Source organism: Arachis hypogaea, chromosome 4, assembly GCF_003086295.3.
Source record: "Arachis hypogaea cultivar Tifrunner chromosome 4, arahy.Tifrunner.gnm2.J5K5, whole genome shotgun sequence".
Taxonomy (NCBI): domain Eukaryota; kingdom Viridiplantae; phylum Streptophyta; class Magnoliopsida; order Fabales; family Fabaceae; genus Arachis; species Arachis hypogaea.
This window is the reverse complement of record NC_092039.1, coordinates 8,761,434-8,905,612: the sequence shown is the minus strand read 5'-3', so window position 1 is coordinate 8,905,612 and position 144,179 is coordinate 8,761,434. Positions and strand designations below refer to the sequence as shown.

At 31.9% G+C, this 144,179-nt stretch overlaps 9 protein-coding genes and 1 non-coding gene across 11 annotated transcripts; all 10 read right to left on the bottom strand.

Annotated features, from left to right (window-relative positions):
- Window positions 1–11,124: 11,124 nt before the first annotated feature.
- On the bottom strand, window positions 11,125–14,252 carry LOC112794605 (protein DETOXIFICATION 18-like). The gene is made up of 7 exons (XM_025836595.3): window positions 13,881–14,252; window positions 13,156–13,700; window positions 12,683–12,769; window positions 12,517–12,573; window positions 12,196–12,434; window positions 11,812–11,930; window positions 11,125–11,283 (listed from the first exon to the last, which is right to left on the bottom strand). The coding sequence occupies exons 1-7, from the start codon at window positions 14,250–14,252 to the stop codon at window positions 11,146–11,148; spliced, it is 1,557 nt and encodes a 518-aa protein (XP_025692380.1). The 3' UTR covers window positions 11,125–11,145.
- Window positions 14,253–16,054: 1,802 nt separating this feature from the next.
- LOC140184030 (uncharacterized) lies at window positions 16,055–17,326 on the bottom strand. The gene is made up of 3 exons (XM_072234310.1): window positions 17,267–17,326; window positions 16,318–17,167; window positions 16,055–16,068 (listed from the first exon to the last, which is right to left on the bottom strand). The coding sequence occupies exons 2-3, from the start codon at window positions 17,165–17,167 to the stop codon at window positions 16,055–16,057; spliced, it is 864 nt and encodes a 287-aa protein (XP_072090411.1). The 5' UTR covers window positions 17,267–17,326.
- A 6,740-nt stretch (window positions 17,327–24,066) lies between these two features.
- Window positions 24,067–26,800, bottom strand: LOC112796155 (2-methylacyl-CoA dehydrogenase, mitochondrial-like). Of its 2 annotated transcripts, none has more exons than XM_072235020.1 (6): window positions 26,199–26,800; window positions 25,750–25,946; window positions 25,355–25,405; window positions 24,863–25,016; window positions 24,682–24,738; window positions 24,067–24,314 (listed from the first exon to the last, which is right to left on the bottom strand). In XM_072235020.1, exons 4-6 carry the CDS (start codon window positions 25,003–25,005, stop codon window positions 24,281–24,283), a joined length of 234 nt encoding a protein of 77 aa, XP_072091121.1. In that variant the 5' UTR covers window positions 25,006–25,016; window positions 25,355–25,405; window positions 25,750–25,946; window positions 26,199–26,800; the 3' UTR covers window positions 24,067–24,280. The 2 variants fall into 2 exon arrangements, with proteins under 2 accessions (XP_072091121.1, XP_072091120.1); XM_072235019.1 differs by having other exon boundaries at window positions 25,750–25,977; window positions 26,199–26,787.
- A 15,468-nt stretch (window positions 26,801–42,268) lies between these two features.
- LOC112794603 (uncharacterized) lies at window positions 42,269–43,369 on the bottom strand. Its single transcript, XM_025836593.1, has one exon. The coding sequence runs from the start codon at window positions 43,367–43,369 to the stop codon at window positions 42,269–42,271; it is 1,101 nt and encodes a 366-aa protein (XP_025692378.1).
- An 8,377-nt stretch (window positions 43,370–51,746) lies between these two features.
- LOC112798667 (small nucleolar RNA R71) lies at window positions 51,747–51,854 on the bottom strand. The gene has a single exon (XR_003200268.1). It is a non-coding gene; the product is annotated as a small nucleolar RNA R71 (small nucleolar RNA).
- A 10,172-nt stretch (window positions 51,855–62,026) lies between these two features.
- On the bottom strand, window positions 62,027–63,748 carry LOC112794602 (peroxidase 15-like; the record flags this gene model as incomplete). The annotated part of the gene is made up of 2 exons (XM_025836592.2): window positions 62,027–62,552; window positions 63,577–63,748. Coding segments are annotated over 2 exons (663 nt in total), but the record flags the coding sequence as incomplete, so codon positions are not given.
- Window positions 63,749–65,273: 1,525 nt separating this feature from the next.
- Window positions 65,274–71,405, bottom strand: LOC112796154 (peroxidase A2). Its single transcript, XM_025838480.3, has 4 exons — window positions 71,108–71,405; window positions 67,982–68,173; window positions 66,959–67,124; window positions 65,274–65,990 (listed from the first exon to the last, which is right to left on the bottom strand). Exons 1-4 carry the CDS (start codon window positions 71,327–71,329, stop codon window positions 65,503–65,505), a joined length of 1,068 nt encoding a protein of 355 aa, XP_025694265.1. The 5' UTR covers window positions 71,330–71,405; the 3' UTR covers window positions 65,274–65,502.
- A 7,134-nt stretch (window positions 71,406–78,539) lies between these two features.
- Window positions 78,540–81,881, bottom strand: LOC112796153 (peroxidase A2). The gene is made up of 4 exons (XM_025838479.3): window positions 81,603–81,881; window positions 81,321–81,512; window positions 80,738–80,903; window positions 78,540–79,209 (listed from the first exon to the last, which is right to left on the bottom strand). Exons 1-4 carry the CDS (start codon window positions 81,861–81,863, stop codon window positions 78,719–78,721), a joined length of 1,110 nt encoding a protein of 369 aa, XP_025694264.2. The 5' UTR covers window positions 81,864–81,881; the 3' UTR covers window positions 78,540–78,718.
- Window positions 81,882–87,370: 5,489 nt separating this feature from the next.
- Window positions 87,371–91,115, bottom strand: LOC112796152 (peroxidase 15). The gene is made up of 4 exons (XM_025838478.3): window positions 90,667–91,115; window positions 89,221–89,412; window positions 88,399–88,561; window positions 87,371–88,144 (listed from the first exon to the last, which is right to left on the bottom strand). The coding sequence occupies exons 1-4, from the start codon at window positions 90,889–90,891 to the stop codon at window positions 87,651–87,653; spliced, it is 1,074 nt and encodes a 357-aa protein (XP_025694263.1). The 5' UTR covers window positions 90,892–91,115; the 3' UTR covers window positions 87,371–87,650.
- Window positions 91,116–123,790: 32,675 nt separating this feature from the next.
- On the bottom strand, window positions 123,791–127,431 carry LOC112796151 (peroxidase A2). Its single transcript, XM_025838477.3, has 4 exons — window positions 127,009–127,431; window positions 125,401–125,592; window positions 125,152–125,317; window positions 123,791–124,502 (listed from the first exon to the last, which is right to left on the bottom strand). Exons 1-4 carry the CDS (start codon window positions 127,249–127,251, stop codon window positions 124,027–124,029), a joined length of 1,077 nt encoding a protein of 358 aa, XP_025694262.1. The 5' UTR covers window positions 127,252–127,431; the 3' UTR covers window positions 123,791–124,026.
- Between the last annotated feature and the right edge of the window lie 16,748 nt (window positions 127,432–144,179).

Here is a 144,179-nt window from a genome sequence, read left to right as displayed (position 1 = left end):
GTTTTAGGGGAGATACTGCCGAAATTTTGATGAAATTGAGGTTTTGTTTGGAATACTATTTTAAAAGATTTGGTTTTGGAAAAATTAAACTATTTGATATATATTTAGTTAAGAAAAGATTTATTCTATTTTAAAGTTTGATTTTTTAAGAAAAATATAATGTTTTAAATCCAATCTTTTAAGGAGAGATTTTGTTTTAAGTAATGATTTGAACTCGGTTTATTAAGAAAAGGAATCTCTGCCACAGGAGAGCAGAGAACAAGGATTTAAAGAATATATTAACTAAAAGGATCTCTGCCACAGGAGAGTAGAGAACAAGGATTAAAGGAATATATTAATTAATGAAGTGTCTGCCACAGGAGAGCAGATGTGACATTGTTCGGGCCTTAGTGCCAAATGTAAAGTGGGGACGCCCACACACTGAGAACTGTTTTCCAGATGTACGCTTATTGATTTGGAAAGTCACACTGTATGCGGCCTGGCCGTACGACTTAAAGTCACACTGTATGCGACCTGGCCGTACGACTTATAAGCACACTGTATGCATCTGGAAAGCCATACCTGGGACTTGTGCCTGGGTAATGTCGGGAACGGGTAAGCAACCGACACATGAGTTCATGGCCTGCGTTAGGGATAGACATGCATCATGTTGTTTGCACATTTGCAGTTGATTGCGCTTGCTTGTCTTATTACTTTGTGTTTGTACTATTTGTCTTGTTGTGACTTGCTTGTATATTGAATTGAATCTCTTGCTTGCACTACTTGTTTGTGAGTGTATTAAAGTGATTACGAGTTGACGTTTGACTGAGGATTAACTATGTGGCTGAGAGACAGAAAATGTGACTAGTTTTATATTTAAGATTTGTTTTGAGTTAAGAGATTTTAAAAGGAGGTAATTAATTGTCTAAAGTAGAACCAAGAGTATTTTCAAAGGGTTTGATAAAAATATATTTTATTGAGTAAAGTTAATTATTTGCACTTTATTTCATTACTTTTACGGCATTCCCATTCCCTACTGAGAACGTGTGGTTTGTTCTCACCCCAAATCTTCCACCCTTTCAGTGACACAGGTTCGGAGATTCAGTAAGAAGTTGCAGACGATTAGTAGATTTATTTGTGATTCCTGTTATTTTTATAGAGTTCTCTCGTCCTTGTTGCTTTAGGGTTTTTTATTTTATCCAGAGGGATAGGTATTGTATTTGAGTTTTACATTGAATTTAATCGTATAGCATCTATTATTATTAGTAATTATGTGATTATTATTATTTGAAAATCTTTTGTTATGTGATTTTAATTACTAAAATCTTTTTTCTGAAATTTTCTTAAAAACTGAAACGCGATATCGACGTAAAGGCTCAATAGTAAATTTATAATAAAGGAAATCAGGTCCGTAACGCCTTACTTTTGGTACGATCATGACGTGCTAAAAGTTAGGGTGTTACACGTTTGCCACCCCTATAATGTCACCAGTCTAATGAGGCTCTCCTTTCTACCTTCATCCAGGTGAACCGTCCGGTTTGGATAAAAACCGGCAAATCGGCGTAACTCGACTAGTTCGAAACTTTTTTCTCTTTTTTTCACCAAAACGACATCGTTTTGGTCTTTAAAAAAAGGAAAACTCGAACCCTAATCTCTCTCAACTTCACCTCACCTCACCTCACCACCGGCAATCTCTTCTGCTTTGTCTCGCCAACACGGTGCGTCTTCGACGACGTCACCTCTGTGGTTCCCCTGCGCCGTCGTGTCTTTGGCTCGCAAGCAACCTGCCTCGTCGTCGTCGTCTCGGTCCTCTGCGTCCTCTCTCGGACAGGTTGGTGGTCTCCTCAATCCTCAATTTTCTGCATTCTCCATTTTTTATTTTTTTAAAGTTGTCCAAACTTATCAATATTTTATAATATGATTTCACAAGTTATAATATGTGATATTAGCCATTGTTATATATATGAAAAATGTGGCTCATTTAGTGTTTAACCACTTATTTTCTATTAATATTGTTATAACAAGAAACATGTGACTTTATGAGAATGATATAGCTTGAACTTTGTTTATCTAGGAATTTACTAAGTGGTTAGAGTAGTTTCACGTCACGAACGAACCAACAAATGCTAGCAGTTGGAATGATATAAAAAAAGACTAGCCAAATGGATATTCGCCGGATTACTTGCAATTTGGGACTAAATGAGGATCAGTGAAATTTTTACGGGTGAAGACCTATCCATGTGAAATAGACTGGAATGGGGACATAGATACCCTCTTCAAGGACCCGTTATATATATATATATATATATATATATATATATATATATATATATATATATATATATATATATATATATATATATATAATTTGTTTTAGACTCATCCTTAACCTTGATTTTGTATCTACTCTTCCTCTAACTCACTTTCTCTGCCTCTTAAGTTCGTCATTATGTCGTTCAGTCTCGCCCTAAAATATTATATTATGTTATTATGTTGGAAGATGTTTTTATATATTTTTTTAAAATGTTATTTTTTATAATGAATATATTATGAGTTGTGTTAAATTATATTGAATTGATTATTTTATTATTATTATATTATAATTTTTTTTGTTATTTTTTTCAAAAATTTTCAAAGAATATTATAAATAATCGTGAGTATCGTTCGTTAAGGGGATAATTAAATAGGAGGACTTGAGACGAAGATGGAGAGTGGACAGGGGATATATATTTTTTTAAACAAGAGCGAAAGGAGTCCGCAATGCCCACACGAGTATCTATTACTATATCTAACTAACAACAAAAATTCAATTTGAGCCGATTTGAGATAGGACACGTGAACTTTATCTGCATTGGGTTTTAAGACAATGAACCTAATTCGGATTTAGGATCCTAACAATAGACCTAGGTTGATCTTAATCGCTTGAGTTAATATTTTGAATCATTACTGTAATAGATACTATACTATTAAATATGATTATATTTAGGATATATAAAAGTTAGGTATACTTACAATAGATTTTAATCATTTTATAATCAAACTAAAAAAATTCTAATTATTTTTTTTAATTTTAAATATTATTTACTATCTTAATAAAAAAGTGAATAATAATAATCACTCACATAATTAAAATAGATCATCCTAATATATACATAACACTACATATATCAAAGATTATTATATGTGATAAATTATTTCTTTATTTTTCTAAAAATAATTTATATGTAAATTAACTAATCTTTATAACATATGATCTATTGCATAATTTTTCTCCTCTTAATATGGATAAATTGATGAATTTAATATACAAAATATAATTTATATTATTTAACATAAAAAATAAGTAACTTAAGCATTATCTAAGACAATAAATATAATAATACGAATACTTATATATTTATTAGTATTAAAAAATATACAAATAATATAAACATGATTTTTTTGGTAGAAAAAAATAATAAAAGTTATTAATTAAGTTAATTACATAAAAAATTATGAATAATTTTTTAAATAATAATAAAAAATAATATCACTATTTTCACATACTACAAAGGTTATAAAAAAAATTAGACAATAAATTAATCCTCAATAAATTATACATTAGCTCTGTTAAAAAAATTAAATTATATGCTAAATATTATTATTTGTGTACTAATATATATATATATATATATATTATTAAGTTATAATTAATTTTTAACTTAATTTTTGGTAATTAAAATTTAAATGATTAAACTTATTAAATGTTAAATATTTTGCAGCTAACTAATTTTGTTTTTGTTATTAAAATTTTAAAAAAGGTGAGTTGTTAATCAATTCTGAATTCAAATTTAAATTTAAATTTGTGTAAAAAAATATTTTGAATTTTTTCACTAATAAGAATTAATTTTAAAATAAAAAATTATTTTGTACATCATATTATAAGATAGTGTAGTCATTTGGTTTTGTAAGAAATATTAATCAATCTAATAGCTTTTGTAATGACATAAGTTTATAAGTTTAGAAGCTTGAAAATTATGTCATAAAATATAAAATTTTAACCGGTGGTAACAACGTTGATCATATTATTTGACTTTCTAAATGAATATGATACCAATAAATAAAACTGTCACCGTTAAATTTTAACAAAGGCAAATCTCCATAAGTATTGCTATCATAAATGAGAATTGTTTTACTTTCAAGACAAATACTATTTTTTTTCACTGTATTTTTCAACTCGGCAGGTCGAGAACTAATCGCTCCATTTATTAAGGGTATGCCACTAACCAGTGAGTTGTTACATAGACAAGGCGGGATTCGAAACTCTAATACTTATTTAGGTAGATGAGTGAGATGACCACTCAACCAATCTAAATACAAATACTAATTATTTTTAATATTTTTAACATTAAAAATAATTAAACTTTAATTTTAATTATAACTTTGTAAAATATTTATAGTAATAATTATTATATATATTTTTTGTTTAATCTCTTTTAATAAAAAAATTTATATATTTTTATTAATTATCCCGTATAGTGTACGGGGACATACACTAGTTAACTATAGTAATATAATTTTTTTAGATTAATTTTATTAAAGTAATTTTATTAATCATAATAATATGATATGAGAAATTAATAATTGTTAAATTAATTTTACTAATTATTGTAAAATGTCAGAAAAATTTATTAATTATTTAGAGTATAGTAATATGTTATAAAAAAAATTAGCATTTTTTAGATTAATTTTATTAAATTAATAGGTGTTACCGCTGATTTGGAAAATAAATCTATATATATATATATATATATATATATATATATATAAAAAGTTCTAAGTTCAAATAATAGAATGAACATATATCAAGAATAAAAAAAAAGAAACCATAAACTCTAAAATTTAGATTTTAAACCCAAATTCTAAACTTTAAAACCTAAATTAATAATTTTTAAAATAATTTAATTAATTATAATTAAATGATACAAAAAATAATTATGTAAAATTAGTAATTTTTTTAGAGTAACTTTATAGTTTATAATAATATGATTTAGAAAAGAGTAAATTACCAATAATGCCCCGAATTTGTAAAACGCTGACATAAATACCCCTAGAATTCGATAACAACAATCATACCCTTGAAAAATTTAAAAACGGATCAGATCTGTCCAACTGTGAGGAGAACCCTTCTCCGTTAAACGGAGTTTGTTGATGTGTCAAACAGAAGTCCAACGTGGCATCCGTATTAGACTCTCAATCCATTCTCTCCCTTATATAGTTGTAGGTGAGAACGTTTTTCCCAAATTGACCAGCAAGCAAAACCCTAACCAGAGCCATGCATGGTGGAAGCAGAGTCATGTCAAATTGTAATCGAAGGACACAGTCCATGGAAAATTGTAGCTCCGAAGGGGTCGAAGAACACGTGAGGAAGCCATATAATGGGACATGCTTCTGCCGTCTTCAGGTGGTGGCTTTGAAGTCGAAGACAAGAAGAAACCCAGGAAGATGGTTTTTCAGGTGTCCTCTGTGGAAGGTATGTATGAATATGCTGCTACATTTATCCCCTCCCCCCTCGGTTGAGAATTGAGCTTGATGAACTGTATCTGTGTTGGGTGGACGAAGAACACTGGGTGCCGTTATTTTCAGTGGATGGATGAAACTATTGAGAAATCTGCTGGGGTGGAGGAATCCTCTAATAATGGCACAGTAGTATGCAATACATGTGGAGTCTTGAAAGGGAGGTTTACCAGTATTGAGACTGAGACGACACACATAGATGGAGAGATGTTGATAGAGCAGATGAAGAGAGTTGAATTGCTTGTGTGTTTCATTCTGGGTGGACTTGTACTGAGTTTATGTATGAGTTTGATTTGTTTGGTTAGGTAGGAGAAGGGATGAGTGTAGGACAGGGTTTATTAATGAATGTTAATTGTTGTTGTTGCTTAGAAGTTATGTTGACATTGATGTTGCTATTTAGTCAGTTGTTGAGGAATTGGAAATGTGTCTTGAATTCGATTGCATCAGTAATAGAAGCATGAATTGAGTGAAGTGAATCTAACTAAAATGGTAACTGAGATATCAAAAGTAATTTCATAACATTAAGCATTAGAACTAATTGGTAAAGGCAAAAGAACTAAAAATTGGTAAAGGCACAAGATTAACTAATTGGTCTGCATAACATTAGGCATTAGAACTAATTGTTCCATCCAAAATACTACAAACTGGGTAATCAGTCTTAATACTAGATATCAAAATACTCAAATTGTCTAACAAAAGACAATAACCAACCGTAGTAAATATCAACATACAACCCAAAAAACTAGATAAACCACTGCAACTAAATATTAACTTATAACCCAAAAAGATCAACTAATTATGCACTCAAGTTTTCCTCAAGTTGACTGTTTTGGCATGAACCTTGAGAACCTAGAAGTGGTTGCTTTAGATGCACCATTCATGGTTTCATTTGACACAAGTGGAGACCTTGTGGAGTCTAAAACTCCTAAACCAGCAGCAGGTGTTGTAGGAGGTGCAATGGGCCTTATCTGTGGGGGCCTAAATGGTGGGTTGGGCCCTGGAGTGGCAGATGGGCCTAGAGCTATGGGCCTCACATTGGGTTGGGCTGTTGGAGCTGGAGATGTGGGCCTCATAATCGGTTGGGCTAAGGGGTGTCTCCTAATAGGCATCTTGACCCTAGATCTTTCCTTGCTAGTAGATGCAGCAGCAGCCGCAGCAGCATTGGAGGGAGTTTTAGATCTTGGTGCTCTCTTTGCAGGGTTGGATATAGCAGATCTCCCTCCTTCACCATGACTTGTTATACCTGATGTGTTGATGTTGGCCTACAACAAATAAAGTCTGTTTAGTACATGTGAGTTAAGTGTAAACAACAGTTATTGAGAAATGAGCTACCTCTTCATCAGCTTCAGACTGTGGGTGGCCTTGGGTGAGCTCCTCTTCAACTGCATCCATGGTTTCTTCCCAGAACATCTCCTGCTCTAAGTCTGACATGTCTTCTAAGCCCCTGGGTGGCACAATTCCTCCTCTTGTCGGCTGACCTGCTGCGAGTGCTTGTTGTACATCTTCACCTTCCTCAGCTGCAGCAGGAGTCTTCTTATCAGGACATGTCCTCGAATTATGTCCCACCTACAAAGACAACATCATTCCAAGCATTAACACAGTAGAACAGTCAATATCAACAGACATTGATTAAGTGAGTTTTTATTTACCTTTTTGCAATATTTACAACTTGTCTTTCCATAGCTCCTCTTGATTTTGTACTGGCTCCCATTCTGTCTCTCTGATTCATGTCTTGCTCTCTTCTTTGTAGGTCTTCCTATTGGCTTCTTATAAGGTGGAGGGAGACACGGCAGCCCTTCTGCATCAGCCCAATATTCTTGACTAGGGACAGTGTTGATGTGAAATTGGTATGTTCTATTGTATGCTTCCATAGTCAGCCAATGGTGGACATAATCTTCTGGTCGTTGATTTTTTCTTTGAATTGCAGCAACTCCATGACAGCAAGGCAGACCTGTAAGTTGCCACTTTCTACAAGTGCAAGTCCTTTCATGAGTGTTGACCCGAACTGTTCGACCATGCCTTCTAACTTCAAAGACATTATGCTCATCGTCTCCCACCCATTGAGCTTCCCATTAGTTTCCTTCCTTCTTTTCCTTATCCAGTCTACTCGTCTGGATAGGCGCCAGTTTACCCGTGTAGGCCATGAGTGCATCTTTGTGGGTAGCCATAGTCTTCAAGAGGTAATATCTAATCTCCTCTAGCATGGTTATGATGCTCTTGCCTCTTAGCCCCACCATGATTGTATTAAGAGACTCCGCATTGTTGTTCGTTATGTTATCCACTTTGGGCCAAGTGGAGAATCTTGATCTTGACCAAGTTTCTTGCTCATACTTAGACAGATATTCCCAAGCAGAAGTATTAATTCTCTTTATGGCATCCATACCTTCATTAAACTCCTGATTAGTCAGTGCCCTTGCACATTGAAATAGCAACTGTTTCAGTTCTAGGTCTTTCCAACGCTTATTAAAATTCCTCCACATATGCATAGTACAGAACCTGTGTTTAACCCCTGGCATAACTTCTTGTAGAGCAGGTATTAGCCCCTGTAAATAACTAAGTTAGACATCATATACTATAACATAATTGCACACACAATTTAATTACTAACCTTCTGTTTGTCAGACATGAAGTGCCAATTAAATTGCCTATGATCCCCGATATCATCCAACAAATACTCTAGGAATTCTTTCCAATTGGTCTTTGTTTCTGCATCAACTACTCCATATGCAACTGGGAATAGATGATTGTTGGCGTCCTGAGCAACGGTTGTCAGCAGCTGCCCCCCAAAATAACCCTTTAAAAATGCTCCATCAAGACATAGGAAATGCCTACATCCTTGCTTGAATCCCCTTTTACATGCTTCTAGACAGATGTATAGACTTCTAAACTTAGGCAGCCCCTCTTGTTGTGGTGTTGTGCTCATACGGCAAGTGGATCCTGGATTGGCCTTACGCAGCTCAGTCAAGTAAGTCCTTAACTTCAAATATTGTTCCTTTTCTGTGCCCTCGATGACATCCTTAGCCTTCTCCATTGCCCTAAACATCATTCTCTCTCCGACACAAATATCAAACTCAACTTTGAACATTTCTCGAGCCTCTCTATGGGACAAGTTAGGACATACCCTAATCTTGCTAATCAACTCCTCGGCCACCCATTTACAAGTGACTGACCTGCTTTTATTACTCCTAGGACATGTATGCTCATCGACCAGTGTTTTGATTTGGTAACTAGGGGGCTGGTTTCTCCTTGCACAGTAAACTTCCCATGGACATGTTTCGTTGTAACAGATGACCCTACACCTATGTGGTTCAACCTTGAGAAAAAATGCCTCTCTGTCCATCTGAATACTATACTTCCTGACTGTATCCTTAAACTGCTGCATCGTGCCAAACTCCATCCCTAACTCCAGTCTAATTTTTCCAAACTTTGTATCAGGATTATACTGAGGGAATACTGGATTTTCATCCTCAGAATCAGAACCTGGTGGGGTGTGTAGCTCTTCAGAGTGATACTGATATTCAGTAGGCTCTTCATCAATGTCATTCGAGTTAGGCACAACCACCCTTGGGGCCTGATTCTCTTCTCTAGGTGGCAGAATCCTCTGGCCGAATGGACGGGGTCTTCGATGAATTCTCCGACCTTGAACCCCACAAGACGCATCCTCATCTAGTTCAACAACATTATGCATTCATAGTTTAAGGTTATTAATTAATGGACAGTTAATGGCAAATGCATTTACAAACCCAAAAAAAAAACAACATTACTACTAGGATCTACAATTCATATACTAACCAGCATGTCCTTCACTATTGTTTTGTGGTGCAGGTTGATCTCTACCAGATGGTGGGGGCCTCGCATGTTTCTTCCTGCGTTTTCTTCCCCTGCCATTAACTTCTTCAGGATTCGATGGCCTCTCATGGTCTTCAACATGGGTCTGCTGATTGTCTCCTTCATTGGGGGCCTCATTTTCAGTTGTTCCAGCCTGACTTTGATTAGAAATGTTTTCAGTACCAGCCTCCTCTGGCAATGCTTCATCATACCCCCTTTCTTCAACGTTGGTTCATCCTCTTCTTGTTGTTGCTCCTCGTGCTGTGGGAGATCTTCTTGTTCATTTGCTTCATTAAATAAAGGAGCTCCCTCTACTTCTGTATGTTCAAATCCTTCCTCCTCTTCATTTTGTTGCGGTTCCTGGTCATGATTTTCCTGGTCTTCTAAGCAAGGCATCTCAACATCTTCGTTAGCAAAAACCTTAGCCTCATCAACATACTCTGGATCCATATCAACTGAATGCTCAAAATACAAGTGAACCCTGTTTTCATTCCTCAGTGCAGCATCACACATCTTAACCACATCGGCATCCCTTCTGAGCACCCGTAACCTGTTAGCTAAATCCATCCCTGGCTCCAACCAATAAACTTCATTATACCTAGTATAACCTAAATCTAGAAACAAGCCTTCAACAAGGAATAGATTACAAGTATCAACATGCACCCTCTCGATGATACTCAGTAAACCACCATTATACTGTACCCCACCATCTGCATCCTTCTCTAACCAACCCCGATGGCGATAAACAAATGTGATATGCGTAGCCATCTGACAAAAATCATAAAAAAAGTCATAAACATCTAACACGACACATGAAAACACCATCATCATACCTCCATTGCAAACCCCAAATGACTGATAATAACACCAACGCAAACATAAAATACTTACCAAAACCTTGGTTGATCGACGGCGACTTCTTCACTCCGTATCAACGCCAAACGTGATACCGCATGTGACGCTGACTCTCAAATGCGTCTTCATTAGTGGCAAAGGTGGCACTGGCAAAACCACATGCAGCTCAATACTCTCGATTCTTCTCGCCACTATTCGCGACTCTATTCTCATAATTTTCACCGGCCCAGCTCACAATCTCAGCGAGTAGGAGAGGCGGTGGGGAGGTTTGAGTCGTTGTTGGTGGTGGAGATAATGGAAGGGACAGTGCGACTTGTGACGGCAAAGGAAGGGGAGGAAGAGAACTTGGAAGAGAAGGTTAGCGGCTTTTAACAACTAAGTGAAATGTATTCATTTAAAAATATTAAAAAAAGTTACCCCTCTATTTTATGTGTAATTGTGAAAAAAATCCTACAAAAACATACATGTTGATTTTGATATTTTTTGGGTGCGCCAAATAATTTTTTGGCGTTTTGTTGCACAAACTTCTCGTGCATATACCGAATCCGTGCCCATTTTTGTAGTAGTTATCTTTAGAATTTTAGACTTGATTGTTCTTAAAATGTTGATAAAGATATGTATTTTGAATTTTTTTAATCTTTTACTATTTTATATTTTTTATTTATATAGAACTAATTTTATTGGTTCAACTAATAATTTATTGGTTGAATTAATAAACCAATAAATCAATAATCTAACCAATTTCATCACTGATTCAATTTTTACAACTATTCTCATGAAAAAAAGTTTAGAATACAGAAATAAATTAATTTGACACCTTATTTTGATCAAGAAATAATGGTGTATGTAGTAACATTTGGAAATGAGTTTTTTTAAGAGACATAATGGACTACTCAGCTAAAGCCTCAGCTGTAATTTGGAAATGAGTTAAACAATAATCGGTTGATCTCTGTGTCTATCTGTGTCTAGAGGGAGATGGAGGTTGGACCAATTGGCATGCCATGTGAAAAATAATAGTGCTCCAGTTTGACAAACCAGCCCACAAATCAACCCTATCCATAAACCCTGTTTCACAACATAAATTTCAAAAAAGAAAATTGATAATGATTCAACAGCAATAAAAATCAAATTAATATCAACTTCCTCCAAGGTTTAGATAACAATAAATTCGATAGCTTAAGGCTTAAGGTGTATTTGATTTGTATTTTTTTTTAGTATTTTTTATATTTTAAAATTTTATATAAAAAAATAGAAAATATACAGAAGATAGAAACAGGAAAATAATTTTATTGTTTTTCTTTTTTTTATAAAATTTTAAAATAAAAATATTGAAAATAAAAATAAAAAATAAAAATATAAACTAAATACACCTTTATATTTAAAAAATATAACATTAAATACTTCTATAAACAGAACTTAATTTTTCGTCCTAAATGGACGAAAATTAAATGTCATTTAAACAAATAGGGGAGTGATTTAAATGAATTTTACTAAAACTAAAAAAAATACAGTGTAATTACTAATTTGTCCTTTAAGTAATGAATAATAAACACAAGTAAAAGACCAATATGTGCTTATTTTTCAAAAACTTACCTTGACTTGCAAATTAGTCTTAAATCCCAGAAGACATGATATTGGTAAACCAATGAGATAAAGAGTTGCAAGGTTGACATATGCAGCCAAGTGCTGCCTGCCACATCCTCTAATCACTCCTGCATATATGTTCAAATTGATCCATTTTCTTAATTAATAATTGGTGAATATTCAAGTTGTTTTTATATAAAGTTGATAGTTGATAACTATTAGATAATTTAATATGTTTGACTAAATTACTATCTAATGATTCTCAACTATCAACTTCTTATAAAGATAACTGCATTTAAGTTTCTATCTTAATAATTTTTAAACCTTGGAATGAATTGTTATTGAGGATCAAATTTGAAGACAAAGAAGAAGAAAAGCTCGGAGAAACTAAACCTGATAAGACACCTTGGACAGCATCTAGTAATATGGCTATCGCAAGTAAGGGTGTTATTGAAGCGAACTCCTCTCTTATTTTAGAATTGCTACTAAACATTTGAATCCATATATTATGACCAGTCACAAGTGTCAAAACAAAGCACAAACCAAGTAGAACTGAGAGAGTAAGAGTCACTCTCATAGCGCGATTCGCTCGATTTGGGTGGCCGGCTCCTAGTTCATTTGAAACTCGGGTACTGTCATCAAACTAAGGTTTTTCAATAATTGAAAAAAATAATAATAAGATCTAAGGCATAAGAAAACGTTCAATTAACTAACCTTGCAGCTGCACTGAGACCATAAGTGATCATGGATGCAATGAATTCTGTGTTGGCACTGCAGATTTTTGTTTTTAAGAAAAATTAAGGAGAATTAAATTTATGGAAATTAAAGTAAAATTAATTAATTTGAAAATAAAAATCTAAACTATTAGAACCATACATACCATATTGCCATTAAGGAAGTGGTTATTTCTGAATCAGGCATTAGTCCAGCTAAGAAAATCAAGACTTCAAAAGCCCAATATTCCAAACTTGCGTAACAAAAAAACATAATTAATGAGATTCATCAATATAATTCTCTATAACTAACTTGCAACAGTATTCTCTTAATTTGACTTGAAAATACTGTTAATTTTAGAAAATACTGTTAATCTTTAATATAAAGAAATTGGCAAATTAATCTATAATCTTTTTTTCTAATAAAAAATAAAAATTTAGTCCCCATATTTTCTAATAAAAGAATTTGATAGAAAAAGATTAAATTCTTTAATAACTGGAATTTTAAAAATTAAAGAACTAGTCAGTTTTGCTTTTGTTTTTTTATTTTGGTAACTTTTTAGTTTTTGACTTTACTACTACTAATTTAAGTTTTAAGAGATGAAAAAGTTAAAAAGTAGAGTTTGTTAATGTTTCATACCATACCATTGCTGCAGAAGGTAGAGCAAGTTTGAGACTTGGCAATACATAATGAAAAGATTGAGTAGAAAATCCTTTCCATGTCAACTTGAACTTCTTTCCAAACATAACATACAAAGCCAACAAAACAATAGCTATCCATAGTGAAATAGAAGCCGAAATAGGTGCACCAACAAAACCCAAACCTGTCTTCTCAACCAATGCATATGCAATGCCAATGTGAATCAACAATGGGATAGCTGAGAGAATAGCCAATGGTGTCACAACAGATTGTGTTTGAAGAAATCTAAGAATGTTTTGCAAGAATCCATATGCAAACAAGCCTGGGAAAAGGAACTTCAAGTAAAGTGCTGCTGTTTTTGCTATGTCTTGGGATTGGTGAAGTAGTACTAAGATGTGTTGTGTGTAGAACCAAATCATGGATATGATGATGGAGAAAACAAGAGATATGATGCATGAGGATTGGAGATAAATTCCCAGCATTTGGTATTCCTTTGCACCAAATCCTTGCCCACATAGTGTTTCTAGTGTCCCACTTAATCCAACCTAAGATAAGAACATGGGAAACAACATTAGAGTTTAATGTCACATTCAACATAAGGTGTGTTAATAATAATTTTAGCTATGTATTTAAAATGAATGTTGATATTTTAGATAAGTTTTCAAACAAATTAACTAAACCAGATAAGAAAGTGAGAAAAAAGTAAGAAAGAATTGTATGGTTACCATGAGAGAGACACCAGTGCCACTGAACCATGAGTTAGCAAGAGTGGAACCAGCAAGTTGAAGATTACCAAGGTGGCCAGCAAGCATTACAGAAACCAAAGTGATTAAGTTATAGAACAGATTCGTAAGAATCATGGGTAGTGAAAACAATAGTTGACGCTTTGCTTCCTTCCACCAACTTTCATGTCGTTCTTGTTGTTGTTGTTGTGTATCTTCTCCTCCTTCTCTATTACCTAATAAGACAGGAGGACTTTCATGTCGTTCTTGTTGTTGTTGTGTATCTTCTCCTCCTTCTCTATTACCTAATAAGACAGGAGGTGTTATTGTTGTTGCAGTGTCATGGAAACTGTTGTTACTATTACTTGCTAACATTAGTCTTTTCTTCGAATGAGTTCTATTGCTCACATTTTCTTTTTCTCTTTTAATTTATACGTTCACTTCTTTTAATTTTTTATGTTAAGCATCATATTTATAGGATAATAAAAAGTATCATACGCCACATTCCATTCAATCTTAGTGTATAAATTCATATAAGAATGTTTAAACATCCAACTTTAGTATTTTAACATTTTATGGCTGGTACATGCACATAAAAAAATTGTGTATAAATATTTGTATTATTTAATTAAATTTAATATATATTTTAATTATTTATACTAATGACTAATTTAATAATTAATTAATTAATTAATTATATATAGTATAATTGGTATTTTAACGATACTTGTTAAAAATATTACAAGTAAAAAGTATTAATGGAATATCTCCTTCTTTTTTTGGGCTCATTTGGACACTATATTTTTTTTCTAATAAAATGAATAACCAGTTTATTTTTGAAAAAAAAAATATTAATTGAAAAAGCACTTTTTTTTTTCCTTCCAATTTTTTGTACTCTCTTCCCTTGAAACGAGGAGAAGAGAATTGAGAGAGAGATAAGCCACAAGGCTTATTAAGCAAGGGTAAGTGGTATTTTTTGTCTTTTTGTTTATGGGCTCTATCTAAAGTGTAGAGTCCAATTTTTAAAAAGAGGTAATGACCAATTCGGTATTCGAAAGATTCAAACGCTGACATTTTGGTACCCAACTATTGATATTGACAAAAAGGTACCTGAATGATTTAAAATTTTGCCAAGCGTGTCCAAAAGCTTGCCGGAACATAGCTCCAGTGAGTACAATGCTTACGTGGTGGCCAGTTTTTACTGACAAGGTTAGTGTTATATTAGATGGAATTTCTAATTTTAATTATACTTATCCTACTTGGAAAATAAACTAAACCTAATTTGAACATTAGTTTTGTCCCAAATTAATTTTGTCCTAAAACCCAATTTTGCTTTCCTCGCTCTCTCGTAGAGCACGATCCCAATCTGGAAGATGCAAGCAGCTAGGGCTCCTGGAAAAGGTAGAACCGTGAGAAAGCACTCATCCATAGCCTTCGACGTTGATGGTGGTTCTGGAGTTGGTAGTAAAATCTACGATGGGTGTTGCTTTTGTCCCCTTCCGGTGGTTCCGTTGAAGTCGAAGACAAGTAGCAACCCTGATAGATGGTTTCTACGTTGCCCTCTGTGGAAGGTAAGGTTAAAATATTGATGTTACGTGAGGAAATGATGCATTCTTCCTGGGTTTATTTTCTCCACTTTTCAGATTTACTTTCCGATCTTCTCTGATTCATGAAATTTTTGTGCCATGCTAGAACACACAAAGACGTTGTGGGTATTTTCAATGGTTGGATGAAATTGAAGACCAATGTGTGGAAGGAGAAGTTTCTTCGGAGAATAGCAACATGGTGGGCATAGCAGACCCAAAAAAGAAAAGCAGAATCAACCAGGAGGATAGTGATGGCCGGGAAAGGGATAGGATGATGATGGTGCTTCCTGTGGTTAATGACATGAAGGAGAAACTGAAGAGGGTTGAGTTCTTGTTGATTGTTATCTGTGTATTGCTTGGGTTAAATCTGGTTTTGAGTCTGCTGTGTATGGCTAAATAGGAAGACAATGGTCAAATTTAAGATTTTAGGAATGAAATTTTGTTTATTTGTAATGTTCTCCTAATTGTAATTGAGATGAATTAATGGATGCATTCTTATTTGTCTTCTGTGATTGAGTTATTGCTTTTGAATTGTGAGCAAGCCATATATAAGATAAGTTACCCATTGATGAAAAAAGGCATAAACAGAAGCTATATAAAAACACCTGTCTCATAGCATGAAAACATAATCCATAAGTATCCAGAGTAACATACCTCAGACCCAAAATAACAAAAGTTTTGCCCCAAAAAACCTATCATGGCATAATGACAGTAATGTTGATAACAAGTAATACTAAATTTGGTCCAACATGAAACTAAAAACTAAACAAGTAACATGTGCATCATAATCATTGGATTCATAAAACCAATACTTATCCAAAAATGCTAGAACAAAAAAGAAATAATATTTTTACCTCCTGCATTCTGAGTAGCTGCTTCCTCTGCCCTCATCTCATCCACCAAGGGTTCTTCATTGTTAGCACCTTCATTGGCAACATGTGCATCATCATCATTCCTCTCATGTATTTGTTCATTTACTGTTTCAGCTTCTAGAGGATCACCCTCAGGCTGTTCAGATTCAGCAGCTATCCTTTCTTGTGATAAACCACTGGGTGGTGGTCTTGGATGCCTCTTTCTCACCCTCTTAACTTTTTCTGGAGCTGCAGGTTGCTCAATCTCTTTATCCCCATTCCTGTGATTCACATCTTCATTCATAACACCACATTCTCCGGCCTCCGACTCGTTAACATCAACACCCTTCTCAATCACAACTTCATTCAAAGTCTCCTTCACAACAACTGTTAAAACCTTACTCAACTGATTAACCTCGCCAGTTTTCTCACTCACAACTTCAGTTTTCCTCTCATCACCGGGTGGATTGACCTCAACCACACTCTCACTGCTACCAGAAGACACCACATCGTCATCAATGATTTCAGGGTTGGCATCAATAGGGTGATCAAAGTAGAGATGAACAATGTTGTCGTTTTTAATTGCACTCTCACACATCCTCATCACTTCAGCATCTGTCCTCAGTACTCTAAGACCCTGACCTAATTCGAAACCAGGTTCTAGCCAATACGCCTCATTATATCCAGGGTAACCCAGGTCTAAAAACAACCCCTCAACAAAAAATAAATTACATGTCTCCACATTCACCCTGTGTATCTCAGTGACTAAACCCCCTTCGTATATCACATTCCCATCTCTAACCTTTTTCAAGCAACCCATGTGATGATACACAAACGTAACTAAACGATCCATCTAAGAAATAGTAGAGAGAAGATACAATGAATAAACAGGATGTCACCAGCAAATGTAACAAAACCAGAACTTAAACAAAGAACATGAAGCAGAACGTACCTCTTCGTAGGGTTGCTCCTTGCGAACAATGGTGATCCCACGATGCCACTTGAGAACCGTTACCCTTAATTCGACAATGCCTCTCGTCTTGTATCCTTCTTCTTCGCGCCAAGCTTCGAGAGCAACGTCTCTTCCTCTCTATGTGACCTTTGATTTTCACTAGTGACACACTAACCACAGTAACTCAGTAACTAGTAACTTGGTATATGCTAATTGGGTTTTAGGAAAAAATTAATTTGGGGCAAAACTAATGTTCAAATTAGGTTTAGTTTATTTTCCAAGTAGGATAAGCATAATTAAAATTAGAAATTCCATCTAATATAACACTAACCTTGTCAGCAAAAACCGGCCACCACGTAAGCATCGTACTCACGGAGCTATGTTCCGGCAAGCTCTTGGACACGCTTGACAAAATTTTAAATCATTTAGATACCTTTTTGTCAATATCAATAGTTGGGTACCAAAATGTCAACGTTTGAATCTTTCGGATATCGAATTGGTCATTACCTCTTTTAAAAATATATGTTTCAATTTGTATCTGAAATAGTTTTTTTGTCACTTTTATCTTTTTACTTTTTTTCATAGGCAATACCAAACTGATATAAGTGTGTACAGTTAAATAATTACATTTTCGCAGTTTAAATAATTGCATGTTTATTAAAAAATTAATTTATCGTTCAATTTTAAAAACATAAAAAGAGGCTATAAATTCAACCCCTCCCTTCTAAACTATTAAAAACCTTTTTTATAATTCCATTCAAGTCGTGAACTTCTTTATACGAAGGTTATTGTAGGATAATAAAAAATGGTGAATGTTATCTTACCCTCTTTAAAAGAACATGTATATTACTCTTTCTAATGTGTCACATACTAATTCGATGTTTATTCTAATACATTTGTTATATATTTATTAAAATATTAATTTAAAAATTTTCTTATATTAACTAAATTCTAAACTAAAATATTGATATGACAAATTAAAAATAGAAACACAAATTAGTGTCACCGTGAAAATTTTTAATTTATAAAGTTTATTGTATCAAGTAAATCTTTAAATTTAAAAATTTATTTTATACAATTTGGTTTTGAATTATATGAAAAAAGAAGAAATTGAAACACTTTATATCTTATGTTTTAAAAATTAATGTAGCTAATTTGTAATTATTTTTTATGAAAGTCTGAATTTTTATTTAATTTTTGTCAAAAATCAGAGATTTTGTGTGAAAATTAAAAGAGTAATATATGACATTATTTTTCAAATATTTTTTAAAATTTTCAACAAATTTTAATGATTCGAAATCAATTTCTTATTTTTTATTTTATTAGATAAATTAGTCATCTAACAAATTTTACTAAAAATTTAAAATAAATAAACATACATTAGAATATGACATATCAGAAAGAATAATTTATATGTTATTTTAGAATGGGTATAATAGTATTTACCATAAAAAATATGCATATATCAAGTCGAAAACTTCTTTATATGTTCCTTTCAATATTATTATCATTTATTTATATATAATATATACTAACATCCTAAAAAGTTAGTATAGATTAATTATATTTAGTGTTTGCCAATACTTTCAATAAATTCAAAACATTGCAATGCAATAGTATAATTCATTAGTTTGGTGAAAATGTATGAAAATGCTTGTTAATACAAAAATATATAAGATGTAGATAAAAGTAAAAGCCACAGTTTTATTTGAAAGCATTATTAGTAAAAAACAATTTCCTACCAAACTTTCTAAGATCATAATAGCTTATAACATACTCAATAGTAGCAAAGGCCAAATAATGAAAATGAGGTGTATTGAGCCATGCACACATTTGGTACCATTTATGGGTGGACAACTTCAACAGTCAATTTATTAATTTTCATTGTAGTTGTAGAACATCAAGGATGATTACGTGTATTGCGGTCAGAAGTTTTTATACCTCGTTTTCTTTGATCTGTTCTACTCCACTTGTTGTTTTAATTGTTTATGTTAGGGTTCTTGACATTGCTCAGTTTTCAAGCATGATAATGATTTGAACTCAGGATCGATGCTATCGAAGGAGGTAAGAGTACCTGAACTTTCTCCCAAGCTGGCTCGATTTAAATTCTCTTGCATTTGATTGTTCTGATCTACTGTGGTTGCTACCATTTGCAGATCGATCTGTGAAATTGGAGTATCCATCACCTTTAGCGTCGATCTCGTGATGGAGGAGGAGAATGGAGAAGAGGAAAATTTAAAAAAGAAAGAAGAGAATGTTACTTATTCTGAGTTAATCAGTTGTAACAAACCTAGTGAATTACAGCCACGTATTTATAAGAAACTGAGTGAAGTACGGTGATATATATTCTTCCATATACTTGTAATAAACCGATTGAACTCAAATATCGGTTACACCAAGATTTATTATTTATAGATAAATCAATTACACTTCCAAGTGAAAGTAATTGTAATCACAAATGATAAACATAAAATATAAACTTAATTTTAAAACTAAACAAATCACCTTAAATTTAAACGTTGGAGTTTAATTTGCCATATTCAACACATGGTGTATTACTAATAATTTTAGCTATTTTAGTTATTAATAATAATAATAATAATAATAATAATAATAATAATAATAATAATAATAGTTTAATTTTACTCTCTTCAATTTTTAAAATACATTTTATGTTGTCTTTATTTCTAAACTTGAGTTTTATATTCTAATTTTACCATTATATATCTTCTTAACTTTCTCTTTCTCTCTTATCTAATTCCTCCATTAGGGCATTCTCTCCATCCTTAAATTCTCTCTCCTTCCATGTTATTATTTGTTGATTTGGTTTTACTGCTATGAAACTTTCTTTGTTAGATTTTTAAGATATATAATTTCATAAGTTGTTATAAAAAAAATTTATAATTTAATTTTATAAAAAATTAATTGTTATATATCTTTTTTTATCGATTTAAATTTTTAAATAAATAATTATATAACTATCATAAATAATAACGCATTCATCTAAATTAGTTGTCCCACACTTAAGAGTGGTATCTAAATTAGCTTTAAAAAGACAAAAATACTCTTTTAAAATTATTTATAAACGACTAAAATATTCGGTTACTATTAAGGTTGTTTAATTTTTATTAGAAATTAAATATTTTAATTTAATTTTAAAAATATTAAAATATACTTTTTTTATTTTAGATAAACAAAAATATCCTTTTGTTTTTTAATTGTATTAATATAGTTAGACATTTGAATTTGATTTTAAATGAATAAACTATTAGTTTAGTTAATCTTAAAAAGACTAAAGTATTTTTTTAAATTTATTTTAAAAAACTAAAATACCTTTTTAAACTAATGCTATTTAAATGAATTAAAACATAAAAATTTAAATTTGATTTTAAAACACTAAAATAGTTTTGTAGTGAATTTTATTACAAATCTAAATAAAATACACTAAAAAGTTTTTTAGTCCTTTAATAATCAAACTCTAGTATTTTATATACTAACAACCTAAAGGGTTAGTAAGGATTAACTATATTTACTTATTTAGTGTTTGCCAATACATTTAATAAATCCAAAACTGTGTTTCTAGAAGGTTTTTTAGTCTTTTAATAATCAACAAAAATTATTTTTATATTCATAAAAAATAAAAATAAAAACACATCACTTTTTCATAATTAGACATAATACATGTTGACTCTCTATAGCCAAAAAAAGTAGCCACCTTCTATTCCTTTTTTGAGTTTTTCCACCTCTCATGCTTTCAATCTCACTATCCCCAACTTATTTTCGTGTCAAATTCTTACACTTGGATTCACAATATATTTTTCTTCCTTTTGAAAATTAGTGATAGGATTATAACTAATGACGTGACGTTCATGCATTATTTATACACATGTTGCATGACTGTACGATTTAAAACTTCACATGATAATGTTACTACAAAATTAACCATTTTCAACAAATTTTAATATTTTGTTTAATAATCAAAATACACTAACAAGTTTTTTAGTCCTTTAATAATTAAATTCTATTATTTTGTTTCTAATACAATCAAAGATCTTTAATCCTATAGACTATTTTAGTATTTTTAATATTAAATTCATTTTTTATTTATAATTTAAGTAATAAAATAAGTTCGTAAGAATCATAGTCAGTGGAAAAATTATTTAAAATTTTATTTTTAATAAATTATTCAAACTAGTTGAAGGTGTATTTGATTTTCTAGACTTTCTAAAAAAATGAGTGTTATTATTTATTAAAAGGAAAATAGAACAACAATGTTGTACATATTGTAACGAAATCTTAGCATTGTTGGACAATTTTAAATAAAAATAAAATGCAAGAGGATTTAAAGTTAAAACACTGTTCAACAATTAACTCTCTCGCCAACATTATTCTAATTAATTGACAAGGTTAATTAGAGAAAAAGTATTTACGATTAAAAAAAATTGTTTGGCAATTATGTTACTGAAATAATATTACTTTTTTGGTCATGGGACTTTGCTTGATCAATTAGTTCAAACAACCTTAGAAATTAAAAAAAAAAAAATTGGGCAACAGATTCTATACTCCCATATAAATGTGGGAATAAAATACTTTATTGAAAAAAATAGATGGTTGTTTTGGTATAGTAGCAAGTTAATATACATCAGTAAGTAAAAATATGGACGAATGGGAAAGTGACATACAAATTACACTATTTGCATCAATAATTACTTTTTTAAAATGTGTTATATAATTTTTCATACTAAAATGTCGTTGTCATTAATAATTGAATGATTTGAATATATTTTTTTATTAATTTTACAAAGAGTTTGTAATATCCTTTTAATTTTTCTAAAAAAACCATTTTTAATTGATTTTAAAAAATATAAAAATACACTTTTATTTAATTTTTAAAAGGCTAAAATAACTTTATAAACTTAATCTTGTTTATTTATATTATAAAAAAATGATTTTAAAAAGATTGAAATACTTTTTTAGTTAATTCTAAGTATAAAGTATCCCCTTAAGAATTAATTTGCCATATTCAACGCATGGTGTATTACTAATAATTTTAGCTATTTTAGTTCATAATAATAATAATAATAATAATAATAATAATAATAATAATAATAATAATAGTTCAATTTGTAAAATACATTTTATTTTGTCTTTATTTCTAAAATTGAATTTTATATTCTAATTTTACCATTATATATCTTCTTAACTTTCTCTTTTTCTTTTATCTAATTCCTCCATTAGGGCATTCTCTCCATCGTTAAATTCTCTCTCCTTCCATGTTATTATTTGTTGATTTGGTTTTACTCCTATGAAATTTTCTTTTGTTAATTTTGTTTCAAAGCATTATTAGGAAAAAACCATGTTACTATTTGTTGATTTGGTTTTACTGCTATGAAACTTTCTTTGTTAAATTTTGTTTCAAAGCATTATTAGGAAAAAAGAGTTTTCTCCCAGACTTTCTAAACTCATTAACGGTCTTTCTATTTGCACATATATATTATATATCCTACAACATGAGCTTAAACCTCAATCCAATTTCAAAATAATGAGAGAACAAACCAAATGGATAGCAAAACTAATTATTAATATAGTTAGAATTTTGAATTAGATTTTAAATGAATAAACTATTAGTTTAGTTAATCTTAAAAAGACTAAAGTATTTTTTTAAATTCATTTTAGAAAACTAAAATACCTTTTTAAACTATTGTTATTTAAATGAATTAAAAAAATAAAAATTTGAATTTGATTTTAAACACTAATATACTTTTGTAGTGAATTTTATTACAAGTCTAAATAAAATACACTAAAAAGTTTTTTAGTCCTTTAATAATCAAACTCTAGTATTTTATATACTAACAACCTAAAAGATTAGTATGGATTAACTATATTTAGTGTTTGCCAATACATTCAATAAATCCAAAACTTTGTGTTTCTAAAAAGTCTTTTTAGTCCTTTAATAATCAACAAAAATTATTTTTATATTCATAAAAAATAAAAATAAAAACACATCAGTTTTTCATAATTAGACATAACACATGTTAAATCTCTATAATCCAAAAAAGTAGTCACCTTCTATTCCTTTTTTGAGTTTTTCCACCTCTCATGCTTTCCATCTCAGTATCTCTAATTTATTTTTGTGTCAAATTCTTGTACTTGGATTCACGTGACGTTCATGTATATATTATTTACACATATGTTGCATGACTGATTCACAGAATTTAAAACCTCACATGCTAATAATAATATCATTAAGTTTGATTGGTGACTCGAGGTGAACTATTAATTCAAATTTGATAAGCATTAATTTTATAAGTAGAAGTACCTAAAAACTAAATTCATTTTTTTTAGCAGTGCCACCAACAATGATGAAAGTTGAAACCAATAGCAGTTTGGAAGAGGCACCAATGATTACGGAGCCTTCAGAGTCCTCCTCAATGGGTCAACCAGATTATTATTCTCCAACAGTTTTCAAAGTCTAAAGTTTCAATCAATCATGTTATGTTAGCCTTGTTTCTATCTTATTTACTGCATGCACTTGATGCTATTTGTGTTATGATCATTTGTCTTATGAACTCTTAAGCCAGAAAAATCTGAAATATTAGCTATAAATAAGGGCTGTACTATTGACATTGGATTACCTGTAACTGCTTGAGTTACATACTCTATGGAATCATGGTGATCATTTCTAAATTTCATGCCATGGTTCCATGTGCAATATATTTACTTGGTATTGTTATGAATGTGTTTGGTGGTGTGATCATTTTTTCAGCTTCAGAAATTAACTACAAATAACAGATGAAACATTTTTGGTAAAAAAAGCTTTCCTTTATTAACAATGGATTCTCATGACTAATTTTAGTCCCCTTTGATGAATGAAATTTACTGTTACATAATGAACATTTCACCACTGCTCCTTGAAGAGTTCACGTCCAATAATCATTCTTCTGATCTCACTAGTTCCTGCACCAATCTCATATAGTTTGGCATCTCTCAGAAGACGACCAGTTGGATACTCATTCACATATCCATTTCCTCCCAAACATTGTTTTGCCTGCAAATTTTGAAGGCTAATATAAGCACAGTAACACAAGAAGAAAACAACGAAAAAATGGTTAGCGTAAATTATGCCAACCTTCCCTGACTTTAGGCTACTATCCAAAATTTCTTAATTTGTCATATTGATACTAGCGACGAATAGTATTATCTGACTTCAAGAGAGGTCAAATGTAATTTACCCAAAATGTTAGGAGTAAGAACCTATGCAGAGTTAATAATTTTCTAAAATCACTTGAGCTCTTCCCAACTTACTATATTTTATTTAATAATCATCATGATTTCTATACATTTTGGCTGAAAAGTATTACCCCAAAATCTCAAAGAATAGTAGCTGCAACAAATAACCTGTGCAAACTATTTACCTGCAAAGCAACTTGGGTTGCACTCTCAGCAGCAGTAAGTATAATTCCAGCACAATCCTGAAAGCAGTAGCCATTACTCATGTTTTGTAACAGAAGATCGATCAATAATGTAATGTCTAAAAATTACATGCAATAAAATGCCAGGATGATTGTAGAAAAACCATTTCTCAACAATATGGACCTGTATAAACTGAAATTCCCGATGGGACGACCGAACTGCTCTCTTTGTCGAACATAAGGAAGGATCACATCAAGATATGCCTGCATGATACCAAGGGGACCAGCTGCCAAAACAAGTCTCTCCAGATCCAACCCAGCCATCATGACATAGACTCCTAAAACAAGAAAGGACTGATATTATAAACTATGGTTGAATAACACGAGCGGTTTTTTATTAGGATATTACAGAAGACCAATGATGGTCATACAACAAACTTTTGCAAGGTTGAATATACAAAATAACATAAAGATGATTTTATTCTAAAGTTGATAAATATGATCATAGAAGCTATTGCAAGACCTTTTCCTACTTCCCCAAGAACATTTTCTTCAGGAACCAAGCAATTCTCAAACAAGAGTTCACAACAAGTCATATTTATTATCAGTAAAAGGAAAGCACATCGACTAAAAATGGATTAAGTATAGAAAAGTTGTCACAAGCATGCATACTTACGTATCACTTCCTCGCATCCCAAGTTTATCCAATTTCTGGGCTGTGCTGAATCTGAAATCAAACAGAAGCAAAATTCATAATTTTAATCTTCCACTCCTAATTTCCCCCATATCCACGTGACTTATCATTTATGCACTGCCTCAACGTTTTAGCCATTTATTTTTCAGTTACATGACTCTACTTTTGCCCCCTCAATTTTAGAGAAGGAATTTTGCAAGCTAAGGACTTGGTAATCAAATTTGAACTATAAGACGCGACAAGGAGCCAGTGACCCGCCTTTTATATTTGGTAAAAATTACTGCTTTAATTTTTATTTTGAAGAAATAACTGAACTGTAAGCTTGAAATGCAGAGACTTTAGTACACTTTAAATTTGACTAGGTTCAGTACAAGTACCCCGGCATTCCCTTCTCAATGATGAATGCAGTGATTCCTATTGACACAGCTGCTATGTCTGTCTTTGCATAGACAACCCGATTCAGTTCAATATATCAATATGTGCTATCCATTCTCAGCATCTGTCTTGACTATTAGTCAAATGTGCTATAATTCTTGTTTCCATTAAGTACGTAGCATCAATCAACACGATCAGCCTGCATTTCATGCTGACAACATCAGAACCAGCTGCACCAAAAGACCAATTCGCTCTATGAAATCCTTGGAATGTCTTAAAAGATGCAATACACTCCCTATAAATTAATTAAGCATTCAAAGTTACAAAGTATGAACCAACAGAGTTCTTAGTTTCCAGATCTTAAAATTCAGACAATTATATGATTAAAATCATGTCCCGTTCGAAGAAATTCCAATTAGTAATGGTATGAGCAAGGCTAAAGCATGCTAACATTGACCAAAATCACAGCCTCAATTTGCGTCCCTGCCACCAACAACCCAAATTTGGAATCACAGAGTCAAAGGAGATGGCGAGGTCGAGGAGAGAGCGGGAACTTCTTGGTGCAGCGATGGACTTGCTGCGCTTGAGAAGGTGCAGCGGAGCAGAGCAGAGCAGAGGAAAGCTTCAGGCAAGCAGCAAGCAGTGGTACACGACAGGCTTCGTCTCTTGCAGCTGCAACAGATTCCAACCATGCACAACTAGGAGGAGATGGTGAGCAGCTCTGGCAAAAGAGAGGAAGCAGAAGAGTCCGGCGTCGCCGTCTTCGTCGGATCCAACAGAAACAGTGCTGATTGGAGCTCGGGGAAAAAGGGTTAGGGTTAGCATGTTTGGGGCCGTCACGCATGGGAGGGTTCACCGTGGAAACCTGGCTGAGCAGGGCTTGGGTGTCATCTTCGTTGAAGCAAAAGAGGCCGAGATTCTTGCCGGTGGAGGCTCCGGCAACCAGCAAGAGCTTCTTCTTTTCCAGAGATAAAGAAGAGGTTTGAGGAGACGAACAACACTGGAATCTTAGAGAAAAAATAACAACTTTTTTTATTTTTTCATTTTTTAGATGTGTTTTTGTTTTATTTTTAAATTATTTAAAATTTAAGGCGAAAGCTAGTGCACTCCAGATAAAGTAGGGAGTGCAGCACTCCTTAAAAGTTAACCTACTATCAAAAGTTATCAGGTAAATTTAATTTATTTATTATTGTTATTATTTTTTTTGTCATGGGCTGAACAAACAAATCAGCACTAACGAAAAGACTAATTCTTCTGTTACTCTGTTATTGTCGATGTGATGTCTTCAAATATTTTCACTGTTTTGCTTGATGGCAGGTACTTCCACTATCATTTTAGCTAGCTATAGATTTTGACGCTCTTGAACCCACCCTATTCCACTTCTACCATAAATGACCATCAAAGTCCGAAAAATTGCTGCCATAAAAAAGGAAGACGCATGTCTGTCGCCACTGCTGTTTAGCTAACTCGCATGATTCTCAGATGATGATGCAGTCAAAGCACAATATGCATGGCAGTTACAACAAGTCCATTATCTTTTATTTCAAATTAACCTCAACGTGTACGTAATAGAATGAAAAATTAAAATATAATTATATTTAAATAATTATTTGTATTATTTTTTTATTAATTTATTCAAAAAATAATTAAATTCTGAAGCTAATTGGTATAAAATATTACAGATATAAAACTAAGAAAAATTTTTATTTGTATAAAAATGAGCCTAATAAATAATTATTCTATTTAATATATAATTAAGAGTATTTCTTTCTTTACCAACAAATTATAGTTCAAATGACATAATCTCTTTATATTCACCTAAGAATTGGTAAAAAAAAATACTTCTTTCCTTTATTAACTTTTTTAAACATTAATTATTTATTTTACATTTAATATAAAAATAAATGAATATAATATTTATTGAGTAGAAGCAATTACACAAAAAATTTTGTTGTCATAGTATTTGAACGAAAGAAAAGAAAATGTTATTTTAAGAAAAAATAATAATATATTTTTAATAATATTCTTAATACAAAATAATAAATTTTAAATATTTTTTTAAATAATATATATTAACTAAAATAATATAATTATCCCAAATAATATATTATAAATATAGTAAAATAACATATTTCAATAAAAAATTGTTAATAAAAAATTATATAAATATTTTTTACATTAATTTTTGTTTCGCACAAAATAAAATTATTATATGTTTGTTTGCTTTTTACGTTGTATAAATATTTTTTTAATTAAATTTATATAGTACTAAATCTTTTATCATTCTGTTCATGTTTAATGTTTTAATTTTGTTTCACACAAAATAAAATTATATATATATATATAATACAAAATTTTTTATCATTGTATTTATATTTAATATTATAATTTTATTTCACATAAAACAAAATTTATTTAAATTGTAATATTATATATATATAACACAATTTTTTTATCATTGTGTTTATATTTAATATTATATTTTATTTCACACAAAATAAAATTTATTTAAATTTTAATATTATATACATAATATATATTTAATATTATTTTTTTTAAGATTCTAATATATTTTTTTTTTAGATTTAGTACATGAATTTTTAACTTATTTTTTATGTATTATTTATTTTAATTCTAAAGTCCAATAACTTTTTTTTTTGTACAGATATATTGTTTTTAATATTTATATACCAATTTTTTATTTTGAACTTCATCCCAACATCTGAGACTTGCCAAAAAAATTTAAAATTTGTAAAAAAAATAATTAACCTGATTAACAGGTTACCTTTTTAAATCCAGACCATTCAAATAAAATATAATAAATGAAGAGTTTAGATTTAATAAATTCATAAGGTGTGCAGCACTCCATACTTAGCAAGGAGCGTTTAAGGATGAGCCAAATTTAAGCATATAAAATTAAAGTTAGTTAAATTTTAAATTTTGATTAGTTAAAAAAAATTGTCTCATATAAAAAGAAATATTTAAATATTTTTTATAAAATTTAATAAAATATTTTTATTGTTATTAAATTATAAAGATATTTTAGTAAAAATAATGATATAATATATATTTAAAAAAAATAATTATTGACGTAAAAAATATAACCTACATGTCATTTTATTATTTGTTTATATTTTTAACGTACTAATACTTAAGAATTTATCATTATACTAAAATAAACTCCTTAAATAAAACTTAGTTATTTAAAAAAATAGTTAAAATAGATTTTAAACATTCTTTATTAAGTATAGAGTACAGCACTACTCATTGTCAATTCATCAAATTTTAATTCTTCATTTATTATATTTTATATAAATAGTCTAAATTTAAAAAGATAAACGATTGGTTAATCAAATTAGTCATTTTTTATAAGTTTTGAAATTTTTTTTGATGTTTTAGATATTTGGTTGAAATTCAAAACAAAAAATATATGAATATTAAAAATAAAGTCTCTGTAAAATAAATAACCAAACTTTGAAATTGAAATAAATAATGCAAAAAAAAATAAGTTAAAAATTCATGCACCAAACGCAGAAGAATTACAGTTATACAATCGTTAGAATCTCATTTCTTAGCACATCTACAACTAGCGACTTGAGATGAAATTTTTTTTATCAAACTTATTTGAAGAATATTAGCCATCATAGTCGTCTGGTCTTAAAGATGGGATGTCATCTTTGACGAAGGAGACTGAGATAGAGATGAACCAAAGAAGCAAAAGAGCAGCATCGTTGTTTCAGACTGGAAGCGAGAACACACGACGACGGCAAGGCTTAATGAAGGAAGATGTCAAAGACTTTAGGTTGGCATCTGTTGGGAATAATTCACCATTCCCCCTTGAGAAAATACCTTTCACAGAGAAATAAAATAGACACAATCACAACACAAGAATTTAACGTGGAAATTCTAATTACTGGAGAAAAAACCACGGCCATTGTCAAATGACAACCAGAGAATATCACTATGTGAAAATTGTTACAACACATAGACTTCTTTCTCTCTAACACCGGCACCCCAGTACACCCACACTCTCAAAACAAATATTTAACTACACCTCACAACACTCACTAATCAAAGAGTATAGAGAAAAAGAAAAGTCAGATACAAGTTTTAAGTGTTTCCGACTGGTGCAAAAAATATGGAGAACTTAGCCTCATATTTATAGCCTAGGCCACCCACTCCATTTGCTATCCTAAGCAATGTGGGACTAATTCAACCAAATCCTAACAATCTCCACCTTGATTGAAATAGTTACACATCTTCAGCTTCCATAGTTAACACCGACAATTCTTTGCTGCCATTGTCTATACCGACAATCATAGTTCAGAGAACTATCATACTCCACCATGAGAGTATACTCACTTGGAATTAGACCACTCCAAGCATTTCGCCTTGGTACAGATCGAAACCTTGCTGAAAATTCATGGTGCAACTTCCAAATTGGCTTTTCCTGGAAGTTCTTCAGCCATCGACATAACTCTGCCACACACCTTGCATCTCAATGCCAACCAATGCCCGTGTGTAATTGTGGACCCGATTGCCACAACTTATCCTTATCCATGGCAGTGCGGCAATACCATGAGGATACTTCTTGTCTTCTAAAGAATATCATCTTCTCTCATAGAGAGAGCAATATTGCAAGTATCAGATTGAGAGCCTTTTTTCTGAAACCACATTACCTGGACAATTTTTCTTTACATGCCCAGGCTTTCCACATTTCCAGCATGTTTCACTCCTTCCACGATTTCCTTTTCTATAATTGTCACTTCTAGTTACAAGCGCCAAATCTGATGAAGTGCTACCCTCATTTTTCATTCTTCTTTCTTCAGCAATGAGCTTACTGGCAACTTCTTCAAAATTCAGAGTTTCCTTCCCATACATTAAAACAGGTTTGATGTACTCATAGGAAGAGGGAAGAGACAATATGAGCCTCAGTGCCTTATCTTCATCATCAATTTTTACTCCAATTGCCTCTAATTCAGAGATAATACCATTGATAGCACTAAGATGGTCGGAGATTTTCACATTGTGATCCATGCGTAGATTATGGAACTGCTCCTTCAATAACAACCGATTTAAGATGCCCTTTGCCTGATACAACCCGTCGAGTTTATCCCAAAGTTCTTTGGCTATTTTCATTCCTTGCACATTTGCAAGAACATTCTTAGCCAAACACAGGCAAATAGCACTTGCAGCTCTCAAATCTAGTTCCTCCCATTCTTCATCCTTCATACCAGAGATCTTCTCCTTCAACGCCTTGTGCAAACCTGATTGTATCAACACATCCTTGACTTGTATTTGCCACAAGCCAAAATTGATTCTTTCATCAAATTTCTCTATTTCAAGCTTCACAGCACTTGAATATCCTGACATTGTTGCAACCGTATACTGGAATAGTATAACTCAACTGTAGACCATGCACTAGGAAGGGTCCCAAGAAAGAGAGGTGGGTCACAATGGACACACTTAAATACCAAGTCTTTCCTTAGCCAGAACCTTTCCAAACTGCACTCTCACAGTGTCACACTGCCTTCCAGCAACAACAACAGCAACCAAAGATCAACCTCAAGCCACAGGATAAAATTCTTTTCTGATGTGAAAGGTCAGACTAGGCTGCAACCACAGAGCATACTAAGAATAAATCCCACCAAACCGAAGCTCTAATACCACATGTTGGGAATAATTCACCATTCTCCCTTGAGAAAATACCTTTCACAGAGAAATAAAATAGACACAATCACAATACAAAAATTTAACGTGAAAACTCCAATTACTGGAGAAAAAAACTACGACCGTTGTCAAATGACAACCAGAGAATATCACTATGTGAAAATTGTTACAATACATAGACTTCTTTCTCTCTAACACCGGCACCCCAGTACACCCACACTTTCAAAGCAAATATTTGACTACACCTCACAAAACTCACTAATCAAAGAGTATAGAGGAAAAGAAAAGTCAGATACAAGCTTTAAATGTTTCCGACTGGTGCAAAAAATATGGAGAACTTAGCCTCATATTTATAGCCTAGGCCACTCACTCCATTTGCTATCATAAGCAATGTGGGACTAATTCAACCAAATCCTAACAGCATCAATGGAGGAGCACCATCACGTTGAAGATAAACTGCTAATTAGAAAAAAATGAAGATGTTTAAAGACATCAGATCGGCAACAATAGAATAACGAAGAAGTTCCATCAAATTTTGTTGAATGCTTTGCTAGTATAATTATTAATGCAATTTATTACTTTAAATTTAAAGGAAAAAAAGCTGTAATTTATTGATAAAAAATATATTTTTTTAGTTTAACATTATCTTTTTTCTACTTATTAAATTAATTATATATTGGAACACTTATATTATTTTCCTTTTGTCTGCAAAAAATTACAAGAAATGAAACAATTTATAATTGAACATGCTACAAGAATTATAAATTATCATAAAAAATTCTATTTTTACAAAAAATTGTTAGAATATTGGTTATAACTTTTTAACTTTTTATTTATGCTAGATTAGGTCCAGTGAAAAAAAATTGAGAGAAGAAAATTGAGTATATATTTTTTGCAATTATATAATTTATATGAATAATAAAAAATAAAGTAATTTTTTTAAAAATGTATATTTTAATAAATTTTTTACTAAAAATAAATTATTTTATTATTTATGAAATTTAAAAAGAATGAAAATAAAAAAATAATTAATCTTTATTCACATTATTTAATATTTATTAAATAGTACTGCACTTTAATTTATAATTTTATCTCAATTGTAATAAAAAATATAAATAGATAATTCATTATATATATATATATGCATTTTAAAAAAATTATTTAATTTATAATATTATTTAATTAGTATATACCATTAATCAATGAATGCATGAAAAAAAATTGGATAAAATTTGTTATCATTTCTTGAGCAACCTTTCATGTTAAGTTATAACTTTTAATAGAAAAATTTAAATATGTTAATACTGTTGTTAAAAAATTTTTTAAACAAAAATAATCCAAAAGATAGTTAAAATTTAAAATTAATAGCCGAAATTCCGAATTTTATAAAGAGAAAATTTTAGAAATATATACAAAAAAGAATTAAAGTCATATATACTAATGGTATTGAATTATTTAAAAAAAATTTAGTCTCAGTTTTCTCCTTATATTATTATAACATCTTTTAAATATAATTAATAACACATGACTGCTTAACTTTAACATTCTTTTATTTAATAAGAGAAAAGGATAAATAGGTTCTTGACCTTTTGTCCTACAGATATTTTTGTCCTTAACCATTAAAAAATACTTTTAAGTTCCCGACCTTCACAAAACTTGGACGGATCAGTCCCTCAGTCCAAATGCCTACGTCAGGGACTGATCCGTCCAAATGCCTACGTCAGGGACTGATCCGTCCAAATGCTTCCGTCAAGAACTGATCTGTCCAAATTTTGTGAAGGTTAAGAACTTAAAAGTATTTTTCAATGGTCACAGACAAGAATGTCCGCAGGACAAAAAGGTAGGAATTTATTTGTCCTTTCCTCATTTAATAAAATAAGTTATTAATAACTAGCGGCTCAAACATACAATACATACACTTCAGCGACTTTTCTCTTTTCTCAATTTTTGTTAGGACTCAAACATGCACTCAAGCCCATCTCTGTTAATTTGCTCCACTACAAAAAAAATACCCATTTAGATATATTTGAAAAGTGTAGCAAAAAAAAAAGATGTCTTAGACTACGACTATATTTTTTGGATTACGACTATGCTTTTTGGGAGATATCTATTCGGCCGTCGCTTATTCTCATAAACTACGCTTTTTAAAAATAATTTAAAAAATGTGGTTGAATGGATATTTTTCTTGTAATGCTCCTTTAATTTTAGTCCATTTATTTTTTTTTTTGAAAAAAAAAATCAAAGCATCTTTGAGAATGAGAATAACGATGGAAACGGGAGTAAAGATAATGGTTCAGTCCTTTTGACCTGGGTATTGAGAATGAGGTGTATGTTGGATAAGAAGTTAGAGCAAGTGGTAGGGTATGACACATGAATGATATCAAGAGGTTTGAGCAAAAATGGCATTAGTTAGGTTGTAATGTGTTCATCCAAACTAAGGTTGACAATAAAAACTTTTTTAAAATTTAATTCTATCTTATTTGTACTTTGAAAATATTTTAATTTTAATTTTAGTCACACTTTAAAATTTTCAACGGACTTTACTTAACTCTATCCGTAATAAAGTCATTTTTTTCAACCAAATGTAATATTTAATCCTTTTATATTTTATAAACACGTTAATAAAACATAAAATACGAAATTAAATTTAAACTAAATTAAAATTATGCATAAAAATAAAGAGTATTTTAAATATAAATATTTATTTTTATTTTAAATTAAATATAATTAAAAAAATAAATAAATTTAATAATATTTATAAATAATTAATTTGTAACTTATTCTTGATTTTATTATACATAACTTTTTTAATATCTTATTTAATTTGAATTTATAAATTTTATATGTTCTTAAAACTTAAATAACTTATAAATTTTTTATATTTATTATTAAATTTTTTTCTATTCTTAATTTCTAAATTATTTTATTAATTTTATCATTTTAAAAATAAAAAATAAAAATTAACTTCTAACAAATAATAAAAAGTTACGACTGACAAACACGACCGTATCTGTTGAGCCGCTAATTTTTAAATAATTGAAATAATAAAGCAAAATAAAATTAAATGTATAAAAAAGATAAAATAAAAAGACAATAGATAACAAAATATTAGTTCAATAAAGATGTGTCTACAACCATGGCTGAATAATAGTTGAGATTTTCACCGTAAAACCACATTACAAAATTGTTACGAGGGTAACCTGAAATAGATAAATTGGGCTTGAATGAAAGGCCCTAACGTTAGAAGAGGGTGGTCTCTGACTTGCTCTATGTCTGGGAGCCGCCGTCCGAGTTGTATGTTTGAGGAATAGGGGGTGGTACCTGCAAAGATACTCCGATACCCAAGTCAGCAAGGGGTTAAGCAGGTTTAATGTATTGGAACTTATCTTTACCTGAGTGTGTTAGTGTATTTATAGGTGATGATCCAATAACCATCGTTGGAGTAGTTTCACTTCTGAAGGTGGATAACCGTCCCTTTATCTTAGGGTTATTGAGATATCTCTTCTAGAAGTGGATGAGAGATTTTAGAGGGCAGTTACTTATTTGAATAAGTGTTATCTGCCAGCTTATGTCGAACCCGACCTCTTTGAGGAGGTCGGGTAAGCGGTAAAGGCCAACTTTTGGATTGGGCCTTTTTTGGCTTATTTGGGCTTGGACCATAGTATTAGGTCAGGGCATGAACAGTGCCCCTACTGGAGTCCGATCTTTTAGCTATGAGTTGGATTCGAGTATTAATTGAACTCGGGTCTATTCAAGTCGGAAAAACGACGAGATTTTAGTGTAAAACCAGCGTGATTTTGAATTTCTCAACCGTCGCGTCTAATCAAACGTTGCATCCGTTCGGGTCTTGTATTTATATGTGGGGGAGCAGTTATATTGGTAACGACGTGTTTCTTTAATGACAGCATCGTTTTACTGTTTTGCCCCTAGTACGTTATAAATACTTTTCCTTATCCTTTCTTTGTTTTCTTTCGTCTTGTCTTCGAAGTTACCTTTCCCATATCTGCATTTGCTTACTCTAAACTTTGGGTTTTTCGTTTGTTGGTGCTCCACCGCTTTCTTTCGCCATGACTGCTTCTCTTTGATTCTACAAAGAAGGTTGGTTCTTCTTTATCTTCCTTTGTCATTCATGCAATACTTTCTTTATTTCTGTTTGGTGTACTTGTGCGTATGAAGGAGTTTTATGCCTTTATCATTCCTTTATTTGTAGTGCGAAGCTTTAGAATTTTTGCATGTTTATTTTACAAAAATCGTTTCTTTTGCCGCTTAGTGATTGTTTTCCTTGTTTGCTTTGGAAGAAACTGTCTCGTCTTTGGGGGCCTGTTTTTTGATGATTTTCTTTTTCTTTGAAGGTTTTATTACTTTTATATACATTCCCTCATTGCTGAAAAAACATCTTCTCGTATTTCTGAGACTCTCTTGAGATGGGTAGATGATTCCGTCTTTTTTGAAAAACCTCTAATGGACACTGTCTTCATAACCGAGCTTCGTACCCATCATAGAATTTGTAGTCTTGAGGCCGATGAACCAAAATACGAACTAGTGGCCCCAGATCCTGACGATCGGGTTTGTTGTGGGAGGATCAATGACTCTGAGCCTCACTTTTTTTCATGTATGACTGCCTTTTTATCTGCTTGGGGGTTTCCTTTCCTTTTTCCGACTTTGAGATGGGAGTTTTATCTCATTGTCGAGTTGCCCCTTCCCAGCTTCATCCCAATTCTTGGAATTTTATGAGGATTTACTAACTTGTCAGCTAAGAGCTTGATTTTCTGATTTCTTTAGAAATCGTTTTCTATCTCTTCCACCTGACCAAGCCCTTTAGTGCTTCCAATAAACAAAACAAATAGCAGTGGGTGTCTTTTCGGGTTATTCAAGGTCAGAAAGTTTTTTCCATCTTTGATGAGTCCTTTCATGATTTCAAAAACTTTTTCTTTAAGGTCCAGGCTGTAGAGGGCCACCATCCTTTTTTCTTGAACGAGAACAATGAAACCCGATTTCCTTTATACTGGTTGGAGGCCTCCCCCGTTGATAAATATAGCCTAGATGACTTGGATGAGGTAGAGGAGGCCATTGTTGGATATTTTCGAGAGGCCTGGGGGCGAGCTCCAAATCTGGATACTAAGAAATTCCTTCTTGGCCATCCGAGTTTCGTCCAAACCGAGCTAGGTAGTTTTTGTTTCTTTGTGGCTGCTTTTTGATGAATTTCTGACTTGCTATGTGTTCTTTTCCGATTTTTGGGCTGATCAAATTTTATTTTTTCTTTTAGAAATGGTGAAAAGCGGGTCAAGTGCTGCTTACTAGAAGGTCCAAGAGGCGAAGAGGAAGATCTACCCAATAGTGACAACACACCCCCCACTTCAAGCGCACCTCTGTATCGACTGAATCCAATCCTATTAATCTGGTTAAGCATAGGAACTCTGTGGTCAGCACTTTACCCGGATAGCTTCCACTCTGGACTAGCCTCGTCAAGGCGAAAGGTTGTGCTCTTATCGAGACTTTTTCACTCTTTCATATACTAGGGGATTTCACTTGGAAAAGAGAATGTCCATACTAATGGACTCGGGTGCATAACCATAACTATGTGTTCCAATGTACGAGATCTTGTAGCACTTACCAATGAGGCCCTATCGATTAGTATTATACAAAAGAAATCCATTATAGACACTAATATAATTAGATCTGCTCTTCATAGACAAACTTGGGATTTGCGATCCCAGGTAAGATGCTCGAGCTGATGCTGCAAAAGTCGGAGCTTTTAATGCTTCTCCTCCTCCTCAGGATTTGGGGACCTCTTCTCTTCCGATCTTAGTAAACCCTACCCCTGCTTTTCCTCTTCCTCCTCCTGCCCATGTCCCCCCAGTCTAGCTCTCTTCCGGGCCTGAAAAGAAGAAGCGCAAGAGCTCGGAAACCGTTTTGATGGTCCGAGGTTCGTTCGGAAGCACATCGTTTCTCACAGCAAAGTTGCTATGGATGATGCTTCTTTTTGAAATCATTTTTAGATTTTGGTCCAGGGGGAGTTCAGATTGCTGGGGTCTGTACTGCCTTTCTTGATATACTCGACAAAACTCCCTTGAGTTCTTTTCAAAAATCTATAGAGGACCTTCAGGAGAGGATTGTCCTATATCAGGAAGAGGATGAGAGGCTGCAAGAGGAGAATACCTGGCTAAAGGATGAGCTCACTCAGCTTCAGGAGAGGGAGAAAAGTTGATGGCTCAATATGCCTTGGTTGAGAGAATAAAGAGCAAGGCTCAGCAAAATTCTGTGAGGATTTTTTCTGAGAATATTGATCTGTAGAAGCAACTGGAGTTGAATCGGGAGGCCTATCAGGATCTGGAGGATTCTATTGTTGAGAGCTTGGAGGAGGCGTTTAGGGTGTTCAAGGAACAAGTCGGAATCATCGCTCTCGACTTGGACTTGTCACCCCTCCATCCCGACAAGGTGGTCGTTAATGGGGAGATTGTCTTTCCTCCTCGTTCTGTCAATGGTGGAGCAACAGGAAGGATTCCTGCCGAGCTCTTCTTCTCATCCAGCTGAAGCTCCAACCTCTGCCGCCGAAAAGATCCCTCTGACCCCTCCGACTCCTACAGCAGACCCGAGTTCCACTCCTGTTGATGACTCCAATCCTCTTTTCCAATGATCTAGCTATTAAGGCCCAGCTTGTGGGCCCTTTTTGAACAATTTATTTTTATATGTTGGTTTTATGTGGTGGTTTCTGACATTTGACCCTTAATAGGGTCATTAACAACAATTATTTGTTTTGCTGGTCATTTTTTTGGATAAGAGCCTTTTAACAAAATATTTTTATTATGTACGCTGCTAGCGTTTTTAATGCTTTGAAAAAAATTTTGTTGAATGGTCTTTTAACTTTATAAGGTTTTTTGTGAAAAACCTTTGTTCTTTTGATCTTTCAAGTTTGCAAAGAAAGCTTTTCTTCATATGGACAGTTTTATCTAAGTTAGACAATTTCACTATCGTCCAAAACTTTTTCGAAAACTTTTTGCTGAGTAACTTTGAGAAAACCTTCGCCTCTATCCTTGAGGGATTTTCGTACCTCTTTCGTGTTCCATTATTTCGACTTTACATATTCAATTTTGTTTATTGAATTGTTTTCATAACATAGGTTATTTTTGCGATGCACTTTTGTTTTCTCGGGCTTTCCGACTTGCAAGTCGTTAGCGATATTATTCCCGAGTTATCATGATCGTCTTTTGTAACCTCTTTACACCGACTTGTACCTCGTCGTTTTATTTCGCCGACCACTCAGGTCGGTCAAGGGATTTTCACGCTTTTTCGAGCTTAAATCGGTGCATTTCGTAGAATAATAATAATAATGGAATTATGAAGAGATTAAAATAAATGCTTGTCGATTGACAGAGATAACTTTTACAAAAGTTGTTTAAGCTACTAAGGGATTTAAAACTTTTAACCCTTAGTCCCCGCTTTGATGCCTCGTTAAAACCCCTTCAGGAAAACTCTTTTTGGGAAAAAACAATGAAGTTGGGAAAAAGAGTACATCAGGGAGTGGAGTTTGCTTCTAGCTATAATACCTCCTCATGTTGCAGGCATGCCACGACCTGGGGAGCTCAGTACCATTTAGGTTGGATACTTTGTAATAACCTTTTCCAAGTATTTCAATTATTTTATATGGCCCCTTCCAATTGGCAGCGAGCTTTCCTTCACCTGACTTGTTTACTTCAATGTTATTATGAATCAAAATCAAGTCGTCTGAGGCGAAGTTTCTACGAATGACTTTCTTGTTGTATCTACTCTGCACCCTTTGCTTGAGCACTGCTTCCCTTATCTGGGCCTATTCTCGGACTTCAGGGAGTAGTTCAAGTTCTTCTTTATGTGGCTGAAGATTGCCGACCTCCTCATAGAACCTCACCCTTGGGCTTTGCTCGTTGACTTCAACTGGTATTATGGCTTCTATGACATAAGCAAGTCGGAAGGTTATTTCTCTAGTGGCAGACGGAGGTGTATTCCGGTATGCTCATAACACTTAAGGGAGCTCCTCGGCCCAAGCCCCCTTTGCATCTTGAAGCCTTTTCTTCAGTCCGGCCAATATAATTTTATTAGCTGCTTTTGCTTGTCCATTTGCTTGTGGGTGCTCAACCAAGGTGAACTGATGTTTGATCTTCACACCGGCTACTAAGTTTCTGAATATAGAGTTGGTGAACTGGGTACCATTATCTGTGGGGATGGAATGGAGAATTCCATACCTGGTAATGATATTCTTGTAGAGGAACTTCTGACTTCTCTGAGCTGTGATGGTGGCTAAGGGTTCTGCTTCGATCCACGTCGTGAAATAGTCTACTCCCACTATGAGGTATTCTACTTGTCCAGACGCTTGGGGAAAAGGTCCGAATAGGTCCAATCCCCATTTTGCAAAAGGCCATGGAGAAGTTATGCTTATAAGTTCTTCGGGGGGAGCGACATGAAAGTTAGCATGCATTTGGCATGGCCGACATTTCTTCACGAAGTCGGTAGCATACTTCTGCAAGGTCGGCCAATAAAACCCAGCTCGGATAACTTTTTTGGCTAAAGACCTTGCTCCGAGATGATTTCTGCAGATGCCATTGTGCACTTCTTCCAAAACTTCTGTCGTGTTTGAGGTCGGGACGCACTTCAGCAATGGTGTGGATATTCCTCTTCTATAGAGGATATTTTTCACCAAGGTGTAACTTTGTACATCCCTTCGGATTTTCTTGGCTTATTTTTCCTCCTTGGGTAGGATGTTGAATTTTATGTATTCGATTAATGGGGTCATCCACCTGAGGTCTAAGCTGGATACCTCTAGGACATCTTGTTTAGCCTCTGTCTTTGTGTCAGTGGCCTTTTGGACAATTTTCTGGATCAGACTTCTGTTATTTCCTCCCGACTTGGTACTTGCTAACTTGGAGAGGGCGTCTGCTCTGTTGTTAAGTTCTCGAGTTATGTGCTTGACCTCGATCTCTGAGAATTGCCTAAGATACTCCAAAGTTTTGTCTAAGTACTTTTTCATGTTTGGGTCTTTAGCCTGATACTCTCCGTTGATTTGAGAAGTCACCACTTGAGAGTTACTAAAGACCACTACTTTGGTTGCACTGACTTCTTCTACTAACTTCAACCCGACAATCAAGGCTTCATATTCTGATTAGTTGTTGGAGGTCAGGAATTCAAATTTTAGGGAGACTTCTATTTGGGGCCCCTCTTGGTTGACCAGTATTATGTCTACATCACTTCCGACTTTATTGGAAGATCCATCCACGTGACAACTCCCAAGTTGTAGAGCCCTCCTCTTGATCTCTCGCGTATTCCGCCATGAAGTCGGTCAGGCACTGGGCTTTAATAGCTGTCCGAGTTTCATACTTTAGGTCGAACTCGGATAGTTCTATAGCCCATTGAACCATTCTTCCCGCAATATCTATTTTTAGAAGAATTTGCTTCATGGGCTGGTTCGTTTCGAACTTTTATTGTATGAGCTTGAAAATAAGGCCGTAGCCTTCGAGATGCCACTATTAAGGCATACGCAAACTCCTCGAGTTTTTGGTACCTTAACTCGGGGCCTTGCAGAACTTTACTGGTGAAGTATATAAGATGCTGCCCGACCTTATCCTCCCATACTAGTGCTGACGCCACAGCCTTTTCGGCTACAGACAAATACAGGATGAGTTTTTCCCCGATTTTAGGTCGATTTTGAACTCCTGGAAAGCTTTTTCGTATTCGGGAGTCCATTCGAACTGGCATCCTTTTCTCAGTAGAGAAAAAAGTGGTAGGGATCTCAATGGTGATCCTGCTAAAAACCTGAAAAGAGTTGCAAGTCGGCTACTCAGTTGCTGAACTTCTCTTAAATAGGACGGGCTCTTCATTTCTAGGACTGCTATACACTTATCGGGGTTAGCTTCGATCCCCTTCATGTTAGCATAAATCCTAGAAATTTTCTAGTCTCCACTGTAAAGGTGCACTTTGCGGGATTCAGTCTCATCCCGTGCGCCCGTATAGTGTTGAAGACTTGTGAGAGGTCGGTCAGGAGATTAGCCTCATCCTTGGTTTTATTAACATGTTGTCCACATATACTTCCAACACCTTGTTCATCAACCTTTGGTATGTGGCTCCTGCATTTTTTAGCCTGAAGGGCATGACCACATAGTAGTAATTTGCTTTAGGAGTGATGAAAGATGTCTTCTCCTGATTCGGCCTGTACATCGAGATTTGATTATATCCCGAGTATGCATCTATGAATGACAAGTATTGATATCCCGAGCTGGAATCAATTAGGGCATCAATATTTGGAAGAGGATATGGGTCTTTTTGATACACCTTATTCAAGTCGGTGTAGTCAACGCATATCCTCCACTTGCACGTTCTGCTTCTTGACTAGTACCATGTTTGCCAGCCAGGCCGAATACTTGACTTCTCTGATAAAGCCGGCCTCTAGGAGGGCTCGTATTTGCTCTTCGACCACTTGAGCCCGTTCAGGATCGAGCTTCCGTCTTCTCTGTTGATCAGGTCGGGATCCTGGGTATGCCAACAACTTATGCGTCATGAGCTCGGGATCTATCCCGGGCATGTCAGAAGCTTTCCAAGCGAAGAGGTTAGAATTTTCTTGTAGGAGCCTTATCAGCTTCTGCTTCAAATCTCCTTTTAAATTGGCTCATATATTGGTAATTTTTCTGTCTTCTTGCCTGATCTACACTTCTTCAGTCTTCCCTCCGGGTTGTGGTCACAATTCTTCTTTAACTCGGATACCTCCGAGCTCTATGGTATTCACCTCCTTGCCTTTACCCCTCAGGTTTAGGCTTTTGTTGTAACACTTTCTCGCTAACTTCTGATCTCCCCTAATGGTTGCAATTCCCTCTGCTGTTGGGAATTTTATGCAAAGATAGGGGTAGATACCACTGCTCCAAGCCAATTTAGGGCCGTTCTACCTATCAAGGCATTATAGGCCAAGCCCAAATTGACGACAATGAAGTTGATACTTAGAGTTTTGGATTTCATTCCCTTTCCAAAAGTTTTATGTAGGGATATAAATCCTTGTGGTTTTATTGGTGTGTTCCCTAGTTCGAAGAGGGTGTCAGGGTATGCCCTTAACTCCTTTTCGTCCAATCCCAACTTGTCAAACACTGGCTTGAACAGGATGTCTGCCGAGCTCCCCTGATCCACCAGTGTTCTGTGTAGATGAGTGTTGGTGAGAATCATGGTAATTACCACCAGATCGTCATGTCCGGGAACAATACCCTGCCCATCTTCTTTGGTGAAAGAGATGATTGGGAGGTCGAGCAGCTCACTCCCAACTTGGTAAACTTCCTTCAGATGTCTTTTACGAGATGAGTTGGTGAGTCCTCCCCCAGCAAACCCTTCCGATATCATATGTATATGTCGTTCCGGGGTCCGTGGTGGCAGATCTCTCCAATCTTCCTCATCTCGTTTCCTTTTTCCATGATTGTCTGATCTTTCCATGAGATATCTATCAAGCTGACCTTCTTTGGCCAGCTTTTCTGTTACATTTTTTAAGTCGTAACAATTATTGGTAGAGTGCCCATATAACTTGTGATATTCACAGTATTCACTACGACTTCCCCCTTTCTTGTTCTTGATGCATCGAGGGGGAGGTAGCTTTTCAGTGTGATAAATTTCTCTGTAAATGTTAACTAGAAAAACTCGTAGGGAAGTATGAGAATGATATCTTCTGGGCCTTTCAGACCTGACTTCTTCTTTCTTCTTGGGCTCCCTCTCCTTCTCCCTTGACGAGTGAGGGTGCCCGGGTCGCCAGCCTGGTTCCCGTAATATGGCATTCTCCTCCATGTTGATGTACTTTTCAGCTCTTTCTTGTACATTGCTTAAAGAAGTCGGATGTCTTTTCGAGATGGACTGAGAGAAGGGTCCTTCTCGGAGTCTATTTACTAGGCCCATGATCACTGCTTCCGTAGGCAAATCTTGAATTTCCAAGCATGCTTTGTTGAACCTCTCCATGTAGTCTCTCAGGGGTTCTCCGACCTCCTATTTTACTCTCAGCAGACTAGGCGCGTGTTTGACTTTGTCCTTCTAGATTGAAAACCGCATAAGAAACTTACGCGAGAGGTCGTCGAAGCTGGTGACCAACCTGGGTGGGAGGCTATCAAACCACTTCATCGCCGCCTTTATCAAAGTTGCTGGAAAGGCTTTGCAATGGGTAGCATCAGAGGCGTCGGCTAGATACATCCAATTTTTGAAATTGCTGAGGTGGTGTTTTGGGTCGGTGGTCCCATCGTACAGATCCATGTTAGGGCTTTTGAAGTTTCTTGAAACTTTTGCCCTCGTGATATCTTCACTGAATGGATCTTCTCCCCCAAACGTGGTGTCTTCTTGGTTAACGCGAGAACCCCTATCTCGGAGGTTGGATTCTAGTCTTAAGAGCTTTTCTTCAAGCTATTTTTGTCGCTCAACCTCTCTTCTTAGGTTTCTCTCCACTTCTCGCTGTCATTCCAGCTCTTGTTCCAGCTGTTCTAGCCATCCTTGGTGGCCATGTAGCAGCCCATGAGATCGGCAGCGTGAGGTTGTCCCTCTTTCTCTGGCTCGTGCACCTCAAAAGAGATTCTTCTTGAATCTTGAATGCCTGAGAGACCTTCTCTATGATGTCTGTGCGCTCCTTGTGGAGATATTATTGCTCTGTCATTGTTGACTGCATCTTGATGCTCTTGCTCAGATTCTAATGCAGTATGTCCATCCTCGTTCTGGTCATCCGCCATTATGAGTTGATCCCCCAGGTCCCCGGCAATGACGCTAATGTTACGAGGGTAACCTAAACTAGATGGACTGGGCTTGAATGAAAGGCCCTAACGTTAGAAGATGGTGGTCTCCGACTTGCTCTATGTTTGGGAGCCGCCGTCCGAGTTGTATATTTGAGGAATGGGGGTGGTACCTGCAAAGACACTCTGATGCCCAAGTCAGCAAGGCATTAAGCAGGTTTAATATATTAGAACTTAGCTTTACTTGAGTGTGTTAGTGTATTTATAGGTGATGATCCAATAACCACCATTGAAGTAGTTCCACTTCTGAATGTGGATAATCGTCCCTTTATCTTAAGGTTGTTGAGATATTTCTTTTAGAAGTGGATGAAAGATTTTAAGGGGCAGTTACTTATTTGAATAAGTGTTATCTGCCAGCTTATGTCGAACCCAACCTCTTTGAGGAGGTCGGGTAAGCGGTAAAGGCTAACCTTTGGGTTTGGCCTTTTTTGACTTACTTGGACCTAGACCATAGTATTGAGGCACGCAATGAACAAAAATATTATTATCTTAAACCATGTCAAATTAAGTAAGGACTAAGATAACTAAAAGATCTAAAATTCTTAGATGTTATTCTTATGTCAAGCCCTTTTAGTAATGGATAATGACATAAAAATACAATAATTTTATATATAAGATACACATGCAAAAGATTCAGAAATAATAAATTAAACAAATATTTAATTTTAATAGTGGTTGATGGTAATGTCAAAGATAATTATGGATTGATTTTTTTTATTTTTTGTTGTTTAGTTTTTTATATTTGGTATGCTGTTGCTCCACTTTATTGTGTTAAACTCTTTTACATAAAAAATAAATAAATAAACACTCACTACTAGAAAAGTAGTTATTACAGACGGATATTTTCGACGGATTTTATCCCACGAAAATACAGACGGAATTTTAGAGGGATTTTTTGTCGAAAAACAAAAAAATAATTAACATAAATTACAGACGAAAAATAGAATCCGTCGATAATTCTGTCGGTAAAATTAATTTTTTTGTAAAAAATAGTTATAGACGGAAAATCTGTCTATAATTAAATAAACAGAACGCTGCATTTTATTAAATTATTACATACAAAAAATCCGTTTGTAATTTAAATTTTTCGTCGAAAATATTAAGGTAACCCTAATTTTATAACCACCCAATCGAGCTCCTTTTACACACAAAATATCAGAGATCAGAGTTGTTCCTCTCTCCTTCAAGGAACGTCTCCGTCGCACGCATGAGCTTCTTCTTCTCATTTCCTCACTCACAGCGCCACCGCCGCCACACTAACCACCGCATCTACCTTCTCCTTCTTCTCCTACTCTTTTAAACACTAAACCAGTAGAACACAGCCCCTGTCTCTCTCGTTCTTTCTCGTTCACAGAACAAATCAAGCTCAAGCTCCTATTCTCTTCATCTCAGGTGAGCTCCAGCACGTCGGCGCCACCTGCAGCAGCGTCTATCCCCACCACCGCCGTGTCTCTCTCTCTCTCTCCTGCTTACTAAAAAATTTCAGACATAGATGCGGAGTTGAAACTATTGCACCGAGTTGATTTAACGTTATCCGACCTATTAAGGCATTGTAGGCTGAGCTTACGTCGACCACGATGTAGTCTATCTTGAGTGTTCTGGATTGGTTTCCCTTTCCGAAGGTTGTATGCAGCGATACGTATCCCAGTGGTTGAACTGGGGTATCTCCTAGTCCGAACAGGCTGTTTGGGTACGCTCTTAGCTCTTTTTCTTCTAGACCGAGTTTGTCGAAGGCAGTTTTGAATAAGATGCGGCAGAGCTTCCCTGGTCAATGAGTGTACGGTGAAGGTTGGCGTTTGCCAGTATGATCGTAATGACCATGGGGTCGTCATGTCCCGAGATGATTCCGGATGCGTCTTCCTTGGTAAACGTGATTGCTGGGATGTCTAGGGCTTCCTTTTTTCCTTCGACGTGGTATACCTCTTTAAGGTGTCGCTTGCGAGATGATTTGGAGATTTCTCCCCCAGAAAATCCGCCATATATCACGTGAACATGTCTTTCTGGTGTGCGAGGCGATCGTTCAGATCGTCCGACGTCCTCATCCCTCCTTCTTTTCCTTGGTTCTTCGTCCCGATTGGCCAAGAACCGATCTAATTTTCTTTTTCGTACTAATTTTTCTATGACGTTTTTCAAATCGAAGCATTCATTGGTAGAATGCCCTCGAAGTCGGTGATATTCACAGTATTCATTCCGATTTCCTCCTCCTCTTTTACCTTTAAGTGGCCGAGCTGGAGGAATTTTCTCTGTATGGCAGACTTCTTTGTAAACATCTACCAAGGATACCCTAAGAGAAGTATAGTTATGATATTTTTTTATTTTCTCTCCGGAGCGATCTTCCTTTTTCTTGGATTCTTTATCTCGGTAGACAGAACCGAACCTTGAGGTTTCACTAAGTCGAGAGTTTTCTTCCATGTTGATGTATTTTTGTGCCCGTTCTTGTACTTCGTCTAAAGATGTCGGGTATCTCTTTGATATAGATTGGCTAAATGGTCCTTCTCGTAAGCCATTTATGAGGCCCATAATGGCAGCTTCTGCTGGAAGATTTTGTATGTCCATGCATGTTTTGTTAAATCTTTCCATGTAGTTGCGAAGGCTCTCCCGATCTCCTTGCTTGATCCCTAGTAAGCTAGGTGCGTGTTTGGCTTTATCCTTTTGTATGGAGAATCAGGCCAGGAACTTCTTGGCCAGATCGTCAAAACTCGAGATGGATTTCGGAGGTAGGTTGTCGAACCATTTGATGGCTGTCTTGATTAGAGTCGTTGGAAAGGCTTTGTAGCGAACTGCATCTGAGGCATCAGTGAGGTACATTCTACTTCTGAAGTTGCTGAGATGATGGTTGGGATCCGAAGTGCCGTCATATAGAGCCATATCCGGAAGCTTGAAATCTTTTGGAATTTTGGTTTTCATAATTTCTCTGGTGAATGGATCTTGATCTTTCTGAGAGCTATTCTCTGTGGATGGTCGAGTAGCTTTAGTTTTGAGATCAGCTTCGAGTTTTATAAGCTTATCTTCTAATTCTCGGTGCCGCCTTATTTCCCGGCGTAGATCTTCTTCTTTTTCTCGTCGATGTTGGGCTTCTTTCTCAAGTTGCTCCAATCTATTTTGAAGTGCTTCTATTACTCCTGGATTTGATGAATTTTTGTCTCCGTTGGTTTCTGGAGTATCTTTGAGTATCGTGTCCGCATTTTTATGCGGCGTTCTGTCTTCCAAACCTGAATCGTGGTTGTTGTCATGGTCATCCGCCATGTTAATGGGATGATTTCCAGGTTCTCCGGCAACGGCGCCAATGTTCCGAGGGTTACCTAAAACTGTAGGTCGATCTCGGATGAGATCTTCTGTGTTGGTTGGAACCAACGTGTCCGGTAGGTGTATGGCGGCCGGAGCTGATGTGTCTGACTTGTTGGACTTGGTAGTGGCACTGATCCTTCGTCCCCGGAGGGTGGGAGGTACCTGCAAGGGACTCCGATGCTTAAGTTAGCAAGGGTATTAAACAGGTATTGAGTAGAATCAGAGTATGAGTTATACCTGGGTGCTCCAGTGTATTTATAATGGTAAGATGTGGCCTTCTGTGGATAAGATAAGTTAGTTATCTTATCTTATCTTATCTTTAAGTGAGGTCATCTTATCTTTAAGGAAACCGCCCTTCTCTCTGTAGGCTTGGGCCGCCTTAGGATTTGGGGCGTGTTCCTCTATTTGGGCCCTTTGTTTGGGCTTTCTTGTGACTTGGCCGAGCTCTTTGAGAAGAGGTCGGGCTGTCCTGACCTGAAGAGGTCGGTCGCTTTACCAGTAGAACATCCCGGGTCGGACAGCTCGATGATGAGCGGATAATTTGTACGCTTTTTGGCATTGTTTTTAGTATGTTTTTAGTATGTTCTAGTTAGTTTTTAGTATATTTTTATTAGTTTTTAGTTAAAATTCACTTTTCTGGACTTTACTATGAGTTTGTGTGTCTTTCTGTGATTTCAGGTATTTTCTGGCAGAAATTGAGGGACCTGAGCAAAAATCTGATTCAGAGACTAAAAAGGACTGCAGATGCTGTTGGATTCTGACCTCCCTACACTCGAAGTGGATTTTCTGGAGCTACAGAAGCCCAATTGGCGCGCTCTCAATGGCGTTGGAAAGTAGACATCCTGGGCTTTCCAGCAATATATGATAGTCTATACTTTGCCCAGGATTTGATGGCCCAAACCGGCTTTCAAAGTCACCATCAGAATTTCCAGCGTTAAACGCCGGAACTGGCACAAGGATGGGAGTTAAACGCCCAAACTGGCACAAAAGCTGGCGTTTAACTCCAAGAAGAGTCTCTACACGAAAATGCTTCAATGCTCAGCCCAAGCACACACCAAGTGAGCCCGGAAGTGGATTTTTATGTCATTTACTCATCTCTGTAAACCCTAGGCTACTAGTTCTCTATAAGTAGGACCTTTTACTATTGTATTTTCATCTTTTGATCATGTTTTTATGATTGAACCCTCTTTGGGAGGCTGGCCATTCGGCCATGCCTAGACCTTGTTCTTATGTATTTTCAACGGTGGAGTTTCTACACACCATAGATTAAGGTGTGGAGCTCTGCTGTACCTCGAGTATTAATGCAATTACTATTGTTCTTCTATTCAATTCCGCTTGTTCTTGTTCTAAGATATCACTTGTTCTTCAACTTGATGAATGTGATGATCCGTGACACTCATCATCATTCTCACCTATGAACGTGTGCCTGACAACCACCTCCGTTCTACCTTAGATTGGGTGGATATCTCTTGGATTCTTTAACCGGAATCTTCGTGGTATAAGCTAGAACTGATGGCGGCATTCAAGAGAATCCGGAAGGTCTAAACCTTGTCTGTGGTATTCTGAGTAGGATTCAATGATTGAATGACTGTGACGAGCTTCAAACTCCTGAAGGTTGGGCGTTAGTGACAGACGCAAAAGAATCACCGGATTTTATTCCAACCTGATTGAGAACCGACAGATGAATAGCCGTGCCGTGACAGGGTGCGTTGAACATTTTCACTGAGAGGATGGGAGGTAGCCACTGACAACAGTGAAACCCTTGCATACAGCTTGCCATGGAAAGGAGTAAGAAGGATTGGATGAAGACAGTGGGAAAGCAGAGAGATGGAAGGGACCAAGCATCTTCATACGCTTATCTGAAATTCCTACCAATGAATTACATAAGTATCTCTATCTTTATCTTTATGTTTTATTCATCATTCATAACCATTTGAGTTTGCCTGACTAAGATTTACAAGGTGACCATAGCTTGCTTCATACCAACAATCTCTGTGGGATCGACCCTTACTCGCGTAAGGTTTATTACTTGGACGACCCAGTACACTTGCTGGTTAGTTGTGCGAAGTTGTGTTTATGCCATGGTATTGAACACCAAGTTTTTGGATTCATTACCGGGGATTATTGGAGTTGTAGTGATCACAATTTCGTCCACCAAGTTTTTGGCGCCGTTGCCGGGGATTGTTGAGTTTGAACAACTGACGGTTCATCTTGTTGCTTAGATTAGGTATTTTTTTCAGAATTCTTAAGAATGAATTCTAGAGTTTCATGATGACCTGTTGAAGGCTGGCTGGCTGTGAAGCCATGTCTAATTTTATTGGACCGAGGTTTCAACTTATCATCACAAGAGCTTGTTGATTTCTATCAATCTTGCTGTTGGAGCAGTGATCTGCTAAGGCTTGGCTGGCCATTGGCCATGTCTAGTGTTTTGGACCGGAGCTTTCTTTGAAAGCTTGGCTGGCTATGAAGCCATGTCAAATTCCTGGACCGGAGTCTTAGACTAACATTGCATGATTCCTGGAATTCTCATTTAGAATTTTGATATCTTTATTTTCTTTTTCCACTTAATTTTCGAAAAAGCACAAAAAAATTACAAAATCATAAAAACCAAAAATATTTCTTGTTTGAGTCTAGAGTCTCATGTTAAGTTTGGTGTCAATTGCATGTTTCTGTTCTTTTTCCATTCATGCATGTGTCTTCATTAATCTTCAAGTTGTTCTTGATGGTTTCATTGCTCTGATTTTTAAATTCTCTTGACTTGAGTGTTTATGTGTCTCATATGCATTCTCATTTTGTCAGTGTCAGTAGTATACAAACTGCTAAGTTTGGTGTCTTGCATGCATTGTTATTTAGTTGCATTTTGATTATTCCTTATTATTAAAAATCCAAAAATAATTTTAATTTGTGTCTTTTCAAGTCAATAATATAGAGAATTGAAGATTCAGAATATACGGCAGAGGAATTATACAGAAAAAGCTGGGCGTTCAAAACGCCCAGTGAAGAAGGGCAAACTGGCGTTTAAACGCCAGCCAGGGTGCCTGGCTGGGCGTTTAACGCCCAAAAGGGTAATGGTTTGGGCGTTAAACGCCAGAATGTGCACCATTCTGGGCGTTTAACGCCAGGATGGCACAAGAGGGAAGATTTTGTTTTCAAATCAAATTTTTTTTAGTTTTCAAAATCTTTTCAAAATCAAATCTTTTTCAAATCAAATATTTTCAATCAAATCTTTTTCAAAATTAATTTCTTTCTATTTTCAAAGATACTTGCTATCAATTAATGATTTGATTCAACATTTCAAGTATGTTGCCTTTTCTGTTGAGAAAGGTTTAATGTTTGAATCATATCTTTTCTTGATAGCCAAGTCATTAAATTTTAAAATCACATCTTTTTCAAAATAGTTTTCAATCATATCTTTTTTATTTTCTAATTTCAAAATCTTTTTCAAAAATCACTTAATTTCTTTTCCACTCTTATTTTCGAAAATCAATTAGTGTTTTTCAAAATGTTTTTAAATTCTTTTACTTAATTTTCGAAAATTTCTTCCCCTCTTCTCACATCCTTCTATTTATGGACTAACACTATTCCTCAATGAACAATTCGAACTCCATCTCTCTTGATAAGTTCGAATTCTTTTACTTCTGCCTTCCATTTTTCTTTTCTTTTGACACCTCAAGGAATCTTTATACTGTGACATAGAGGATTCCATATTTCCTTGTTTTCTTCTCTTTCATATGAGCAGAAGCAAAGACAAAAGCATTCTTGTTGAGGCTGATCCTGAACCTGAAAGGACCTTGAAGTGAAAGCTAAGAGAAGCTAAGGCACAACTCTCTGTAGAGGACCTAACAGAAATCTTCAAAGAAGAAGAACCCATGGCAGCCGAAAATAACAACAATGCCAACAATGCAAGGAAGGTGCTGGGTGACTTTACTGCACCTACTCCCGACTCCTATGGGAGAAGCATCTCTATCCCTGCCATTAGAGCAAACAACTTTGAGCTTAAGCCTCAATTAGTTTCTCTAATGCAACAGAATTGCAAGTTCCATGGACTTTCATTGGAAGATCCTCATCAGTTTTTAGCTGAATTCTTGCAAATCTGTGACACTGTCAAGACTAATGGGGTTGACCCTGAGGTCTACAGACTTATGCTATTCCCTTTTGCTGTAAGAGACAGAGCTAGAATATGGTTAGACTCACAACCTAAAGAAAGCCTGAACTCTTGGGAAAAGCTAGTCAATGCCTTCTTGGCAAAGTTCTTTCCACCTCAAAAATTGAGTAAGCTTAGAGTGGAAGTCCAAACCTTCAGACAGAAAGAAGGAGAATCCCTCTATGAAGCTTGGGAAAGATACAAACAATTAATCAGAAAGTGTCCCTCTGATATGCTTTCTGAATGGAGCATCATAGGTATTTTATATGATGGTCTCTCTGAACTATCCAAGATGTCTTTGGATAGCTCTGCTGGAGGATCTCTTCATCTGAAGAAGACGCCTACAGAAGCTCAAGAACTAATTGAAATGGTTGCAAATAACCAATTTATGTACACTTCTGAAAGGAATCCTGTGAACAATGGGGCTAATCAGAAGAAAGGAGTTCTTGAGATTGATACTCTGAATGCCATATTGGCTCAGAACAAAATATTGACTCAACAAGTCAATATGATTTCTCAAAGTCTGTCTGGAATGCAAAATGCACCAAGCAGTACTAAGGAAGCTTCATCTGAAGAAGAAGCTTATGATCCTGAGAACCCTTCAATGGAAGAGGTGAATTACATGGGAGAACCCTATGGAAACACCTATAATCTTTCATGGAGAAATCATCCAAATCTCTCATAGAAGGATCAACAGAGACCTCAACAAGGTTTCAACAATAATAATGGTGGAAGAAACAGGTTTAGAATGGCAAGCCTTTTCCATCATCTTCTCAGCAACAGACAGAGAGTTCTAAGCAGAACAACTCTGACTTAGCAACCATGGTCTCTGATCTAATCAAAATCACTCAAAGTTTCATGACTGAAACAAGGTCCTCCATTAGAAATTTGGAGGCACAAGTGGGTCAGCTGAGTAAGAAAATTACTGAACTCCCTCCTAGTACTCTTCCAAGCAATACGGAAGAAAATCCAAAAGGAGAGTGCAAGGCCATCAACATGGCCGAATTTGGAGAGGAGGAAGAGGCAGTGAACGCCACTGAGGAAGACCTCAATGGACGTCCACTGGCCTCCAATGAGTTCCCCAATGAGGAACCCTGGGAATCTGAGGCTCAAAATGAGACCATAGAGATTCCATTGGACTTACTTCTGCCATTCATGAGCTCTGATGAGTATTCTTCCTCTGAAGAGGATGAGTATGTCACTGAAGAGCAAGTTGCTAAATACCTTGGAGCAATCATGAAGCTAAATGACAAGTTATTTGGTAATGAGACTTGGGAGGATGAACCCCCTTTGCTCACCAAAGAATTGGATGACTTGTCTAGGCAGAAACTGCCTCAAAAGAGACAGGATCCTGGGAAGTTTTCAATACCTTGTACCATAGGCACCATGACCTTCAAGAAGGCCTTGTATGACCTAGGGTCAAGTGTAAACCTCATGCCTCTCTCTGTAATGGAGAAGCTAGGGATCTTTGAGGTGCAAGCTGCAAAAATCTCACTAGAGATGGCAGACAACTCAAGAAAACAAGCTTATGGACTTGTAGAGGATGTTCTGGTAAAAGTTGAAGACCATTACATCCTTGTTGATTTCATAGTCCTAGAGACTGGGAAGTGCATGGATGAATCCATCATCCTTGGAAGACCCTTCCTAGCCACAGCAAAGGCTGTGATTGATGTTGATAGAGGAGAATTGATCATTCAAGTGAATGAAGAATCCTTTGTGTTTAAGGCTCAAGGATATCCCTCTGTCACCATGGAGAGGAAGCATGAAGAGCTTCTCTCAAAACAGAGCCAAACAGAGCCCCCACAGTCAAACTCTAAGTTTGGTGTTGGGAGGCCACAACCAACCTCTAAGTTTGGTGTTGAACCCCCACATTCAAACTCTAAGTTTGGTGTTGGGAGGTTCCAACATTGCTCTGAGCATCTGTGAGGCTCCATGAGAGCCCTCTGTCAAGCTACTGACATTAAAGAAGCGCTTGTTGGGAGGCAACCCAATGTTATATTTTATCTATTTTCCTTTGTTATTTTATGTTTTCTGTAGGTTGATGATCATGAGAAGTCACAAAATCAATTGAAAAAGCAAAAACAGAAAGAAAAACAGAAAGAAAAATAGCACACCCTGGAGGAAGAACCTGCTGGCGTTTAAACGCCAGTAAGGCTAGCAGATGGGCGTTTAACACCCAGTCTGGCACCATTCTGGGCGTTTAACGCCAGAAAGGGGCACCAGACTGGCGTTAAACGCCAGAAAAGGGCAAGAAGTTGGCGTTAAACGCCAGAAATGGGCACCAGCCCGGCGTTTAACGCCAGAATTGGCACAAAGAGCAATTTTGCTCGCCACTTGGTGCAGGGATGACTTTTCCTTGACACCTCAGGATCTGTGGACCCCACAGGATCCCTACCTACCCCACCACTCTCTCTCTTCTTCACCCATTCACCAATCACCTCAACACCTCTTCCCCAAAAACCCTTCACCTATCAAATCCCATCTTTCTCTTCACCACTCACATCCATCCTTCATAAAACCCCACCTACCTTACCATTCAAATTCAAAACACTTTCCCTCCCAAACCCACCCTCCCATAACCGAAACCTACCCCTCTCTCCACCCCTATATAAACCTATCTTCACTCCTTCATTTTCACACAACCCCCTTTCTTCCCCTTTTTTGGCCGAACCACAAAGCCTCCTCCATCTCCTTCATTTCTTCTTCTTCTACTCTCTTCTTTCTTCTTTTGCTCGAGGACGAGCAAACCTTTTAAGTTTGGTGTGGTAAAAGCATTGCTTTTTGTTTTTCCATAACCATTTATGGCATCCAAGGCCGGAGAAACCTCTAGAAAGAGGAAAGGTAAAGCAAAAGCTTCCACCTCCGAGTCATGGGAGATGGAGAGATTCATCTCAAGGGTGCATCAAGACCACTTCTATGAAGTTGTGGCCTTGAAGAAGGTGATCCCCGAGGTCCCTTTCAAACTCAAAAAGAGTGAATATCCGGAGATCCGACATGAGATTCGAAGAAGAGGTTGGGAAGTTCTTACCAACCTCATTCAACAAGTCAGAATCTTAATAGTTCAAGAGTTCTATGCCAATGCATGGATCACCAAGAACCATGATCAAAGTGTGAACCCGGACCCAAAGAATTGGCTTACTATGGTTTAGGGGAAATACTTGGATTTTAGTCCGGAAAATATAAGGTTGGCATTCAACTTGCCCAAGATGCAAGGAGATGAACATCCTTACACTAGAAGGGTCAACTTTGATCAAAGGTTGGACCAAGTCCTCACAGTCATTTGTGAAGAGGGCGCCCAATGGAAGAGAGATTCAAGAGGAAAGCCGGTTCAATTGAGAAGGCACGACCTCAAGCCTGTGGCTAGGGGATGGTTGGAGTTTATCCAACGCTCAATCATACCCACTAGCAACCGGTCCGAAGTTATTATAGACCGAGCTATCATGATTCATAGCATCATGATTGGAGAAGAAATAGAAATTCATGAAGTTATATCCTAAGAACTTTATAAGGTGGCAGACAAGTCCTCTACCTTGGCAAGGTTAGCCTTTCCTCATCCCATTTGTCACCTCTGTTATTCAGTTGGAGTTGACATAGAGGGAGACATCCCCATTGATGAGGACAAGCCCATCACTAAGAAGAGGATGGAGCAAACAAGAGACCCCTCTCATCATCAAATCCCTGAGATGCCTCAAGGGATGCACTTTCCTCCACAAAACTATTGGGAGCAACTAAACACCTCCCTAGGAGAATTGAGTTCCAACATGGGACAACTAAGGGTGGAGCACCAAGAACATTTCATTCTCCTCCATGAAATTAGAGAAGATCAAAGAATCATGAGAGAGGAGCAACAAAGACAAGGAAGAGACATTGAGGAGCTCAAGCACTCCATAGGATCTTCAAGAGGGAGAACAAGCCGCCATCACTAAGGTGGACCCGTTCTTTAATTTCATTGTTCTTTATTTTTCTGTTTTTCAAAAATTATGCATATGTTTAGCTATGTTTGTGTCTTGTGATCATTAGTGTCTTAGTGTCTATGCCTTAAAGTTATGAATGTCCTATGAATCCATCACCTTTCTTGAATGAAAAATGTTCTTAATTGAAAAAGAAAAGAATTGCATGAATTTTGAATTTTATAACAGTTTAATTATTTTGATGTGGTGGTAATACTTTTGTTTTCTGAATGTATGCTTAAACAGTGCATATGTATCTTGAATTTGTGGTTCATGAATGTTGGCTCTTGAAAGAATGATGAAAAAGGAGACATGTTACTGAGGATCTGAAAAATCATAAAAATGATTCTTGAAGCAAGAAAAAGCAGTGAATACAAAAAAAAAGGGAGAAAAGAAAACGAAAAAAAAAGAGAGAAAAAGAAAAAAATAAAGTTGTGATCCAAGGCAAAAAGAGTGTGCTTAAGAACCCTGGACACCTCTAATTGGGGACTCTAGCAAAGCTGAGTCACAATCTGAAAAGGTTCACCCAATTATGTGTCTGTGGCATGTATGTATCTGGTGGTAATACTGGAAGACAGAGTGCTTTGGGCCACGGCCAAAACTCAATAAGTAGCTGTGTTCAAGAATCATCATACCTAACTAGGAGAATCAATGACACTATCTGGATTCTGAGTTCCTAAAGAAGCCAATCATTCTGAATTTCAAAGGATAGAGTGAGATGCCAAAACTATTCAGAGGCAAAAAGCTAAAAGCCCCGCTCATCTAATTAATACTGATCTTCATAGATGTTTTTGGAATTCATTGCATATTCTCTTCTTCTTATCTTATTTGATTTTCAGTTGCTTGGGGACAAGCAACAATTTAAGTTTGGTGTTGTGATGAGCGGATAATTTGTACGCTTTTTGGCATTGTTTTTAGTATGTTTTTAGTATGTTCTAGTTAGTTTTTAGTATATTTTTATTAGTTTTTAGTTAAAATTCACTTTTCTGGACTTTACTATGAGTTTGTGTGTTTTTCTGTGATTTCAGGTATTTTCTGGCTGAAATTGAGGGACCTGAGCAAAAATCTGATTCAGAGACTAAAAAGGACTGCAGATGTTGTTGGATTCTGACCTCCCTGCACTCGAAGTGTATTTTCTGGAGCTACAGAAGCTCAATTGGCGCGCTCTCAACGGCGTTGGAAAGTAGACATCCTGGGCTTTCCAGCAATATATGATAGTCCATACTTTGCCCAAGATTTGATGGCCCAAACTGGCGTTCAAAGTCACCATCAGAATTTCCAGCGTTAAACGCCGGAACTGGCACAAGGATGGGAGTTAAACGCCCAAACTGGCACAAAAGCTGGCGTTTAACTCCAAGAAGAGTCTCTACACGAAAATGCTTCAATGCTCAGCCCAAGCACACACCAAGTGGGCCCGGAAGTAGATTTTTATGTCATTTACTCATCTCTGTAAACTCTAGGCTACTAGTTCTCTATAAGTAGGACCTTTTACTATTGTATTTTCATCTTTTGATCATGTTTTTATGATTGAACCTTCTTTGGGAGGCTGGCCATTTGGCCATGCCTAGACCTTGTTCTTATGTATTTTCAACGGTGGAGTTTCTACACACCATAGATTAAGGTGTGGAGCTCTGCTGTACCTCGAGTATTAATGCAATTACTATTGTTCTTCTATTCAATTCCGCTTGTTCTTGTTCTAAGATATCACTTGTTCTTCAACTTGATGAATGTGATGATCCGTGACACTCATCATCATTCTCACCTATGAACGTGTGCCTGACAACCACCTCCGTTCTACCTTAGATTGGGTGGATATCTCTTGGATTCTTTAACCGGAATCTTCGTGGTATAAGCTAGAACTGATGGCGGCATTCAAGAGAATTCGGAAGGTCTAAACCTTGTCTGTGGTATTCTGAGTAGGATTCAATGATTGAATGACTGTGACGAGTTTCAAACTCCTGAAGGCTGGGCGTTAGTGACAGACGCAAAAGAATCACTGGATTCTATTCCAACCTGATTGAGAACCGACAGATGAATAGCCGTGCCGTGACAGGGTGCGTTGAACATTTTCACTGAGAGGATGGGAGGTAGCCACTGACAACGGTGAAACCCTTGCATACAGCTTGCCATGGAAAGGAGTAAGAAGGATTGGATGAAGACAGTGGGAAAGCAGAGAAACGGAAGGGACCAAGCATCTTCATACGCTTATCTGAAATTCCTACCAATGAATTACATAAGTATCTCTATCTTTATCTTTATGTTTTATTCATCATTCATAACCATTTGAGTTTGCCTGACTAAGATTTACAAGGTGACCATAGCTTGCTTCATACCAACAATCTCTGTGGGATCGACCCTTACTCGCATAAGGTTTATTACTTAGACGACCCAGTACACTTGCTGGTTAGTTGTGCGAAGTTGTGTTTATGCCATGGTATTGAACACCAAATTTTTGGATTCATTACCGGGGATTATTGGAGTTGTAGTGATCACAATTTCGTCCACCACTCGACCCAGGGTATGAATAGGTACATAGAACATAAAGTTCAATCTAACGTAAAAAGCTAAACGGAAAAGGTAAACGTGGGTTGAAGACAGAAATCACTCCTACGTTTACATAATAAAAATATATGAGAAAAGGACAAATAGGTCCCTAACTTTTTGTTCCGCGGATATTTTCGTCTTTGACCATTGAAAAATACTTTCAAGTCCCTGACCTTTACAAAACTTAGACGGATCAGTCCTTCCGTCCAAATGCCTCCGTCAAGGACTGATCCGTCCAAATGCCTCCGTCAGGGACTGATCCGTCCAAGTTTTGTGAAGGTTAGGGACTTAAAAGTATTTTTCAATGGTTAGGGACGAAAATGTCTGCAGAACAAAAGGTTAGGGACCTATTTGTCTTTTTCTCTAAAAATATTGTCAAATATAAAGATAAAGCGTTTAAGAAATTCAAACAAACTTCTTCCTTTTCCAATACAAATCCAAATACACCCTTAGTCTTTATTACTTTTAGACATAGACATAAATTTTTAGCAGATATAAAATATTTAAGTCCTGAAAATGATATATGAGATTGGCCGCTTTTCCTTTTCTATTTTAGTCTTTATTCTTTTGAGGCATAAATTTTTAGTAGATATAAAGAATTTGAGTAAGTAATATATACAAATTAAGTCTTAAAATAATATCTGACATACATTAGTCATTTGTACCAAAAAAGGTTTTTGAAACTTTAATTCTATCATAGACATCTTTTTGAGATTGAAAAATAGTCCCTTTACTTTTTTTTTTCATCAAATTACTCGTGAGACTTAGTACATCTTTTTTATGATGAATTAAACAAAACAATTTTATTTTAGTTTTGATATTAAATATTTAATGAAACGATATCAATTAATATTAATGGTTATATTTTTTTGAAAAATAAAATATTTTGTAGTTCATTAGAATCAGAGACGGAGCTAAATTAAATTTTAGGGATAGGCTAATAATTAATTTTATGAAAAGATTGAAATAATAATTTTAAGGGGCTAAAATAAAATTTATACACCATTTATTAAGAAAAATTGGAGTTTGGGAGATTGTTCCCCTTTAGCATAGTGAGGTTTCGACCTTAATTAGGGTTAAATGATATTATTTCATCAAATATTTAACATCAAAACTAAAACAACGATGTTTAGAAGAATAATACTATTTAAAAAATTGTAATATTAGTATTAATTATTGTATTATTATATTTATTTTAACAATAATATATTATAAAATTATTATTATATGATTAATTATAATAACATGTTATCAAAAATTAGAAAATTATTTACAGTAAATGCATTAATTTATTATACTTTACAGTAATATGATATGAGAAATGAGTAATTTTATTAGATTAATTTCATTTAATTTTTAATTATAGTAAGATAATGTGAAATTTTTAATTTGCATTAAAATAATTTTATTAAATAATAATATATATAAAAAATTAGTAACTTTTTTAGGTTGATTTTATTAATTACAGTGAGATATTATTAAGGGAAATATGGAAATAATATTTTTTAGATTAATTATATTAATTTAGTAAGATAAAATGTGAAATTAGTAACTTTTATATTAACTTTATTAATTATATTAATTCTACTAAAAAAAAGTGCATGATGATGGAGGGAAGAAGATTTTTTGGAAGAAAAAAATATTTTTGATTAAAAAGATAGAATAAAATAAGGTGTTTGAACAAAAATAAAAGCAGTTGAAATTTGGATCGAACGGTAGAATTAGATGTCTTATAAACAGTCTTGGATAAGCTCAGAATATGTTATTCTGTATATTATTATTATATATTTTAGACATTACTATAATGCATTATTTTGAGAGAAAAAGAGAAAGGGGGAGCGGGGAGGAATGAATGGATCATCATTTATTGATAGGACCTCATTGGCAAAAGAAAAAGGTCATCATCATCTTGTGGTGAGTAAAATAAACTTGCTTCAATAATTCATAATCTAAATTTGAAAAGCTAACACTACAACAATGTCTCGAACATTAGGTAATTAATTTTTTCAGTAAATATCATTTATTTTTTTAATTAAGTTGTTTATCCTAAATTTTAGATCTTAAATTACATATACTTGATTTTAAATTATAAATTATTAACTTAAATATTAAAGTTAATTAATATTAATTAATTAAAAATTAATTGTCTGTATTTTCTGTATATACGATTATTAAGTGTATTATTTCTCAAACTTTTAGTTAGGATATCCAACCTAATCCATTAGACTTTTGTTGCCAAGCCGGCTGCACATATGTTTTACTCTAATCTCTTGCTGCAATCAAATTAAACCAAGTGCGTGTCACAGATTTTAAGTCTAGAGATTTATTTTTTTTTTTATGGTATTTTCCAATTTGATAGGTCAAAGATTAATCTGTTATGGTATTAAACTCTATTTAAAAATTTATCGCTGACGAATGAGTTGATGCATGCACAAGATGGGATTCGAATTCCAACACTTTCTTAAACGAAAATCTAAAAAAAATTGATAAATATTTAGATTTTTATTATAAAAGTATTTATTTTAAAATTATTATAATAAATAAGAGTGATAAAATAATTTTTGAAAAGAGAAGTCAAATTTTTTTAATTTTTCACAAATTTTTAAACAATTTTTTAAAAAATTAAAAATTAAAAAAATATTGTTTTTGAAACTCTCCAAACAGGATGGTGGCCTAAGCGAAATTAACGTATATAACAAAACACGTAATGAAGACTATCTATATCCTGATTTTCAGTATAGCTGTATAGGTAGGTAGAAATATGTTCCTTTTTTTTTTTTTGGCTTGAAGAGTGATTCATTCTATTTCTGCGTACTAACTAGCTTAGACTAAACTAAAAATAGTTAGCTACACGTGTATAATGCAAGGGTAACAACATAGCAAAATGTTCTTTTATTAATAATAAGAGACTCAGGTTCGATTTTCTTTCTTCTCTTTCATTCTGTTTCAATAATGATTGTATTTTAAGATTTCTTAATCACGAATAAACAAAATGTATATTTGGTCTAGTAGACAGTAGATACCAAATTGCAATTTCCGGATTATAATTTAATTAGTAATATTGAAGGGAAAATCAATTATATATTATGGAGCCGACCGACCGTCGTTGATCTTTAATTCATCCTATAATGACACTCGTAGGGTTCATATTAAATCTATCAATCAACTAAAAGATATTATATATTTCAGAAAATTTATACCATATTTCAGAAAATTTAAATATTAAAAGATATTAATATAATAATTGATATTTATTTGTATTTTGAAAATTATTATATGTATGTAAAATAAAGTAATATCGTGACGAATAATGTTAGCTAACCAATTTTTTTAACTGATATCAGTCAATTTTTTTAAAATTATTTTATTTATCTTAAATTTTAAACTTTAAATCATAAACTTTACTCCTAAATTTTAAATTATAAACCCAACTACATTTTGCTAACTAAAAATTGGTTCTCTATATTTTTTGTATCCTAACATATTAAATTAGTTTAAAATTTTATAAAAAAAAAATTAAAAGTCTTGGAAGCCAACATTATAGCAAATATTCAACACACAAAAAAATTTAAAATTTTTAAAATAAAAACATTCAAAGTTCAATTAAAAATTTATTTTTAGTGGATTTCGCAATAAATTTTTTTAACAACATACTAGAATATTGATTGTTATAATGTTATTTTTTAGCATTATTCAATTTATAAATAGATAGAGATTGATATGGATGTTAAAATGTTAAAATTAAACGACTACCCTTAAAAATCAAAAGTAACGCAAACTAAATCACAGAAGAAATAAATTTGTTCATACATCGATTCTCAACATGACACCGCTCAATAAATATCATAAGAATACACAGAAAAAGCACATTGACTATATATAGAGTACAAAGTTACATATCCATGTGGCTATATATAGAAACCCTTTATTAGAAAGCACTAATCAACTTATTTAATAGGAGCTAACCATGCCATCTTCTGAGAAAAATTCCTTATTAGATGAAACATTAGCCAATCCCATAGAGTTGCTATTAACTAAATTACATTGTTTTCTAATTTCACCATTTGATCCGGTAAGCACACCAATATTACCCATTTTGATCATGGAAGCCCTAAAGGCCTCAAAGAATAGGGTTTGGTTAGCGCTAAAATTGTTGACAATGGCGGTAGTGCTTGCATTTGGTGTAGAGAAGAGTTCTTGATCACTTTGAAGCAGACCCTTTTGAGCCTGAAGGTTGGAATAGTATTTGTTGTCGACCGTGTCGGGTGTGGTTAGATCCAAGTTCACCACAGAAGTATTCTTTGATCCGTCTATAGGGCATTGTGATTGTAGTATTTGCCGGTAACTGCTGTCTAGGGTTGGATCAGGGTTGCCAGTGCCATTGAAATTATATAATCGAGCAAAGAAGAATTGGCATTGAGCTCTCCCAAATGTATGAGCACCTATAAATATATATGAATGTATAGATACATTTACACACTAATGATAAAGGAAATTTAATGCTAACACAATGTTTTATCAGAAATGTTTGGTAACTAAAGAAAATCAGCAAAAAATAGCCATAACTTACCTTATTTAACATTTATTAATTGTTGCGACAATTAATTAATGCTAAATAAGGCAAGTTCTGGTTGTTTTTTTTTTTTGTCTACCTAGCATTATAGTCATCTAATCATATCTGATTTTTTGTTTTGGATTACTATTTATACAGTTAATATTAAAAATAATATTAAAAATAATTATTTTTAATGATATCATATTATATAATTAGATACATAAATCATACTACTTTATACTCAGTATTTTAAAAATAAAGTATATTATCAATCGAAAATGTTTAGTAACTAAAGAAAATCAGCCAAAAGCAGCCATAATTTGCCTTATTTAGCATTTATTAATTGTTGCGATAATTAATTAATACTAAATAAGGCAAGTTCTGACTGTTTTTTTTTTGTCTACCTAGCATTACCCATTATCAATATGAAATTATTTTTTTATTTAATTTAAGCATAAAAATTGTTGCCAATAAGTTATAACTCAAATGACATAGTCTTTTCATATTCATTTAAGAGGTTGCGAGTTCGAGATCTCTTATCTTTGAAAAAAAAAAAAACATAAAAATGGTTAGAATTGTGTTGGAACCAACGGATATCGCTATATGTTTAATTTCATATATCTAGTGTTAGAAAAATACAATGATAATATTTAACAATTTATTGGAAAAGAGCAAAAAAATATATTTTTTTATTTTAACATTGTGATTAATGAACATTATTGTTGAATGTAATTAATTAATAAATCTTCACTAGGTAATTAATAAATGTTTGTCTATTTTTTGAATTGTTGCTGCAACAGATAGAATTTAAATTCCTAATATTCTTTTAAGTGGATTAGTGAATTAATTACTAGACCAATTCAAATTGATTAATGCTCGCCTTTTATTATGATATTTATATTTATATATACCTGAGAGTGTAACTAGATCCGTAATGTTGAGTCCTTGATTAGCAAAGGCTGTTGTAAGTTGTGGAAGAGTGAAGAAAGCAGCTGGAAGGTTTTGATTGGCAAGTGTGCGGTTTGCTGTTAAACTATCCCTTCTTCCCAATGCAACTTTCCAATCAGGACCACCTCCCTGTAATTAATCAACATAGAGGCACTATTTTAAAATAATAATCAAATTAAATGCAAAACTACTTAAACATGGTTGACTTAAAATTTATATACTATTTGAAACTTAAATAACATTATAATCGTTAATTGGTTTTCAAATATGTGGGTGAAACACTTAATATATCCTTGACTTTCATTTGTTTTCTCTTTTGACTAATTTATATTGTGAAGAAACTAATAATTTTATAGATTTAGTACTAAATGAATTTTCAAACAATTATATATTACGTATGAATCAAATTAACAACTCATATAAAATATATATAATAGAATATAAATATATATTACAAATATATAATAATTGACTTATCAATTAATTTTGTTTGTATATATAATATTTTATTTTAAAATAGAAATTGTACAACAAAGAGAAATTAAGCTCCAAAATAGAGCAGAAATTGAGCAGAGGACCAAACACAGCCACTTACATTTCAGATTATTAATTTTTTATACTAATTGCTAACCAACAAACAACCAAACAGAAATTGATCATATTCATAGGAACAAAGAAGGAAGAAGATGAGCACTGAAATCAGAAAATGCGCAGAGCAAGTTCACAGAAATTGAACAATTCACAAATGAAGTTCACAGAAAATTAAGCCGAGGTCAAAGTTCAGTTCACATTGAGGACAAAGAGAAAGAGAACATGAGCAGAGGTCTAAGTTCAGTTCAGTTCATAGAAAATTAAGCCGAGGTCTAAGTGCACAGAAATTGAACAGTTCACATCAATGGAAGAACATGAGCAGAGGCGAACGACAAAGAGAAATGAGCAGAAGACGAGTCACTTACCTGGGGTCGATGGAGGGCTACCGGTGTTGACTGTTGAGGACCGCCGGTGAGAGGCTACTGTGTGCTGGTGTTGAGACTTGAGAAGATGAAGACGATGGAGTTGAGGATGGCGACACCACGGGCGCGAAGGATGGCGACAGGGGGCTATGGTTCAGGCAGCGCGGCTAGGGTTCTCCTTCTCCATTGGAGATGATTCAGATGATGATTGATGAATGAATGGGGTCGAGGCTCGGGGGAAGAAAGGGGGGTGCTCCACGGGCGGGTCGGGTCGGGTTTATTTTTTTATTTTTTTAAAACGTAAAAACGGCGTCGTTTAACGTAACTGGCCGGTCACCGGTTCGGTCCAACCGGCCAGTTTTTGACCGATTCGCTGGTTCTTGACCGACTCTTCTCTCTGCGGTTTTCAGATAAAGACTGGACCGTTTGAAGTGCCGATTCGCGGTTAAATCGGTCGAACCGGCCGATCCGGTCCAGTTTTCAGAACCTTGAGTATATCTCGTCAACTTAATTGATTCCACCTTATTTTATGTTAGTTTAAAGCTTAAATTTAAATTTTAAAAATAGATCCAATAAAATATTTGAGTTGAATTTAAATTTAGTTAACTTCTATTTAGCTCGACCCATGTGCACTTCTAGAACAGTTAGTTAAGTTGAGATGAGTTGAATCTTGGGTGAATTTTACTTGCAAGATTAGGGGTTTGAACTTTGAATATTAAGAGGCTCTCGTTTTGAGAGGAATATTTTATTTCAATATCTCAATTATCACAGTCCAAATAAAGCAACCAATACCATATATAGAACAGTGCACAAAAAGTTATAACAACAATATAATATAATGAACCATAATATAAGCACATGACATTTATGTATTCATTTATTGGTATAATCCCTATTCTCTGAATATCTTAACACAGATAATTAATTCCCTTTTAATTAGATTGAGCTAACCCTTCCATCATTATCTTGTGATTGTTTGGTGACTAGAGTAGCCAATCCAGAAGAATTTCCATTGACAAAATTACACTGTGTTCTGATTTCACCTTGAGAGCCAGTTAAAACTCCAATGTTACCCATCTTAATCATTGAAGCCTTAAATGCCTCAAAGAAGAGAGTTTGGTTGCTACTAAAACTGTTGACAATGGTAATTGTAGATGCACCTGTAGTGTTCCACAACTCTTGATCACTCTGAAGCAATCCATTTTGTTGTTGAAGATTGGAGTAATAGTTGTTATCAAATGTGTCAGGGGTTGTTAGGTCCAAATTGGTGAGATTAGTCCCTGACCCACCATCATTAGGGCAAATTGATTTAAGTGTTTGTAGGTAACTTGTGTTTAAAGTTGGATCAGGGTTTCCACTGCTGCTAAAATTGTATAATCGATTGCTGAAAAATCTACATTGAGCTCTGCCAATTGTGTGAGCCCCTGCAAATTTTTTAACACAACTTCATGTATATTTTTCGTTACAAAAATATTATTTATATACTAAAATTAGTCATCAAAATCAGTTATCATGTAATTGTGTACGAATATATATGTTGTTTAGCTTATTTTCAATATATATTTTATATTTCAACATGTATTTTATACTAATAGTTAATTTTAGTGACTAATTTTAATATATACGTAACATAGTTCTATTTATAGTATCATATACTTTAAATGAAAAAATATATAATTTACCACAAAAGTGTATCATTTGTGCTTTTTATATATATATATATATATATATATATATATATATATATATATATATATATATTCTAATATAATTTTTATTTTATTTTTTCAATTACTCTTATGACAATTTATATAATTGGAAAAAAGCGATAGATTGTATTTTCGGTTTTTAATAATTAACGAGGGCAAATTTAATTTTTAGAAAATTTAAAATATTCAATTTATATGGTAATTAAACTTCGACTTTGAACCTCTAAAAACTTTAACTTTTGACAAAATGGCTCCTAAAAAAGAGATGATATTTTGATTTTTTTAAAATAATTTTTATTTTACAAAATGCAATATTTTTTTTAAAATTATGAATGAACTTGCATTAATTAAACTCAATCTTTTGTTGAAACATTTAGAAACTATTTAAAAAGATATATACAAAATGCAACAAAAAAAATCTCTAGATCCTTTTTTAATTTTTTTTGGAATTTTTTTATGTAAAAGAAATTACTTATTGTAAAATTACAAAATTTAAAAAATATTTTTTAAATCACATCGAAATCTAATTTTTAAAATTCTTTTTGGAATATGTTTCTCAATATCTGATGCATTTTATCAGATTAAGATCATCTTAAAAAGACAAAATGTATTTCTTTCTTGTAAAAATCATTTTATCAAAAAATTAAAACCTCTTGAGAACCGAAGGTTACTATGATATATACCTGAGAGTGCAACAAGGTCAGTAATGTTGAGATTTTGATTAGCAAATCTAGATATAAGTAGAGTGAGGTTGAAGTTTGCAGCCGGAAGATTTTGATTAGCAAGTGTTTGGTTTGCTGTTAAACTGTCCCTTCTTCCTAATGGAACCTGCCAGCTAGGACCATTCGCCTGCCATGCATCACAAAATAAATTAATTGGTAAACTCTACAAATTTAAAGCAAATAATTAGTCAACATTTAATTAAAAATTAAGAATTTAATTTGTCAACACGTTATTATAAGTGTAAAGAATTTTTTAGACACATTATTATATTAATAAAAATTATCATTTTTAAATTTATTATACGTGAATATATATTAATTTTCAAAAGATATATAATTATATAAATATTTTACACAAATATATAAGAATTTAATTTTGATATATAAATAAAACAAAATGTTTTACATAATCACACAATTACATCCATTATTTTAGATAATCATTCGTATAGTAAATATAAAAAATAATTATTTTTATTAATATAATATTACGTAATTAAATAAATTACTTTATATTGATAATATATTAAAATTAAATTCAATATATAATTAATCACTAAAGTAATTCTATAAGGGTAGTGCTAGGGAGCCAATGGTTTATGTGTACAATACGTACAATGGACTATTGAGTTATAAAATAAACATCACTTATACTATCCAGAATAAACATCTCAGGTTCTCATCCAAAAAATTTGAACTAATTTTGGAGTTCACCAAGGATTGAACTCTTGGCCTTTCACACCTGAAATTCTAATACCATATCATGATACCACTCATCCCAAAAACTTCAACTGATGAGAAATGGTAACATTAATGATTATATCTCTAATACTTCTTAAATCTCTATTGTACACATTGTACAAACATTCCATTGGCTTCCTATACTTTCTCATTCTATAATTCAAGGTAGAGATGAGTAGCATAATAAGATAAAATTCATTTGAATAAGAATATTATAGGTGAATGGAACTAGTTTTTACATACCAATTCAGAAGATACTTCAGCAGCAAGAGCAACAATATCAGCACAAGAAACAACAGCAGGGCATGCATTTTCCACGGCTGTTTTGATTTGATTGATAACATCTAAACCTCTTATTGAGTTGTTATTTGGCCCTGCACTTTGCTCGCTCACTATGCTACTTGTGTCATTCAACAAAATTGATCCATCACAACCCTGCCATATATATAGGAAAATCTCTTGCCATTTCAAATTTTCTGAATTTTTAAAGTGTATGGTAGAACACAAGGACAAATTAAATAGTTTGATTATCATTTTGGAGAAAGGAAATTGCACTCTGAAAGAAATTTCTCTGCGTTTTCTGTCTCTCAGAATTAAAGGAATGAAGTCATCTTTGGAGAGTTGTCGCCACCATACCAATTCACAAAGCAGCCATGGTCCACCTTCATCTCCTCCATTCCCTTTTCATCATTCTTTCTACTTTTCCTCTCTATCTTCTTTATATCCTATCTCTTTCTTCTAACCCTCCTTCATTTTCTTCCACCTTTATTCCTATTCTCCGGTCCTCGTCTTCTTTTCCTTCCCCTTTTCTTTCTGCTTCCTTGTTTTATTATTGATTTCTTTCATTTTTTTGTTGTTAGTTTTCAATAACCTCTTGTAATTTTTTTGTTTGATTTTATAATAACTTTTTTTCTAAATTAACAGAAAAAAGAGATTGACATTTATCTTTATTTTTATATATTAAGATTATATGTAATCAAATATTAGAGTTATTTTTTAATTTTAATTTAACATAAAAAATATTTAATTTTCCTTTTGAAATTTAAATTTAATATTTCACTACAAAAAATATTAGAGAATCATCAGAATTTATTATTTTTGACCATCAGTTAGCCATTAATATTTAAAATTATGAGATAAAATATATTATTAGATTACTACTAAATTAAAAGAGTTAAATTAAAAAAATTAAATTTATAGCTAAATAATATTCAAAAACAATAAATTTTGATAGTCCTACTATTTCTCTTTTACTATTATATGTAAGTGCAATATAATTATTTATTAAATAAAATGTTTTTTTAAGTAAATAAAAAAAAGGCAGAGCACAATAAGTTAGTGCCAACCACTACACTGAAGTTTCATTGAGAAAACCAAATCAAAGGTTACCCACCCTACAGAGTACTACGTACCTCTGCGGGCATGTCCTTTTTCTTTATTATTATTAGAGAAAGTATTATTATTATTGAAGAAGCAACGTTTTGTAGAGAAAAACATTGTTCGTTAAATTTATTTTATATGATAAATTGATAATATGATATGTATGGAATGATGTCTTCGCGCTGTGTCAACTATACTATGTGTTATATTATTAAAAAAGTGTTTGATTTAGTAGTATGTAGTTGTCCACAAAATTTCCGCTAATCCATCGTATTTTGCTACACATTTATAAACGCTGATTGAATCGTTGTTATTTTTTTTAGAGTATATACCCATTTTGGTCTTCAAAGAATTTTAGACTGGACACTTTAGTCCCTAACTAAAATTAATTACTCAATTGGTCCTTAACAATTAATTCCGTCAGTCACTTAGGTCCTTTAGTCCGTTGACTCTAACGGAGGACAAAATAGTCCCTGACAACTCTAACAGGGGACAAAATGGTCCCTGACAATTCTAACAATGGACAAAATAATTCCTGACCCCTTTATTCGAAAACGATACTATTCTTCCCCAATTTTTATCATATCTCGCATAACCCTAACATTCATACTCTCCTTTTTCACCTTCACAGTCTTTTTTTCCATCTTTTCCTTCATCCTCTTTAGCTCCAAGATTAAGCCATGGTATAATTGTCACACCTACCTCAACATGTCATGGACCACACACATCCTAAATCCTTGTGACTGGTACATCCACCTCCTCTGCACTTCACCCACCAAAAGCATCCACTTCCACTCTTCGATAACATCACCTCCAACCCGACACGTCCACGACATCCTCAAGGCCAAGTTCCACAACTACTCCAAGGGCACACCTTTCTCCACTCTCCGACAAGCAATATAAATTGTTGGACATTAGGACATCATGAGAAGATTCTCCTTCGACATCATATGCAAATTCTCATTTAAAATAGATATCGAGTGCTTCATTCCTTCTTTTCCAGAGTTCAAGTTGGCAGACAGCTTCGACCTCGCATCCAAGCTATCAGTACAACGAGCAATGTCGCCATTGCCACTCATATGGAAACTGAAGCGATTACTGAACATTGGTTTGGAGAAGAAGCTGAAGGAAGCGATCGGAGTGGTGGACAATGTGGTCATGGAGATGATAGGGCAGAGGAGGAGGGAGATGACAACGACGATGACAGGTCTTAACAAATCAGACTTGCTGTCTAGATTCATGGGATCCGTCGAAAACGATAACTAGTTGAGAGACATAGGCATTAATTTTTCGAGTATGAATTGGTTGAGAACAAGTTGAGGATTTTTTTTTCTTGTGAACATTAAATTTATAGAGTGTTCATGGTGTAGTTTGAAGTTACAGTGTTAGACTGCTAGTGTTATGTGAGATATGATAAAAATTGGGAGAGAACAGTGTCATTTTCGAACAAAGGAGATCAGGGACCATTTTGTCCCCTGTTAGAGTTGTCAGGGACTATTTTGTCCTCCGTTAGAGTTAACGGAGTAAAGGACCTAAGTGACTGATGGAATTAATTGTTAGGGACCAATCGAGTAATTAATTTTAGTTGGGGACTAAAGTGTCTAGTCAAAAATTCTTTGAGGACTAAAATGGGTATATACTCTTTTTTTTAAATTCGTGGCGGTTTTGGAAATAGCTACCAATTATTTTATCACTATTTTCCTCATGTGTTATAGTGAATAAAAATATCAAGTGGATCTTGTAATTTTATTTTTAATATATATTATTTTTACTAATACTTCCTTTTATTTATTATATTTTTATATAATAAAATTGTTAAAATAAAATTAACCCATTTCCTAATAAATAATAATTGAATTAAATGGATATATGTTGTTCGACATAAATATATTTTCAATCTAATTACTTATTTTAAAAGTTAAGTTATATCTCAAATAATAATATAATATTTTAATAGTATATAGTATAAAATAAGATGAGTATACATACTTGAACAAAGCAATCATGAAAGTGGAGTCTGATGAGACTAGCAAGCATTCTTGGATCAGATTTTGAGACATTTGTGAGCACGTTACTCACAATTGAATGAACATTGGGACATGTAGTGTTGTAGAACGAGGGATCTAGTTGTGCATTTGAAAAGGGTAATATTAGTGTTCCAACCACAAAGCATAAAACACTAGTGAGACCAAAAAGGGAATTCATCATCATGTGTGTATGTGTTCTTGCTGTTTCTTTAATTAACTTCCCTTCTTGTTGGGAGAATTTAAGACATAGATATGGTGAAGGGCCTCTCTATTTATAGAGATTAGAGAAAAACTCAAATGCAAAAGAATGACCCATGATGAATAATACAATCAGGAGTGTTAGGCTCTCATTTTTGTGATTTTTAATTATTAATTAGTTATTATTAATATTTTTAATGGTGTAAATTTATATTTAATAGTGTGTGATTATTTACTTTTTTTTATTAGTTAAATATTTATTAAATTTTAATAAAAATGCTGGTCTCCTATACTTTTTATACTCTGTGTACCTAATTTTATTTCATGTCTCACGCACTTGGTGTTTCAAATTAATTTTTCATGTACTACGGCACTGTGACAAGGGAATCATCCAAAAAATAAATGGTTAGAAATATATTTATTTATGTATTTTATTTTATTAATTTAAATGTTTAAAAAAAGTTGTATTATAATATAATAATATTAAAATTTTATGACTTAAAAAAGTTAGAGTTTAATTCTTGTTGATTATAAAAAAATTGTTTGATTTTTAAACTTTTAAGAAGAATGATTTTATTATCTAAATAAATAAACAAGTTGATGTGGTCATCAACTATAGTTAATTTATGAACATTTATAAGTAATATATGTGGGAATGATTAGGAATTTAAATGTTATTAGCGCATTAACTATCAAATTACATGTTCTTACTTTTATTTAATTTGTAAAACTTTAAAATAACGAGTGATTATTAGTCAAGTGTTATGTACTAACAATCCTTGAAATTAAATATGTTTAATTATTCTCTCGATTCCTATAATTTTTAATTAAATTTTTATATTTTTTTAATTAGGTCCTTATACCATATCAGATTTGTAACTAAGTCTTTATGGTAATAAAAATATTGAAATTAACGAAATATTCTGTTAAATTATATAGAATATTTAGTCAAGACATATTCGTTTTGTTTAACGGAATATTCTGTTAATTCTAGCGTTTTTATCACGATAGGGACTTAATTACAAAATCTGATATAATATAGGGACTCAATCGAAAAGAAAAAAAGTATAAAGACCTAATTGAAAATTTAGTAAAACTATAGAGACTGACAGAATAATTAAACCTTAAATTTAAGATATAACCCAATTCTTTCAATATTAATAATTTACCTTAATAATTACTCACAAAATAAGATAAAATTGTTATATAATAATAGAGAGAATAAAAAGTTATTATAAAATTATTTATTCAAAAAATTTAAACTAATAAAAAGATATATACAAAAAAAATTGAAGTTGTATAAATTTTTACATAAATTTTTTTTCTTTTATATATATAATATATACATATATGTATATATTTATAAAAATTTTAATATTATGTCATAAAATTTTTTGTTTAATTTTAAAAATTAAATTATAACAAAAAATACATAAATAATTATATTTTTAATTAAAAGAAAATAATCAAGAAGAGAAGAGTACAATAAAATTCTCATTAATGATATATTATTATCAAATGAGTAATAATATAAAACATCTAGACAGACTATTTATAAAGTTATAGTCAAGGGGTAGTAATTGGTTCAACTAATTTACGTTTGAATTTATAATTGATATATATTTTCAAATTAAATCTTAACTAAATTGATCCATTACAATCAAACACATCCAATATTCAAACATTTCATAACATAATTTTCTTTTGTGGATTTAACTTATGAGTAACGATAGATAACTAAGTTTTTTTTCAGTCAATGTCAGCTAATTTTTTTAAATTATTTTATTTATTTTGACTCTAAATCATAAAACTTTAATTTTAAATGTCAAATTATAAATCCAAACGTTAAAATTAGATAACTAATAGTTAATTTTTTATAATTTTGTTTAATGTATTTGGGAGATGTGAGGGCTAGAGGAGGAGTGTGAATTTTGTGTCGTATATACAATTGCATGGATGAAAAATATAATTTTACCCACAATTAAGTTCAACAAAGTCTTTTCATTGTTTAATAATTTCTCATTTCTAAATATATATATATATATATATATATATATATATATATATATATAACATAATATAGAAATTATTGTATGAGAAGCTATGATTCACGAAAGGCGTGTACCAATGACTTTTCTCTCACATGAAATTTGTGGAAATTGGGTGTTGTAAAAGCATCATGTTGAATAAATATCATATCTAATTCAACAAAAACGATAAGGTTGCTTTAAACGTTATTTTTTTTTTTTTTTTGTTGACGGTGCTTTATTATAACAAGTCGTATATAACAGTCACATAGAGAAAAAAAAAAAGTTAAAGTTGTAATGACTAATGACAGTAACATGGGACATTATTATTAGGTACAGGCTTCTTTTCTAAATTTTCCATAGTATTGACTTCATTATATTATGGTCTAGAGGGATTGGAGATATTAAAAAGTAAATAAATAAAGAACTTTATTAGGTCCATTTCATTATTTATACCTATAATTTGTTATAATGTTACGTCCTTTAACCATTTTAAAGTCACAAATTCACAGGAGGGCTGCACCTTTAGTGGGTTCTCAAATCTCACATGCATATATGTTTATTAATATATGAATGAATAATATTTTATGTTATAATAGAAGAGTGAACGTCAAGAAAAGCATAAATTAAATATGTTACCGAAATAGAATTGGCAGGGGATGATTTAAAAAATGTTGACAATGAAAATAAAATATATATAATATGATAATAAAATAAATTTTATAATAATTTAATACCATAAATCAAATTTAATAACACAATAAAATAATAAATATTTTAATGATATATTATTAAAAAAATTTAAATTGTACTAGAGGTGTTTGTCCTCACAGTATAACACATACATACATTCGTTCCTTATCTTTGTTATATTGAATGAAGATTTTCTTTTTGCTTATTACATCATTCATAGATTTTTTTTCTCTTAATACTCATAATGTTTCTCCATATGAACTCATGCATCAGCATAAACTAAATTAAAAAATGTTAGGTGTACAATTTTTTTTATGACTAATACAAATAAAATTTAATCAAATGGTTTAAAAATAAAAATTTCGCGTCATTTTTTTTCTTCTTTAACTATTGTCGGCATTTGTTTTTTCTTCTTACATTCCTTTAACAGTACAATAATTTTGTTGTATAACGTATAATTTTTTTATGTACAGGATAAAATTTTTGGAATACTATATACTTAGAATATTAACTAACTGAACTAATAAAATATATTCGCAGTAAAAATTTATGTTATGTACAAAGATTTATAAATTATGTGCAAAAATATATATGTTATGCGTAAAAAAATTTGTGCTACATAAAAAAATTTGTGTTATGTACAAAATTTTGTGTGTTATGTTTTGAAATTTGGGTACTATATCACTAAATTTTTATGCTCTCTAATAAAAATTTATATGCTACAAAAAAACGCAAAAAAAAATAGTGATATACACACGTATTTTTTTCCATTCGCTCGACTTTACACCGACTTTATTAAGCTTAATTACAAAGGAAAAGTATAGATAAACAATGAAAATATTAAACAATGTAAACAATAAATATATCGGATGTTCATTTTACTAGTGTACGGATGATTATTTTAATATTAAAATTTAGAGATTTAATTTAAAAGTGTAATGTGTTTTTATTTAATTGGTAGTTATTCACATTGTTCAATAAAATCATTGTCCCTAACATTCCCCAATTACAAAATAACTTGTACACATAACTAAACTATATTAATATTTTTCTACTCTTCATATTATCCTTAACTATGTTATTCTTAACTAAGGCCACACAATCTTACTAAATTTGAATACACAAATCACAACTCTGTTTCTTGGCTATGCATCATCACAAGAGATATATCTCACACCACAAGTAAGGGAAAGAAAGTCTTGATTACAACACATACATGCCTTATTTGATGAATCCAAATTTCCCTACACTGAATTACTCTAAGACCTACTTCAGTGATAGGAATTGTAGTTCATGTACCCTAACCTCTCCAATCTTACTACTTTTAACATTGACTCCTCTAATCTCCTTAATAACATTCCCTCTTCGGTTGCTAAAGCTCTTCAATCACCACATTAATTGATACCAAGCAATGAGAGAAGAATTACAGGCTCATAGGATGCAGATGAATATTTGCAATTAAGAGACATCCAAATGATAATATATTGAAGTATAAGGCAAAACTTGTATCTAAGGGCAATTATATTTAGCATTTATTACTCAAAACTGAAAACAATGTTTAATTACCTTATTTACAAAACGTAAACAAATGCTTTAGTCTTTATTGCTTTTAGACATAGACATGATGAATTTTTAGCACATATAAGAGATTTAAGCCTGAAAATGATATCTGAAATTGGCCGCTCTTTTCCTTTTCTATTTTAGTCTTTATTATTTTGAGGCATGAATTTTAGTAGATATAAAGAATTTGAGTAAGTAATATATACAAGTTAAGTCTTAAAATAATATCTGAAATTAGTCATTTCCACCAAAAAAAATTTTAAAATTTTAATTGTACCATAAACATCATTTTGAGATTGAAAAATAGTCCCTTTATCTTAGAATTATATTAGATCATTAGATGTCTTATAAACAGCTATACAAGGATTCGAATCTTGGATAAGCTCAGAAATCAGAATATTGTAAAACTTGTAATAATAGTGTGTGTGTATGAGTATGTATATATGTGTTCTGTAAAATAAAATAAATATTTTAAATTTTGGGAACGAAGTTAAAATTATGTTATTCTGTATATTATTATATATTTTAGACATTACTATAACGCATTATTTTGAGAGAAAAAGAGAGACGGGGAGTGGGGATGAATGAATGGATCATCATATATTGATAGGACCTCATTGTTAAAAGAAAAAGGTCATCATCATCTTGTGGTGAGTAAAATACATACACTTGCTTCAATAATTCATAATCTAGCTAAATTTTGAAAAGCTAACACTACAACAATGTCTCGATTAATAATAGGTAATTAATTTTTTCAGTTAATATCAATTTTTTTTAAATTAAGTTGTTTATCTTAAATTATATATACTTAATTTCAAATCATAAATTATAAACTTAAATATTAAAGTTAATTAACATTAATTAATTAAAAATTAATTGTCTGTATTTTCTGTATATATGTTTATTAAGTGTATTATTTCTCAAACTTTTAGTTAGGATATCCAACCTAATCCATTAGACTTTTGTTGCCAAGCCGGTTGCACATGTTTTACTCTAATCTCTTGGTGTAATCAAATTAAACTAAGTGCGTGTCACAGATTTTAAGTATAGAGAAGTTTGATAAACACGTCAAAGACTTGAACCAGTTTAGGTAAATAATTTAATTAAGTTTTTTTTTTAAATATAAGAACTTATGTTAAATAAATAAATTATTTTGTATTTAAATTTTATTATAAAAATATTTATTTTAAAATTATTTTAATAAATAAGAGTGATAAAATAATTTTTAAAAGAGAAGTCAAATTTTTTTATTTTTTAAAAATTTTTAAATAATTTTTTGAAAAATTAAAATATATTTAAAAAATTATATTAAACAATATTAATATAATTTTTTATAAATTAAAATAAAAAAAATAGTTTTTAAAATTTTAACGGACTCTTAGTCTAGACGAAATTAATTTATTTAACAAAACACGTAATGAAGACTATCTATATCCTGATTTTCAGTATAGCTGTATAGGTAGGTAGAAATTTGTTCCTTTTTTTTTTGGCTTGAAGAGTGATTTATTCTATTTCTGCGTACTAACTAGCTTAGACTAAACTAAAAAGTGAATGCTATGATACCTATAATGTGGTACCTATTTACTAAAAAATGTTAAAAGTTATTATTTTATTTAAAAGATATAAAAATAAATAATTTTTAAAAAATTAAAACTTACTACAAAAAGTAAGTTAGGTAACATTTAGACAAAAATTTATAGGCACCATAGAATTGGTCAAACTAAAAATGGTTAGCTACACGTGTATAATGCAAGGGTAACAACATAGCAAAATATTTTTTTATTAATAATAAGAGACTCAGGTTCGATTTTCTTTCTTCTCTTTCATTCATTCTTTTCGTGTAGCTTGTAGCAAAGTTGCTATACAATAATGATTATATTTTAAGATTTCTTAATCACGGATAAATAAAATGTATATTTGGTCTAGTAGACACCAAATTGCAATTTCCGGATTATAATTTAATTAGTAATACTGAAGGGAAAATCAATTATTATGGAACCGACCGACCGTTGATCTTTAATTCATCCTATAATGACACTCGTAGGGTTCATATTAAATCTATCAATCAATTTATTCATAAATCACAAAAAGAAGTCAATATAAATATGATTGATATACTAAACCATAAAATACACATGCATGTTGTCATAAGAGAAGTGATTCCAAGAGTTGGTTCAGTATTACCTGCTTGTAGGATGAAAATTAAATTTTATTATATTTTCCATTATTTCTATTTTAATTTGGTTATGTGTATTAGGTGTAAGCTTTGTGGATTTACATTGTTACTTTATTTTTTTATGTATTATGAATTTCATCAATTCAATCATTAAATTATGTTATATATTATTTGAATGATAAAATTTATACCATATTTCAGAAAATTTAAATATTAAAAGATATTAATATAATAATTGTTATTTATTTGTATTTTGAAAATTATTATATGTAAAAATAAAATAATATCGTGACAAGTAATGTTAGGTATCCAATTTTTTTAACCAATAATATCAGTCAACTTTTTAAAAATTATTTTGTTTATCTTAAATTTTAAATTATAAACTTTAATTCTAAATCTTAAATTATAAATTTAATTACTTTTTGCTAACTAAAAATTGGTTCCTATATTTTTTGTATCGTAACATATTAAATTAGTTTAAATTTTATAAAAAATTAAAAGTCTTGAGAGCCAACATTACAGAAAATATTCAACACAAAAAAATTTAAAATTTATTTTCAGTGGATTTCACAATGAATTTTTTTAACAAGTTGCTAGAATATTGATTGTTATAATGTTATTTTTTAGCATTACTCAATTTATAAATAGATAGATTGATATGGATGGTAAAATGTTAAAATTAAACGACTACTATACCCTTAAAAATCAAAAGTAACAAACTAGATCACAGAAGAAATACATTTCTTGTTAAAGATATTAAATTCGTTCATATATGGATTCTCAACATTAAGAATACACAGAAAAAGCACATTGACTATAGAGTACAAAGTAACATATCCATGGGAAATTAAAGCACATACATTGTATCCATGTGCCGATATATAGAAACCCTTTTATTAGAAAGCACTGATCAACTTATTTAGTAGGAGCTAACGATGCCATTTTCTGAGAAAGATTCCTTATTAGATGCAACATTAGCCAACCCCATAGAGTTGCTATTAACAAAATTACATTGTTTTCTAATTTCACCATTTGTTCCGGTAAGCACACCAATATTACCCATTTTGATCATGGAAGCCTTAAAGGCCTCAAAGAATAGGGTTTGGTTAGCGCTAAAGTTGTTGACAATGGCGGTAGTGCTTGCATTTGGTGTAGAGAAGAGTTCTTGATCACTTTGAAGCAGACCCTTTTGAGCCTGAAGGTTGGAATAGTATTTGTTGTCGACAGTGTCGGGTGTGGTTAGATCCAAGTTCACCACAGAAGTATTCTTTGATCCGTCTATAGGGCATTGTGATTGTAGTATTTGTCGGTAACTGCTGTCTAGGGTTGGATCAGGGTTGCCAGTGCCATTGAAATTGTATAATCGAGCGAAGAAGAATTGGCATTGAGCTCTCCCAAATGTATGAGCACCTATAAATATATATATGAATGTATAGATACAATTACACACTAATGATAATAAAGGAACTTTAATTTTGATAGGAAAACTCTAGGGCAGTAATTTTATTGAATTTTGGCCAGTAGAGAAAGGTGAATTATTAGATGAAATTTCACATCAATTTCACACCATTAAATTATTATTGATGGTTATTTAATGGCTACTAATTACAAAAGTTGCTGGTCCCTAACATTGCTCACTATGATATACTATTAAGAGTTTAATTTTAATGTTAAAGACAATATTTTATATAGTTGTTTAATTATATTTATTAGAGAAAATTCTACTGATAAAATGACACCTTCCTCCCTTCTATTTTATAAATGTACATTCTCTTTCCTTCTAATTTTTAAAAAAACCTCCTCTTTAATTCATTTTAAATTTTTTGTGTTAACTAATGTTAACTTTATCTATTTTTTAAGAAAAAAAAATTATTTTTTTAAAAATATCCATTAACAAAAAATTTATTTTTTATCATTAAATTTTGCTTACCAAAATACCCTTTAATAAATTATTCTTTTATTGATTAAATTGTAATTTTTACCAAAATATTTTCAAAAAATTATTAATTAAATTATTTTTTTCTAAGATACCTACATTTCAATAATTTTTTAAGTATTAAATTATAATTTTACTAAAATTTTTGTTAACAATTATTTTTATATTTATTATTAATTTTTTAATATCAATATATATTATTTTAACATTAAATAAAAAAATCTTACCTCTATTAATATGTTTAACAATTAATATATATTAATATTGAAAAATAATCTTACTAAAATTTTTTATTTAATGTTAAAATAATATATATAGATATCGAAAAATTAATTGTAAAATATAAAAAAAAATGTTAACAAAAATTTTGGTAAAATTATAATTTAATAATTAAAAATTTATTGAAAGGTATTTTAGAAAAAATAATATAATTTATAATTTTTTTAAATATAATTTAATCAATAAAAGAATAATTTATTAAAGGATATTTTGGTAAGCAAAATTTAATGATAAAAAATAAATTTTTTGTTAATGAGTATTGTTTTAAAAATATTTTTTTTTAAAAAATGGATAAAGTTAACATTAGTTAACAAAAAAAAAGTTTAAAATAGACTAAAGAAGAGATTTTTAAAAGTTAAAAAGAAAAAAATATACATTTATAAAATAGAAAATAGGGGAGTGTCATTTTAACATCTCGTAGGGAAGGAGAATGAAATTTTCTCTATTTATTATTTTAGATAACTATTTATATAGTCAATATAATTATTTTTAATGATGTAATATTATGTAATTAGATACATAAATAAAATTATTTTATATTTAATATTTTAAAAATAATCTTTAACAATTTATTGGAAAAATGAAAAAAATATATTGTTTTTTTATTTTAACAGTGTAATTAATTAATATAATTGTTGAATGTAATTAATTAATAAATCTTCACCAAAAATAAAAAATAATTAATAAATGGTCGTCCTTTATTATGATGTTTATATAATATACCTGAGAGTGTAACTAGATCCGTAATGTTGAGTCCTTGATTAGCAAAGGCTGTTGTAAGTTGTGGAAGAGTGAAGAAAGCAGCTGGAAGGTTTTGATTGGCAAGTGTGCGGTTTGCTGTTAAACTATCCCTTCTTCCCAATGCAACTTTCCAATCAGGACCACCTCCCTGTAATTAATCAACATAGAGGCACTATTTTAAAATAATAATCAAATTAAATGCAAAACTACTTAAACATGGTTGACTTAAAATTTATATACTATTTGAAACTTAAATAACATTATAATCGTTAATTGGTTTTCAAATATGTGGGTGAAACACTTAATATATCCTTGACTTTCATTTGTTTTCTCTTTTGACTAATTTATATTGTGAAGAAACTAATAATTTTATAGATTTAGTACTAAATGAATTTTCAAACAATTATATATTACGTATGAATCAAATTAACAACTCATATAAAATATATATAATAGAATATAAATATATATTACAAGTATACAATAATTGACTTATCAATTAATTTTGTTTGTACATATAATATTTTTATTTTAAAGATAATAAAAAATATAATTAGAAGCATACCAAAACAGATGCAATCTCAGCTGCAAGTGCAAGAATATCAGCACAAGAAACAGTGTTTGGACAAACAGCTTCAACCGCTGTCTTGATATCATTCACAACATTCAAACCTCTAATGGAGTTGTTATTTGGAGCTGCACCTTGTTCACTCACTATAGTAGCGGTGTCGTTCAACAGAATGGATGCGTCACAACCCTACATACATATACATGCATTATATATTATTTCAACAAGGATGTACGTACGTATAAGTATAAGTATAGATATACGGATTAGTATACATACTTGTACGAAACAGTCATGGAAGTGGACCCTCATGAGGCTAGCAAGAATGCGGGGATCGGTTTTGGAAACATTTCTAAGGACATCACGAACAATGGAATGAACAGTGGGACACGTGTCCCTATAAAAGGAAGGGTCTAGTTGTGATGCTTGAGCATCTGATGATAAAGGAAATGTTCCAAGAACCACCACACCACATAACACAATAGCCAAAAGGAACTTCATCGTGTATGATATATGTGTTATGTTGTTTGTGCTTTGCATTAATAGCCATTAGGAACCTCTATTTATAGATACTATATATGTAGTGCTATTCACTCAAACTGCCATTTTTAAAACATATATAAAATTAGTAAATATATAAAAATTAAAACTTGTTGTGTTGAGTTGAGTGTAACTAACACACTACCTTCATGAATTAGTGGGCTAATAATATGAGGTAGGTATATGAAATAAAGGAGGGCATTGGAGTAATTGCAATAATATATATATATATATATATATATATATATATATATATATATATATATATATATATATATATAACATTTTTATTAACTAGTAGTTATTAACTTATTATAGACCTTAAATTACCACATATGGTATGTAGTAGTTTAACGGCAAATGAAAATTTTAGAAAAACAAAATAATATTATTATTATTATTATTTTAAAATGGTATATGTATCACATATGATTTTTAACTTAGTGCTAAGAAAATCACTTGGATTATTTGGGATTCGAATATTATTTTGTGTAGATAGCAATTTATTAGTTAATAATAAATAATTATATATTATGAGTAAACACATATTATATATTATGAGTAAACACAAAAGAGTTATTGTCGCATTTTTAGGCTCCACATTTAGTGGACCAAGATTTCTGGTTGTTTAGTATTAGGGGGTCCAACTTTCAGCTTGTCTCGTTTGAGAAGTTTCCTCCTAAATATCAAGAATGTCCCGCATTTTTTTCTTATTTACTTTGCATTTAAACTATTTAAAATAAATTTAACCCAAACTCCGGAAGTAATTACCAAATAAAAATAAAACCAAACTAATAAACGTTTTAATTTTAAATATATAGTTTTTAGAATTTTTAGATGCGTCAATTTTAACTATATTATGTGTATACAAAAAATAACCATTAAATTAACCAATTTTATACAATTTAAAATATAAAATATATATTAAAAATAAATTAAATAATATATGTATTTCTATACAAACATATAGTGATTGATTTTTATCTATAATTTTTTATATGTACATGATATTTTTTATTAATTTTTTTGGTTTTTCAATTTCTAACCTAATAGGTCAAGGAGTAAATTATATTTTTAAAAATTAAATATAAATATAAATATAAATTCTTAGTTATTTAAATATTAAAAAGATGGATTAAAATTTGTAATTATTCTTCAAATAATTAATAAATAAATACGACGTACGTCGTGTGACGAACACGTACTAGTTTTATATTTTATATATTAATATTTTTCAAATTCAAACTTGAAAGTTCGAAGCTGCTATAGTGGATGCGAAGCTAGACTTAGATTTGGTTTATGCATATAAATGTTCTTGTAGTTTACGTTATTAATAGCAATATTTAACATGTGGTAGTGTGCCTTATCTGAGACACATTATATTGGAGCATTGTTTATAGACAACCTTTATTTATTCAACTTGCCACTTGTTCATTTCAAGATAGTAGTATAATATACTATCATCCTGATATAGACTAATTTAATTTAATGCCTATAATTTTTTATATATTTATGTTAAAACAATAAAAATGCATAAATGATCATATAATTTCATATTAAATATATATATTTTAAAATCATGAAATATTGCTCAACTCAACCATACATATATATTAATAAAATAAAATAAAATAATTTCTCATAATCTTATTAATTATATCCAGTCATTATCTACTTTTCTTGTCATTAGATTTTTTCAAAGATGTAGTCATCTCATAAAAAAGTACTAGTACTAATAAAAACATTAATATTATCCATAATTTATGTAATGGGGTGTAAGCTCACATCAATAAATGCTTTACGAAAAAAAAAAAAGGGAATCGCATGATGAGTCTCCCACTCTCCGCACTCCACTTTTTTGAAATATAAATAGATGCCATTTAATTTTAAGATATGGAGAATGAATTTTTTTTAATTGTTAAAAAAATTGAGAGTATAAGTGTAATTTTTAATTTTTAATTTTTTTATATTTATTTTTTGTTTTATTTATAAAATTAATAATAAAAGATCATATTTTATTTTTTCAATTGTAAAAAATTGAGAGGATTCATTTTTCAAGAGATGTAGATGTATAGGAGAACACATGACCATTAATTTAAAAATTTTATTTATTACATCTATTTACGTTTACATTATATTATCTAATAATTATTTTTTCAAAAATATTTAATAACAAAAAAAATTTAAAAATAATCAAAATTTATCTTATTTAATATTTATTAATTATTGTTAGGATTAATAAATTATAAATAAAGTATATTTGGGTTGTTCTTTTTACCTACTCTTTAGTATTACAGTTATTTTTTATTAACGTAATTGTCTATTTAATTTAAATTTGATTCCACACCTAGGAAAAAAAAATTATAGCCACCCTACGCTATTTAATTAATTTTTCTTGTATGTTTAATTTCAATTCTTTCAAATTTAATCTTACAGAATAATAACAATTGATGCAAGTATTAAAAAAATGTTGAAATTATCATAAAATGAAAATTTTTTAAAAAATAAAATTGACACGCTTTTTTTTTTAAAAAAAAAGTAAGCTAGCCTAGTCTGGCTATATTATACATAATCAATAAAATTTTAAAAAAATGAAGTAATCCAATTGACCTTTAGTGAGTTTAGATTGACTTTTGAAAAAAATATTTATTTTTTATTTTTTTAAAAAAGATTTTTTTATAGAAAAAATTATTTTATATTTAAATAGATTTTTAAAAAAGAGTTTTTAAATATTAAAAATATCTTTTATTTTTATTTTTTAATAAAAATATTTTTTTTTAAAAATGTATCCAAATAAATTATTTTAAATTAAATAAAAATATTTTATTTAAAAAAATACTTTTTCACTAAAAAAAACCAATCTAAACCAACACCCAACACTCAAGTCATGTTAAATTATAATCAAAGACAATAATATAACAAGGAGGCAAGAAGTTTTCAACACTAAAAAAAGAGTAAAATCTAGGTTGGCCGCGAACTCGGGATCTTGTGTCAGTTTCATGCCTGTTGTGTATAAATTATAAGTCAAGAGATATCTAACAAAAGCATTCATGGTAGAAGCAATATCAGAGATGACATAGAAGATTAATTAGTTTTTCCTTTTTCCTTCTATTTTATAAAATATAAAAAGTTAAAAACTTAATCATTATATTTTTCATATTACTAATTTATTAGAGAGGATTTGGGAAATTTTTAACGGGTTTAATTTATTTGCAGTTATAATTGTATGAACGGGGAAGATAGATGTATAGATTGGGTATTTGTTTCAAAAGTCAAATTAAGAAGCTTCATCGTTTTGCCTCAAGAAAATTCTTAGTTATGATATATAAAAGTTTCATTTTATGATATTTGGATTACTGTATATGTACAAGAAAACAAAAATACAAGCATTGATAATATAACAAGTGTAATTAAATTTTAAATTTTTATTCAATTATTTATATTATAATTATAACCACCTTCAGTTAAAATTGTAACTGATTTATTAAAGAAATATAATAAAATAATTTAAAGAAATATGATAAATATACACTTCTATAAGTGACGATGATGATTAATTTTTGTTGTAACATAAGACGAAAATGTATATATCTATCATATGAATATTAAAAATATAATTATTTATATATTTTTTTATCAATTTAATTTTTTTCAAAAATAACTTTACGATATAATCTTAAAATTTTTACCATTTAAAAATTTAGAATTCAATCTTAGTTAAATCAATAAGACTTTATAAATATCTCTTTAAACAAACTCAAAAAAACGTGCCTTCTTTTTTCCTTTTGATTATTATTTTCTTTTTTGGGTCCGATCGTCATTTGTGGCTGCCTTCCTCTCAACTTTGAGATGGACAATAATCATACGCGGTGAAAATTATTGCTTTGCTTCATACATGCATCTAATTAATATCTTGGACAAGTCAACTTCAATTATTGGTATGTATTCTATGGAATCAAAGTAACTAGAACCACCTGTCACATGACATACCCCACATGCATATCATAAATTCATAATTCATTACGTATTTTTACCTGTTATAGACTTCAGGGAGTTAGGTCATTTTAATTGAAAATTTCATCTAATGTATTAAATGTTTGTGAATTTTTGTTGAATATATTTATAAAACTTGCATTATAGCTCAATCTATCAATTAATGATATCGTTTACAATTACACCTAATAAAAAAATGCTCGACATCTATATTTTTTTATTAACCAAATCTAATTTAATTAGTCTAATATAACGTACAAAAATCAATTATAATTAATATTATTTTAAATTTTATTATTTAGTTTGATCGGATTTAATTTATAAAAGAATTTAAATATATAATATTATTTTAAAAAATTATTTAAATTTTTAATTTTTTTGGCGCAAAAAATTTCCTATTAAAATATGATTTATTCTCCTTATTTAATGGCAGCTGCTTATTTCTTACTTTATTGGTCCTAAAAATCAAACCAAGCCCCTCTGGCTAAAGTCTAAATCAAAACTATTATTCTTTGGGATGCTTCGATAAAGAAAAGTACGAAAAGTCAATGAAATATTTGTACAATGTAAATAATAAAAGTTTATAGAGTATTAGACATATAATCATTAGTGTTACTTTTTTTTATTAGTTAAAATTTTTGGGATAAGTGGTATCATGATGTTCATTTTATAACTCAATAGCTCATTATACACGTTGTACAAATAGTTCATTGTCTTCCTAGCGAGATCCCTTCCATAAAGATGCGTAAAACATCTTTTTGCAAAGACGCTAACGTACTGTATTATTATTGGACGTATTAATGAATCGGTTATTTTTAAATTTCTTAACAAATTAGAATAAAATCGATTTTTTTATAACAATAACAATAAACCTAATTTTTTTAGGGATCTAATTGTATTTTTAAATTTTTAGGGATTCAAATGTCTGTAAAACAAAAAGTCAAAGATATATTTGTCTTTTTATCAAAAAAATTTAAAGATATTTGATTTAGATTGTGTAATTCGATCGGATCAAATTGAGTCTAATAATTATAATACAGACAATTGTGTTTATTATTGTTGTTATAATAAACCGATTTTGTTCTAATTTATTTAAAAATAAATTATTAACCAATTTAATAAAGATGTCAAATAATAACATAATAACATAACATATATAAATATTTTTAAGAAAAGACATTTTTAATATCTTTATTAAAGTGGTCTCTTTCTTCTTTTTCTTTTTCTTTTTCTTTTTCTTTTACTCTTTTCTCCCTCAAAAGGAGGGTTTTAGTTAAGTTTTTAAACAAAATAAAATTTTTACACAAAAAGTTTTTAAATTCATTAATAGAATAACTTTTTGTGTACAAAGAGTCATGAACTTTATATCAACAACTAATTTTTTATTCTTGCTACAAAATCATTAATTATGATTTATAACAAATTTATCTTTAATACAAAAAATTGTTGAAAAGATTTATATATATATATATTTTGTAAGTATATCTACTCTCTGATAATACACCCTATCCAAATAATCCATCAATAATAACTTCATTAATCGCCGATTGAAATGAGATGCTATCAAATTTTTCCTTCTAAAATACAAAGGACATAAAACAGAGCAAGCAAGAGAAATAAAAAGGTGATGAAACTAATTATGAACAATAACACATTATTGAAAATTTCTGAGTGACACACTTAAACAGCATATTAGTAACTACCCGAGGGCACATATAGCTTCCTTATTGTTAGTACTTATTAGTACTGGTAGCTTACTTTCATCATTAATGAAGTCTTGCTTACTTAATTTATCTAGATTGAGCTAACCATTCCATCTTCTGATGATGATGATTCTTTGGAAGCCACATTGTAGAGACCCAATTGAGCAGATTGTGAGTTAATAAAGTTGCATTGTTTTCGAATTTCGCCTTGAGTACCGGTCAAGACACCAATGTTACCCATTTTGATCATTGAAGCCTTGAAGGCCTCAAAGAAAGCATTTTGGTCACTACTGAACTTGTTAACAATGTCGATGGTATCTGCACCCGAAGTTGAGAACAACTCTTGGTCACTTTGGAGCAACCCCTTGTGAACCTGAAGATTCGAGTAATAGTTTTTGTCGAACGTGTCGGGTGTTGTAAGGTCCAAATTGGCTACTGTGGTTCCGGGACCACCATTAGGGCATAGTGATCTCAACGTTTGTAGGTAACTTGAATTCAGACTTGGGTCAGGATTACCAGTGTTGCTAAAATTGTATAACCGTCCAACAAATAAACTGCAACGAGCCCTACCAAATGTATGTGCACCTAAATAAATCAGAATAAAACAGCTTCTATCAAAACAGATATGATTGTACATAAAGCGTATCAAAATTAAACTCTTAATTTGTATTACTATAGCCCATAAAATAATATTGTAGTAACTGCAGAAGAAAATCACTTTTAATATATTTGCATAATTTTTAAACTGTAATTAGAATCAAAAGAAATATATTTTCGAAGAGTCCTTAATTATCCTAGCTTAATTAATTTTATTATCCTTTATTATTAGATTACTGTACCTGAGAGTGCAACTAGATCAGTAGTGTTGAGGCCTTGAGCAGTAAAGCGTGCTTTAAGTTGATCCAAGGTCAAGGAAGGACCTGGAAGGTTTTGTGCCAAGGTTATATTTGCTGTTAAACTATCTCTTCTCCCTAATTGAACTTTCCAATCAGGACCTTGATCCTGTAATAAACACATACATACATATTTGTATTATGTTATTGGATTCAAAAATATTTATTTTTTATATAAGTGTCCAGTATTATACGGAGACAATACTCAAGCGATTATCATATTTATGTAGTAATATATAAACTAGACATATAAATTAGTTTGATTTAGATACAGACTATCCTTAAATAGAAATATAGAGAATATAGAAATAATAAACACAACAGAGAGTTTGATTACTAAAAAGAGACAGACACAATTTTTTTCTCAAAAAAAGATTATTCTTTTCTGTTGAACTGATAAAATTAGAGATTCAAAAATTTAAAAATTCAATTTAAAAATTTAATCAATGGTTATATAAAATTGATTTTTTGTACTTTATTTTTTAAATTGATTAACCATTAAAAATTATACCAATTTGACTGATTAACTGATTCTTTGAATAATTTTTTTATTCTTTTGGATTGGTTATTAATTGCCATCCAATTTTTTGCTTCAAACGGATCAATCTAAAAAATTGTTTTTGATTAATTCAGTTCAACTGACCAATTTAATCCCGTTGTCAGAACTATGATATTTATAACTGAGAGAAACAATTCTAATGCAATTTTATCTCTATGTTTTGATTTTAAAATACTCACAAAATATCGTTAATTAATTTGAAGACATACCAGAACAGAAGATATTTCAGCTGCAAGAGCAAGGATATCTGCACAGGAAACTATGCCAGGACAAGCATTTTCCACTGCCGTCTTGATCTGATTCACAACATCTAAACCTCTTATTGAGTTGTTATTTGGGCGAGCTTGTTGTTCACTTACTATTGTTGCAGTGTTGTTCAACAAAAGTGATCCATCACAACCCTGTAACATGCACGGATAACATACACATTAATTAATTAATTAGTTATCTCTTCTTTAACAGATTAATTATTAGTTCTCCGTAACTTTTCCCTCATTCCAAGTGCGCCTTTACATGAGTAGCTTTTACTTTTGACTTGAATAATAATAAAGATGATAAGGAGACATAAAGTAATGGTGGCAAATACTAAAGGACTAAGGGCCCATTACGGACTTATCCTACACTTTAAATACATAGTAACTATTCCAGACCCAAAAAAAAAATATATTAAAGTACTATTGAAGTTGTTCCTCAATTAAAGAGGTAGTTGGATATTATTAATTTAGTTTTAATTAATTTTAAGAGAACAGTTATTATGTTGCTTAAGAACAAACATTCAAATTATTATTAGTAAAAAAAATTAAATTTTGTATGATTATTATTATAAAAGCTTTTTAAATTGATAACCACTTTTAGTAGTGCATATGTTAGCTAATTTAATTTTTTATGATATATATCATTTTAATAATTGAGAGTTAGTTTTCTATTGAATTAATCCAAATTTCAAACCTTAGCTTTTCATCAATAGTACTTTACTAAATATTTTGAAAAAAATTTCGTTAGTAATTAGGATTCTAGGAGTATTAATGAAAAAAAAAACTTTCAATAATACCAAATACTTAAATTTTACTAAATGTATTATAAAAAAAAACTTTTTTCTTTTAATTAAATAACTAATATTTTTAAGATGTTAATTAACCAATTTTTTTTCCCACAGCATCTCTCAGTCTAAGGCGATGGAGTTCCATTTAAGGATTTGTCATTAACAATGGATTGTTATATACACAGAACAAAATTCGAACCCTCAATACTTACTTAAGTGAATTAATGATTAAACCAATTCAATTTGATTTAATTTACCAAACTCCTTAACAAATAAAGTTTGGACTTTTTTTTTTATCATTTTCCTACTAGCAAGGTCCGATAGTGAATGAGCAAAGTGAAGTAGGAGAAAAAGAAAATTCCAAAAAGGAGAGAGAAAAATTAAAAGATAATAATAATTAACAAACCATATTAGATATACATTAGAATTAACTGTCAAAATAAAATATATATTAAAATAAATTAAACTAAATATATATATATATATATTTATAAACAAGTACATGATTTTTGATTTGAGTGAACAAATAGTATTTTTGAATAATTAATAATCTCAAATGAGAAAAGTGGTGAAGAGCAAGTTGTTAAGTAAGAGTATAGTAGTGTTTACATACTTGAACAAAACAGTCATGAAAGTGAAGCCTAAGGAGGCTAGCAGGCATGCGTGGATCAGTTTTGGAGACATTGTTTATGACTTCACGTACAATTGAATGGACATTGGGACATGTTTTATTGTAAAAAGAGGGATCAAGTTGTGCTTCTGAGGATAAGAACACTCCAAACATAAACACACCATAGCATAGAGCTACCACTTTGAAACTACTAAGGAAACTCATCATTTTTACTTATATCAAGTAGTTTGTGCGTGTATGTGAATGTGTTAGTGGCAAGGATGCCTTTATTTATAGAATCACTACTAATCATGCATGCACTGTGCCCATATAGAAATTAAATGAGAGGTTTATATTCTGTATCCAATATTTATTAGTTGTTAGCAGCCATCATTCTTTTTATTCATTTATCTATTTACTTTTTAGATGCATCTCACTTTGTTAGGTATCATTCCACCCCCATAAGTAGTATCGTATTGTTTTTGGACTTCTTTTTGGAAAGCTTCAAATAAATAATCATTTGTATAGTTAAAAGCTTCTATCTTGTAATTTATTAGTTTAACAATAAAAATTGCAAAGAGCACTACATCCAAGGTGTAGTGTTTTATTTAAAAAAATATTTATTAAATACTAATTAATTTGTCTTAAAAGTTAATAGAGTTAAGTGTACTTTTTTTTCTTCTTCTACTATGAATTGTCTATCAATAATAAAAGAGATGTTACATAAACTTTTGAACAATTTTGATTTTAATTGATCATGTAGTGATGTTACATCAATTTTTGAACAATATTAGCTTTAATTGATCTACATCTATCATCAATATTGTATTATAATACAGAAAAAAAATATTTAAAAAAATGTATCATAATATTTTCTTTTGCTATAAATACTCTCTTTTTCGTTTGTAGAAGGTGTAACTATGTAAAATTTTTTACATCTTATTCTCCCATTTGATATTTTTATCTCGGAGATCAGAATTTAACGTTTTAAGTCGTTAATTTTTGTCTTTTCATCTTCTATCTTTACTTAATAATTTTTTATATTTATGTCTTTTTAATTAAAAAATAGATGTTACAAGAAAAAAAATAAATTATAAATAGCTACTTCTTTAGCACGAGCTATGTTATTATTTAATTAATATTTTTTTATAAATAAAAGATGCAATGTTCTTTGCATTTTTTATATACAAAATAGTATGCTTTTTTGTTATAAATACGATATTCTTACTGTAGCGTTTAGCAAAGCCTTCAAAATGATGTTGTGTTTTATTTAACAAAATTTTTAAAACATCGTATTTTTATAACTTATTTTAAATATTATATTATTAAAACACAGGGTTATTTTTTGTTATATTGGAGAAAAATTTTGTAAAATTTAAAGGGCTTAAAACAGAGCAAGCTAGAGAGAAAAAGGGTGAAAATAATTATAAGCACTAACACGTTATTGAAAATACAATAAGTTCAAGGACAATATTTCTCACAATCACACACTAAATAGCATACAATTAAGTGCCCAAGGGCACATACCCTAAATGTGCCTATAGCTTCCTTATTATTAGTAGTGTGACTTAATTTCTTTCATGATTGAAGCTTTATTTTCTTATTATTTAATTTATTTAGATTGAGCTAATCATTCCATCTTGTGATGATGATTCTTGGGAAGCCACGTTGTAGAGAGCCAGTTCAGTAGATTGTGAATTAATAAAGTTACATTGTAGGGTCCAAATCGGCTAGGGTGGTTCCAGGGCCACCATTGGGGCATACTGATCTCAATGTTTGTAGGTAACTTGAATTCAGACTTGGGTCAGGGTTCCGGTGTTACTGAAATTGTATTATCGTCCAACCGAGAAACTCCATTGAGCTCTACCAAATGTATGTGCACCTATAAAATGAAATATATATTATTTCATTTTAAAAAACTCAAGAGTAAACTATAAATAGATCTCTGACTTTTTATCTCAAAGATAAACAAATTATCAATTAATTAAAACTACAACAATATCTCTTACTTTTTAAAATGTAAGGCATCAAAATCTTTTCGAGAGATCGATTTATCTTTATATATCTTAGACGGAAAGACTTAAACATTTTATATTTTAAAAAATCAAGAACGTTTTGTATTTTTAATTAGTCAAAGACTTATAAAATTTCGAATAAAAAAGTTAAGGATTTATTTATTTTTTTTAAAATTAAAAAATTTAAATTAAATTATATTTGAATGTTAAATTTTGTACCATTCCACCGCTACTTTTTTTGGGCTGCAAAAAAAAAATCACTTTTAATATAGTTGCATAATTTTAAACTATAATTAGAACATAAAAAAATTAATTTCAATTTGTAATAATGAAGTTTTCAATTATATATATATATATATATATATATATATATATATATATATATATATATAATCTTAGCTTAATTTTATTATTTTTAATTGTTAGATTTAAAATGTATCAGACTCAAATAAAAGAGGGAATAAAAAGGGAAAGAATTCAAGAAAGAAGAGAGAGTATCAGCAGAGAAGAGAAAAAAGGTTTTGGTTGAATCTGAAATATATTAGTAAAGTGAGTTCCAAAAATCAATAATAATAGCTTAGCTCTAGCTATTTATAGCAGAAGAGTTACAACTGTCACGAGTTAAACTAACCACTAACTAACTAATTGGCATGTACTTAATTACAACCAACTAACTAACAATTTGATCACAAGCTAACTAATTCTATTTGTACTAATTCAGCATCAGCTAGTGTATCTATCATGACTCCTGTTGTTTGGCTGTTCTTCAACATCAAAGCTATTGTATCTGTCATAGCCCCTGCTATTTGGCTGTTCTGTTTTCACTTTCACATTCTGAATCTTAAGAGTTGCATTAGTTCTTCACTATAACTACTATTTTGACCCTCCCTGCCAAGCCCGCTTTCATCAGTGATGTCTCCAAGTTTTCAACCATTAGTTCTGTCCTGAACTCAAGAAAGGCACCACTGGACAGTGATTTTGTCAACACATAAGCTAGTTGCACAGTCTTAGAAACATTACTTACTTGAATAATTCTTTTTGTAACATAGTCTCCAGTGATGATTATATTATCTACATATACTAGGACAAATAGTGATGAGCCATTTTTAAACCTGGTGAAGACAGAAATGTTAGTCTTTGTTGAGTGAAAACCAAGGTGCTGGAGAGCTATTGACCGCTTATAGTACCAGACCCTTGGTGCCTGTTTCAGACCATAAAGAGCCTTTGCGAGTTTGCACACTAGAGTGCTATCTCCAATTTCATAACTCTTTGGTTGTTTCATATATACATCTTCCACCAAATCACCACGTAGAAATGTGTTATTCACATCAAGCTACTTGATTATCCAATTCCTTGATAGTGCTATGGTGAGGACAATGCAAATTGAGGTTGGTTTCATCACTGGGCTGCATGTCTCAGTGAAATCACACCCAGGCCTCTGAGCAAAACCTTGAGATGCTAGAGAAGCCTTGTATTTTTGGAAACTTCCATCAGGTTTATATTTAACTTGAAAGACCCAACGACTACCCACAACCTCTCTGATATGAAGGAGAGGAACAAATTTCCAGGTTTGATTTTGCATAAGTGCAGCGTATTCAGCATCCATCGCAGCTTCCCACTCAGGTTTGGTCAAGGCATCATTGACAATCCTTGGTTCAATGCTAGCTAGAAAGGATCTAGGCTTTATGACCTCGCTCTTGCTCTTTGTGATCATGAGGTGAACATTTTGATGTGATGATGTCGAGACTGAGTTATCATCATCAAAGGAAAGAACAATCTCCAAGTTTGAGATAGAAATTGGAATGGGTGTGGCTGATGGTGTTGTAGGTACTAATAACGGTAAGGTAGGAAAGGTGGTTATGATAGACAAAGAAGGAGATATGGACTCTGAAATACTTGGTACAGTAGGTACATGTGAGGACATGGGAAGGGGTGTGGCTGTTATGTTTGGTGCAGGATGCGGGTACCTTGATTTTGTAATGTTAGGTGAGGGTTGAGACATGTTCCTGTTTAGTAACGGAATGGTTGAAGTTGAGTGAAAGTTAGAAGACAAATTAAACTTGGTTGTTGAGGGGGGTTTTCGAGATTTTGAAAGGAAAATTCTGTTCATCAAAAATCACATTGCTTGATATCACTATATTTCCTTCTGCAGTGAGGCACTTGTAGTCTTTGTATAACACTATAGCCTAGAAAGGTACATGGTGCTGATCTGAACTCCAGCTTGTGCCTATTGTATGGTCGCAAGTGTGGAAAACACAAACAGCCAAAGACCCGAAGGCTTGTGTAATCAAATTTATTCTCAAGAAACTTTTCAAATGGTGACTGGTCTTACAACACTGATATTGGTAACCTGTTTATTAAGTGAACTATTGTCATGAAGGCCTCTCCCTAGTACTTAATTGGCATGCCTGCACCTGGTAACATAGCTAAGCCCTTTTCAACTATATGCCTATGATTTCTCTCAGCATTGCTGTTTTGCTGATGTTCATGAGGACAGAAAAATCTGTGCAGTACATCTTGTATCTGTAAATTCTTAGCCAAGCTCAAGAATTCAGTAACATTGTCAGATTAAAGCATTTTAATTTTTGTGTTCAATTGCAACTCAACCATTTGTTGGAAACAATTAAAAACTTATTTAATTTGAGATCGAGTTTTAATGAGGTAGAGCCAAGTGTATTTACTATAGCATCAATAAAAATGACAAAGTTATAGTTTCTATTTAAGTCAGGTATAAGAGCAGGGCCCAGATGTCTGTGTATATAAGTTGCAGGGGAGCAGTATATAAGGTATTTAAGAGAGGATAAGGGAGTGCATGAGACTTTCCAATACATCAGGAAGCATAAGAATTTTTATTTAATGAAGCAACAATATTATAAGATTTTAGCACAGAGGAAACAACATTATTTGCTGGATGACCTAATCTATTGTGCCACAAGAGAAATTGATCAAAGTGGACACATTTGAGGCAAAAGCAGCTGGTTTATTTGATGAAGTGAAAGAGTGAAATTGAGGAACGTGTACATTCCCTTGTCAACTTTTTCATGTATAACAATCTCTTTAGTTTTCTGAGATTTCACGCAGCAGCCATTAGAATAAAATTTAAAATAGACATCATTGTCACAGCAGAATTTATATACACTAAGTAAGTTCTTAGTGATATCAGGCACATTTAGTAATTTGCTTAACAAAAATTCTCTATTCCTCAAATCAATTTTAAAGAAAGACTTTTCAACAAGGTTGATATGCCAACTTGATCCGTTGCCTATGATTATTTGGTCTGCACCTTCATACTTCTCCCCTTCAATTAGATTTTGCTGGTCTGAGGTCATATGGTGTGTAGCACCTGAGTCTGAAAACCAGCCTTGATCTTGTAATGTTATAGGTGTGGCCAATATATTACTCAAGTTGGCTTGTGATGCTTGCAGAGTCTGTGTTTTGTGCCTTCATATTGAGTTTTGAAGCCTTCTAGTGAATCATACCTATACCAACATGTCTTGGCAGTGTATCCAGACTTGTCACACACTTGACAAATAGGCCTATTACCATTGAACATTCTTGAACCATTATACTGCTGCTACTTTTTATTGTTGAAGATTCTTACCCCTTCAGCACCACCAAAACTTGGATTATTGTAAGCCTGAGTTCCAAATTTGGAATTGTTGTCACCAGATTGACCATTATTATAGAAGTTTCTATCACCTCTTACCTGTCTACCACCACCTCTGCTTCTGTGATCTCCTCTGAAACCTCTTTTGAATCCACTTCTTGAGTTTAAGCTCTGAGAGTAACCTGGTGAACTTTGTGATACATTTGCTTGTATAAACGATTCTAGTTTCTGAAACCTCTCCAACATACTTTCATGAGTTAATAGCAATGCCTCTAATTCTCCAACCGGGATGCTCACTGGCCTTGTCACTACTGAGATGATTACTGAGCTATATTCTTCAGTTAGCCCATTCAAAATAGCATTTACATGATCACTCCACGCATTGATTCTCCTACTGAAGCTAAAGCATTAATTGTTCTTTTTAATGCTAACACATACTCATTTACTGAGTTTTCTGTCTTAATACTGCTCAACCTATGTTTCAGCTGCATCATTTTTACTCTGATTTGTGAAGAAAAGTGATATTCTAACCTTTTCTAAACCTCATACGAATAGATGCATCCTACTATTCGAGTGGTGAACGGCTTGGTCATTGAAGCAAGAAGCCACGATTTGAAAAGCGCATATTGTCTCTTCCATGCAGCAAACTCTGGCGTTACATTTCCTGATTCAGCAGGATTCCTTCTCTGGTAATGTGGTGGAGAAAATTATGGCCCTCAATCGTTGATTCAGCCTGGTCTTTTCACTACGAGAAGTTGTCATCGTCGAGTTTTTTTGAAATTGGGAAAGAGGTGAAATTTGGAGCTGTGTTCAATTAATTCATTGAGTTTTCAGATCTCTGACTTTTGCTTGCCATTAAATTGAATGAAAGAAAGCTCTGACACCATGAACGGTACCAGGCTCAAGCAAGAGAGGGAGTAGAAAGGAAAAGAGTTCAAGAAAGAGGAGAGAGTACGAATAGAGAAGAGAAAAAGGTTCTGGTTAGATCTGAAGTATATTGGTAAAGTGGGTTTCAAAAATCAACAATAATAACTTAGCTCTAGCTACTTATAGCAAGGAGTTATAACTGTCATAAACTAAACTAACCACTAACTAACTAATTGACATGTGTTTAATTACAACCAACTAACTAACAATTTGATCACAAACTAATTAATTTTGCTTGTACTAATTCAATATTAGCTACTGTATCTATCATGACCCTTGCTGTTTGGTTGTTCTTCAATATCAAAATTGTTGTATCTATCAAAATTATTATATCTGAGAGTGCATCTAAATCAGTAGTGTTGAGGTCTGAGCAGCAAAAAATGCTTTAAGTTGATCCAATATCATGAAAGGACTTGAAAGATTTTGTGCTGAGGTTATTATATTTGCTGTTAAACTATCTATTCTCCCTAATTGAACTACCCAACTAGGACTTTAAGCCTGTAATAAACACATATATACAAATTTGTATTATGTTCACGCTATGAAGCTTGAACCCTATAACATGCATGGATAACACATTAATTTATTCATTTTTCTTCTTTAACATATTATTAATTCTCCGTTACTTTTTCCTCACTCCCAAGTACCCCTTTACTTTTGCTTTTAGTAGTTTTTACTTTTGGCTTAGAATAATAATTATCATAAAATCACTTTAAATCTTCCAAAAATTAAAAAAATATATATAAATGCTTATATATTTAATGCGTAAGTTTTTTTTGGATTTATGTAATTTTTTGTATAAATTTTTTTATTTGTCTTATATTATTTATTTTTTTTAAAAAGAATAAGAATTAAATTTTAAATATTTTAATTATAAAAATTATGATGTCATATATACCATGAAATTCTTTATTCTAAAAATTTAAATTTAAAAGAAAAGATAAATTAAATAAATAAGTAGGTACATGAAAATAATAAAGATTGTAAGGATATATGAAGTAATAATGGTAAATAATGAGAGTTTGTTTGGAATGTTAGAAATTAGAATTTACTCAAGAATTGAAATCTTCTTTTTATTCTGGAATAATTAAAAATAAATTATTTGAGTTCTTTTGAGAATTTTAATTTTAATTTTTTTATTTGTATATCAGACTAAAAAAATCTATTTTCAAATCTATTTTCACACTCTTTAAACTTGAATTCTATTTTATTTTTTTCTAAAGTCAGATAATTTCATTCATGAAATAAAAGAAACATATGGATGTCCATATATGGGATAAGTAAAAAAAATGGAAAACTTCCAATACTCTGTTATAAAGGTAACATCATATAATAATCTAATAAGAGAAATAAAAGAAATTAAAGTCAAGTGCTCATCAATTAGGAATTGGAATTTGTTGGAGCTCCTTCTTGCAGCTTCAAAGTCGACGCCATTATTTCTTCCACACTAGTTAATACATTATAAAGATGAACCTGTTCCTAGCCTTCCATAAGGACCAGCTTAAAATCACCATCATCGTCCTTTGAGAGGAGCTATTGGGTTGGGTACGCAAGACTCCATTCTCAAGTTCCACTTAACATAGAAATTAGAGTATTCAGTGTCTCTTCTAGCAATCGGTGAGCCCATTTTTGACCAAATCTCCATTGATTTCTCACAATGGAAGATGCAATTATTGATTATTTCTGGAAATTGTAAGCATCTTCGGTAGGTGGGTTGAATCGATGGGATGCGACTATAAAGCTTTTGTAGCACTGGAAGGTTTTTATCGAAGTCCCTCCAAAGAAAAATCTTAATCTTCGCAGGGATTTTCAGTTTCCACAGTTTTCACCACAAGTTTCGTTGTCTCATAATCTTTAGGAAAAATTTAATGGGAGGATGCGAGAACCCATAAACTATATGGTACCTAATACTCACTTCATACAAACTACTTTTATTAAGGGTCCAATAAATTTTATCTTCTCCACCCTCCAATTTTTGTTGCTAGCACACGCTGACTAGTGCCTTCAGAAAAAATGCTTTTAATTAGAGTTTGATTTTACGTATCATTAGAAAGTATTAAGTTTTTTACCATCAATAGTGGTTGATTTTGTAGATTGAAAACTTCAGATGGAGGGATAACACAAGGATGTAGAGGAGCAAGTCAATGATCACTAAAGGTTCTGATACTGGACCGATCACTAATTCGCCAAACCAGCTCTTTTTCAACAACCTTATGCCCTTCTAATATGCTATGCTGCCCCCACGAATATACTGCTCCAATATCTACATTTAATATATAACTGTACCGAAAATATTTACCTTTGAGGAGTGATTGTGGCTGAGAGACAACTTTTCAATATTGTTTTGCTAATAGTGCCAAATTTTGAGACCCTAGGTCCTTAAAATTTAATCCACCTTCCAATTTCGGTCTTGTCATAGTATCTCAACTAATTCATGCTATTTTTCGCTCTGTACCTTTTTTACCCGACCAAAATTTGGAGAGTATGTTGTGAATCTGCCTAATTAAAGTGTCAGAAAGATGAAAATATGATAATGAATAAATTGAAATAGCCTCTCCAGCAGCTTTGATTAGAACATGCCTGCCTGTAGAGGAAAGAAGTTTTCTTTTTCACCTTTGAACTCGCTTCCTCACCTTGTCCTTGATTTCTTCGAAGGTGGGCTTTTTTTTATTTTTGAATTGTAGATAGAAGATCCAAATATTTATCCTGTGCACCAATATGAACAATTTTCAATTTCTGAGCCAATAGTAATCGTGCAACAGGAGGAGAATTATTACTAAAGAATAGAGCTAATTTATGCAAATTAATTTTTTGGCCACTGAATTTCTCGTATGACTGAAAAAGACTGAGAATATTTACACAACTATTTTCTGATGCTTTGTAAAAAAAGATTGAGTCATCTGCAAACAATAAATGATTAATAATAGGACATCTTCGGTTGATCTAAATACCTTCAATGAGACCATTTTACTCTGTCTTGTTTAGCAAAAAGGATAATCCTTCTGCACAGAAAAGTAAAAGGTCGGGACATAGAGAATTTTCTTGACTGATACCTCTATTTGGTTTAAAAAAAAAATCAAAAGATTGACCTTCAACAACGATAGAGTAAGAAACTATAGTCACCACCTCCTGTATCCAACCAGTCCACCTAGATTCAAATATCAGTTTCTCCAAAATGAACCAAAGGAGATACCACTCAACATGATCATAGACTTTGTTCATATCCAATTTAACAGTCATTTCAGCCGATAGACCCCTCTTATTAGTCTTTAGATAGTGCACACATTCATGAGTGAGTAGGACATTCTCTGAAATCAATCTACCCTTAATAAAGGCACTCTGATTAGGCTTGATCAGCGAAGTCAAAAATTTTTGTAGCCGATGAACTAGTATTTTAGAAATAATCTTATACACAACTGAGGAAAGACTGATGGGTCTAACCTGTGTCATATCCTTTACATAAAGAATCTTAGGAATGAGATAGATTTATATATAGTTAAAGCTCTTGAGTGGTCTACCACTGATAAAGAAACTGCGGATAGCCTTAAAACATTCTCCCCTACTAAACTCCAATAGAATTGAAGGAATTTAGCTGTAAATCCATCATCACCAGGGTTGCTCTAGGGAGAGCACTAAAGATTACACATTTTACCTCATCAAAACTAATTAGTCTAATTAATTGTCTATTCATGATTGTTGAACCTTTGGTTTCAAAATCTTCAAATGCATATGCCAGATTAACTTGACCAATCAATGTGAAGATATCCTTAAAGTATATTTTAGATATTTGTGCAATTTCTTCACGGGTGGTAGCATACGTACCATCATTCTTTTTCAGTTTTCAAATTTTTTTTTCTCCAGATTCTGGATTAGAATGATTGGTGAAAGAAACTTGTATTTCTATCTCCTTCTTTTAGTCACTTTACACGAGACTTCTCCCTCCAATAGCTTTCCTCTCTAAAGTAAGTATCATCAAGTTTATTTTTCAAGACTTCAATCTGTTCTCCCCTTGTAATACCCTCCTCTCTAAGGATTTCAAGTTGAGATGTGAGTTCACCAATATCCTTCTTCGAATTAAATTTGTTCTGTTGCTGCCATTGAACAATACAGTGCCTACAATGCTTCAATTTTTGAGCCAAAGCAAACATTGTTGAGCCATCTACCCATTCCTTCCAAGCTTTGGTGATAATTACCCGAATTTCTTCTAAACCACACCACCCCTCCTGAAACTTAAACATCCGTTTAGATTTTTCTATGACCAAATTTGTATCAAGGAGGATAGGCGCATGATCTAAACCGTTATTTACGAGTCGAGACACATCCACTCACCGTTTGCAAGTGCACGGTCAAACCGCTCCCTAATTTGGTCCTCATCTCGTCACCTATTAGTCCAGGTGAACCTTTTTCCAATCATACCCAAAGCCTAATAAAATCACTCATAATTATAAGCTTTCCAAGAAAATATTGTACAAAAGAGAAAAGTTTTGTATATTGGGTAGATTGAATCACATCCAAACTATTTAAATGTACCCCAATCAGCCCCCAAAAACAGTTTAAAGTAGGATCAGTTACCTTGGCAGCTATGAAAAACTCTTTTTCAGCAAGAACCTCAATCGCTGTACCCTCCTTACATGCTAAAGAGAATCCACCAACTATACCTGTCGGACTAACAATCCTCCAATCTGTGAAATGACAAGATCTCAACTTACTTTTCACCAGACGAGATTGGTTTTTTCTTTCACATATAAATACAATTTCGGGGGAGTGGAATTGACATATCCCTTTAAAGTTATGGACTATCAGGGGTCTCCCCAAATCTCGACAGATCCATAAAAGAATTTTCATGACGAATTAAAAGAAATTGACAAAAGTCAAACATTGACTTAGACGGCACAGAAACCTTATTTTAGAAAAAATCCTAACAGAGCAATTTGAAAGAGTATATACTCCTTGTACTCCACCTTGAATTCTATTCTATTAATATATTATAGTTATTCCGAATCATGGAATGGAGTTATAAGTATAAATGATTTTTATTTTAAAGAAAATAGAATTCTTTTCTCATGTTAAATAATTTCTAAACAAGTTCTAAAGGACTAAGGGCACCATTACTACACTTCAAATAGAGTAATATTGAATTTGTTCACTCAATTAAAGAGAGGTAATTGGATATTAATTTAGTTTTAGTTAATTTTAAAATTTTTATGATATATATCATTTTAGTAATTAAAATTTAGTTTTATACTAAACTATTAATAAAAACTTCCAAAGATTATCTTTCATCAATAGTACTTTACTAAATATTTTAATAAAAAAATTTGCTAGCAATTAGCATTCTGGGAGTATTAATGAAAAAACTATTTCAATAATGCCGAATACTTTAATTTTACTAAATTTTATATAGAATTTTTTTTACCTTTAATTAAATTCTTAACCGATATTTTAAGACTTTAACTAACCAAACTCTTGTAATGGTTTAAATCCCGATATAATATTACCAAATTAGTCACTATCATCAAGAGGCCGTCCAACACCACGCTTTCACCATATTGTTGCGGCATCGGCCATCATTTATGTGCCTCTCGTCACCGTTCACAAGAGCAGTACTACTGGTTCCTCCTCAGTCACGATTGCAGTAGACGCCGCCTCCACTGTTGCATCATTGTCGTGCCACCCCCTCATCGAAGGCACGCTTGCCATCTCGCGCCCAACAGCCTCCTCCTTACCATCGCGCCACCCTTGACAGTGCTGCCACTCTCACCCCAGGAAGGAACCCATCTCGTACCGTCGTTGTCTCCGCAGAATCCATCTCGCACACTGTCGCAACCTCGTCGAACCAGAGTTGTCGCACCGTCGCTGCCTCGCCGAACCAGAGTAGTGTGGAATTTCTTTCTAGTGTGAATGTGTCTTCTATGTCAGGACATGGATGTGTCTCTTTGCTTTTATTAAACACTTCTTTTGTGTTTGGATGTGTCTTTAATGAATATGTCTTATTTTTAATTTTTACTTAAATGTGTTTTTATTGGATGTGTCTTCTATTATATGTGTCTTTAATGGAAGTGTCTTTTGATTAAAACTTGTTTAGATGTGTCTTTAATGATTAACGGATGTGTCTTCTGTTTAGACTTTTGACTTAACAAACTTTACATATGATTCCGACCACTTATACAAGTTCATATAGTTGGCACGAATGCGAGAATCACGTCTGTTATTGATACAATTAGATATGCAGATCGAATTCATTCTTACAATTGCTTCTTATGTAGTTGTGTTGTTCTTCTAATGAGTTTTACAATTTTTCTCTCACTCAACATGTTAGAAAGGGATTTCTCACCTTAGATTTGCTGGAAATTAACATTTCTTGGCCCTCAAGTCAAGTTAAGTATGATTCCTAATGAAGAACATCAAGAAAATACATATTTAAGCATGTTTCCTTGAAACCGAAGTAAAAGGGAAACGGTGCATCCAACTCACCTTGATTCCAAACTTGATAAATCATATGGTTATGTAGATAAAGAAGAGATGATCATTTTGGTCGGATTGAAATTTTGATTTGAGTTTTAGTTTAGCAGAAATCAAGCTTTGAAGATTTGGAACTAAGAACTTTTCTCTCTTTTTTCTCTCTTCCTATTTTTGGCCACAAAGTGAAAATGAGCCAGTCTTGGGGGTCTTGGGGTGTAGGGTGAGTTGTGATTGGTTGGCTTGGAGGTGGGTTAAAATAATATTAAAATATCTCGGGTGTATAACTACTTAAACTAGATGTATCGGAACACTTGTAAAAACATCTCTAAAAATTCTTTTCTAAGCCACTAGCATAAATGACACTAGTAACATATTTATTATGAGAATAGAACATGTATGATGAGGCCTTAGCATTGCTAAAGTCATCAAAGAGTGCTGGTGCTAAGCTGCACCAGTAAATTGTGAACCTGGTTAAACCGATTTCCTGTTTTTAACTAAAGCAGACCAGGTAACCTTATAATATCATTCAAGAAGCTTCTAATACTCATATAATGATAATATTATACTATTATTTTTCTTCTCTCATGAATCGAGTCCCGTTCATCAAATTAAGGCTATTTATGGAAATTAGAATCAAAACTCCTAACCGATACGGTTCAAAAACAAGGTTCTTCGTGATTGCGTTATCGAGCTTGCTGCAAAAGAGGTCCTAGCTTAAAGATGACATAATGACAATGAGGATTGAGATTCTTGATGATACATTAAAAGTGTTCCCTTTGCTGATCTTCCAGAGAAATCTGTATCTTCAGAAAAGATCTCGTGTACTCAAAAATCGGGGTTATTACATTCTACCCTCCTTAAAGACATGTATCAAGGATAAACATTGCAAGTAATAATAACAATCACATAAATATTATTAATAATAATTCTTATACATAAGAAATTATATAAATCCAAATACAACACCTACCCCTCTATATAAAATAAAACCTCAAAGGACAAGAGCGAGGGGACTCTATAAAAGTAATTAAAATCACAAAGAAAGCCTATTAATCGCTCGCAGCTTCATATTGCGTCTTCAAACCTGTGTCACTGAAAGGGTGAAAAATTTGGGGTGAGAACCAAACCACATGTTCTCAGTAGAGGTCGAGAATGCCGTGAAAGTAAAAAATAAAACGCAAATAATTAATTTCATTCAGAGACATTGAAAAGAAAACTACTTTCATTCGCAGTAATCATCGCTCGCCTTATATAATTTCTTTTTGAAAACCAACGACTTAACATTCAAAAATCTAAAACCTTCTTTAGAAGCATCAATTAATTATCTAAAATCCTAAACCCATATTTTTCTTTGTTTAAATTTTAAAAGTTTTTCTAGACTGTATGAATGACTAATTTATTCCAAACACAGGTTCATTAAGTCTATGCTGAACCAACTTAATATTTCATACTTTGCTAAACCTCAAACATAAACCAATCACGGCCTCAGGCCCAAGCAATTCAATCAACACCCAATTCACCAATATCCAGCCAATTAGTTACAAACACAAGTAATTATGTTCAAACACAATCAAGAGCAATTACATCAAGTATAGCAATTAGCAGTTAAACAGAATATTCACATAGACAAACCAATTACAATATGCATACCTAAACAATGTCACATAGATACATATGATGAATGTCTAGTCCTAGTACAGGCCATGAGCTCATGTGTCGGTTGACACCCGCATTTCCGACATTTATCCGGTCATAAGTCCACGATTTCCCGGATACGATTTTTCATTCAAATAAATGCGCATATAATTATTAACAGCTCTATTGGGACAACCTCTTCTTTCTACTCGCAGAAAATATATACTCTTGGAAACGAAAAATTGCTGTAGGTATCCTAGTTTCCCTACAGAAGTTCTTGGGTTGCCTCAGGGCAACAAACAAATAAACAAACATCTCTTAGGTTGCCTTAAGCAATAGATAAATAAGCAAATATCTCTTGGGTTGCCTCAATGAAACATATAATCATACAATAAGTACTTTACTCTTTCCTTTTTCTTTTATAATTGCAAATACACAAACAGGACAAGACCCACGCCCTTGCCAACAACCTCATAAACCAAATAATCTTTTCTCAAAAGAATCAGTAAAGTTATTGTCTTTAATCAAGTCTTAAATATTCCTTTAATTACAACCTTATACTTTTATAAAAATTCAGATATAACCTCCTCTAAAAATAGAACTTAGCCACCTTTATGGGTTCCCTCTTTCTCAATATTTTACCAACCTTTTATCAACAAGTACCACAATAATATATTCTCAAAATACTTGATAATAGTGTAAAAATCAATTTTTAAACCCTATACCCAAGTTAGTCACCATACCTACCTGCAAATGACTAGCAACATTTTTCTCTGGTAAGCCATGGTACATTCATCAAAACTAGAATTTTTTTGGGACCAACTTCTGTGAAACAAAGACAAGTCTTATTAACATAGTGAAAAAGTTTTACGTTGCTGATCACTATGTCGAATGCATCTTTCCTCTCTCGAAGCTTCTTTAGAGTCTCGGTTGCCAAACAACATGTAATCACTGAAAATAAAGAACCAGATTCAGAGTATCATATATAAGATATGCTTGTTTTATTTGAAGTAAGAGTCATTTGTATAAACACACGACCACAAGAAGAAATTATAACCATTCTAAAATAGAAAAGAAAAAGAAAGAAAATATCATCTCTTATCGTATTAACAATTGGACCCTAATAATATCAACAAACCATAACAATGATATGATGAGTAAAAGAAACAGTTAGTAGTTACCTTGGTAACTGCACTTCTTGAGTATCTTTTCAAGGACCTTAAGCCATGTTGGATAGTCATCAACAACTAGAACTCTCATCCAAAGGCTATTTTTGGATGTCGTCTTTTTCTTCTTGTATGTTTTTTATTTTGCAAACGTATAATAACAAATAAAAATTCAAAACCTTTAACAAGAACATCCAAAACACAAAAAAAAATTCAAAACTTACGAAATAGAAACATTTAGAATATGTAAAAAAGAAACATGCAAAATAATATAAGAAGACAAATCTAAAATCTCAAAAAATGAAAAATCCACAACTTAAGAGAGTAAGATTACAAACATAATCAGTACATTATAGAATAAAGTTTAAGCTAGAAATATTCTTGTCTAAGCAACAACACTCACAGGCTTTTCTTAGACAAATTTTGTTCTTCAATAGGTGATAGAAGTTGAAATCTTTACTAACTAGTCAAAATTTTAATTTATCCATAAAATAAGTCATGACTTTTAATGAGTAAAAAAAATGGCTCTACTTATTATTCCATGAACACACACAACATACCAAAATTTCTAAATTACAAAATCAGAATCCTACTTATGAGATAGACAATCATTGAAAATTTGAAATTGCCTTTGCATTGTGTTAGAACACCCTCTTCTCTCTTTTCCTCAAACGTTTAATATCAAATAAAATAACAAGAAAAGCAATTCTTCAATGCCATTGAGTTGGAATTTACCTGAAAAAACATATAGCTTCTCCATGGTTGCATTGACTGCAGCGAGCCGCCTTAGTGCGTGGAAGAGCTGGGTCTGCAGCTAGTAAAAATAATTCTAAAATTCAAACTCCATACATATGTGGATTCACATATAATACCAACAAAAATTTCAAAAACAGTGAATAACATACTTGATCCTCCAAAATTCAACACCATACAAATGCACTTAGATAAAACAGAAATTTGAAGAGGGAGATTGAACCATTGAGTGACTTTACCTGATTCAAATTCGAAAACAATGCACCAGCGTTACTCTCTTGGGAGGCCTGCAGCAGCGACCAAATAGAACGAGCTAGCAACAAGAGGAGATTGACGTGGAAGAACCCGCGACGTTGACTTAGAAGACCTACAATGGCAAAAACTCAAACGCGTGTGGCGCAAGGTGTGTTGTGTCAGTGGCTGTACCTAGCGGCGGTCTGCAGTGACGACCGGGGCTTACGGACTTTGGACGGTACAACGGCAATGTGGGGATGCGTCACAGCTACGATGGAGGACGCGCGGCAGAGAGGCGACAAGTGGGAGCTCGTCTGCAGGCGAGGAAGGTTGGCCGAAGGGACGCGATGATGATGAAGCAGACGTGCGATGCTGGCTGTCTTCCCTACGCGAACGGCGGATGAGGCAGCGGCAACGGATGCAAGGAGACTAGGATGGAGGCGCGACGAACGAAGCGACTGCAGTCTTTGGCGAGAGGGCGGCATGAGGGCTTAGGAGAGAAATTAAGGTTTTTAAAGAGTGAAAATGAAAATGAAAAGGTAAATTTTGATTAAATGCTAATTATTCAAATTTTATTTTTTAAAAAATATAAAAATTAATTATTAATTATAGTTGTTATAACTTGACTGATTATAAGTTAGTCTCTAATACTTTTTTATAATAAAATAAAGAAGGGTTAACAAAAAAAATATCCCTAAATTATTTAAACGCAGACAAAAATACATTTGAAATTTATTATCGATAAAAACGCCTTCAAATAATTTTAAAACACAATAAAAATATCCAACAGTAAATATATATTTTCAAAAAATACCTTAGAGATTGAATTTTAAACCAATTTTTTGCAAGCATGATTATAAAAATAAGATATTATTATACTTAAAATTTAGTGATTTTTTATTAAGTATATATTTTTTATAAATTTTTTTTGTTAATAACCAATAATACTTTTAAAAAATCACAAAACGATATATACTTATAAAAAAATCACCAAAATTTAAGAATAATAATATCTCATTTTTCTAATCATGTTTGCAAAAAATCGCATCAAAATTTAATCTCTAATGTATTTTTTGAGAAATACATATTTAATGTTAGTTTTTTTTATAAGATTATCTAACATTAAATATGTATTTCTCAAAAAATACATTAGAGATTGAATTTTGATACAATTTTTTGCAAGCATGATTAAAAAATGAGATATTATTATCCTTAAAATTTGGTGATTTTTCGTTAAGTATATATTTTTTGTAATTTTTTTGCTAACAACTAATAATACTTTTAAAAAATCACAAAAAAATATTTACTTAGAAAAAAATCACCAAATTTTAAGAATAATAATAATATCTCGTTTTTTTATTATGCTTGCAAAATTAAAGTTCATATCAAATTCAATTTTGTAGATAGTTTTTGAAAATATATATTTACTGTTGGATATTTTTATCGTATTTTTAAATTATTTAAAAATATTTTTGTTAATAATAAAATTTGAGTATTTTTATCAATATTTAAATAATTCAAAGACGTTTTTTATGGTCATATAGAGGAGGCAACAGCTCCAATTTTTAGAAAGAAAAACCGAAAATAAAATTAGGAACTAAATAGATGTACAATAATCATGAAAAAAAAAACTATCATAGAAACACTGAACAGTCACCAAAAAAAGAATTCAAATACACGATGATCACGTTTTCTTAACTTTATTTCATGATGGTGAAATAATTTTTTTCTAAAAATAGAAATGCTTTTATTTGGCATCGTGCATTTGTGCTACTGCGACCTAATCTCCCCATTGATCAAAACAAAGGTTATAGCCATCCATCCACCACTTGCCAGATGTAATCATATAAACGACAGTACTAACACCACAATACGACACGAGCAGCGTGAGCCACCTTAGATTCATGATGAACTGATCATAATCAACCATGCAAATTTGTCCAAGAAACATCAGAGGATCGATAATTTTTAACAGGAGAAAATATATCTTTTGTTTTTAGAGTTTATGATTTTTTTTAAATTATCTCTCTGATGTTTAGTTACATTTAATTTTATTTTTAGTATTTTTTATTTGTGTCAAAAACATATATATGTAAAGATAATCACGGATTGAATTAAATTGGTTTAGATTTATATTTTTTGTGTATGTATCCAAACTAAACTAAACTGATTAAAAATGGATTAATTCGGTTCGAGTAATTGAGTATCCGATGAAACAGAAATTCATAAAAAAAACAAAATTTTTATTTTAAAAATTCTGTAAATACAATAAATATGTAAAATCAATAAAAATAATCAAAACATGTTAAACACCAAACACATTAAAAACTAAATATATTAAAATCCAAATATATTAAACACCAAACACATTAAAAACTAAACACATTAAAATCCAAACATATTAAACACTAAACACATTAAAATTCAAACATATTAAACACCAAACATATTAAAAACTAAATACAAAAGTGCAATAGAAATAATCCTTCAAAGAAATAATCTTTCGAAGTCTTCACTCCATAACACTTACTTGACCGGAGAAGCCGACCACCACAGATGGAGGTGACGGTGTTGTTGATCAGTAGATAATGCCACAGACGTTGACGCACGCTAGAGGAAGCTGACTGCTGGAGAGGATGACGCTAACAGAAGACGAAGTTAGTTATTGGAGAGGATGACGCTGACGAAAGACAAAGCTGGCTACTGGAGCGACGACGCTGCCGCTACCAGAGAAGATGATGGAGAAGATGATGCTGATGGTTCCGCGGACGACGATGCTGACAGAGACAATGCCGACAGAGACACTGCTGATAGAGATGCTGACGGAGACGCCGATGATGGAGAGGAAGCTGCCGCCGATTTGGTTGCGTGAGAAACGGTAAGCTGGTGAGGATTGAGGAAGCTCTGCTAGGGTTTATTTCTTGAGTGACAGCGCTACTACAATATGTGTTTAGGTTAGAGTTTATGGGTTAGAATCATTAAAAGGCATATATATTTTAAATTTTTATTTTTTTATTTAATTAACACATGGTCAGGTCCACAGGTTGGTTCGATTTCGCATTTCCAGAACCATTACCCGAACTAATTACTAGAGAGAGCCGTTAGGTTAGTTTGGGTTGGATTCAATTACCTGTTGGTTTCAGAACCAATTTAATTGGTTCGGCTCGGCTTCGAACAGGTAGACGGATACCTGATACTCGGAATATTAATTTCATGCAAAATATTAGAGACAAAATAAAAATTTTTTGAAATAATTTTGACACAAATAAAAAATGTTAAAAACAACATTGAATGAACTGAAAATATCAGGAACAAAATTAAATGAAATTAAATATTAAAAATATTTTTTAAAAATTTTTAAACATTAAAAACAAAATATATAATCTATCCTTTTTAATATTAATTAATACTTTGACTATTTTATTTTATATTATTAAAAAATAATAAATTTTATTAGTTATATATTAAATTTACATATGTGTCACAAAAAATATTATAAGAATGACAATACTAAACAAAAGTTAAAATGTGTTCAGAAACAATGACGATGATCATGATAATAATGATGATATATATTAAATGGGCGAAAATTAAACACATATCTACTAAACATACAATTATCATTTTCCTTTTTCTATTGTTTTCATCATTATTCATTGATAATTACCAGATTATCTAACAATAATATTAGAGAAATAATAACTAAATTTATTTATGATAAACTATTAAAAATATATCTGAATAATTTTGTTGTTAATAAAAATATACTCAAATTTTGTTATCGACAAAAATATCTTTAAATAATTTAAAAACGCGATAAAAATGCCCAACATTAAATATGTATTCTCAAAAAATATTTTAGATATTGAATTTTAATGCATTTTTTTACAAATCTATATTTTTTGTTAAGTATATTTTGTTTGTGATTTTTTAAAAGTATTATTAGTTGTTAAGATTGGACCGAATGGGTCGAACCAATTGAACTGGGCCTAAACCGGACCGTCGGTCCAACCGGACCAACATATTAAATGAGCCCGAAAGCCCTTTTCTTCCTCATTTTCACCTGAATGCAGCGTGAAAGCTCCAGGGAGAAGAGAAACACTCCCGAACCCTTACGGTGAACTCCGAATGCCGTAACTCTTCTGTCTGAGCTCCGATCGTCGCACTGTTTGTGGCCACGCGTTTACCACGTTAAACTCTACGTTTCTACCGGAACAATTTCATAGGTAAGTCGTTAAATACTCCCAGCCACTCTTTCCCCCAATTCTTGAAAGTATGGTACGGGTATTTAATTTCTTTGTTTTTTATGTTTTAGGATCCAATTAGCTTGAGGAAAACGTTCACTCTTGCATATGTGAAGCATGGGTAAGGTGAGGATACAATAATTCTATTTTAATTTCATTCAATTTGAGCTTTGAGTATTAAATTGGGTATATATGTGTTATAAATGTGTATTAGGTTGTGAATAAATAATTAGAGCTTGGAATTGTGAATATTGGAACTTGGAGGAAGCTGAGCTTAGTGTTTATTGAATTTTGGAAGGGCTGTGTTTGTTTTGGAAGGGCTGTGTTTGTTTTAAATAAGTCTTCATCACTACATGAGAATCGGCCAAGGTATGGTTTAAGTTTCTTGCATTTAATATATAATGTTCTGTAAAAACTTAGGCTAGATGACCATATGATAAGTTGGATTGCATGTGTATATTTAATACTTAGTATGCTGTTGATGAACATGGTTGGTTTGGTGCTTGTTGATTAATTGGTGATTTGGTGAATTATTGATTTGATGTATAACTATTGTGGAGGTTATTGTGATAATGAGGTATTTTGTGTTAAAAGCTTAGGATTTGTGAACTATGATTCTTAGTTAAATTTTGGTTGTTGGATTTAAATATCGTATGAGTATAATTGTTGATCTGAGGTAGATTTATTGTGGTGATTGTTATGATTATGAGGAAGGGTATGTTGAATTGAAAAGAATGTAGGTTTGGACCCGAAAAGGGTGGCAAAAGATTTAGATTCAAAGGCTATGTGGTTTGATTTTGCGTTATTAAGAAAATGAGTATGTTTTAAGTTTGATTCATTTAGAAAAGAATGAATTATGTTTTGAATTGGAACTATTGATGGATAGAATGGGAGGTGTGATAATGAAGGATAAGGATTGAATATGATTGATGTATGATGAGGAATGAGATGCGATTGAGAATGATGTGGATGTTGATGAATTATAATTAAATTATTTATATGGCTTATGAATTTGAATGATCTGAGATACGAGATTCCCTGGGTAAAGTATCGTGGCTTGCTACCACGTGTACCAGGTTGAAAACTCGATACTCTGTTGACCCTACGACGTAAGGGTGACCGGGCACTATAAATTCTCGGGAATGTTATCCCCATTGAGCAATATTGATTATTTGAGAAAAAGCTATGCATAGACTTTTGGGGATGCACGTCGAGGGACATTCTAAGGTTTTTGGACTTGTCGGGTTGGCTGGATAACCGACAGATGAGCCTCATCAGCCATAGGACATGCATGCATCATATGCATATTACTTGAATTACTTGCTTGTGCTTTAACTGGGTATGCCTAAATGTACTTGCCATGTTAAGTGTATATCTGTTACCTGCATGTATTTGTAACCTTCTTGTGTTTGTCTTTATCTGTTTATTTGTCTGTGAAATGCATAATGGAGTTGGAGGTTTGGAGGAATGGCAGTATGGAATTTAGATTTAAGGTTAAGTTAAGTTAGGTTTAGATATTCTTAGAAAACCATCTTTTATTGCTTCTGATTAATACCTTAAGCTCTGTAATCTGATTGTCGGCGTTCTAGGATTGCCTTTCGTATTTCCAGGACCTTATATCTTATGTGTGTGACACCTTTACCATACAGAGAACCTCTAGTTCTCATTCCATACTATGTTGTTATTTTTCAGATGCAGGTTGAGAGGCATCTCGTTAGGCGTTTGGGCTCTTGAAGCGGAGTGGTTACTGGGTTGTTTTGTTATACAGTGATGTGTATATATGTATTTAGATTTTTTTTCGCATAACTTATTCTTTTTTATCCTCTTAGAGGTGTATGAAGAGGCAGGATTTTGTTTATGTACATCTGGGTTTCGGATATGTGTGTGTGTGTGTGTGTGTGTGTGTGTGTGTGTGTGTGTGTGTTCTCCAGCCAGTCTTGACTTCGCAGGCTAAGTCAAGAGCTCGTTACTTTGTATCTTTGACTCTCTTTTCATGTTTTGGGTTATTTTACACTTAACAGCTGTAGCTTTCTTAGCATGCAAGTTAACTCGTTTCTTGAGCGTTGCGCTTTTATTTTTGCGATTTTATTTCCTCTATTCTTCAAGGCTCCTAGCATATTATAATTCTTCTGCCATTATATGTACACATTTTATTTTAGAGGTCGTAATGCCACACCACCTATGTTTTACGACTTAAGCGTAAAGCTCAGTGTTGTAGGGTGTTACATTATGGTATGAGAGTAGTTCGTTCCTATAGAGCCTGAAAAATAGACTGATTATGCTTCTGTGCATTCTCTGTATGTGTGTTTATGTGCTATTAGGATATCTGATTGATATATATGGCATAAATGTTTGTGAGCATGCATTTGGAACTTAAAGCATTAGACCTGCGATATTGAGACTAATCAACTTAATATCACTTGTTTGGTGTGTATAGGGACCAGATGTCAACTCGCGGATGCGGTCGCGGGCGAGGTAGAGGTAGGATAGGCACTGTTACTCCTAGCCCGGCGGGGACTGATCCAGTAGACTTTATGGCTGCCCTGGGAAATATGGTTGCAGCTATGTAGGCGACAGCCGAGGCACTGGGTAATCAGATAAATCAGGGAATCACGGGATCAATAATGATGAGGACGGTCCTATGACACTTGCTACATTTCTGAAAGTTCACCCTCCGAATTTTTGGGGGACCTCAAATCCCACCAATGCAGATAATTGGATTCAGGCTATGGAATGGGCATTACAAGCCCAACAGGTTCCTGAGGAACAATGGGTTGAATTTGGAACTTATCAGCTGCAAGGTGAGGCTCAGTATTGGTGGCAGGGAACCCGACGTATCCTGCAGCCTGATGGTGCTGTGATTCCTTGGGAGGTCTTCCGGACAGAATTCTATAAGAAATACTTTCCTAATTCAGTTAGAAATGCCAAGGAACTTGAATTGATGCAGTTAAAGCAGGGCCAGATGACTATTGCTGAGTATACTAGCAAATTTGAGGAGTTATGTTGCTTTTCTCGTATCTGTCATGGTGCGCCTGAAGATTTTGTTGAATGGAAGTGTATTAAATATGCGGGAAGTCTTTGAAGCGATATTCTGAGCTTCGTTATCCCAATGGAGATCAGAGTATTTTCTGAATTGGTGAATAAGAGTCGGGTGGCTAAAGATTGTGTGAGAAAGGTGGCAGCAGAGAAAGGAAGTTTGAGGGCGCCTTTTTAGAGGCCTTCAGGGAGGAACTTTGCTCCGAGAGGTAGGAATTTCAAGTTTGGAGGCTTTGTTCTGTAGCAGACTCAAGGCCACGGTAATTATAGAAGGCCGAATACTAATGTTAATCAGAGGAGAAGGTTTGGAAAGCAGCCACAGCAGGATTTAAACTGTCAGAGGTGCGAAAAGTACCATCCTGAAGTTCCGTGCAGATTCGGACTTGGGGTATGCTATTTCTGTTGACAGCCCGGGCATATGGCCAATAATTGTCCGGAGAAGAAGAAATATGAGACTGGTAGAGTACAGCAGCCTGGGAGAGTATATACCACTTCTGCAGCAGGTGCTGAGGGATCTGAGACACTGATTAGAGGTAACTGTGAAATGGCTTGTAAAATCTTAAATGCTTTATTTGATTCAAGAGCAAGTCATTCATTTATTGCATTTGAAAAGGCTAATGAGTTAGGATTGAGAATGGAGGTTTTAGGTTATGATTTGAAAGTACATAATGCTACTCACGAAGCCATAGTGACTAGAATAGGATGCCCAAAAGTTCCATTCTGAGTACAACAGCGTGAGTTTGTGCATGATTTGATTTGTTTGTCAATGAACTGGTCTTGATCTCATTTTGGGATTGGATTGGTTATCGAAGAATAATGTTTTGCTTGATTGTTCTGGGAAGTCAGTACAGTTTATGCCGGAAGGGTTAGAAGCGCCGGTTGTGGTGAATAGTTATTATTTGAACTTTATGATAGTAAACTGTTCTGGAATTGAATGTCAGGGTATTATGTTATTAACTATGGGAGTATCAGGTGATGATTAGAGTTTAGAATAGATTCCAGTTGTATGTGAATTTCTAGATGTGTTTCAGGATGATATTAATGAATTTCCACCTAACCGAGAGGTTGAATTTGCAATTGAATTAGTGCCAGGAGCCGGTCCAATTTCGATTACTCCAAAAAGGATGTCACCTTTAGAAATGGCTGAACTGAAGGCTCAGCTGGAAGATCTATTGGGTAAGCATTTTATCCGACCAAGTGTTTCTCTGTGGGGAGCGCCAGTACTATTGGTAAAGAAGAAGGACGGGAGTATGCACTTGTGTGTTGATTATCAGCAATTGAATAAGATCAATGTGAAGAATAAATATCCGTTACCTAGAATCAACGATCTAATTGATCAATTACAGGGTGCCGGTATATTTTCTAAGATCAATTTGCGATCCGGGTATTATCAGATAAGGGTTAGAGATGAAGATATTCTGAAAACTGCTTTTAGGACACGTTAGGGTCATTATGAGTAAACGGTGATGTCTTTTGGATTAACTAATGCTCCAACAGTATTCATGGATTATATGAACAGAATTTTCCGGCCGTACCTGGACAAATTTGTTATCGTCTTTATTGATGATATTCTTGTTTACTCTAAGACTGAGGAGGAGCTTGCTAATCACTTGCGAACTGTGCTGCAAATTCTGAGAGATAGGAAGTTGTATGCTAAGCTATCTAAATGCGAGTTCTGGAAGAGTGAGGTGAAGTTTCTAAGTCACGTGGTGAGTAAACAGGGGATAGTTGTGGATCCTGCCAAGGTGGAAGCAGTAATGAATTGGCAGCGACCAACTTGAGTAACAGAGATCAGGAGTTTCCTAGGTTTGGCGGGGTATTATCGCAGATTCATTAAGGAATTTTCACAGCTCACCTTACCTTTAACTAAGCTGACTAGGAAGCATACACCTTTTGCCTGGACGTCGGAGTGTGATAAGAGTTTCCAAGCATTGAAGCACAAGTTGACTACTGCACCCGTGTTGGTATTGCCTGAACCAAGTAAACCGTTTGAAGTGTACTGTGATGCATCATTAAAAAGGTTTAGGGTGTGTTCTGATGCAGCACCAGAATGTTATAGCATACGCCTCACGGCAGTTAAGGCCGCATGAGATGAACTATCCGACTCACGATTTATAACTTGCTGCTGTTGTATTTGCTTTAAAGATTTGGAGGCACTATCTCTATGGTGTTAAGTTTCATGTTTTCTCAGACCATAAGAGTTTGAAGTATCTTTTTAAGCAGAAACAGTTGAATATGCGCCAGAGGAGGTGGATGGAGCTTCTAAAAGATTATGATTTTGAATTGAATTATCATCTAGGAAAAGCAAACATTGTGGTGGATGCCTTAAGTTGGAAGTCTTTATATGCAGCTTGGATGATGCTACGGGATAAAAAGTTACTAAAGGCATTTCAAGGTTTGAATTTGGGAGTTAGAGAAGAATTTAGAATTCTGTGTTTGAGTCAGTTACAGATTTCAAGTGATTTTAAATCAGAACTTCTGAGGGCTCATCAAGATAGTGAAGCGTTACGTAAGGTATTACCAGCAGTTGAACAGGGAAAACAGTAGAAAGTGTCTGAAGGTCAGGATGGTTTGTGGAGGTTCAAGAACCGGATTGTTGTGTCGGATGTTGGAGACCTGCGACAGAGTATCTTGAAAGAAGCTCATAAGAGCGGGTTTTTAATTCATCCAGGAAGCACCAAAATGTATCAGGATTTGAAAGCGATGTTCTGGTGGCCAAGGATGAAAAATGATGTGGCATTGTATGTATCTAAATGTTTAACATGTCAGAAGGTTAAGATTGAGTATCAGAGACCATCAGGAACCCTTCAACCTTTAGAGATTCCACAATAAAAATGGGAGAGTATCGCAATGGATTTTGTGATAGGTTTGCCTAGAACCCGGTCTGGTTGTGATGCTATTTGGGTAGTTGTGGACCGACTAACAAAATTAGCTCACTTTCTTCTTATCCGAATAAGTTGCACAATAGAAGAATTGACTCGAATGTATATCAAAGAGATTGCCAGGTTGCACGGCGTGCCTTCTACCATTATATCTGACAGAGATCCTCGTGTTACATCAAGTTTCTGGGGAGCTTTTCAGCATGCATTTGGGACTCAGTTAAGTTTGAGTACTGCGTATCACCCTCAGACAAATGGACAGTCAGAGAGAACTATTCAGACCTTCGAAGATATGCTAAGGGCTTGTGTTTTGGACCAGCCAGCAATCTAGGATCGGTATATGCTGTTAGTGGAATTTGCTTATAATAATAGCTACCATGCGAGCATCGGAATGGCTCCATATGAGGTTGTGTATGGTAGAAAATGTCAATCTCCGCTATGTTGGTATAAAACTGGAGAAAAAAGTTTATTAGGGCCTGAGATGATAGCTGAAACTACTGAGCAGATAAAGAAGATTCGCAGTCGAATGGTTATAGCCCAGAGCCGTCAGAAGAGCTATACTGATCAGAGACGAAAGCCTTTGGAGTTTGAAAAAGGAGAGCATGTTTTTCTGAAGGTTACACCAACCACTGGAGTGGGAAGATCTATTAAAACTAAGAAATTGAATCCCCGTTATATTGGACCATTTGAGATCCTGAAGAGAATTGGGTCGGTAGCATATAGAATTGCTTTACCACCGTATCTTTCGAACTTGCACGATGTGTTTCATGTATCACAACTTCGGAAATATACTCCTGACGCAAGTCATATTCTAGAACCAGAACCGATTCAGGTAAGAGAAGATCTAACACTTCCGGTAATTCCAGTGAGAATTGATGACACCAGCATTAAACGATTCCGCTGGAAGGAAGTATCATTGGTAAAGGTAGCTTGGAGTCGAGCTGGTATCGAGGAACATACTTGGAAACTCGAATCAGATATGTGAAAGGACTACCCACATCTCTTTTCAGGTAACTGAATTTAAATTTTGAGGACAAAATTCTTTGTTAGGTGGGTAGAATGTAAACCCCGATAAATTAATAGATAATTAGTCAATAAATTAGTGTTTAATAAGAAAGATTAGAAATATGAATATTATATCAAATTAGGATAGACCTCATCAAAATGAGGATTTTGACACTAATTTCAAAGAAAACGGTCCAAGATTGAACCGAACGGGTCAAACTGATTGAACCGAACCCAAATCGGACCGTTGGTCCAACCGGACCAACGTATTAAATGAGCCCGAAAGCCCTTTTCTTCCTCATTTTCACCTGAATGCAGCGTGAAAGCTCCATGGAGAAGTGAAACACTCCCGAACCCTTACGGTGAACTCCGAACGCCGTAACTCCTCTGTCCGAGCTCCGATCGCCGCACCATTTGCGGCCACGCGTTCACCACGTCGAGCTCTACATTTCTACCGGAACAATTTTATAGGTAAGTCGTTAAATACTCCCAGCCACTCTTTTCCTCCAATTCTTGAAGGTATGGAACGTGTATTGAATTTCTTTGCTTTTTGATATTTTAGAATCCAATTAGCTTGAGGAAACGTTCACTCTTGCTTATGTGAAGTTTGGGTAAGGTGAGGATACGATAATTCTATTTTAATTTCATTGAATTTGAGATTTGAGTATTAAATTGGGTATGTATGTGTTATAAATGTGTATTAGGTTGTGAATAAATAATTGGAGCTTGGAATTATGAATATTGGAACTTGGGGGAAGCTGAGCTTAGTGTTTATTGAATTTTGGAAGGGCTGTGTTTGTTTTAAATAAGTTTCCTTGATCACTACGTGAGAATCGGCTAAGACATGGTCTAGGTTTCTTACATTTAATATATAATATTCTGTGAAAACTTAAGCTAGATGACCATAGGATAAGTTGGATTGCATGTGTATATTTAATACTTAGTATCCTGTTGATGAACATGGTTGGTTTGGTGCTTGTTGATTAACTGGTGATTTAGTGAATTATTGATTTGAGGTATAACTATTGTGGATGTTATTGTGATAATGAGGTATTTGTGTTAAAAGGTTAGGATTTGTGAACTATGATTCTTAGTTGAATTTTGGTTGTTGAATTTGAATATTGTATGAGTATAATTGTTGATCTGAGGTAGATTTATTGTGGTGATTGTAATGATGATGAGGAAGGGTATGTTGAATTGAAAAGAATATAGGTTTGGACCCGAAAAAGGTGGCAAAGTCCAAGTTTTAGAGGAGATGCTGCAAAAATTTTATAAAAATTAGAGATTTTGTTTAGATGATTATTTAAAAAGATTTAGATTCAAAGGTTATATGGTTTGATTTTGAATTATTAAGAAAATGAGTATGTTTTAAGTTTGATTCATTTGGAAAAGAATGAATTATGTTTTGAATTCGAATTATTGATGGACGGAATGGGAGGTGTGATAATGAAGGATAAGGATTGAATATGATTGATGTATGATTAGGAATGAGATGCGATTGAGAATGATGTGGATATTGATGAATTATAATTGAATTATTTATGTGGCTTGTGAATTTGAATGATCTGAGATACGAGATTCCTTGGGTAAAGTACTGTGGCTTGCCACCACGTGTATCAGGTTGAAAACTCGATACTCTATTGGCCCTACGACGTAAGGGTGACCGGGCACTATAAATTTCCGAGAATGTTACCCCCATTGAGCAATATTGATTATTTGAGAAAAAGCTATGCATAGACTCTTGGGGATGCATGTCAAGGGACAGTCTAAGGTTTTCGGACTTGTCGGGTTGGCTGGATAACCGATAGATGAGCCTCATCAGCCATAGGACAGGCATGCATCATATTCATATTACTTGAATTACTTGCTTGTGCTTTAACTGGGTGTGCCTAAATGTACTTGCCATGTTAAGTGTATATCTGTTACCTGCAGTATTTGTAACCTTCTTGTGTTTGTCTTTATCTGTTTATTTGTCTGTGAAATGCATAATGAAGTTGGAGGTATGGAGGAATGACATTATGGAATTTAGATTTAAGGTTAAGTTAAGTTAGGTTTAGATATTCTTAGAAAACTACCTTTTATTGCTTCTGTTTAATACCTTAAACTCTGTAATCTAAGTGTCGGCATTCTAGGATTGCCTCTGGCATTCCCAGGACCTTATATCTTATGTGTGTGGTACCTTTACCATATTGAGAACCTCCGGTTCTCATTCCATACTATGTTGTTGTTTTTCAGATGCAGGTTGAGAGACATCTCGTTAGGCGTCTGGACTCTTGAAGCGGAGTGGTTACTAGGTTTTTTTGTTGTACAGTGATTTGTATATATGTATTTAGCTTTCTCTCCGCATAACTTATTCTTTTTGATCCTCTTAGAGGTGTGTGTGTGTGTGCATTCTCCGGCCAGTTTTGACTTCGCAGGCTGAGTCAGGAGCTCGTTACTTTGTATCTTTGACTCTATTTTCATGTTTCGGGTTACTTTACACTTAACAGCTGTAGCTTTCTTAGCACGCAAGTTAACTCGTTTCTTGAGCGTTGCGCTTTTATTTTCGCGATTTTGTTTCCTCTATTCTTCAAGGTTCCTAGCATATTATGATTCTTCTGCCATTATATGTACACATTTTATTTTAGAGGTCGTAATGCTACACCACCTCGTTTTTACGACTTAAGCGTAAAACTCAGTGTGGTATGGTGTTACAGTTGACAAAAAAATCACAAAAAATATATATATTTAGCAAAAAATCATCAAATTTTAAGGATAAAAATATCTCTTTTTCTAATCATGATTGCAAAACACCGTATCAAAATTCAATTTTTAAAATATTTTTTAAGAATACATATTTAATGTTGGATATTTTTGTGGCATTTTTAACTTATTTGAGGATATTTTTGTCAATAATAAAACGTAAGTACATTTTTATTAGCGATAAAATTATTCAAGTACATTTTTTTGTAGTTTATCGTTATTTAAATAAATATAAAATAGTTTAATTTCAAAAATTGGCATATGAAAAAAGTTGGACGAAAATTCACATGGTCCAAATCATTTGAAACATATGTGAAATAAATTTTATCACCATTTTATATAGGTTATTTAAATTAGTCAAATATCCATAAAATGATCCTAGTATGCGAATTATTTTCGTAATTTGAGATCAAATTAAATTCAATATTTTTAGTTCAACATATAATATAAGCTAATCGTTAAATTACTATCACATCTTGACAAAAAAAAATGACAATAATTTAATGACTTGTTCATATTATACGTTGAACTAAAGTTATTGAATTTAATTTGATCACACACTATAAAAATGATCTATATACTAAAATTATTGTGTGAATATTAAATCTAGCCAATTCACATGTGCTATATATATAATTGATGTGTCATTTTGCCAATGGCTCAGATAAAATGATGATAAAATTCATTTTATATGCACTCCAACCAATTTAGACCATGCACATTTTCGTTCAGTTTTCTATATATGCATATTCTTAGAATTAAACTAATTTTTATATTTATTTGAATAAAAAAGCCGTAGTGTTGTTTTGGAAATAAATACTTGGAGCAGAGCAATTATTTCTCGGCAGAAACTCACCTGCAGTCGACTGCAGGTGAAGTTGCTTCTGGATGACTGACATGTGTTACTATATGATTTAAAAAAAATTGGTTTATTTTATATAAATGATTTATTTAAAAAAACCGGTTTGAATTGGACCAAGCAGTTACTTTTATTCCCTTCTTCGTTTCGCACGTAAAATTCGTTCTCTTTCAATCCCTTTTTCAGAACTAATATGAAACTTTCAATTAGGTATGTTCTTTTTATTTATATTTCTTAATCAAATTTATTATTTCAAATGTATTTTTTAATTTATGTTTTTATTCATTCCTCTGTGAATGATGAAAATTATTTAATAAATACGTACATATTTATGTCATCACACCATTTTGATGTTCAGGATCATAAATACCAAGATAATTCATGGCAATTTCATGTGATGGAAGATAAAAATATAATTATGGTATAACGTAGACTAGTTGATAGCATGAGCAATGTTGAAATTTTGGCATGATCTCTTTCATATTTGTTATATGTCTCTTTAGTTGGTGATGTTATAGTTTATTGTGATGATATGATGGTAGTTTAATGGTATGAGTTAGGTCCTTTTTATTTGGTTGAATTTTTTCTATGGCTATCCTATTCTTGATGGCAATGTCAAAATAAATATTTTCATTAGTTGTTCTTTTTTTTCTATTTTTGAATCAATTTTATTTTGAAAAAATTTATTAAAAATTTTTGTTGTAGACAAAATTAATAATATTATGTTCAATTATTTAAGGAGACCAAATTAATATTTTGATTAGATACTTTTGTTTTATTGAAAATAAATTCTAATTTCATTAAAAAATAAATTCTAGTTGATAAGTAAAAACACAAAAACGTGCATGACAGTGAAATCATAATTTCTAGATAAAGTAAATTATAGTCTTATTATCTTAAAAAATAATTTATTTATAGAATAATATTGAAAAATCAACAATAATTTACATGAAAATAGTTTATTAGTAAAATAAAAGTTAATTCATTGATTACCATAAAATTTAATTTAACGATAAATTTGCAATTGAACATATTTTTACAGCTTAATTTAAAATATGTTTACAGCTTAATTTAAAAGCAACTGAAAATATAAGTTATGGGAAATAAAACAAAACTCATCAAGAAAATAGAAACAGAGACACAAAAAAAAGGACAGATGATATCATTTATGCCATTCCTATAAAAAAATCGTGAATTTTGTTTCTTTTTCAGAATACTAAATTTTACTTTTTCAAACAATTTGTATACATATATTTGACAAAAATTAAATAAAAAAAGTTTCAGATAAATTTAAAGAAAAATTGGTCAATATGAATGAAGAAAAAGAACATATCAAATTTATCTGTTAGGAATTTAGGAATAACACGTAGAAAGAATTTAAATTATTTTAAAAGTAGTTATTTGATCTATTCAAACCGATTTTTTTAAATAAACCATTTGTATAAAATAAATCAATTTTTTTTAACATGTGTCAACGATCCAGAAACAACTTTACCTGCAGTCGACTGCAGGTGAGTTTCCACCTTATTTCTCTGTTTTGCATTATCACATCGAGAGAAAAAATTAAACAGAACATGTATAATTAATTAAGTCTTTTGAAACTAACTGGTGAAATTGACTCCGAACATTATTACATAACGCAACTCAAAATACTATTACAAGGAGCAAACAAACTCACATAACAAAAAAAAGTCACACACACTCGTCACAAAGCTATAGTAGGTAATTAGCCTCTGGCACATAGCATAAAATGTGCACATAAAGATTCTTTATTCTCGGACCCTAATAACTCACTAAATCTAAGATGAACTAACCATACTATCTTCTGAATTGTAGCGACCCAGACCCAACTCAATAGATTGTGTGTTAACAAAGTTACATTGCTTTCGAATTTCGCCTTTGTTACCGGTTATCACACCAATGTTACCCATCTTGATCATAGAAGCCTTGAAGGCCTCAAAGAAAGCATTCTCGTCACTACTGAACTTGTTCACAATGCTAACGGTTTCGGCACCGGGCGTGGAGAACAATTCTTGATCACTCTGGAGCAATCCCTTGCGGACCTGCAGATTGGAGTAGTAGTTCTTGTCGAATTTGTCAGGTGTGCTTGAATCCAAATTTGTGAGGGTATTTCCGGGTCCATTTTTAGGGCATATTGATCTCAATTGTTGTAAGTAAGTTGTGTTTAGATTTGGATCAGGTTTTGCACTGTTGCTAAAGTTGTACAATCGATCAGTTATAAATTGACACCGAGCTCTTCCAATTGTATGAGCACCTAAATAACAAAGAAACATTTTTATATATTTATACTATCACAGAAATTATTTTTAGATAAAAAACACATAAATAATTATATCTCGAATACACTCTTTTATGAAAGAGTTTCTTTTGGGGCTATTCTAAATCTTTCGGTTATATAAATTCTTATATCATGTCATGAAGAGGAAGTATAGGGAGCCAATGGAATATTTATACAATGTGTACAATGGAAGTTTAGAGATGTTTGATTTAATAGGACATCAGATGTTTATTATTTCTGGTATCCGGATGGTTATTTTGGATAGTATATGGGTGTATTGTGTTTGAGAAATTACTAGTATTTTATCCTAAATGTTCATTTTTTAACTCATATTGGGCCAAATAAATAGCCCATTGTACACATTATACAAATATTCCATTAGCTCCGTAGTGAGATTTTGTCATAAAATCATTTTTTCTAAAGGTTTAAGTTAATAGGAGAAGACATATGAATAGTTATATCTCTAATAAATTCTATTAAGAATAATTCTTAATTATATTATAAGTAAAAATAACCTTTAAAAATAGGAATAATAAATGAACCTTAAATAATTTGAAAACACTACAAAAATAATCAATAAGTATTATTTTTTTTCTTGTAAGTGAATGATTGTAATGTTTGATACCTGAGAGTGCAACTAGGTCAGTAACATTGAGGTCTTGTCTCTTGAAGAATGATATAAGTGTTGTGAGGTCGAATGAAGGACCTGGAAGGTTCAAACCAGCAAGGGTTTTATTTGCTGTTGTACTGTCCCTTCTCCCTAATGGAACTTTCCAATCAGGACCCTGACCCTGTAAACGTTAACACAATTCAAATAAATGTTTTGTGGAAAACATGTAATTATATTGTACCATTTATTTTAGTTAAGGCATACCAAAACAGATGAGATTTCAGCTGCAAGAGCAAGAATATCAGCACATGAAACTACTCCAGGACAAGCTTTTTCCACCTCTGTTTTGATCTTGTTCACAACATCCAAGCCCCTAATTGAATTGCTATTGGGAGGTGCACTTTGCTCACTCGTTATGGTTTTTGTGTCGTTCAACAAAATTGATGCATCACATCCCTGCACATACATATACATACAGTCACTCACTACTCACTAGCTAGTAATAAACTTTCTTTGTACAATTTTAACTTGTTTTCTTGTATAAAGATAAGAAGATGATTGGTATTTTTATGTTTTTTAAAATATTTTGTTGATTTACATCTTATTTATTATCCCAAATTGAGTATAAACTCTATTTAATTAGATCTCATTTTATAGTAAATATATGTAATAATATTAATGTTATGAAAAAAATAAATTAAGATGATCTATTTGATATAAGGTCGGTTAGAATTTTAAATAATATATTTTTATGTTGGTGGATTCTAATATGACTATGTTATGGTAACTAGATGATTATGCAAGTGCTATTAAAATTAAAGTTATATTTTTTTATATTTTAGTAACAATTTTTTTAAACAAAACTTTTTAAAAAGCGTTGTTTAATAATAAAAAATATTATTTTAATTTTAGTAACACTTTTTGAAACGGTATGATCGTTATAGTTATCATATCATAATTATACTAAAATATTTTTTTATATTATTTAAATTGGTCATAAATTCTTATGAGCTTAAAAGAATCTTTTTTTAAAAAAAATTCCTCACCTTTTATTACGATAACAACTAAGTCTCTTACCAAATTTAGTTACAAATGGTACTATTAAAAAATTTTTATTATTGAAATATATAAGTTCTTATATTAGGATTGATGTGTTTTATTTTTCTAATAGTGAGAGGTTTAGACGTATTTAAAAATTTTTAAAATTTATATATATAATAAAAGTATTTTAGTCATTTTTTATAATAGAGGTATTTTGGTTATTTTTCTATAAATAATACAGTTTAATTAATCATATGTGTTAAATTTTAATTTTTAAAAAATATTTAAAAAAATGTTTTTGACATCTTTATCTAAATAGCTCTCTTTAATTTTTAGCTGAAAACTAATATTTTTAAGAAAAATGAATAGTACCTTATTTGTAATTTTTGAATTTTAATACAAAATAAAAAAATAGATAATGATTTTTGTGAATATTCATTCTCAGTTCTTCTAATTGTTAACTAAACTCATTTATTCCCCTCTCTGATTGGGTGAAATGAAAGGAAACCATATCATCTGTGACTCTGTAGTCTGTTCAACTTCAACTGGGATCCAGTGGTCCCACCATGCACAGTAATAGTATGGTTAGTGGGGACAAAGATCTTAGCAGTTTCCAAAAGAGTAAGAACTAAGAACTAAGAAAGATCGATTTGATGATCTATATGCACTATATTATATGAACCATAAAGCAGAGAGAGCCACCTTAATTATATTTTTTACTATCAACATGAATTAAACTTGTATTATCTGTATGAATTAAACTTTGATTCAAGTTAATAAGGATTTAGGATATAGTAAATGAAAGAAGTAGCATAGTGATGAGTATGATACTTGAACAAAGCAGTCATGGAAGTGAAGCCTAATGAGGCTACCAAGCATGCGAGGATCTGTTTTGGAAACATTCCTTATGACTTCACGAACAATGGAATGAACATTCGGACAGCTGTTCTTGTAAAATGACGGATCTAGCCCTGATGCTTGTGCATCTGTCGACATTGGTAACTCTCCAACAATCACTACTAACACCACTGCACACCACACTAGTGATGCCACCTTCACACCAAACGAACTCATCTTTTTTTTTTTTTTTGGTTTCTAAGTGTGTATGAATGAAAGTATGTGATTGTGTTGTAATGGCGATAGATTTTGGGATTTTTGAGCCTCTATTTATAGTGCAGTCAGCAGGTATAAGAAAAATACAACTTTAACGTTCTTAATTCAAGTTATACTAGAGGTCTCCCTTCTTTGAAATATTGTTTTAAGAGTAAAGTTTTAAGTGATAATTATGTCTCTGATAATTTTGACTTTAGATTAATTAACTTTTAAAAAAAATTATCAAGTAGATTTTTAATAATGATAGTAAATAATATACATGTTATCTCTTTGTAAAAGTAAGGACTAATATATTACTAAAGACAAAATAATGGGAAGTGGGAAGCATATTTGGATATGGGCAGTGCAAGTTGTAAATACGTGGAACCCCATAGAAAGCAAGCCCGCCATTGTTGAATACTCATGCTCATTTCCATTCGTCAATTTCTCTCTAGTGAAATCAAATTTTTTATTTTATTTTAGAAGAAGTATAGGTAGATAATGAAAATATTAAATAATGTGAATAATAGATATGTCAGATGTTTAATTTACTAGGTGTACAGATAATTATTCTAATATGGTGAATTATAAGGTACAGATGTAAATTTACAGATATTTTCTTAATAGGATGAAAGAGAAATTGATAAAGGTAGGACTTACATTTTGAATAATAATAAAATAATAAAAAATAACTATAAAAAATATTTATATTCTCTATATCATCCCAATTTATATAGTAGAATACTCCTTTTAATATTAAAATTTAAATAAATAATTTAAGAATGTAATATATTTTATTTGAATTGAACTAATTTTAGAATTCATTATTGATGTTGTTCGAAAAAAACCATTGAGTATTATTCTTTATTTTATTGTTATTTATTACCAAATAAAGTGGCCCTACCAAATCCGACACGTGGGCGGCACGACCGCGCGTTCGTATAACAACTACTCCTATGTAAATTTCCGTATCTTAATTATTAGCACAAGGACAATTATGGAGCGCAATATATTTTAAAGGATATATGATTAAATGTTATAATTACGTTATATATATATAATATTAAAAATAAATTAAATAATATATATTTATAAATAAATATAAGATGCTAAATTTTATAGTTGATTTTGATATATAAATAATATATTATAAATTTTATGATATTGTAATTGATTTTTAAATTTGACAAAGAGTATATATGTTGAACTTTTATAAATAGGTCACTATAAATATTAAAAAATATTATTTATATATTAAAATTAATTATTATATATTTATATGTAAATATATGTATGATTTAATTTATTTTTTAATATATATTTTATATTTTTATATATAAGTATATTAATAATTAATTTTAATATACAATTAATATATGGATAGTAAATATTCAAAAGTAACTCTGCCAAAGAGATTCTAGCACCAAGTTGTGACTTAGGGAACAATAATGACATGCATTGTCCATAGACGTCTTTTCAATTTTCTAACAGATTCTCTTTTTTTTTTTAGCATGGAAAGCTTTTTTAAATGGTTTTTTGTTTTTTAAAAATTATTTTTCTTAAAGTGATACAATTATTAATGAACCCATGAAATATTTTAAATCTTAAAGCGCTATAGACTTCTCTGGTATACATATACATGCATAGTCATTACTGGCTCCTTTAAATATTTCTTGGGGAAAAAATGAGGAAGGTGGCTTTATTTTCGTCAGAACCGATAATATAATAATACTTCCAAGTTCCAACTCATCGAGACTCAGGAAAAGGATTTTTCAATTACTTCTTTTGTTTACTTTTATCCACTTTTCAAAAGGATGTTTAAAATTCAGCTCAAGTCCGAAAAAAAATACACACACACATATATTTTAAACTTTGGTAAAAAAATTTTTAGTGATATTTTTTAATAAAAAAAATACTAAATGAAAGTTTTTAATAACTAAATAAATTAAAAAATAGTTGAATTTATGACCTCTTTTAAATTTTTAAATTTTTATTTTAAATTAAATTTAAATTAGTATTGCTGTTGAGTCTGTAATGTTGATTATATAAGACAATTTTATTTTGTCTTTTAATGATTAATCAACAAAAACTAAATTAGTTATTTCTAAATATACTGAGTTACTGTAAAATCTGCAAGATTAATTATGTAGGAGACAATTTTTTTTTCTATTGAATAAAAATAAAAACAGAACAAAAAAGAGTAAATGACAGAGTCATATATCCTGATTTAACAATCATGTGTAATATGATTTATATCCAATTTCTATCATACTGTAGTGAAATTTTCACTGTCATTTTAAAATTTACAAACACTAATTCCCAAGAATTCAACCTATTCCTATCACGCACAAACCAAACTTTTATCCAAACTGAATTTGTCTAAATTTACTCCTAAACTTTCAACTACGACCGTGCTTCAATGTATCTATTTAGGTCGTAATACTATGGAAGAAAACTCTCAACTGCCTGTCATAACCTTTTTCAATAGAAACATTTCAACATCTAAAAAAGGGTCACTAGAAGTAGTCTACCTTGATTCATATTTCGAGACCAAAAAAGACAAGCCCAATAATCTTAACCAAAAGTAAAGTACGTGCCCTATTTTTTAGCGTCACATCAAACCCTATTTCATTTCACACAATGAAATAGGGTTTTTATTTCGCAAAAAAATATAAAAAAAAAATTTACTGATACCTAAATTTATAAAGTACCGAAGAATTTCAATAGAGGATGGGATATGATACAAGAAAAGAAATTTCTTCGACAAACTTAGTTAGGACGTGTTATGTTTTTTTTTCATAGTTATTTTTCTTTGACATTTTCTTTGTTGGTTGAGTATTCGAAATAATACTCATGGGATCTTTAGTTTTTTTTTTTTTTATTTCATTTGATCAAACATGCTTATATGTTTTTTTTCTTTCTTTTGAAAACTTCATATATTTTTATTCAAGTATACTTGCATATTCATCTCTTCTTTTGTCTAAAGCTTGAGGAATATTTCCTTTTCAAATAAGTGACATCCTATTCAACAATCTCTCATGGTATGTTTGATATTTAGGGTATTATACACTATAATTGTAGTTAAATTTTTACTATTATTTTAAAGATTTACATACACCAATTTTTAAAGTTTTAATCTAATCATATCAAAGACAAATCAAATTTCTACTCAAATTTGATTTGGCTAAATTTACTTCTAGACTTTTAAGTTAGTACTCATCCAATTTAATAAGAGAATCCTCTCAAGATCATGAATACAAAATAAAAATACATACAAAAGAGATCAAAATATTTTGTAATTTTTTTTAAGATTACTCTCTTTGTTTTTCTTTCAATGGTTTTTACTAATATCTCACGTATTTGTCTTTTTTTATTGATTGAAAAATAAAGAAGGATAAAACTAAAGAATAAAAAATTCAATGTAAAATCATAAAAAAAAGGTTTAGCTAAAAAGTTTTGAAAATCTAAACAGTGTGCTAACTCTCATTTCTTCAAATTTTAGTCGTTTATCTTTTTATACAAAAGTGAAGCTTCCAAAATTTGAGTTTGATTGAACACTTTTGACGTTATTTTTTTTTTCATAAATCAATTTAGAGATGTAGAAAAGAGATGAGACACTAGTAGTGATTCCATGGATAATAGAGTTAGCTTAAATCCTTACGTAGCTATTTTTCTTTTTTTTTTCTTTGACTTTAAAAATCTAAACTGTTGATCTATTTTTTTACTCTAAATTTTAATTGTGACCTTTAATTTATAACAGAGATAAACAGCCTTCAATTTCTTTATTTTACCCGAAAATATAAGAAAAATAATAACTTCAACAAGATATAGTAGTTGCACAAAGATTATAACTTTTTTTTTATTTGTCCCTGAACCAAATTTGATTTGATCTTTTTGCTCTAATTTTTTACCTTTTTCTTTTAGCGCATGAGTTAGTTTGGTAATCCACCTTTTTTACTTTGCTTAAATTCAATTTGATCTATCTTTTTGTTTGTAAAATTTTTTTTCATCCTTAATTTAAGGTTAATCATACAGATTATGGTCAAATAAAAAAAATAATTACTTAGTTAAAGAGTTAAACACCTTAATTATAGGCCAGAAAAAGAAATAAGTACGGTCAAAAGAGTTTTGAACTTGTTTTAAATATTTTATTTTTTTTACAATGAATATACATATCACACGTCCTTTTAGGTTTTTAATCCAAATCACTAATATTTATTATCATCAAATTTATTGTTTTTTTTTTTAATTCAACACTAAATAATAAAAAAATATTATTTTAATTTTAATAATATCTTTTAAAAAATATCATAATCATACTGTAGTTACAGTCATAAACTTGCTCAAATATATATATTATCACTACTTCCAATTCGATTTTATGTATTGCTTTCTAATTAAAGCGCATGCATGTGATTTGGTAGGGATGTTCATAAGGTTTTTTAGAGGCCTCACTTTAATAAAAGTTAAAATGTATTTTATAAATTAAACTTAATCCATTGATCACTTATTTCATTCTCTATTGTTTTTTTAGTAATTCTTACATACACTATATATATATAAATCATTTATTACAAAATTTTAGTCAATAGAAAGAGTGATATGATTGTTTATATATGTAATACAAGAATCTTATTTTTGTTTTTGAGAGTCAGTGTAAAATTAGTATAATTTTTTTATTTGTTTTACAATGAGTATTTTCTTTACGGATACAGGAATTAAATTTTAAATTTTGTAGTTACACAAATTTTGATATCATGTCTATAAATCATTTATCTCAAAAAAGTTAAACAAATATAAAAAATAGAGATAAGAATTTATCTTTTATCTACAGTTAGTTACTTTTATGTAAATTTATTAATAATTAAAAATTATTAGATAATTTAATATATTTAATTAAATTATTATCTTTAATATTTTTAATTATTAATTTTATATGAAGATATGCAAATTTATATATAAACAAATTATATAGTTATTTATTTAAAAAGAATATATATCATTTTAATTTTTTTATGAAAGAGAAATGTTATGATGGAAAAGATCTAACGCCATTTTTTAAATACAGATAAAGAAACATTATATCTAAATCTAAACGAAGACATAGATAATCTCTATGTTGGATTATATGTTGAAAATGAGTTTAAATTTAATTACAGTGAATCTTAATAAATAAAAACAGATATGAGTCTAAATCTTTTTATTTCTTTAATCTACACAAAAAATATTACAATAATAATGTGAAATATCTTTTCCTCTTTTCGATTTAAAAATGTCCATTTTTCGTTCAGACCTAAAAAATTTTCATGAAAGAAACACTTCCCTTGCTGCACCTAGCTTATCTTCTCAAATCTTAAGGATTTATACCATCATATTCAAATTAATTATAACAAATACATAAAATATCATAACAGAAATACAAACACCATAAAGAGAGAGAAATACACTACAAAAAATTATTAAATCTGAAACAACTAAATAGAAAAAGAAAAAAGCAAATAAAATATATATAATTTTAATTTTGATGTACTATCAGTATAAAATCGTTTTACACGTGCATCTAATCATCATATAACGTTACATTAACAAAAATAATTATTTTTTAGTAAAAACAGTTGTAATTATATGATTATATAAAATATTTTATGGAAAAGTGTAGGGCCAGCGATTTTATTGAATTTTGGCCAGCATGTAATCAGCACAGGAAGGTGAGCCATTAGATGAAATCTCACACCAATCTCACACCATCAAATTATTATTAATGGCTAATTAATGGCTAATAATCATAAAAATTGCTGGTCCTAGTATTGCTCATATTTTATACTGATTATATATACTTGATTAAGAGATAAACTTAATTATTCACCACTAATATACATACGGGACTTCCGGAGAGGCAGTAATAATAACTTTAATATCTACATACTACTGACAATCAAGGGTGGTTAGGACCTATAAAATTTCTTTGAAGGACCATGCATTATCTATATATATGGTGTCCATGACCATGACTAATACGACATAGGCTAAATGTTACAATTAGCGAAGCAACAATTAACAATAAAATTATATTTCATTTTATATGCTACTAGCAGAGCACCGACCGAGCTTATAGTCACGTACATCAGATAATATATATAATATACGAAGACCTAATATTGAGTGGTTGATGTACTGCCATGGATCGATTAGAGTGGTTGGTATCTTTATTTCCCTTAGTCAAGTAATGTAAATCTAACTTTGAATCTGAAGCACGACAAATGGAGGAAAATATCCAAATTAAAGATGAGTAATAATGGCCGGAAATTAACAAAAACTCAAATCAAATTCGTCACATATTCAATATTAAACCGAAATTCTGAGAATGATTACAATAATATATATATGTTTTCCCTATTATTGTGAGAGGATTTTTTTATAAATAAATAAAATAAATTGATGATTATTCCCTGCAATATATATTTTAAAAATATTCATATTTTTACAGTTATTTATTACTGCCAACAAAATAAATAAATAAAATTACTACATCATTTGCTTTGTTAGAGATAGAATTATATTTGTAGCACGGTAAGAATCGATTTTAAAGATAAAATTAATATAATTTCTTACGATTTGTACGATGTCAGTCTAATTTTTATTTTTTAATATAATTTGATTTTGTTAAAAAAGTTGTGATTATATTATATCAATTTGCATTTATTTTTTAATTTATTTAAATTATTATGTGATCTAGATTAGATCGGTAAATTTTAAATCATTTAAACCATAACATTCAAATTTTAAATTATATTTAATCCATACAAATTTTAAAACTTAAAAATTGTGTAATTTTAAATTTGGTTATAGCCAAAATACTAAGGATGTTACACCAAAATTAAAGGGTTATGTATTTAACTCTGAGTTAATAAAATATTTTATATAAATTATATATAATGAGAGAAATTTTAAGAAATAAAATGTGTATATCAACTCTCTTTCATCCCTTCATTATATAAAGTAGATAAATAGGATTTAAAATCTTTATTTTGTGTAACTGCTTTTTTTTTTATGATAACTAGTCACTCACTTTGGCCTCTCTCACAATAATTGTCTGATCTGATTTCTCTCACTAAACATTAAATAATTAAAAATAAAAATAAACATTATTTGAACACAACTTTTAAAAATAATAGAAAAGAATGTGTTTATTCTAATAGTAGTATGCATTCACTTTTGCCATATCGTTTTAAAATTTTTCAAATTTCAATGTAAGCCTTTTTTTTTTTCCTTATAATTTGGCCCAGTTTTTTTTTAAATTTATATTTTAATTATACATCAATAATTTGTTCAGATATTCAAAATTCCATTGAAAGGATCTGGACATTCATAGATCATAGCTATGGGTCTTTTGTTTATAATATTTTAAACGCACACAACACAAAACCTTATCTAAAAGTTTTTTCCCCATACAATTAAATTTAAATATTTACAAATATACTTTATCTAAACAGAAATATCAAATACTTCATAATCAAATTATTTTAGTAACTAAATTAGTTTAATAACTTATTAACATAATAAAAATCAATTTAAAAATATATATATAAATAAATAAAACTTAATTAAAATTAATCACAAATAACTTATTCACTTAATATTTTTCCGTATCTAAACACCTTTTTCTTCCCCAATGTTACTGAGATTTGTTAATATAAAAGAAGATTAACTTTCTCTTGGATGAGATCTTGAATTGGAACTAAACCTATACTCTGTTACTTTGGCCAAACAACTGACATTTTGCGAGAAGAAAAGGGCATCACGTGGCAAGTTGGTTAATTCATTCATCTAACTTTGACAAACTAATATGATGATGCTTCATTATAACTAATTATCTTAATTTTATTCGACTATGCGATCCATTATTATGTCATGATCATTAAACTAACACTGTTCGTTCATCATTATTAGTTGTCCTAATATAATGCTACAACTGTATTCATCGTCCTCATATATGGATTAGAAATAACTATTTTAAATTAACAGTTTAATTTTTTTCTAAATATTATTTACTGAAATGATATATCAGAGTTTCACTATATTCTATAGTTAAAATGTTTATAATTCAATTTTTATTACCTCTCATTTCTCTAAGTAATTAAAATAGAATTTTAATATAAAAGAAAAATGAAGTAGTATGTGTATGTCCAAATGAAAAGAATCCAGAGTGGGCTTAAATTAATTAAGTTTCGAAGAAGTCAAATTATAAAAAGATTAGTGTCAAGTCCACAAAATAAAGACTTTGGATTTGGTAGGGTCATCGGTTTTATTACAGATGCATTATTATTAGACATTTGTGAGAATTTAATTTGTTCATAAAATGATTTTTTTATCCTTTGTGTCACGAGGGAATATACCCAAAAAATGGCAATGCTGCTTTTACTTTTGGCACATATATAAATATAATGCAAGTACCCTTCTATAAAGCAAAGTTATATTACCACACTACCTTCATTAATCATTTGTATAAACATTAAAAAGATTCCGAAATAAATTTTATGGAAAAGAATTCTCTCTTTGAATTAGAAGTTACGAATATGTGTATTATTTTAATCCGATTATTTTCATACCAACATGGTATGGCGCAGAAATGAAGGCTGAATATGTAAGAGGAGTTTCAAGTTCAATCTTAACTATGCTTAGGTCTTCAACTATATTACTTGTGTCATGAATCCATTTTTTTAAAAAGAGAATGGTTATATTTTTAATATATTTTTATTTTTTTTCAAAAATAAATAGTTATATCTTTTTAATATTTTTTTATGTAAGAATTTTTATTAAGTTTGTGTAAATTTTTATATAGACTTTTTTTTTTAATTTGTTTTATATAATTTTTTTTGAATTAACAAGAATTAAGTTTTAGACTTTTAGGTCATAGAAGTTTTGACCATATTATGTCATGAAATTATTTTTTTTAAAATTTAAATTGATAAAATAATACACATAAATGATTATATTTCTAACAAGATAGACAAATCTCTTGTAATAGGACAAATAACTCATGAGGAGTGAAAGGAAAGAGGACTTTTATTTCTTTGAAAAATTTGAGTTGATAGGAGGAGTACATAAATAATTATATCTATCTAATTTACGAGTTGATTTAATGGTTAACTCATTAGTCTTCTTAAATAAGTATTGGGATGTTCGAATCTTATTTTGTATATATATACATCAAGCCATTAGCCAGCAATAAATTCTTAAATTAAATTTAGATTTGTGATATATTAGTTCTTGATATGTCGAGTTAAAAGATATCACGAGGAAAAAACACTATATCTCTAATAGAGAAAGGTTTTTTTTTTAGTTTTTAATTACATTAAATGAAAAATAAAGTTAAAAAATGTATACTTTGTTGACACAGTTTTTTTTTTAATTTGGTTGAGAACGACAAAAAAGTACATTTGAAATTGTGCGAAGATAATATTAAGAATTTATATATAAAAAAACGATTCTGTTAGAGAATTAAAAATGTAGTCAATTAGAGTTAATTAATTAAAAAATAAGTTTATTACGAAAAAAATAATTTTTTATTATTTTAATTTTTAAATTTTAAAATTAAAAATAAAAAATTGATTATATTGACTTATATTGTAGTTAATTTTTTAAACTTTTTAAAAAAGAAAATAGTATATCAGAATAATAGATACAATATCCACCAAATATAATAGTAGAGAACATAAATTAAGAATTTCATTTAAATAAAATAATAATGTAAGAATTGTAGATATAATTATAACAAGAAGCATATTGCTCTTTAATTAAGACTCAAATAGAAGAGTACGACGACTAAAGGGAAAGAAATATTTTCTATGGTAACCGATGGTGTGTTGGCTAAATGATGTAGTAGTAGTATATTAAATTTATTATATCTAAAAAACCTTACATAAAAATTGACTTGAATCGGTATCTCAGTTGATAATGTATAGAGATAAATATTAAATCGATGTTTAAAAGATTCTGATATTTGGTATTTAATTTTTGTTATTAATAAAATAATTTTTAAAAAAATTTAAAATTTGACAAACATGACTCCACTACAAAACTTTTATTTGTTTATGAGAGTTTTTTTGTGTGGAAGTTTTATAAACCTCTATAACATATTTTATTTTTGGCAAAATATAAAATTTTCATTGATTAATGCCAATTTAAATTTCTAATCCCAATTGTCCAAACAAATAGCCGATTCTTAATCTCCTGTTCTGGTTAAACCCAAACAAATTTCATTTCAAACAAAAATTTGTCCAAAAAATTAAAAGAGGATGATGAGTGTGATACGATGAAACCCTACATCTACTCGCCGCCACTGCATTCATCTCTCGCCATTATCACCATCAAACTCGCCGTAGCGTCTGATATCAGAGGGAGAGTAAGTTCGTCGCTGCTGCCATTCATGTCTTCGTCGTTGTCGGCATCAAGCTTCTACATCAATGTGTTGTCTCCTTCATCTACATGCAATAACTTTTGAGATCAGAGAAGAGTGAGTTCGTAGCCACCGTCGGCGCCACCATTGGTGCGAACTTCATAACCATAAACTAACCGGTAAGTACACCGGGTCGTATCAAGTAATACCTCAAGTGAGTGAGGGTCGATCCCACGAGGATTGATGGACCAAACAACAATGGTTGATTAATTTACTTAGTTAGACAAGCAGAGAATGATGTTTTAAGAGTTCAAACACATTAACAGTAAATTCAGAAAATTAATAAAACAAGCAGTAAACAAATAGTGAAATATGTATGGAGAAACAGTTAAGGCTTCAGAGTTATCTATTTTTCGGATTGACTTTTCTTACTAACTATTTTAATAATACAAGATTTAATTCATGGCAAACTATATATGACTAATTCCTAATTCCTTAGACCTTCTTAGTCTACTCTAACTTTCATCAACTACCAATGTCTTGGTCACTTAATTCCAATTAGAGGATGAAGTTCAATTCTAATTTATATGCCACAAAAACTCTAATTACCCAAATATAAAAGAATTATATGTCACGTATCCCGTTAAGTCTAGATAATTAGAAGTTTAGGAGAAATTGTTTTCAAGTTGTTGTTCAAGTAAAGAGCTTTTCCAAGTTATACAAGAACTCAATTAGAACAAGGGTCATACTTCCGTTCCACCCAAATTCATAAGATAAAGAACGAAAACAATTCTTGAAATAGAAATCAATACATGAATTAAAATAGAAAAATAATAGTATCAATCCATACAATAGATAGAGCTCCTAACCTTAACAGTGGAGGTTTAGTTGTTCATGGTTTAGAGAGAAAAACTAGGATTCTGGAAAACTGTAAATTGCGGAATGAGGTAGAGGAAGAGAGATCCCCGAAGGGCTGATTCTTTTCCCTTTTATATCTAATTCTAATTAATGTAAAATATATTTTCTAAAACTAAAATAATATCTTTTCCAAATTGTAAATAAAATAAAAGTTAAATCAAAATCAATTTGATTGATCCGTGCAGGGCTTGAGGAGTGTGGGACCATTAGATTTATTAAGTTTCACGTTGAACTTAGCTTTTTCCAAGTTCAATGTGGAGAAGGCAGCAAGTGCTTCAGCGTGTTCCTTTGAATCCACGCTGAACTTGGCTTTTCCCAAGTTTAGCGTGGAGAAGGCAGCAAGTTCTTCCCTGGAAGTTCTCCAATCCACGCTGAACTTGGTAGGAACCAAGTTCAACGTGGAGGATGCAGAGGTTTCCGGAAGAGAAATGTGCACTATTACATATCGTTAGAAAGCCCCGAAAGTGAACGTTCTAATGCCACTGGAATCACATCAATTGGACCTCTTTAGCTCAAGTTATTCCAGTTTGAGTGCAAGGAGGTCAGGATTGATAGCATCATTCGCTTTCTCCCTTTTCTGCTACAAAACTCCGTCAAATCCCTCCGGATGCTACCTGAAATAAATAGAATTGTGCGCAACTCAAAGTTTCATAGTGGCTAAAAGATATTTAAATTTTGATTTAACTTAGCAATTCAAGTGCAAATTCACAAGAAAAAGATAGATAAGATGCTCACGCATCACAACACCAAACTTGAATTGTTGCTTGTCCTCAAGCAACCAAAATAAGTGCATGATTAAGATGTGAATTTTCATGATAAGTGAGAGTTTAGTCATGCTCAAGTCTATTCTTAAAATGGGATTTATTCATTGTAACTCTGAACATTTTTGACATCTCACTCTCATTTGAATCAGGGGAATGTCAGGGTCATTCGGAATTAGAATCCGAATCATATTATGAATTCTCTGATCTTTATACTCCAGTTTAATCCTTGAACACAGCAAAATTTACTTTAATTTTCTTTTCTTTGGTGCTTTGCACCTTGATCATAGCCGTGACTTTAAATGTTTTGTCTCAAGCTTTACTTGACACAGAAACACCACAAGCACTTGACTGGGGAACTATTTCTAAATTTTGATTTTCTTTCAGTTACTCTCAGACAGTGGTGCTCAAAGCCTTTGGCATACTCTGTTGAATGCAATTGGTCATGACTCTAAATACTCTGTCTCAAAGGTTACTTGAAACAAGAATATCACAAGCATATTACTAGAGAAACAACTCTTTGAGCTTTTGATTATTTCAGACCCCCTAGTCATTGATGCTCAGAGCCTTGGACCTTGCTTTTATGCTTATTTTGCTGTCTCTTTTGCTTCAAGGATTAAATTTTTGTTTATTTCAGAGAAGTCATAATAATTCTCTAAATCCCTATTCCTTATACATCAACACCCCTTGATTCAACTTCAAATATGCTCTGTTTATGTCATTCATTCAGAGTTACAAATAACACCACCACAATTAAGTAAATATGACTAATCTTAGATATCAACTCACTCTTTTCATGCATTACATCACATTTTTTTCTTTTGATTTTCAAGCTCAGTGAGCAATACATGAGATACCTTTTTTGCTGTTTTTTTTTTAATTATAAAATTCAAATAACAAGATGAACAGTAAATAAAATTAGACCCTAAGAATTGAAATAGTACTTGATCATGCAGTAACAAAATAAATAGAAAATAGGAACATAATATAATAAGAACGGGATATAATATAGAATGAAAGGAATTCAATCACCTCAGTTATCTTAGTGGCCATTTTATTCTTCTAGTTGTGCTCCTCCGTGAAGATGATTTGTCTCCCTTTGGTGCCATTAAAATAAACTGAAAAGCCACAAGTGAAGCGATAACACCAAACTTAAAAGTTTGCTTTTCCTCAAGTAAAGAAGAACTGAAAATAGGAAGGAACAGAAAAAGACGTTCAAAAGAGTAAAAACAATTATTATGATTAAAATAATTAAAATATATATAGATATTTTTTATGTTTTTATTATTTTTTATTATGGTTATTTTTATATATATAATTATTTATTTATTTAATATATATGTATAGAAAAAGGGGGAAGGGAGTTAGGTAATATATATATATATATATATATATATATATATATATATATATAATTGGAGGGGGTGTGGAAGGGGGAAGAACATATATATAATATAAGGGGGTCTGGAAAAAAAGAAACAAAAAGGAGGGGAATTAGGAAGGGATGGGGGCAAGATTATGGAAAAGGGGTAGGTGAAGCAAGAAGAAAAGAAAAGAAAATCAGTAAGGGGTGGGGACCAACAATCAAGGGATTGGGTGCAGATTTGATGGGGCTTCAATGAGTATATATCATGTTGACTGAATTCACGCTGACTTTGGTGAATTTCAAGTTCAGCGCCAACACCCCCGAATGTAACTTTCTTTGTATGCATGCATCCACGTTGAACTTGAAAGATCTTAAGTTCAGCGTAGAGTCTGGTCCTTATTCACGCTGGATATGTCGTTCTCCACGCTAAACTTGGAATTTTCAAAGTTTAGCATGGGTCTTCAAACATTTTTACCCACTTTACATCGTATACCACGCTGAATTTGGAAAATTTTAAGTTCAACGTGGACTTGGCAGAGGCAAACACCCAATATGCATGCACACTTCATGCTGAACTTGGGAAATTTCAAGTTCAGCGTGGAGTTGACAGAATCAGCCTTTTTCACTCTGTAAAAATTTTTCTAAGTATCCGATTCCTGTCCTAAAAAAATTTTGCATGATCAAACACACATAAAACAAAGGAAAAACAGTAGAACTCAATAAAAAAATAAATAATAAAACTACTACTACGGAAAATAGATTGAGGATACGAGGTCCTCGGGTTGCCTCCCGACAAGCGCTTCTTTACCGTCACTAGCTCGACGGTCAGCTCCTCTAAGGAGGTGGATCATAGGGGCTCAGCTCTTCACCCCTTACTTTGAACTTCTTTCCTGTGTCTCCATAAATTAGCTCAATATGCTCTAGAGAGAGGATTCTATTTACTGTATAAATCCACACTGGATTGTTAGTCAACATCACTTTCATTCCTGGGGAGAAACCTTCAGTAGGGATCTTTTTGTTTCTCCATCCTCTGGGTACTTTCTTTTTGGGACCCTCTCCCTTGGTGGATGATGCATTCCCGACACCAAACTTAAGTTTGATGTCAGGAGGAATTTTATTGACTGTCACCAAAGGAGGTTTGAGATGCAGATTCTGTTGTGCATCATCAGGGGGTTCTTGAAGGTTTGGATCAATAAGCTCAGTCTGCATGCACCTTTCTTCTTCAGCTGCTGAATGTATATCTTTGAAAACATGAAAGACCAGATGCTCATTATGCACTCTAAGCACTAGTTCACCTGCTTCTACATCAATTAGAGCTCTCCCAGTGGCTAGGAATGGTCTTCCTAGAATTATAGAGGCATTCGCATCCTCCCCTATGTCAAGAATCACAAAATCTGCTGTGAGAAAGAACTTACCCACTTTGACCAAGATATTCTCCACTAATCCGTATGCAGGCTTCATAGATTTGTCTGCCATCTGTAATGCTATCCTTGTGGGTTGTGCCTCTTGGATTTGCAACTTTTTCATCACAGATAAGGGCATTAGATTTATGCTTTTCTCCAGATCACATAGGGCTTTCTCAAAAGTTGTGCTTCTAATGGTGCATGGAATTTGAAAGCTCCCTGGATCTGGCATCTTCCTTGGCAAGTTATTCTGAATGATGGCACTACATTCCTTAGTCAGGACCACTGTCTCATCTCCCTTTAAAGGCTTCTTCTTTGACAACAACTCCTTCATGAACTTGACATAGAGAGGCATTTGCTCCAAAACCTCAGCAAAAGGAATATTGATCTACAACTTTCTGAAGACTTCCAAGAACTTTGAAAACTGCTTGTCCTTGGTCTCCTTTTGAAGTCTCTAAGGATATGGCATTTTAGGCTTGTACTCAGGAGCCTTTGGCAATGTAGGATAAGTGTCAAGAGAGTCTGAAAATGGGTTGTCCGCACGCTTTGGAGGGGCGTGCTCTACTTCTTCCTTCTTCTCCTCCGGAGCCTCTTTTTCAACTAACTCTTCATTAACCTTGGTCTCAGAGCCAGCTACTTTACCACTTCTCAGTTGAATAACCTTGCAATCTTTTTCAACTTGCTCCTCATCAACTTGTGCTTGCATACTTGCCACTTGTCCACTTATCAAGGTGATAGCCTTGCATTCCTCTCTTGGATTTGGAATTGTGTTACCAAGAAGGCTATTAGTGGTCCTCTGATCAATTTCATTAATTCTGGTGGCTATTTGACCCATCTGAATCTCCAAGTTCTTAATTGATGCTCTGGTTTCCTGCACAAAACTTTTCATCATTTCCCAATTAGAATCTTCTTGGGATTTAGATTTGCCTGTGGAGGTGGTTATTGTTGATGAGATTGAAATTGGCGGTTATTGTAATTGTTCTATTGAAAGCCGCCTTGAGAATTATTGTTGAAGTTCTGAGGTCTTTGAGGTTGGTCTCTCCACCCAAAATTTGGGTGATTTCTCCATCCTTGATTGTAGGTCTGAGATTAGGGATCATTATTGGGATTTCTAGGAGCACTCCCAATGTAATTGACCTGTTCAGAAGAGAATTGAGCATAATCATAAGTATCATTCTGCACAAAATTACCTGTCATGCCATAAGAGACCTCTTGGGGTGAATTTTGGGTGTTGATAGCTGAGACTTGCATGCCACCCATCTGCTAAGTAAGTAGATTTATTTGCTGAGACATAAGCTTGTTCTGAGCAAGAAGAGCATTAACAGCTTCCACTTCCAATACACCTCTCTTCTGAGAGGTATCAGAGTTCACAAGATTCCTGTTAGATGAGTATAAGTATTGGTTGCTAGCAACCAATTCAATAAGCTCAATAGTCTCCTCTGGTGTCTTCTTCTTGTGCAATGAACCTCCTGCAGAATTATCTAAGCACATCTTGGATATTTCATCCAAACCTTCATAAAAGATACCTAGTTGGGTCCATTTGGAGAACATGTCCGGAGGGTATTATCTAGTTAGTAGCTTGTATCTCTCCCAAGCCTCATAAAGAGTTTCACCATCCTTCTGTCTGAAGGTCTGAACCACCACCCTAAGCTTAGTCAGTTTCTTTGGTGGAAAAAATTTAGTAAAAAACTCAGTAACAACCTTGTTCCAAGTGTCCAAACTCTCCTTGGGTTGGGAATCTAGCCATAGCTTTGCTCCATCCCTCAAAGCAAATTGTAAAACCCAGTTAATTAACGGCTAATTAACCCGTAAATGAGAATTTATTCTAGAAAGCCTAAAATGTGATTTTTATGGCTAAATGTGATAGAGGAGACTGAGACGAAAATTCCGGTACCAATTTTATAGAATTCGGACCAAGATTGGACCGAACGGGCCAAACCGGGCCAATTGGACCCAAAGTGGGCCCTTGGGCCAACATAACTTAACCAAAACCCTAGTTTTCAGCACTCTCTCTCCTCATTTGTTACACACACAAGCTGAAATTTGAGAGAAAGGGAGGAAGA

Coding starts and splice junctions, on each gene's coding strand:
- LOC112794605 (XM_025836595.3), bottom strand. CDS start 14,252: ATGTTAGCAAGTAATAGTAACAACAGTTTCCATGACACTGCAACAACA. Junction 13,701..13,880: donor GCACTGGTGTCTCTCTCATG/GTAACCATACAA, acceptor TTCTTATCTTAG/GTTGGATTAAGTGGGACACT. Junction 11,284..11,811: donor AGACTAATTTGCAAGTCAAG/GTAAGTTTTTGA, acceptor GTTGTGAAACAG/GGTTTATGGATAGGGTTGAT.
- LOC140184030 (XM_072234310.1), bottom strand. CDS start 17,167: ATGGATCGTTTAGTTACGTTTGTGTATCATCACATGGGTTGCTTGAAA.
- LOC112796155 (XM_072235020.1), bottom strand. CDS start 25,005: ATGATGGCTGGGTTGGATCTGGAGAGACTTGTTTTGGCAGCTGGTCCC. Junction 24,739..24,862: donor GGGAATTTCAGTTTATACAG/GTCCATATTGTT, acceptor TACTGCTTTCAG/GATTGTGCTGGAATTATACT. Junction 24,315..24,681: donor CAACCCAAGTTGCTTTGCAG/GTAAATAGTTTG, acceptor CAAAATTTGCAG/GCAAAACAATGTTTGGGAGG.
- LOC112794603 (XM_025836593.1), bottom strand. CDS start 43,369: ATGGAGAGGTTCAACAAAGCATGCTTGGAAATTCAAGATTTGCCTACG.
- LOC112796154 (XM_025838480.3), bottom strand. CDS start 71,329: ATGATGATGAATTCCCTTTTTGGTCTCACTAGTGTTTTATGCTTTGTG. Junction 68,174..71,107: donor TTCATGATTGCTTTGTTCAA/GTATGTATACTC, acceptor TATATATGGCAG/GGTTGTGATGGATCAATTTT. Junction 65,991..66,958: donor TGACCTTGTTGCACTCTCAG/GTATATATCATA, acceptor AAAAATTTGCAG/GGGCTCACACAATTGGCAGA.
- LOC112796153 (XM_025838479.3), bottom strand. CDS start 81,863: ATGCAAAGCACAAACAACATAACACATATATCATACACGATGAAGTTC. Junction 80,904..81,320: donor CTGAGATTGCATCTGTTTTG/GTATGCTTCTAA, acceptor GATTAATTACAG/GGAGGTGGTCCTGATTGGAA. Junction 79,210..80,737: donor GGATCTAGTTACACTCTCAG/GTATATTATATA, acceptor ATATATTTATAG/GTGCTCATACATTTGGGAGA.
- LOC112796152 (XM_025838478.3), bottom strand. CDS start 90,891: ATGATGAGTTTCCTTAGTAGTTTCAAAGTGGTAGCTCTATGCTATGGT. Junction 89,413..90,666: donor TTCATGACTGTTTTGTTCAA/GTATGTAAACAC, acceptor TGCATGTTACAG/GGTTGTGATGGATCACTTTT. Junction 88,145..88,398: donor TGATCTAGTTGCACTCTCAG/GTACAGTAATCT, acceptor TGATTTATTTAG/GTGCACATACATTTGGTAGG.
- LOC112796151 (XM_025838477.3), bottom strand. CDS start 127,251: ATGAGTTCGTTTGGTGTGAAGGTGGCATCACTAGTGTGGTGTGCAGTG. Junction 125,593..127,008: donor TCCATGACTGCTTTGTTCAA/GTATCATACTCA, acceptor ATGTATGTGCAG/GGATGTGATGCATCAATTTT. Junction 125,318..125,400: donor CTGAAATCTCATCTGTTTTG/GTATGCCTTAAC, acceptor TAACGTTTACAG/GGTCAGGGTCCTGATTGGAA.